Source organism: Hippopotamus amphibius, chromosome 11, assembly GCF_030028045.1.
Source record: "Hippopotamus amphibius kiboko isolate mHipAmp2 chromosome 11, mHipAmp2.hap2, whole genome shotgun sequence".
NCBI classification, from domain to species: Eukaryota; Metazoa; Chordata; class Mammalia; order Artiodactyla; family Hippopotamidae; genus Hippopotamus; species Hippopotamus amphibius.
The window spans coordinates 83,633,615-83,777,793 of record NC_080196.1 but is presented as its reverse complement, the minus strand read 5'-3'; the positions used below and the strand labels follow the sequence as shown (position 1 = coordinate 83,777,793).

Genomic DNA, 144,179 nt, shown 5'->3' with positions numbered 1-144,179 from the left:
ATCACACAGAGTGAAAGAAGCCAAAACAAAAGCAGTGATCATTTCACAATGTACACAAATATCGAAACACTATGTTGTACACCTGCAGCTAATATAATGTGTCAGTTATATCTCGATAAAAAAATATTTGGGGGGGGCAGACAGGGATATGAACAGGCACAGCACAGAGGATTTTTAGGGCTGTGAATGGTATTATAATGGTAGATACACATTCTTATACATTTGTCAAGATTCACAGAATGTATGACGCCAAGATTGACACTGAGGCAAACTATGGCCCTCGGGTGATTCTGATGTGTCCATGTAGGTTCATCCTTGGTTAAAAAAAAGTACCGCTCTGGAGAGTGATGTCGATAATGGGGGAGGCTGTGCCTGTGGGAACAGGGTGTCTGTGGAATCTCTGCACCTCTCTCTCAATTTTGTTGTAAACCTAAAACTTCTCTAAAAAAACTGTCTTTTTTAAAAAAGGGCATACACTATGTGATTTCATTTATGTCAAGAACATTTAACACTAATTAATGGTAACAGTAGTCTGAATAATAGTTAATTTTGCAAGAGAGACACCAGGAGAGAAATGGGAAAAACCACAGGGAAACTTTCTTGGGTGATGAAGTTCTATATTTTGATACCATTAAAATGTATAATTTCACCTAGCCATTCACTTAGCACTTCTGTGTATTTTAGTCACTTACTGTGTATATGTTGTAACTCAGTGAAAAAGTAGAATACACAAATACATAGAAAATAACATTCCTAAAGTTATAAATTGTATTGAAATACACTTAAAATGTTATCAATGTTTTAAGAACTAATCTGTGATATAGTAATATGTATGCGTCTTTAGTGATGTATCTAATAATGAGTAGCAGCAGGTTTAATCATTACTGTAATTTCAAAGTAATGAATATAAATGATATTTCAAGATAATTGAAATTGATCTAAAATATCTATTATTCATATTGGTGAAAAATGCATAAGTACTGCTAATAGTACCAAGGTTTGTTGCCTACACTCATAATGGAAAGAAATGCTAAATATAAAATAGAGGGGTAATTTTTTCCCATCCAAATTTATGGAGCCTCTGAATCATATCCATGGACTCTTTGGGGGTCCAAGAACCCTAGGTTAATAAGTCCTGGGGGACAGTGAAGCCACAGTGTGTAGGTATCTGGTTCACAGAATGATCACGAGGGGCACAGCCTCCCATCCCTCGCTCCCATTTTCCACCGGGCTGTTAAGTGCAAGTGAAATAAACCTCTGTTTTTGATGAGCCAGCCTACTGGGGGCCTCTGTTACAGCATCTCAGTCTTTGTACTAACCAGTGCAGAGCACTACTAGGTGGACACAGAGACGATGACCCTCTTTTACCACGTCCAAGTGGGGACCTACTTCTCAGACCACGGTCATTTGGAAATCACCTGCCTGTTCTTCCTATAGGGAAATCCTTTATAATCATCTTCTCCTAGAAGATCTGTTGACCAGGTGAGACCCCTCATGTCCTGTCCCCTTCCTCCTGTTTTCATGCTCCGCCCCCGCCCCCCATCTCCAGGCATGGATTCAGATGGAAGACCATGTTACAGACCATGTTACGACCCCCCATACTGCCCTCTGGTGCCTAGGCCAGGCAGCTGAGACATACAGCCCTGCTGGTGGGTGGTGGACCCAGAGCACATCACCACTTTCAGCAATGGTGACTGTCAAAACTGCCGTCCATGAGCTCCAGGTGAAAACCCGAAATCCTGGTACGGACGTAATGATGAAAGCTCGTGCTCAGCACAGCCCGCCTTTCCAAAATGTCTCATTGATAAGCAAGGAGGAAATTTTCTCCCTGAGAAGATTTAGAATTAAGTCTAGAAATGTTTAAGAAGATCAAACCCGTAGAGTTTAATAAATGTATTTTTGTGTTATGGAATTTGAGGATTTGCATTTCATATATTTGCAAAGTTTTTAATAGTTGGGTTGAGTCAGAGAAGTTAGCAGTGTGATTCAAATTTGAAATAAGTAACTATTTGGTTTGTGATTATTTAGCTGAAATCTCTGTGCTTTTACACTATTAGAAAACTGAAGAGATTATAAGTTTAACTTTTAAATTTTGATTAGCTATTTAGGAATTTGGGACAGATTTGTTGCGTTAAAGTTTTAGGTATCTTTTTAAAAATCAAGTGTATTACAATTACACAGAGGGAATTTAAATAGTAAAAGTCCCTCTGAAAATGATGGCTAAAATGTGTCAAATCAGTAAACAGAGGAATGTATGTGAATTGAATGTCAATACTTAAGAAAGAACTAGGTTTTTGTGAATTTTAATTAGTTGCAATTAATTTTTAACGTCAAAGTAAACCCCTGAAAGATCAGCAAAAACTCTTATTTAACCACGACCAAACTGTTCCTGATGACTAACTGCCCAGAAACTCCGGTTTATGAGATACTCACACTGGGCTGGTTCTCAAAATCTCCTGAGAAGCTTGTTTAAAATATGATTGCTCAGCCTCCTTCCAAACTGGATCAGGGATTAGGGTGAAGTCCAGGAGCCATGGATTTCCTCTTCCTGTGCCAAGGATGAGGATACTTCTAGCGCATCAAAGTCTGTTTCATGTGAATTTCATTTGTCACCAGACTTTCTGTGAGGAACTGAAAATGCTTTACGTATATGATTTCCAATTCATGCTAATATCTGACTGTGTGTGATCATAACTCCAGGCACAATGGACGCACACGTGTCTCCATGGTAACCGTTCACTCTCTGGTCTCCATGGTGAGGTTTATAAGGACCCTCAAATGTACTTCATTTAAAATTCTAAATGACTTTGCTATTGATCTGACATGCACCAAGAGCTGTTTTTAAAAATAACTCTGTAGCCCTATTTCAGGAGTACTATAAAAATGGAAAGGCAGAAAAGGAAATAGGAAGAAAAGTAATGGTATTAAATCAGCCCCTCTCATGAAAGCTCATTTTACATGGTGATGAATTAGAGTATCCAAGTTAAATGATGTAAAACTGAATTAAATCGCCTGCATCTTTTTTTAATCTGACACTTATTTGTCAGATTTCATTTTGCATTATTTAACACATAAAATGATTCACTGTTCAACTAGATATCACATTTACACCCTTAAACATAGAAATCATCTCTATATCCTTTACGCAGGAAATATTTCTCTTTACGTACGTACTCAGATGTCTGATCATGGGGAATCAACTGACAAAACTGTTGAATCAAACTGGGAGCCCCTGATGGGGAGAACACCTCACGATTAAATACACGATTTAAAAAGAAGAGTTGTAATATCAATTGTCCTTTTAAAAATGTCACAAAGTAAGTGTATCTTCTTTTCCCCTTTTGTTAAGATCTGGCTTAACTTACAAATGGAATTATTAAATACAGAAGCACCCTGCACATTCCACCCAGGGCCCGATACAGCCAGCAACATATATTTACTGATTGCTTGCCTGAGAGTTAATAGAATCTCTCACTTGAAAGACGGACATGAACAGATTGTAAGTGGTCCATTGAGTGATGATGGTCGTTTCCTCAGGATGAGGAGCTGGCCCTGAGCAGCATGACGGATGCTCACTGTGCTCTGAAAACCTGACTGAGGTTCCTGCCTCTGACCAGGGCTGTACACCTGGCCTCTCTGGGGCTCCTGGCTGAGTGCTGCCCTCTTCCTGGACTTGCCCCAGGGAGGACCTTCTGGGCACTCAAACGCTTCCAACGGCAGTGCTTTCCAAGGCTGTGTTTACCTCCATGGATTGCATGACAGAGCTCAGTGGTATGAAAGTTTAATTCTGTGACAACTTACCCAGATGGTAGGCTCCAGAAAGTTCTTCACCTTTTCATCCTCTCCAATCCCTGCTGCACTGGCTCTCAGAGCAGGGGCTCACTCCTGAGAATTAACAAGTGAATGAGTACAGACAGCGAGAGCAAGGGCGTCGGCAGGACTTGGACAGTCTGCATGTCACTGCTTCCTTGGGCCGGCAGGCTGGGGCCACCAGTGCTGGGGCGCAGCTGGCCTCACAAGTGCCCCATCTCGTACCGGGATCTGGGGGGAGGGTTGCATCCCTTTTGGCCCCACTCCCACATCTGGGACAACTCATGGGAGGAGGTACCACCTCCCTAGGCTTGGCCTGAGCACGTAAAAGGAGCTTATTCTGAATTCAGGCTTAACCATTATCTACACTGTGTTATTTTTCTTCGCTGTTTTCCCACACCTTATCTCACTTATACTTTTGGAACAAAGGACTTTCATTCTTCTACTATCATGGGGCTCTAGTTTCATAAGTGACATTGACCTTCTTGTTAAAAACAAATATTCTTTTCTTTAATTGAAGTATCGTCAGTTTACAATGTTATGTTTATTTCTCCTGTATAGCAGTGATTCAGTTATACATATACATACATTCTTTTTTCACATTCTTTTCCATTATGCTCTATCCCAGGGTATTGAATAGAGTTCTCTGTGCTGTATAGTAGGACCTTGTTGTTTATCCATTCTGTATACAATAGTTTGCATCTGCTAATCCCAAACTCCCAGTCCATCCCTCCCTTACCCCTCTCCCCCTTGGCAACCACAAGTCTGTTCTCTGTCTGTGAGACTAAAACAAGTATTCCTCTAAAAGAATTGTAGGTGTTACCAGTGGTGATTTGGAAGAAAATTAGGTAGGTTCTGTTTAGCCGCTCAGAGATCTACTTCTGGTTCTGATCCCTGACACCACTTCCTACACATCTTTGTAAAGTCACCTAGCATCCTGAGACCTCATTTTCTTCGTCAGTAAAATAACCTGGAAAAATAGAAGCCAGTTCCCCTCCAGCTTCAGGATTCTCCCTCTGCCGAAGGGTCTCCTGCACCCAGCACAGCGCCGGCCCTCCTTCAGCTCAGCTGGGACCCTGGGGCTGCGCGGAGAGCAAGTCCAGAGTGGTGCTGGGCCAACAGCAATAAATGATGAGTGAGGTCTTTTACTGATACCCAAGGGGCAGCATTGTAGAGACCAGGAGTTCACTCCAAGTCACCAAGTGCACTTCCTGGAAACCCAGAAAGACCAAGCTGGAGACCGATGGTGTGCGGACATGAGAGGCTCAATCACCGGTTTGTTTAGACAGATTTAACTGAACCATATCTTGGTCGTATGTGCGGTTTTTATTAAACCAACTGCTTCACTCTTGGGATAACTTCTGCCCTGAATCTCCTTAAAGTAACATTCAATCTTTAATATGGTATGTGGTAGGCAGAATAATGCCCCCCCAAAGATGTCCACATCCTACTCTCTGGGACCTGTGTCTACGTTAGGTCACAAGGCCAAGGGGCGGAGAAAGGTTACAGATGAAATTAAGATGACTAATCAGCTAGCCTTAAGAAGGTTATTCTGGATTTTGCAGGTGGACCAAATATAATCCCAAGGGTCGTTTGGAGTGGAAGAGGGAGGCAGAAAGGGTCAGAGTCAGAGAGATCCTTGAAGGTGCTACACCACTGACTTTGAGCCACAAGCCAAGAGAGGCAGGTGGCCCTAAAAGCCAGGAAAGGTAAGGAAACCGATCCCCCAGAGCCTCCAGACCGACACAGCCCTGCAACGCCTTGATTCTAACTTGGTAAGACACACTTCAGGCTTCTGACCTCCAGAAATGTAAGAGAGTAAATATACATTTTTTGTGGCAATTTGTTCCAGCAGCAATAGGAAGCTAGTAGATGGTATGTATTCTAATGCTTCCAAGGTTTAGTAGGATGATTTCATTAAGATGGCAAAAATTGATCAATTTAAAGCAAAAGAAATAGTAAATTAAAATTTCCACAATAGGGCTTCCTAGGTGACGCAGTGGTTGAGAATCCGCCTGCCAATGCAGGGGACATGGGTTCAATCCCTGCTCCAGGAAGATCCCACCTGCCGCGGAGCAACTAAGCCCGTGTGCCACAACTATCGAGCCTGCGCTCTAGAGCCCGTGAGCCACGACTTTTGAGCCCATGTGCTGCAACTACTGAAGCCCACGTGCCTAGAGCCCGTGCTCCACAACAAGAGAAGCCACGGCAATGAGGAGCCTGCGCACCACAACGAAGAGTAGCCCCCACTCACTGCAACTAAAAAAAGAAAGCCCGCGCACAGCAAAAAAGACCCAACACAGCCAATAAAAATAAATAAATAAGTAAATAAATTTTTTTTTAAAAAGGAGAAATTAAAAACAAAAATTTCCACAATAGAACTCCTGGGAGGGGCTTCCCTGATGGCACAGTGGTTAAGAATCTGCCTGCCAGTGCAGGGGACACTGGTTCGATCCCTGGTCCGGGAAGATCCCACATGCCACGGAGCAACTAAGCCCATGTACAACAACTACTGAGCCCACTCGCCCTAGAGCCCATGCTCCACGACAAGAGAAGCCAGTGCAATGAGAAGTCTGTGCACCACAATGAAGAGTAGCCCCTGCTCACTGCAGCTAGAGAAGAACTTGTGCACAGCAATGAAGACCCAGTGCAGCCAATTAATTAATTAATTAATAATAAACCAGCAAATATCAACACGTTAAAAAAAACTACTGGGAAATGAAATGCACATTATTTTTTGGGCTGAAAAAAATGCAGTTGTTCCGTCTTCCGTTGTCACTCTGAGCTGTGAGCATCAGTCGACCACAGAGACAGGGTGAGGTGTCCAAACTGAGAGAAAAGAGGAGAAAAGCACCGGGAGTGAAACTGGGTTGAGCTCAAGCACCAGGTTCCAAATTCAAAAGAGAAGTCAGAAGGGTGGGAACACGTGGGTGCTGGAGACCTCAGCAAGGCACCTGGCCAAGCCAGTGTCGGGGACCAGGAAGCAGGGCACGCAGGAGTCCTGAGCTCAAGGCCAAAGAGAGGAGGAAGATAAAGACAGCAGAGTCAGGGCACCCAACCGGGACCGCCGACCTCCACCACGATGCTTCTCACACGCTCTCTGATGGGGAAGAGCCAGTCCCGGTGCACAGAGGAAGGACTGGGAGAGAGGGGGGTGCTAGTTAGTCAGCCTCGCTGGAAGGGTGTGGGGGCCACAGCATAGGACACATGTGGACATTTGCCCCCATTATAGAATTTATTTATCTGGTTATTTTTAATCTTTTTACTATGAAACATTTCAGATCTATATCAAAGAAAAGAGATGGGCAATTTTATCTGCACCCTCAACTATTTGCCCCCCGGGGGAAGCAAGTCCCAGACATCCTATTACTTCATCTCTAAATGTTTCAGTTTTTGTCTGTAAAAGGTGAGGACTCTATCTGAGCAGTTTTAAATAAAAATACCCAAGTGCCCTGTTTCAGCTCCCTTGCCCAACCTGCTTCTCCAGTGCCTCAGGCTGTCTGACTTCCCTTCCCTTTGGAAGCGCTTTTACTGGCCAGTGGCTGGGAAACCTGCGAACCATCTCTGCCAGACTCGGATCAACACCGATTCCCACATGCCCTGGATCTTATCATTTACAAAGGACTTGAGCATATGTGTGGCCGTCTCCAGAATGTTCTAGATTCTGGCCAACACTGGGACCATCTCTTGCAGTCCCTTCTTCATTCCAGGTGTAGAGACAAGTGAATCCAAGTTACAGGCAGGAAAGTGGGTTTTTGCAAAGCTATTTGAAATAGATAACAACACAATTTCCAGATGACTCCTTCCTGCACGCTGTTAAACAGTTGAGCCAGACATTGGGCTAGGCATTTTATTTATCTATTTTTTTTTAATCTCTTTTTCCCCCCTGGCTGTGCCACATGACTGGCAGGATCTTAGTTCCCTGACCAGGGATTGAACCTGGGGCCATGGCAGTGCAAGCGCAAAGTCCTAACCACTGGACTGCCAGGGAAGTCCTCAGGCTAGATATTTTAGACGCTTCATTGAAATCTTCCTCTGAAGTTGGCACTATTACAGATGATTTCCCCCTTTTTACAAATGAGCAACCTCAGGATCAAAAAAGTGGAGTCGCCTGCCAGGATGGACTCTGGAACACTCTGGAATTCCAGCCCTGGTCCATCTGGCTCCTACACCTGTGCTCTGGTCCACCACACCGGACCTCACCCCACCCCCACCTTCCTTCCGTCACTGCCCTTTCCCTCCTCTCCAGAGCCAGCAAGGGAGTTGGCTGCTGGAACTCTGGTCCCTTCCCCCCGAGTACAGAGCACTTCACCATAATTCAGTGAAGCACAGAGAATAAACAGGCTCCTGGTCTCTAAGCTTTCACATCTCAGAGCTCCATTTTCCAGAAAGTTAATGAAACTTCAACCTCAGGGCCGAGACACTTGCAAAGCCCTGGGAGATGCCCTCCTGATATGTCTGCACAAACTTATCTTTTCATGAAATTGGCCAAAATAAGTGATTTTTAAATTAGTCTTCTTAAATAGAGCCCCTGGGAGTTATGTAAGCTCCAGGTCCCACAACCTGGAGCCCTCCCCCCCTTGCATATCTCCCCCTTTATAGACTTCCCTGTCCTCCTGTGCTGGCTGGAGCCCTCAGGGTTCTGGGGGGGAGGATACTGAGGGGGGCCCAGATCCTGCAGTGGGGCAGCAGGAAGTGTGTGCCTGTCTTCAAATATTTGCACAGCTGGAATTTTCCCATAGGAATGCTGACGTAATATCTATGTGTAGTTGAAAAAATATATTTATAATATTCCTCACATACATTGTGGGTTAAAATGAGCTTTTGTGGACAAGCCAGGGAGCCCAAAGCCCAGAGAGAGTATTGTCTCCATGCTCAACAATATGTCAATGACCAACTTAAGAAGACATTGTCCAGGCACTGTAGGCGGGAGTGATTTTAACCTTCTCTTCATGTGCAGGCCCTGTCTCTGCTGCAAGGCTGTCTGAATGTCTGCTTTACAAGCCTTCCAGGACTGGCTCCAAGCTGCTGTCCCTTTGTGATCTGAAATTCCAACACATTTAACTCTAAATCTCTTGCGGCACTTATTACCTTCTTGTTTGAATGATAGTTATTTGTGTACATGACTTAGCTTGTCTACTTTACTGCAAGTCCAGTGGGAAGGACCTTTTCTATTTGTCTTGAAATACCCACAGCACCTAAACATGAGTCCATAAATTCTCATAGGTTGAGTGACTGAATGAATTTGTGATCGAGTGAATGGAATTTGCCAGGGATCCATCTCTCTTCTGAACATCTCACTTCTGAACATTTTTTCCCCTAGGAGTTAATTATATGACATATAGCCTATGACACTTCTTGTTTTGTTCACTCCCTCCCCCTAAAAGAAGTTAAGCTTCTTTAAGAAGGAATCAGGACTCTGTATGTTGCACCCTCCACAGTGATAAACACTGGGGCTTGCGTGGAGTAAGGGCTTAGTGATCATTGGTTGGCTGAATGATTACACCTCAGGCAGAGGTACCTAGAGCATGTGGGGTCACATAACTATTAGACATAATAGGCCTTGATGTCATGGTCATCCAATTGCTGTCAGGAAAAATGAGCTGCCAGAGGTTTAAGACTGACCAGCAGCATCCTCATCCTATTAAACATCTTTACTACCAGGAGCAAGGGTACCCTGGGACCCCTTGAACTGCTGAGAATAAAAGAGTAACTTTTTTTTTCTTATTTTCTGTGAGTGGTTCTAGTGAATTTTTAAAATTGAAGTAGAGCTGATTTACAATGTGTTAATTTCTGCTGTACAGCAAAATGACTTGGTTATGCATATATATACATTCTTTTTTTCATATTCTTTTCCATTATGGTTTATCTTAAGATATTGAATATAGTTCCCTGTGCTGTACAGTAGGACCTTGTTGTTTATCCATTCTATATATAGTAGCTTACCTCTGCTAATCCCAAATTCCCAATCCATCCCTCCCCACCACCCTTGGCAACCTCAGGTCTGTTCTCTATGTCTGTGAGTCTGTTTCTGTTTCATAGATACGTTCATTTGTATCATAGTTTAGATTCTACGTATAAGTGATATCATGTGATATTTGTCTCTTTCTAAATTACTTCACTTAGTATGATAATCTCTAGTTGCATCCACGTTGTTGCAAACGGCTGAGTAGTATTAAAAGAGTAACTTGTTTAACTTTCAAAACAAAATCAAAAGTGAACAAATTAAATAAAATCCAATAACAAAAAATTAAAAAACAAAAGAGCACTTCTGTTGGTCAATGTCCTTATCTTAGATCAGAAACTTTTCTTACAGGGAATTGGTACTTTTGTAGCATTTGTACTTCTTGTAGGGAGTGGGTCACCTGAGTTTTATCTGCACAGGCCCAGTGGGGAGCTGGCAGAATTAACCTCCTTTCCATGCCGGTTTACAGTCTTAGACAACACAGGGAGCTCTGGTCTGAGGTCCCTCCTACTACAGTTTGAACAAGAACAGGTGTGTTCAGGGATAGTTATAAAGCCAAGATAAGGCACCACAGGGCTCACAGTCACAGGGCTGACTCGCTTTGTCTGTACGCCATTGCCATAACATTCTTTTGCCTGAAAGTTGTCTGAATAGAAATGGCACTCGCTAAAGAAGAGAGACATTCCATATGTTGTGAAGAACAAGATAAGAGCTAGATAAACAACTCCCCAGTTCAGACTGTATTAAACTGTATTGCTGGAACTACAGTTAGGGACCCATGGGAGGGTCTCCGTAATGTCAAATCAGAACAAGAGACGCTGAGTCAGTACACAGAGAGGGCAAAAGCACACAGCTTGTCCACAGCAAAGCACGGCTGTCCCGACAGGCCTACACTTGGGTCACTGTTGCAGTCTTGTCACCTGTTTATAGATGAGAAAAGTCAGGCCCAGACAACATGAGCGGGCGGCTCAAGAACTTGTTTCAACCCTGTAAGTGCTAGAGATGGAAAAAAGGAGATGGGGATGCAGGAGAGATGGTGGATGAGGGAACTGGAGCCCCACCTAAACTCTGTGCTTTTGAAGTCTCTGCCTCTTCCGTTACCCCAGACATGCTCCAAGTGATTAAAGCTGGTGAAGGCTTCATAATCAGATTTGGGCAAGACTCATTTCCGACTCTCGTTAACTCTGCAAAATTGGGCAGGCTACTTAATCTCTCTAAGGTTCAGCTTTCTCATCAATTTTCCTTGGAGGTGGTACTTCCTGACAGTATTACTGTGAGCACCACGTGTTGGGCATTGGGTCTGAGTTACAGCAGACACTCAGTAAATGATATTCCTGCCCTCCGAATCCATAGTCCAAAATGGGATTGTACCTCCTACAACATGCAGCCTGTGTGTTTCTTTATTGAGTCGAGCCTGAAAGAATCTTTGGTTCCAGGGCTTCAAGAAGTGGTAGACAGCCCCAGGTTCACTTCCTCCTTTGCATTCGTGCAAGTCACCATTTGTAGGAGCCAGGCGGGGACAGAATGGCTGCGGCGATATCCCCCTCGTCTCCAGCCGCCCCCTCCGCTCCTGCAGCCCACTTTCTGCTTACTGCCAGTGCTGAGTCAGCTTACATTTGACTTTCGGGGGGGGGGGGGCGGTGATCACGTCGCTCATTCCTATTATGTGCCCTACACTTTGAGAGCTCACGGGACAGTGGCACATGGCAGCCTCGTGGCCTTCAGTACCGCCTGACTTCCCCGGAGCACACTCGGCGCCAAGCATTCATGTTCTCCTGGCCGGAAGGGAGTAAACAAGGCACAGGAGATAGCCAGCAACTCACTTGTCCTTGGTGCCCAAGCCCAGTGGACTCTTGCAGTCTTCAGCAAAAAACAGATACAATTGTGCAAAGAACCATTATCAAGCAGGCTTTAAACGAGACGAAGGTGCACAAGGCCAAAGGAAAAATCTAATACAGAACAAAATGGAAAGACAACTGTGAACGCCAAATAGTAGCGCCCATTCTAAAGGGATCAGAGTCAGCATTCTCTCCGTTTGGCATGAATGGCTTGGTGTTGGTGCCAGTCTATCATCTGTGATAATGCCTGGGTTTTATTTTACAGAAACTGAGACGGTCGTATTGTGCCTAACTTTTTTATTTGTTATTTGAGAGCATCTTATATTGGGACCTTCCATTTTTTTAACATTCTAAAAGATGGGCATCTTGAAGTTACCTAGGTGACTACCAGCAAGTACAGTTCTGACATTGTTGGGCCTGAATTCTGGAAGCAGGGCTTGGAGGCTGGTCAGTGGGGAACAACAGATGTTTGTGAAGAGACGGCGCTGATAGCTTGGTGTCTTTATAACAGGAGGCAACACCATGTCGGCTAATATTTCGTGAAATGAATTATTAGGAAGTTCAGAATAGGTTTTTAAGAGATTATACCTCCATCAGAAAAGGAGCCACACCAAACATTTAGTATAAAAGGAAGTGTGAGAAGAAAACTGCAAAGGGCAAGCGATTTCCTCCAATACCTGTGGCTTTGTGTAAGTATCGACATACAACAGGAAAGTCTGTTCTTCTCCTCTAAAATTGTTTTAACCTTTAAAGAAAAGCATGTTGACTTGTTGACTTACAATGGATACCTAATTCTGTGAGTGATTTATTAGACATCTAAAATGCATCATTTCCCAAAACAACTGAGTATCAGCTTAGAGGACAAAATGGTTGTATTTCTGCCTAGCAAATGTTTGTCATACTAATTATAGGCACATTTGCTTTATGGATGCACCTTTGAACTTGTAGCGTACGATGTGTCCTTTATCCTGACGAAAGGGCAGAAATGCTTACGTGATCTTAACACAACAAGGTTGCACTTCCTTGGAAGAGGGTGGCCCTTTTAGAAGAAGGAAAAGGATTTCAGTCTCTTCATAGAAAATGTTTTAATAGATTTGATTTAATGTAAAATACAAACACAGGAAACACCTTGACCTGTAATAGCAGAATTTTGCCTGATTTATAAAAATTCCCGTCTATATAATCATTTTAGTTTTCAAATATTCCATAAACGAATTTAAAATCCCTTAAGATAAGAAAGAGAACCTAAGACTTGGAGAGTGAGCTATGCCAGGCATTTGGCTGAGAACTTGAATACATCACTCTATTTAATTTTCATCATAATTCTAGGAGCTGTGCGTTCAGGAGCTGCCCCAGAGAACATGATATTGTACTGCTTCTGGTTGTAGCAAAGATAAGGCACTCTATTAATTCCCAATGTCTCTGTTACCAAAAACATAGAATTAGGCCATGAAGAATCTTTTCTCAGAGCATATGACTTTATCACTGTTAAACCATTTGTATCTTGAGTGGTTCTGAAACTAGTATAACATGGTAAAAATTTATCCAAGAAAGGGAACCAAGCAGGAGTTTTTCAAGTCAAAATGCAAGTTGTGTATCATCTTGAGGTTTTAACTGAAACGATGGGTATTATGAGATGGATACACTCATAACAGATCTTAACATACAATTGGGAAGCATTATTCCTACAGATTTGGGGCTTATTTATTTTTAAAATTACATTTCCCAGTGTAATATCTACTCACATGATAACATTCTATAAGAATCCAACAGTAAAACTGTGAATTTATATAAATCTTTCTTGGTCTTATTTTCTGTACAATGTATGGTTTTTGACTTTGGAAGGACAGATGAAAGAGAAATATAATAGGTTTCTGAAAATGATTCCAAATCCCTGAAGTGCTGGTCCTCATTCTTCACCCCTTAGGTCATTTTTATATAAGTGTATAAACATATGGGTGATACCCTAGCAACCAACTACCAAGGACACGTCAGGGGAAAGTCATCCGACTGCATTCCACAGCCCTGACCCCTCCCTGAGTGGAGCCCGGATCACTGCTCTTCCCCTTCGGAAAGGTGGAAACAATTAGACTATTTCTAATGTACATCTAACTAAACGTATGAGGGGGAAAAGCAGAGAAACACGAAACACAAACTCTATGGCTTTCATGGAATTAAATTCCTCTACAGTTACAAGGGCAGAACTGATGACGGATATTTTTGAATTGTCAAAACTGGGAAAAGTTTTCTCTTAGGAAAAAAAAAAGTGAGACACCTACTAATTGGTGAGTGAATTGACAGATTGAGTTGATCCCTGCTGAAGTACTAAAATGAAAGTTTTCACTTATCTTCCTTGTGAGGTGTCTGCATTTTGATTGAGAATGCTGGGAAATTAAAATCCTCTCAAGATTTAAGGAATATACCCCAAATGGTGGCCCTTCAGGACTTTTATGCCCTGAGATGACAGGGAGATATTTTGGGAAAGGCATTCCCATACCCTGTACACTTGCCCACTAGAAAGCCCTGTGGCTGGCTTCCCTGAGAAGTCTCACTAGAGACCGTTAAGTTATGTCAATGTTTGGCATGTCATTCCATCCATGTGAAAGATTCCATGTAGAACATATTTGCACATGATCTTCATATTTTATTTCACAATTGCTACTTCAATAACCCTGGTCTCCAAATGTCTGGGCAAGAAGTAAAATATCTCAGATTAAACTGAAATGGAATTTCTTCTATGTGTGTGGACCGCAGGCACATTTATTATAGAACATATCCATGTGATATCCTGATCACGCTTTACTAACTGCCCTTCTGTTACCTGCTCTGTCCCCTCATCATGGACTCGTTCATTACTATCTGCAGAGAGCCCTTCTTCTGCCAGGCTCCACCCTCGTTACCAAGGCTACAGTTACTATGGTTACAACAGTGGGGGACAGAAGGACCCTTGTTCTTGTGGGTCTTACATTCTCATCATGGAAAACAAGGAATTTACTATATTCTGTTTGAGGGTAAATTTTAGATAAAAAGTTATAGGAAAGGCGCCAACTAAATTTAGGTGTATTTTTTTAACCCCTAAATATTTCTTGCCGGTTGGAAAACGATGACACTGAATCAATCAGAATGGCACCAACAGCACAGCAATTTTGGGTAACTGTACAGAATTGTGCAGAGCAAAATACTAGCTATCTCATTAATTAATTATTTATTAAACATGGTAATGGTTAATTTTATGTGTCAAACTGGTTAGGCCACGGTGTAGATGTTGCTGTGAAGGTATTTTTTAGATGAGATTAACTTTTAAGTCAATAGGTAGAGTAGAGTAGATGACCCTCCAAAATGTGGCTGGGTCTCATCCAATCAGTCGAAGGCCTTTTCAGAACAAAGACTGAGGTCCTGCAGAGAGGAGGGGATTCTGCCAGTCACTGACACCCAACTGCAGCACCATCTCCTCCCTGGGCCTCCAGCCTGCCAGCCCTGCAGATGTGGACTTGCCAGCCTCCACAGCAGCCAATTCCGTAAAATATACCTCTCTTTCTCTGTCTCTCTGTTTCTCTCTTGGTCTCTCTTAGTCAGATAGATAGATATAGATAGATGATAGATAGATGATAGATAGATAGATAGATAGATAGATAGATAGATAGATAGATAGATATAGATAAATAGATACATCCTACTGGTTCTCTTTCTCTGGAGAACCCTAATTAATACAAGCACCTTCATCACTTTGAGAGATGCTGAACCTGTTTGCAATCCAGAGTTTATTTCAAGACTTTAAAAAACCAAGTGTATAAAAAAAAGGAGCAAAACTTGTGAGCTTCGCCCATTTATGAAGCATTTTCACATACATATGATTAAACCTTCATGCAACTTTGAATTTCTCTTTATCACCAATTTACAAATGAGGAATCAGAGGCTCAGAAAATAAGCAACTTGTGCAGGCTCATACAGCTAATACATGAGAAAGCCAGGAAACTAAGCAAAATATGAAATCTTGTATATTTTTAACCTTTTATTTTGAAAAAATTTCAAACATAAGAAAAGTACAGAGAAGAATATAGTGTAACCCACCCATTACCTAGATTTAACAATTAATATTTGATACGTTTGCTTCATCTTTTTCTTTTCTTTTGATGGAAAGCTGTTTTTATAGACACGCCATTTCATCTTCAAATACCTAGAATGTACTTCTAAAAAGTAAGGACTTTTTCTTACATAACGATAGCAGCAGTATCACACCATACCTAATTAGCAATAATTCCCCTCTGACCAACTAATACTCAGCCTATATTCAAATTTCCACAATTGTACCAAATTTTCTTTGACAGCTGGTTCATCCAAACCAAACTCCAGCTGAGGTTATGCTTTACATTTGGCTGTTCAAAAAATTTTTTTTAATTTCCTTTAATCTGGAACAGTACTCCCCTTCCCTGCTTTTAATCTTGACATTGACTTGTTGATATGAATTGCTGCCCCGCTTAATCTCCCACCCTCTAGAATTCTGTTTTCTCCAGAGGCTAACTCACTCCTCTGTCCCCTGTACTCCGATCATCTGGAAGTCAGATGTTAAATCTTGATTACATTCAGGTTAAACATTTTCTCACTTTACTATATCACCCTGATTTCTCTGTAGAAAAATTTTACCCACACTAATTATCCATTTAGCTTTGTCAGTGACTTTTTTGTTTCGGGAAGTTGAGCAAGCAGGAAATCCATTCTTAACGAAGATGTTGGGCGACTGTGGCAGACCCAGTGCTTACGCAGATTCAGGTCAGAAAGGCTCACTACCCCTTGCTGGGTCACCTACTGACTGAAGGCCGTTCATGTCCTAATCACTTTATATAAAAAAGGAATGAGGCTCCCCTTATGAGAATACAAAGTAAGTGCTGCTAGTCTGCCAGCCAAAGACAGACTTCTCCCAAACATCCACAGAGGTCTGCCCAGCTACAGACTTTTTAGTGACTGACAGCTGCCCGGAGCACAGAAGCATCCATGGCTGCAGACCTGGGGTATGGGGACCCCAGGTAGGGATTACAGCTGTGGTCTGGCTTTACTATAGCTGTTCTCCAATTACAAAAGAATTTACTAAGAAGATATGATGTCTGGAATTTAAGGACTTCGCCTCTCACATCTTTCTCCTTAATCGTACCGCTACCAATATTTTCTTTCCTATGGAAATAAATTGTAATTTCACTTCTAAAGATGGCATCAGCATGAGATGGCAAATATTCATTCCATGTCAATTCAAGAGACATTTTTGTTTGTTTCAAATATTGGGGAGGATAGGCCACTGGAGAGAAAATTAACAGGTACCTTCTTAAAAACAGTTGCAAATTCCTTTGGACAATAACTGCTGGGAAGCATTAGATCTGAGGGTGCTGGGTTTGAGTCAATAAACAGATGAGCTCCCACTAAGTGTAAGGTAGTTCGTTAGCGGCTTTGTAGGGACCGCAGGGAGGGCTTTATTTGTCATCATGCCTGCTACCCACCTTGGATGACAGGATACCCTGCCCAGCGCTACCAGGGTGTGTTTCACGCAGGCAGTTCTTTAAAGTGGCTTCCTGAGTTTCAAGTCTGGTACCTGAGGAAGCAGTTTCCAGGCACTTTCGCTATGTTGTATCACTGGGCTCCCCAAACACCTAAAGTTCAGAGCATCACACTGAGGGAGGTCACAGTCATGGGGTGACTCGGCATCAGGGGACAGAGAGAGAGGAGGACCCATGGGTCCAGAGACCCTGGAGGTTCCCAGCATGTGGTCCCCAACAGCGGGGAGGCAGGTGAGCGTGATCCCTATCTTACAAAAGACAACTTTTAAGTGCCTTTTGTAAACTACGTGCCTGGCAGATATGAGCCCTTAATAATTACATGTTTTCTCAATTAACAAATAAGTGAATTAAGATCACACAGCTGACAGGTGGCAGAGATAGGGTTACAGCTCCGCTGTTGTTCAACCCCACAATTTGTGTGTTCTGAGTTGAATATATGTGGCCAGATCAGCTCGATTGTGTTATTAAACAGCAAATAGCTCAGCCCCATTCCTTAATTTGTAGGACCAAGGAAAGGCTTTAATCCAAGACAAGACCAGCAACCTTGGGACCTTCCAGGGAATCTTCTCCTCCCTTAACCTGGGAACATGCCCCACGATTGATGGATTTGGTTCAGATACTATGTATCTCTCACATGAACCTTACCAAAAAGAGCAATATTGTTGTTCTTTAAGTTTCTGAAAAGGGAGATTTCTCTACTTCTCCCCTGCGAGGAAGGAGAGAAGTTCCAAAAGGCCGTATCCTAGATGTCACTTTGGCATTCCCAAAGGTACAGATGCTTTTTAGAAGTGTAATTCAGTGTCTTTCAATTGCTGTCTTTTCCATCTACTTTGCATTCTTTTTTTAAAATCTATTTTATTGAAGTGTGGAGATTTACAATGTTGTGTTAGTTTCTACTGTACAGCAAAGTGACTCAGTTATGCACATATATACATTCTTCTTCATATTCTTTTCCATTATGGTCTATCAAGGGTATTGAATATAGTTCCCTGTGCTATACAATAGGACCTTGCTGTTTGTACTTTGCATTCTTTTTTTTTTTAAATAAATTTTATTTATTTATTTATTTATTTATTGCTGTGTTGGGTCTTCGCTGCTGCACATGGGCTTTGTCTAGTTGCAGCAAGCGGGGGCTACTCTTTGTTGTATGCAGGTTCCTCATTGCCATGACTTCTCTTGTTGCGGAGCACGGGCTCTAGGCGCGTTGGCTTCCGTAGTTGCAGCACATGGGCTCGATAGTTGTGGCTCATGGGCTCTAAAGCACAGGCTCAATAGTTGCGGTACACGGGCTTAGTTGCTCCGCGGCATGTGGAATCTTCCTGGAGCAGGGATCGAACCCATGTCCCCTGCATTGGCAGGTGGATTCTTAAACCACTGTGCCACCTAGGAAGTCCTGTACTTTGCATTCTTAACATAAAGTGTAAATGCTGTTGCTAGTTAAGGATGAAGAGCCTGATCTCTTGGCCCTGATCCAGCCCTGCAGCCTCTCCTAGCCTTTTCTCATCCAGGGGCTGCTAAGCTGGGTCTGAAGGGATTCAGGATATGGGCCTCTTGATTTCTTGCTTCCTTTTCTTTCAATGCAAAGGTGTCTCCTATGGAAATAATCATATATTCTTATGAAATTTTGAAAATGTCAAGGTGCCACTCCTATTTTTTAAAATTTTTCATTGCAAAATAGTGTGCTCAGAAGAGGAAGTTTGAAATCTTGCAAAGAAGCAGTTGCTTTTAATGCAGACTTGTAAGATGAGTCCATGCTTCCACCACAAGCTTTCTGTGTGTCACTGGTCCTCAAGGTGTGGCCACTAGACCAGCAGCATCCGCAGATGTCAGAAACGCACATTCTCAGGTCCCACCCTAGGCCCATTGAATCAGATACTTGGTGGGGGGAGCGAGGGGGGGCAGTGCGACCAGCACAGATTTGTGCTTTGAAAAGCCCTCCAGGGGATTCTTAGAAGCTGGAGCATGAGGACCACTGATATAAGAACCACACAAGGCACTCAGCAGGTGGCTAGGCCCCCTAAACTGAGAGTGAATTCCTGGTAAACTCAAGCATGTCAATCACATAATCTACTCAATATAATACTTGTTGAAACATCTTACATCCTTATAATCATCTTTAGTTAACAAAACAATTTAAATAAATACGCTACAGAAATCGCTCACACATCCTTGTGCTGGTTCTCTGGTCTGAGACAGATGTGGCAGCATGGCCAGCAGACATGGGGCTGGACACAGAAACACAGCCCAGGAGCCCTTTCACTGCATGGCCAGACCTGCAGAGAAACTCCAGGTGTGTGGTTTCAACAGACTTTACACAATACGCTTTGACTGGATGGTCAGTGGTCATGGATTAACCGAAATATATTTATAAGGAATCTGTTCATCCAGCTAAACTAGGTTCCCTAGAGGCAAACCTATAAACAGACAAAGAACTAGACCCTCAGTGAATTCCACTAAGTCTTTAAATCAGCTCACATGGAAATGTTTACGTAAAATAAACTGAAAAAAAATCACGCTAAAAATTATGTGTACATATGGGTCCATGTATATCAAGCACAGATTGAAAGCAAGTTAGAAATGATGAAACTATTTAAAATTCAAAATTATGAGGTTATTTTTTTCTTCCATGTTACCTATAGACCTACTTTCAAATGGTTGTACTTACTTTGAAACTTCTGACCGAGTCAGAAGGGTCAGGTTTCTGAAGCCCAGAAGGACTGGATTTCAGCCCTGACTCTGCTACTGACAGGCACATTACCTGAGCTGTCTCTACGGGGTCAAAATACTGGGACCACCCTCACTGGTAAATGGGAGCTAACACCTGCCCTTCCATCTCACAAGGCTGTTTTGACTAACAACAGAGATAACTTATAGAGGGGTTCATAAACTATAAAAAGAAAAAAGAAAGGATGATTTTATCAGGCACTTGGCTGTTCTGGATTCAGGCAATTCTATTAATTAAATGTCCTTTGTAGGTAGTGACCTGTAGCTAATAAGGAAGTAAAACAGAGACCAACAGGGGTCTTACTGACCAGGCTGTGACCCCTGTGTCTAGGACAGCACTGTGACACCATTACGGGGCAGGCAGTGAGGACAGAAGTGAATGAATATGGAAACTAATTTATTATACACTTACTGTGGGGCAGGTAGCTCTTTGCCTAAATCGGGTCATCTAATCGTCCCAGCCACCCTAGTGATGGTCCTGTTCCCATTTTACAGATGAGCTAAACAATGCTCTCCAGTGACAGAGTGAGTGGGAGATGTGATTGGACACTGGGTCCACGTCATTTCCGGTGTCCTCCAACCACACTGGACATCTGATAAAATTGACATCTGGCACTCGGTGTCTTTCACGGTGGCCTTGAGGGCCTCATTTTCTTGTCCTACTTGCTCATCTGAGTCTGGCCTGGAGTTCTCAGCCCCGCCCCCTCCCCCAACAGAAATGTCACGTGACCCTGACCCCAAAAAACTGCAGAACTTTTTTTGATGTGGTTACATCTCTCTGTTGACCATCTGAGCTTGTGATCTGGGGGGAAACAGGAAGGTTGGTATTTTCAGGGTCTTGTTTGTTGGGGGAGACAGGAAGATGCCACATTCCCTCTACACAACCAGACGATGCTCTCTGGAGGTGTCGCCAATTTGGCTGCCTTTGAGGACCCGGATAGGATGGCCTCCAAGACTAGGTACATGTGGTCCCTCAGCTTCAGTCTCCTCATCCGTAAAGTGGGAGCAACCACAGGCCTTGCCTCGCTGCTCTTCGATGTACAGCTGTTTTGAGTTTCAGCAGAATCTCACAGCTGCAGGCTGAGGTGACTGGGGCTGGCAGGCTGGCTGGTCATCAGAGGCCATGGTGAGCTGACCTGGGGCTCAGTCACAGAGAGTGGGGAGCTACAGGCAAGATTCTGGGCGCAACCAATGGGCCGTAGCAGATTAGGTCACTGCATCTTTGATGCATTTTGCTCATAAACCCACCACCTGCAGAGAGTTGAAGCAACTGCTGAGCCCCCTTCCCCACCTCCACTTCCCTCACCCAGGAGGACACGATGCAGCAAACTGATACCCGCTACTAGGCAACTGGAGTCCACAGAGGAGAACTGCCCCCAGCGCTGCTGCAGGGGCTGCCCGGGAGCATGCTTCACCTAGGATCCCTGACCAGGTATTCTGTTTGCCCAGCCAGGACTTCTGGAGTAAATTGTGATAGAGGTAAAGGTTTATTTATTCGTCCACATCTCCAGTGAGCAGTGATGCTATCTGAGAAAAAGGATGATGCTAAACCCTGCCCTCAAAGGAGGCGTGGGGTCCTGGGCATGCTGGTCTGGATTGGTGAGTGGGGTTTCAGGGCCTGAGTCCAGAGGCCTGCATGCATCCGAGATACAGCATCCTTAAGAGGTGACTTGAAAGCCATGGACACCAGCCAAAGGGTCCTCCGTCCAGAGGTAATTCAGGGAGGAAGACTCCAGGTTCAAGCTGGATGGGTGGAGGCAGGAAGGCCAGGAGGCAGGGAGGCCTCGAGCAGAGTGTGGGAGGCTGGGCCCTCCCAAGGCTCTGCTTGCCCTGCTGGGGTCCATGAAGCCCCTGGCCCAGCCCTGCGCCCTAAAGGCACCATCGCTCACTTGCCCGCTAACCGCCATTAGGGGCCTACATGCTCTCTCACATGGATCCACTTTCGGCGGCTCTGCCCGCCACTAAGAAGTGGTCGGGCTTGTCACCACTTCATCTGCCCTTTCCCATCCAGGTCCCTCTCCCCTTGATCCAGTCAAGGACCGTTTGGCCTTGGTATTTGCATGTGGCCCAGTTTTTCACTGTGAGACACCTTTGAAGACCCCAGTGTGCACCCCCACCCCCCACCCCAAGTCCTCCCAGTCTATGATCACCTAAAGCAGCATATCTGTCTCAGCCTGGATGTCAGCCCTGGGCCCGGGTCCACTGGCTGACGCTGGGCCAACAGGGACGTTGAGCTCTTTCAGAGAAATGTCTCTTTCCACTGCACCCTTCTGGTGTGCTAGGAAAATACTTTATCGCAAAGCCAGAGCTCCTCCATCTTTGTTCTTTCCCCTTTACCTCTTCAGGAGCCCCTGGTTCTCATCCTACCGTGGGTTGTCAAATAAATGTATATATTGCATGTACATTTTTAAAATATAAAATAATTTTTATTGGTAAAATATACATAAGATTTATCATTTTTTAGTATACAGTGCAGTGGCATTAAGTACATTCACATTGTTGGGCAAACATCAGCACCATCCACCTCCAGAACTTTATCTTCACAAAATGGAACCCCATCTATGAATTTGACTATTCTAGGCACCTCATATGGGTATTTCTTTTCTGTGACGGGCTTATTTCACGTAGTAGAATGTTTTCAAGCTCTACCCATCTGTCGTAACTTCCTTCCTTTTTAAGGCTGAATAATAGTCCACTGCACGTACAGACCACACTTCATTTACCTATTCCTCCCTCAGTGGATGCCTGGGTTGTGTCTGTCTTTTGGCTCTTGTGAAAAATGCTGCTATGAATATGGCTGTGCAAATATCTGAGTCCCTGCTTTCAGTTCTTTTGGGTATATACCCAGAAGTGGAATTGCTGGATTATACAGTGATTCTACGTTCAGTTTTTTTGAGAAACCACCACGTTTTTTCCCACAGCAGCTGCACCATTGTACATTCTCACCAGCAATGCATGAGGGTTCTGGTTTCTCCACATCCTTGCCAATGCTTGCTTGCTCCTTCCTTCCTTCCTCCCTCCCTCCCACCCTCCTTCCTTCCCTCCCTCCCTTCCTTCCTTCCCTCCTTTCTTTCTAATAATAATCATCCTAACATGTGAGAAGTGGTATCTGACTGTGGTTTTGATTTGCATTCCCTTAAAAATTAGTGATATTGAGCATCTTTTCATGTGGGCATATCTTCTATATCTACTGAAGTCTGTTGCCCACTAAAGATATCAGATAAGTTTTATTGTCATTCAAGAAAACTCATTTCTTATAGCTCTTTAATATATATCAACCCATATTGATTTGGAGGTGTTGAAAAGTAGAAAGAAACTAGATAATCATGTGACAGGCATGCCAGTATGCATATACACACCATGTTTATTCATTATGTACATACAAGCAGTGACCTGAATACACATCACGACCAAAAGCCAAACAACTAAATCCTAAAAACAACACTCAACCAAAGCTGGGAGAACTCCAACTTCTCTCAAAGCTAAGGCAGAAGCTCAATATCACCATCACAGATTAAGCTTCTGAAGTACAAAAATAAATGGCATGTTATAAAAAATTTAATTAGGATAATTTTACCCTTAAATATTTTCGTAACCAATATTTTAAAGTTTGACATTTTAGTGTAGAAACAAAATTTGTCAATGTTGTCATCTATGATAGCACTTTTGTAGTTGCTTTACTGCACATTTATGAGACTAAATTGTCATCAACACATTGAATGACGGCACTAATCTTTGTGTATAACAGAATATAATTCGGGAAAATGGTTTTCAGTAACATATTTGCTTGAAGGAACTGACTACCTAGGAAAATCTCAAAAATACTTTATCTTCAGTTACCGAAAACATGGCTTGCAGACCACAGCACAAATTTTGATAAGCTTTTTATTTTAATATGTAGTTTCTACAGGCTCGAGTCTATAAGGAATTGTTTTCTCAGAAGTACTCTTGTGGCATCTATTTTTAAGTTTATTAGAAAGAACAGAGACTTCCCTGGTGGCATAGTGGTTGAGAATCCTCCTGCCAATGCAGGGGACACGGGTTCGATCCCTGAGCCAGGAAGATCCCACATGCCAAGGAGCAACTAAGCCCGTGCGCCACAACTACTGAACCTGAGCTCTAGAGCCCGAGAGCCACAATTACTGAGCCCATGTGCCACAACTACTGAAGCCCATGCGCTCTAGGGCCCATGCTCTGCAACAAGAGAGGCCACCACAATGAGAAGCCCACACGTGGCAACAAAGAGTAGCTCCCGATCTCCACAACTAGAGAAAGCCTGTGCGCAGCAACAAAGACCCAATGTAGCCATACATTAAATAAATGAATAAATGAATATTTAAATATTAAAAAAAAACAAAATGGATTTGGGATACCTAATTTTTCTCTAATATTTTTTCCTACTGTTTATACACTTTAGTCTATCTATTTGGATTAAAGATAGCTCATTATGGGTTTATTGTATGCTGTTTTGGATTTTTTTTCTCATAAAATTGATATGGCAGAGTTGACATGATTTTAATGTCACTCTCACGAGATGTGCGGAGCTTTCAAATAGGACTTTAGGGGGAAAAGTTTCTTGGCTTAAAGGGGGTTTTTAAAAGCTTAAAGGGGGGTTTTAAAAACTTAAAACTCAAATGCAGTTCTTACAGATTATTTTGTTTAATGATAGAATCATGAGTACAACAAAACTCTGAAAAGCTTGGAATCATGATATAATCACTATTACCTTATATTAGTAATTAAATTTTTATAAAAATTTGTTGGCTCCAAAAGTATGTGATGTTCTTTCTCAAATTAACTATCTAAAACATCCTTCACAAAATAACAGTTTTCACAATATTCATTAATACTGCAGTATTCACTCTGGCAGTTACAAATTTATGCAGCTCGTTAACTGACAGTATTTCAACACAGGAAGCACATAAGGAGATATTCCTCCAAGTTATATTTAGACTGCTTAATTATATTTGAAAGGGCATCTTCAGATAATAGTAACAAATCCATGTCACGGTTATTCCTATTATTGACTTTGTCACACTGATTGGATGCGCTGGGGACCTGGGCGCACACGTGGTCACTAAGCAGCGCAGTCTCGGGGATGCCGGAAATGACGTATGAGCAGTGGGGGCGCCCCCCCCCCCAGGCCGAAAGCCCCCTGAAGTTAAAAGCACGAAGGCTGGAGTCCAATACTATTACCTCCCTAAGATACGCATTATTTACTTTTAGACCTGCAGAAAGATGAACATGCGAGCTGCGTGCGCACGGGGCCCCCAGTCCATCCCGAGCAGCGTTAAATGAGGGGTGGGCGTCCTTTTCCCTTGCTGAGGCGCAGCGATTGCTAAGGATAGGGAGCCGTCGGAGCTCACCTGGAGGTACCCACGCTGCCCGATACGGCGGCGACGTGAACGCGCAGGTGCGCGGCGCGGACGTGACCTGAGGGTGGTCTGCGTCTAACCACGTGCGGTCGCGGTCTCTGCACTTCACAGGTGCTCACTCCTTAGACCCTCACAGCAGCCCGCGGGAAGGCACTTGTATTTTACGGTTTGCACTTCACACACTTGGAAGCCACATCGGAAGCGGGTGAGGCGACCGCTCCCCATCCGCCGCCCCAGAACTCGGAGCCCCGGCCTCTGGAATCTCTCCAGTTTCATGCTCGGGGACTCTCACCCGAGGAGCTTGGGGGGCAGGGAGGGCCTGAGCATCCTGAGCGGGAGACTGAGGACCCGGAGGGGAGGGAAGAAACCAAGGGTGCGCGCGGTGCCTCTAAACCTGTCTGGGGAACACTGCTTCAAAAACAAAAGTAGTACTAAATAACCAAATTAAGTCAGGTAAGCACTTCCTTTTCCTCTTCCTCCTTCCCCTTCCTCGCTCCTCCCCCTCTTCCGTGTCTTCCTCCTCCTCCTTTTTCTTCTGCTTTTCCTCCTCCTCCTAGCCCTTCCCCATCTCCTCTTTGCCCCCTCATCTCCTCCCCCTCTCCCTCCCTTCCTCTCCCTCCCCCTCCTTCTCTTCCTCCTCTTCATTTATTTCTCCCTAAAGATGATATAGAGAAAAATTCAGAGTGTTTAAAGTTCTTAGATGCTGGTGCTGGGGTTAGATTTTGTCACCCACATTTTTCAGAAAGAGGCAAATTCTTTTTTTTTTTAATACTTTTTTTTTTGTAAATTTTGGGGGGGAGACATACAACATTAAATTTACCATCTTAACCATTTTAAAGTGTACAATTCTGTAGCTTTCAGTGTATTCACATTGCGTGCTTAGTAAACTTGTAAAAGTTAAAACATGCATAGAGAGAAAAAAATGGCCAAAATCATAATACATAGCATGAAAAATTATCACAGAGGGTTCACTCACAGGCAGCCTCCACTCAGGCTAAGAAATGGAATATTACCAATACCCAGAAACACTGCTTAAGTCCTCTTCCACTCATGATCCGTCCCCACAAAGGCAGCCTCTAAACTGACTTCTAACACCAAAGGTTAATTTTGCCCATTTAAAATTTTGAGCAGGTGGGATCACACAGAATGTATTGTGCAGCCATCTGCCTTCTCTCAGCAGTGAGAAGGCCTTCTGTGAGAGGCCTTCGTTTTATAGCGTGTGGACCTGGTTCATTCACCTCCATTGTTGCATGGCATTCCATAACACAAATACAACACAGTTGTATTTACTGGTTCTAAATGTTGACGGACACTTGGATTTTTTTTAGCTTGGGGGCTTTGTTACAAATAATGATGGTAGTACATGTCCTTTGGAGTGGAACTGCTGGATTGTAGGTTCTGCATGTGTTTGACTTCAGTAAATATTGCCAAATATTTTCTAAAGTGGTTGTACCAATTTCCATTCCAAAGAGCACTGTATAAACGTTGTGGTGCTGTATGTGGAAGGTAGAATAATGCCTGCACCCATCTCCCCCGCAAAACGATCTCCATGTTCTTATTCCTGGAACCTGTGAATGTGTTACCTTACGTGGCGAAAGGACTCTGCAGCTGTGATTAAGTTGTGGATCTTGACGGAACGAGCTTATGCTGGATGACACAGGTGGGCCCGTGTCATCATAGTCCTTAACTGTGGAACAGAAAGGAAGTGAGTCCGAGGCAGATGTGACCGTGGAGGGATGGACACAGATGCAACTTTGCCAGCCTTGAAGATGAAAGAAGGCCAAGAGCCCAGGACCAAGAAGGCCTCTAGAAGCAGAAAAAGCAGGGAAATAGATCCTCCTCCAGAGCCTCCAGAAAGGAGGGCAGCCCTGCTGACGCCTCAATAAGCGCAGTGAAACTGTGTTGGGCTTTTGACCCACTGAACTCTGAGATAATAAACTTGAATTATATTAAGCCACTAAATTTTTAGTAATTTCTTACAGCATCAATAGAAAAATAAGACTCCACATCCTCAACAGTACTTGATATTACCTTTAAAGTTATTTGTTATTCTAATGGGTGTTTTTTGGTATCTCATCATGGTTTTAACTTACATTTCGCTGATGAGAAGTGAGATTGAACACCTTTGCCTGTGTTTGTTTGCTGTGTGGATATGCTCTTTTAGGAGCTGCGTGTTCGCATGTATTGCCCTTGTTCCTATTGAACTGTCCTTTTCATAAGGATTTGTAGTTCTTTCACTATTCTGAAGATACAGTCTTTTCAGTTATGTGTGTTGCAGTGATCTTCCTCTTGATAGCTTGTGTTTTCGCTCTCTTAATAGTGTCTTTGGGTAACAGAACTTCTAATATGGTCCAATTTATCTTTTTCCTGCATGGTCAGTGCTATTGTGTATGAAATCTTTCCCTGTCCCAAGCCCAGGAAGATATTATCCTGTGTTATCTTTTGAAGCTTTTTCTTTTTCTTTTTTTTTTTTTTGGAGTATAGTTGATTTACAGTGTTGTTAGTTTCAGGTGTACAGCAAAGTGATGCAGTTATACATATATACATATCTATTCTTTTTCAGATTCTTTTCCCATTTAGGTTATTACAAAATATTGAGTTGAGTTCCCTGTGCTGTATAGTAGGTCCTTGTGGATTATTTATTTTATATATAATAGTGTGTATCTGTTCATCCCAAACTCCTGATTCAGGAGTTTAGGATTTATCCCTCCTCCCATTTAGGATTTGACTGTTTAATGGCATCAGATTTTTAAATTTTGTGTATAATTATTGGGTGCTGACTTATAGAATTGACCTTGTGTGCAGTAACTTTGCTAAATTTACTTCTTAATTTTAACAGTTTATCTGCAGATTCTTGTATTTTCCACATATACAATCACATCATTTGTGACTTTGGAAGAGACATTTGATGTAGGGGATGTGGAAAAACTGGGTCTCTCGTACATTACTGATGGGAATATGAAATGGTGTGGCTGTTTTGGATGATAGCTGGCAATTCCTCGGAATATTACAGATGAAGTTACCCTATGATCCAGCAACTCTACTCCTAGGTTTAAACCCAAGACAATTGAAAAGTATACATCTATGCGAAAACCTGTATGTGAATGTTTATAGTTGCATTATTCATAATAACTATAAAGTGGAAACAACCCAAATGTCCATCAGCTGATGAGTGGATAAATAAAATGGTGTATATCTATGCAATGAAGTATTATTCATCAGTAAAAAGGAATGGCATACTGATCTATGCTACAACAGAGATGAAATCTGAAACTATGATGCTAAGGGAAAGAAGCCAGTCTGCCTACTGTGTGAATCTGTGTCCAGAACAGGCACATCCATGCAGACAGGAAACAGCTTAGTGGTTGCCAGGGGCTAGGGGGTGTGTGGGGTAGCGGTGGGTGACTGCTAATGGGTTGTTTCTTTTGGGGGTGAAGACAGTGCTCTCAGATTAGATGTGGTGATGGCAGCACAGCTCTGTGAATATTCTAAAAACCAGTGATTTCTATTTCAAGGAGGATGTTTAAATTTTTTATATAGTACTTCAAAAGCTTAAAAAAGGTGTAAAGGTACGCTAAGATTCTTTGATAGAGTCTCTGAATTGGGAGATTTGGGGCAATTTTAATTTTTCTTTATACTTTTGGATTTTCCAAGAACATGTATTTTTATAATTGGAAAAATAAAAAAGAATAAATGTTACAAAAATGTAGAATCTCTCCCCCACCAACAGCAACAACAAAAACAAGAAAAACAAAAAATCAAGAACATAGTTTGAGGGAGAAGTGGATTGGCACCTGAGTTCCAGATTGTCCCAACCCAGGATAACTTGGCTGAAAACAGGAAAGTAGGGACTTCCCTGGCGGTCCAGTGGTTAGGACTTGGTGCTTCCACTGCAGGGGGCACGGATTCCATCCCAGGTCATGGAACTAAGATTACCTCAAGCCAAATGGTTCGGCCAAAAAAAAAAAAGTGAAATGGTGGTTAACAGTCTTTAGTGAAGGGTGGTGGAGTGTTGATATTAAGGCATGGGCTTGGGATTTTCGCAGAACCAATGCGAGCAAAATATTACATAAGAAAGATCACTTTTGCATTCTTGAAAAAGGCTAGTTAGAAAGTTGCTAGTATGGTTTTTAAGTGGTTAATAACCTTGGTCAGGGTGTTAGGTAAGAATAAAATTAAAAAGTGACTCCCAAAATGTTTCAGTGGTCAAAATCAGCACAGAACAGAGAGAGATGACCTAGCTGGGATTAAGGTGATACGAAGACCCTACGTGTGAAAGGACAGAGGTTTTCCTGATGCCAGAGAAATTGGCTGAGAGACAATTTTAATGGAAAAGTCATGAACGTGATAATGTGCAAATCCTGTTAGCATCATTTAGAACCTGGCTTCCAACATTTGAATTCCAACTCCCCTATTTGCTATCTCTCTTTTGTCAAATTTTAACCTCTTTGAGCTTTGGTTTCCTTTATTTTTAAAATGTAAATATCAATACTTACTTCACAGAGCTGTTTAAGCATTAAATCTAAAAGCACACAAAAGCACCTAGCATAATGCCTGGTACGTACATCTCAAAAATATTTCAAAACATACCATATTACCATTGGGGGAAGCTGGGTGAAGGGTACACAGGACCTCCCAGTACATTTTTATTGCAACTTCCTGTGAATCTGTAATTATTTCAAAATAAAAAGTTAAAAAATGGAGTAGCTATCTTTTGTATGAATTGTATTGTGTCATAGTGCCAATGTATATATTTATTTTTTAACCAAATGAAGGAATCAAGGACCAGGAACAGAAGGAATTTCGTTACAGAGTTACACAGAAGTGAAATTGGAGTGGAAACTCTTTGTTCTGAATCATAGAACCAGAGGGGAGCAGTAGTATGAAGACTTTAGAATCAAGGCATAGTTTAATCACCAAGCTTATCTGAGTTTGAATAAGTGGTTTGCTTATGGGTTTTTCCTGGTTCAACTTGACTCATCCATTCAGATTCAGAATAATAAACGTTTCCTCAAGCACGTACTCGCCAGACATTGGGGCAGGCTCTTCCACATACACGATTGTCACTGATGCTTTGTGCATTTGCAGAGAAAGGCATGAAGAAAACCAACCCTGCCGTTTTACTCCATTAATGCTATTTTCACATCTTAGTTTTCCTAGTGAAATCTCAATGTGTGGAACAAATTGGATGGATGCCGTACCTCGGCTGGAATAACTGCAAAATTCCTCAGTGCAGAATCCTTTTGGTTCTACTAACCTGGAGCACTGTGAAAAATGCTGGAATCCTTAACATGTTGGATAAGAAACAGAGGGTTTACTTTCCTGTCTACTCCGTTTGCAGTGGTGGTTCTAGGTTGCACTGTTCTGCTCAGGACAAGCCTATGCTAAGAAACTTGCGGCCTGGCTGTCCATGGATAGAGCTGAAGTTCTATTGCATCTGTGTGCAGCCTTCAGCTCCCTGTAAATGGAGAAAGGACAGCCTGAATAGAGAGAACTCCGGACAGGGCTCAGTTCTCCCTCTAGTCTTTATTCTTTCTTTTCCTAGGGTGGTGTGAGAAAATGTATCTTTAACCAATGTGAATCAAAAGAGATCCAATGTCTCTGAAAAACAAAGCCAAACTATGAAAGCTCTAAGAAAAGTTAAGATCTCATGACTTGGAATGCTTTCTTGACATGGAGCTTTACAGGGGGCTTAAAAGAAGCATAGAAAGGAAAGGTAACCAAAATATCACACCAATATTTACCTCTGTACAATTTACCAAAATATGTATAGGAGGCTTTCGGTAAGAGATTGGCAGTTAGTCAAGAAAAAAAAAAAGGAAAATATTTGTTCTTTTTACTGGCTAGTGGCAGTTTGTGAGGGACATTTCATCAACCTGGCTAAAAACAAACAAAAAAACCCCCAGAGATGAATGAAAATAAAGGTTAAAAATTTGTTTAAAAAGCATTTTTATTGTGTATGTCTCCATTTTCAGATTGATTCATTTTTTATTATTCCAAACAATAACTAAAAGATCTGCCTTCTATATACTTACAGCTTTAGAAAGGATCATCCTGAAGAAAAAGTTAGTTCCATTATCAATACAAACACTAATAAATGACATAGCAGCAAGCAATGTCAGGTGGGTTTTTTGTTTATGAGCAATATTTTCCCCATGACACTTATTATATTTGTGTTTCAAAAGCCAAATTTATCAATTTCCAAAGCTCCGTGGCTACTCATAAAAGTTTTCACTATCATTTGGAAGTGGACTTATTCTGAAAAATCCAGGCCTTAGTAGCCATAGTTAGATAAAACTTTTTAAAACAGTGACTTGTGACATTCCCTCTATTTTGCAGATTTCAGGGGGCAGAGCAGGTTAAGAACTCAGACGCTGGATTGTGCTTTGACCAGTAGGCATACAGTTTCTGGCATCCGCAGGCTACACTGTAAGTGCAGTTCAGGTAAGGACATAACATAATAATGGCTGCTCTTTAAATATGATTTTCTATGAGGAGGAAACAGAGTGCCTTTTATAGAGTAAATACTGGTGTAAAAAAAAATTTACTGTATGTTTGAGAAAGGACTAGAGAGTAAGAGAAAAAATCGAATGTTAAGAAACATGCTTGTGCCAAGCTGTGAATAAGAACATCCTCACTGAAATGTTTAAACAGCAAGCTGCCTCAAGGGACCTACTGTAACCTGGGATGCAGGTGAGACAATAACCAAATGCACAGCTCCTAAACAATATGCTCAAAATTACCCAGCCCTGCCTGCTTGGCTGCCTTCGCAGAGAAAGTGAGATAAAACTCACTGTGCAGCCTGACTACCCAAGGCAGAGTTAGTCCATCTGTATCCCAGGCTAGCATTTGGTACATAACCTCTATTTTATCACCATCACTGAGAATCGTAAGTCTGACTTTACTGGGTAGACCACCCAGATTGTTCTCTTCACCTTTATGTGTCCAGGGGCTGAAGTCTAGTTGGCACTGTAGATTTTGTGTTGTTGCAAGGAGATCATCAGTTAGTGTGAAGAGCCAAATGCTCTGCCCTCCTCCTGCTACCCAGAATTGCTACAGTGGAAGGTGTCAGCAGGGCAAAACTGTCACAGGTTGAGTCAACTGATAGTTTGTGAATTTCTAACTCCGTGTCATTTTGAGAGTTAGTATCAGCTGAATCCACAGAAGGGGGTTCTGCAACTGGATTGTGACCGTTTCGCTTTTAATTATTTTGTATTTGAGAAAATTAGACACACACCTAGAGTTAAAGATGCTTTTCCAGTTGTTGTTACTCTCAGAAACCAAATACAATATGCAATATGCATTCCATCCTGTAACATCTGAAAGGGAAGTTTTTGGAGCAGCTACGTGAGACCCATTTTATTATCCAGAATTATGAATTTCAGAGGCTCTGCTTCTTTCACGGCATTAAATGTAATGTAGTGGCCTTGGTTAAGACCGCCGTGCAGACTATTCAGAATGCCCTCTCCACCGGCAGAGCCCAGACCCCAACGTGGCAGCACTTACACAAGTTCCGTGTCGTCTCCCTTCAGGGCACCACCATCTTGGGGAGACAGGGAGGTGGGCGGCAGTCCTGGACACAGGACAGTGGCAAGTGGGTCAGAAAACCCGGGTTGGGCCCCACCTCGACACTGCGAGGTTGCGTTCATCACTTCACACGTGCGGAAAGACGGGAATAATAGAATCTGTGCTACAGATTTCAGCTGAGTACCTCGAGTGCTACCAACATTATTTAAAGACAAAAGCTAATGCTAGGCGCCGTCCCCCAGCACCTGCGGGATGCCCAGTACGAGGTGCTCGGCTCCCACCTTTTCTTTCATCCCAACAACCTGGGAGGCGGCGGCCGCCCGTCCTCCTACCGCCGGGTCGCACGCCCACCGCGCCGGCTGCTGAGCGGCCCTGAGCCTAGGGCCGAGACCAGCGGGGAAGCCGGGCTGTCCCCGCGGCTTTGTTCGCGGCGCTTCCCGCCCGGAGGTGGCCCCGCGGGCTCCGGGGCGCGGGGCCGGGCGGGCGGCGCCGGTGACCCAACAAAGCGCGCGGGAGGCCCCGCCCGCCCCTCCCGGCACAACGCGCGGGGCCCCGGCGGCGACAGCAGCAGCCGCGCGTCCGCACTCGGCGCACCGCCGGGCCGGGCCGGGCCGAGCCGAGCCGACAGCGCGCCGAGCCGAGAGCGCGCCGGCGGGCGGAGCGAGCGAGGCGGGAGGCGGAGCCGCGCGCAGGCAGGCGGGGCGGGGCGGGTCCGCCCGGCGTCCGGAGCCGCCCCCGGCCCACCGCCCTCGGCCCGCCCCGCGCGTCCCCGCGGCGCCGCCCCCCGCGCGCGTCCACCGGCCGCCGCGCGCGCCGCGCCTGGAGCCCCGGGTCCCCGGGCGACGGCGGAGGAGGGGGCGCCGCAAGATGGCGGGTACGGGCCCCGCGGCGGGCGGCGGCGGGCGGGGGCGCGGGGAGGCGGGCGGCGGGCGGCGGGCTCACGGCCTTTCTTGTCTCCCTCGGCGCAGACCTGTCGCTGCTGCAGGAGGACCTGCCGGAGGACGCGGACGGATGTGAGTGCGGGCCGGGCCCGGGCGGCGGGAGGAAGGGCGGCGGGCGGCGGGCGCCCGGGCCTCGGCGCGGGCTCGGGGGCGGCGGGCGGCCGTTCGGGCGGAGCCCCGGCGGCGGAAGCGGGAGCGCGGCCGCTGGTTCCCGGCGCCTCGGCTGGTGCGGGGTCGCGGCCGGGCAGGCCAGTCGGGGCGCCGCCCGCCGCCCGGAGCCCGCCCGAGGCTGCCCCAGCGCCGCGCCGCCCGAGGCCCGCGCCGGGGGCCGGGGTCCGGGGCCGCGGAGGCGGAAGGGGCGGCCTGGGCGGGACGGGCGGCTCCACCGACCGCCTTTCTCCGGCGCAAACGTTGGCGACTCAGCCGGGCCTTCCTGCATCTGCACATCCCGGCTTCCCCGGGGACACTGAAGTTTTCAGGGCTGAGTCTTTGGCTTCAGGAAAAACAGAAAGTTTGACATGGTTCCCGGAGGAGTGTCAGAACGGAGGTGTTCCTCTCGCGGGTGCTCCGCCGAGCTCGGCAGGAATTTGGAAATTGCTCTGGAGTCGAAGCGGTGATCGGGCGGGACGTGGGGGGGTTGGGGAGCCCGCCCGGTGCCGCGACTCGCCCACCCTGATCCCGTCCACGCCGGGAACCCCGAGGGGCTGCGCCGTGAACCGCTCCCGCGAATGCCGGGGAGGTCCTCCTTGGCAGTGTCGAATGTGGTCTCCCTTGCCCGCATTAAGCTTAATTTTTAAATTACGGGGTGTTTTGAGTGACTTGAGGGGGATTTACTCTTTAGGAAGCCTCTAAAAACAAGTATTATCGAAAGTGAATGAACCATATGTAAAGTCATCTTTTGCGAAGTCTGGGTTTGTGTTTTTGAGTAAAACGCTCTCTTAAGGCAGCAGTGCTCACGTAGTGAAGGACAGCTTTTACATCTCCTGTAACGTTGTACCCTAGGACTGGTCTTCCTACTAGGAAGGTGTTTAAAATGTTAGTTAAGGCACTTCTTGATTTCCTGCAGAGTTAGGATGGGAGAGGTTTGGAGAGGTGACTGGTGATTGTCTCCAGACAAGGCTTCTCAGGCTTGTCTTTAGGTTCAAGGCTTTGCAGGTAGAAGACGCGTTCCTTCAGCAGACGTCGAGGACCGTCATTCATTTATCGTCACTTAGGGGCCGTACACATTTAAAGCTTAAAGGATGAGCTGTAGTTTTGTCCTTCACCCGTAAGAGGAGCACAGTGTAGAAGGGGCGGCCTGTCTGTGCAGATCTCAACAGTGATTTCTTCAGTACCCTCCAGACTTGTGCTCGGTACTGAGGACAGAGCAGTGTGAAGGATGGTCACAGTCCGTGCCCTCTAGTGGTTTACAAGCAGTTTTAATGTAAGTGTGACAATGAAGGCGTCAGAGGCATCCTAGCACAGTCGTTAATAGACAGGACTCAGGAGCAGGACTCCTTTGTTCCAGTCCTGGCGTTTTCACTTTCCTGCGGCCCACTTGAACTTCTCTAAGTGCTGTCATTTGTGAACAGGTGTAGTTAGTATTACCTGCCTTATAGGGTTGTCAGAGCCTTACCTAAATTAACGCAGGTAAAGCACTTAGAATGGTAGGTGGTGAATAGCAACTATTATGCATTGTTATAATGAGGAAAGAGCGAGGGAAGCTGGAAGGAAAGTGCAGGGAAGGGAATACTGATGGTGAATATTACACCACAGAATTTACATATCTGCAGATGGTGTTGATGCTTGCAATTTACTTTTTTTTTAATGTCATGTTCGTTCCCAGTGGGTTTTGTTTTCTTTTTTTTAAATTGAAGTATAGATGATTTGTATTGTGGCCCAGTGTGTTTTCATTTAGGATAAAATGTTCGACCTTTGAAGGCACAGACAGTTTATTTGCATATTTATAATTTGGTTGAAGTTTTTGTTAGAATAATTGTTTATTTTTCTTAGTTGCTACTGTTTCTACAGATCATACCTCTTCCCAGAATATTCAGGAGCAAGGGATCTTGGAATGTGTGGCCAGTTGAAGGACCACTCGACGTCTGTTGTAAAGGGAGGAAGGGTGAGAACAGAACCTGGTGCTGGGACCTTGGTCCAGGGCGAGATGGATGGGGAAGGAATGGGGAGGTTTGGCACATCCTGGAGAAGGGAGAGGACCAGATGGGTTAGAGAGGGTCTTAGTTGCCTGCAGGACGAGGCTTGTGTCTTCTCTCTGGGGGCAGCATTGGTGGAGGCTGCCTCCCGCCTGCCCCTTCAGCCACGCCAGGGCTGAGTCAGCCCTTGAGAGGGGAAGAAATTGTTTTCTGCTTAAGCTCTAGATTCTTGGTTGCCTTTCCTAAATGCAGAACCTAGACTAAGACATAAGAGAGTAAATACTACTGTACAAGTGATGAGCAGGCGAGGCCCTGGGTGGGGTCCAGATCTTGAAAGGGGGGCATTGCCAGACCCTGAGATGAGGCTCTTAGGTCTTTCCTTTGATTTGTTTCGTTTTAAGCCCATAAGTCTCTGTGTAGAGTCAGTAGAAAAGTGGGTAGAACTGGGAAAAGGGTTCGTCAGAGATGGACTTGACTGATACCCTTGGAGAAAAAGAAACAAAATCCTAATGTGTGAAAAATGGCGCCTTGTATGTACATCTCAAAACGTCATAAAGGTAAGTAAATAACATCATCATAAGGTAGTATTAAAATTATGTTTAGAGGAATAATGCAGTGAAAAACTAAGTTTGTTTAAAAGTGATACTTCCAATACTGTCTGATGAAACACACTTTGAATTTCAGAGTGAAAGCAGAGTGACTTCTGAGTTGGATGAACCCTTCCTGTTCCTAGAATGATAGGAGTCCATACAGAATTATGGATAGATTTTCAGAGAAAGAGATTTTAAATTTCTACTGTCAGTTCTTCACAGGTGTAATTTTGGTATACACTGAAGTTGCTAGATTTCTAGAATAGGTGAGGTGGAACTTAAGATACAGCAGGATTTGATGAGTTAATGTTTGTAAAAATAATTTCACTGAAGGAGTTTGATTAAAGTTTATTTGTGAAAGTAATACATTGAAGATTATTTTATAAGAAAGATGACGTAACATGTAGTGGTTTACAGTAGCTTTCATACCCAGGTTGTTCTTCCCGGTAGCCATAGACGTGTAGACTCTGGTGTTCCAATACTAATAAATAAGTCAGCTGATACGCAGAGGGACTAAATTATTCTCTCAGGGGATACAACTCCTAAGTACCAGCCAGAATCTTAGGTCAGGGCTCCTGATTCTAAGTATTGTATCTTAAAGTTTTTTCTTAGATTGCCCAGTTCACACCATCGAGCGGCCCCAGCTTGTGTAGGCGATTTGTTTGAACCTGTGCTTAGCATAACTACCCTTGAAGATGAATCTGGCATTCTGCCTAAGGTTTAATTTAACCTAGAGAGAGGGGATTCTAGTGAGGCTCAGGTGTGATGCAGCTGACACGGTCTATATGTTAACCGCTCGCTCAGCTGTGACTAGCATGCTCTCCTAGAGTATGCCACAGCACAGAACTTTTCCTGTTAAAGTTTTGGAATCCTTTTACACGATACTGTTTTTCAGGTTTGAAATAGTGAATTAACAGAGGGTCCAGAACTAATTGGGCGTAGCTCTCTAGACTAAACTCCTTCCAGAGCCTCTGGGCCCTCGACTACTTTTTGAAAACTAGCATTGATAAGCTTCTTAGAGTCTCGCTACCTGTGGAAGCGAGGAGTGAAAAGCTGGGGCTGTGTCCTGTAGTGGCCAGGGAGTCAGTAGGAAACCCCAGGAAGGTGCCCTTGAAAGGCATAATATTTAGAAGTGTTGTTAAATAAGGATTTGGGAGAGTGAGTCATGAGACTTGTAGCATGTTTCGATTGCTACCAACAAGATTGAACAGGAGAAATCTTTGTTTAGAGATGATATAGTTGGTATCCTAGAAGAGGTGCTTAGAAATGGTTTTAGTGGTACCCACATGCATAGAATCAGTTAATGATGCCTTGGGTCGTAATTCCCCATACAGAATTTTTTTACAAAAGAAAGAAAAAGGGAGAGTACTCTTTGTTCTCTGTAACGATGCGTGTCAGCCACTTGGGCTTGTAGCTGCAGGACTGGAGGGGAAACCCGAACACCTAGATGCATGGGGTTTTGTTTGTTCTTCTGCCTGGTGGGTGAAGTTCGTTAGTCTGCCACGTGCTGATCGACTGGTTTATTATTTCTAGTCCTTTGGCCTCATTTTCTCATCAAAACGAAGATTTTGTATTTATTAACCTATTGTTCCTCACCTCTTTGTTTGCCTTACATTTTGGAATTTTGGATTTTTCTCTCTTGATGACAGAGAATTTTTGTCATCAGCTGCGTGATAGGGTGGGCAGTTGCTGCACTTGAATTGGGGTGTGTTGCTTTTAACATGAATCTGAAAATAAACCTGATTTAATGTTTGGGAAGAAGAGCAGGTGACACATCTCTGCGACTTTGGTGAAGGTGGTGAAAAGGCCTGTGCTCCCTGGAACTTGTAAGAGGGGACTTTTGCACAATCGCCAAGCTTTCAGGTCCCCCGAGGGCCAGTTCCCTCTTCCCTTCCCTAACTATCCTTTTAAGTCAGTCTTCTTAGCCCTCTTTCTCCCCAGACCTAGGAGCAGACTTGTTTTCTGGACTCATTGGTACCATCTTGGTTCGTATTTGAGCATTTGTTGTGCTGCTCTACATATTCCAGTAGAGTCTAGTGTAGGGAAAGAGCACTGGGCTTCATAAACCTTAGACCCGGGTTCAGGCTCTAGCCCTTGCCGTTTATTCACTGGGTCATCTTGAGCAAGTTACTTCACTCTCCTCAGCTATTTTCTGTCTTTACAGTGTTGCTGGGCTTTTGGATTGCTTTCAGTTTTTGACTGTTACAACCCTGCTCTGAGCACTCAGGTGCACATCTTTGTGTGGATGTCCTCATTCCGCCTCTTGGATATATACCTAGGGGTGGTTTGGCTGCTTAACTTTTTAAGACACTGCCAACCTGCTTTCCAGAATGGCTGCACGGTTCCCCACCCTCACCAGCATGTGTGGAAGTCCTGGTGCCCCACACTCTTGCTGGCACTTGGTGTGGGAGCTCTTCATTTGAGCTAGTCTGTGAACTGTGTTTTTCTTTGTAGTTTGAATTTGCATTTCCTTAAAGTCTGATAATGCTCATCTTTTTATGTGCTCATTTAGCATCTGTATATCTTATTTGGTGAAGTGTCTGTTCAGATCTTTTGCTCATTTTTAAAATTGGGTTACTTGTTTTCTTACTGAGTTTTGAGAGTTCTTTGTATATTCCAGATACAGGTCCTTTCTCTGATATGTGATTTGCAAATATTATTTCCCATTCTTTGACTTTCTTCTCATTGTCCTAGCAGTGTGTTTTGAAGAGCAGAAATTTTGAATTTTTATGTTCAATTTATTATTTTTTCACAGATGCCCTTTATCAGGCTGAGAAAGTCCCCTGAGTTTCCTGAGACCTTTTTTGAAATTAGGAATGAATGTTGGATTTTGTCAAATGCTTTTTCTGCATTTATAATTTTGTTTCTTTAGTCTTTTAATATGAAGAATTACGTTGATTTTTTTTAAAGTAAATACTGTTAATTTTTTAATAGGAAATTTAAAAAATACATAAAAGCAAATGAGCCATCATAAACCCACCATCAGCTTTAACTTTCACTTATCCCTCTGTAACATCTGAACTTTTGTGGGTGGGGGTAAGGAGGGGGCAGCTAGAATACTTTAAAGATGTCCCCGGTGTCATTTAGTTTACTGTAAATATTTCACAAGGCATGTACCTGAAGTGTGATGTTCTAATCTAAGAACAGAAGGACATCTGAGATTATGGTGAGGTATGGTAATTTATGAAAGTTTAAATGATTAGGTTCTTGAGACATTTTCCTTGCTTGTTCTACTGTAATAAAGCCCATCTGTACAATTCGCTTTCATCTTAGTACTGATCACCAGATTAAAGGAAGCAACATCTTGCTTGTTTTTATCATGCTAAGCGTGTTTCATCATTTTGAGTCAGCCTTAAGGTAACAAAAGAGTATTGGTAAACAAAAGCTGAACTTTATATTTTAAATTGGTTTACTATATTATCCAGAGGATCACACGAACTTAAAAAATTTGAGTTGCGCTATGCCTCTTGTGAGCCAGTGATTCCAGAATTAATAGAAATCAAGAGCTAGAGGACAGGTTACATATTCTTCCTTTTCGTTTTAAGCATTAAAAGTTTGGGCCCCAAGGTCTTGCACACAGAGATGGCTTCATGGCAGAGGCTAGAATACAGTTCAGACCTTGTAGATTTTAGAGTTCTGAAGAAGGGAAGCGGGAGAACTTTCAGAATTCTGTTCATTTAAAAAATTACCACGTATTATATCAAATGTGTTAGGCGTTGTGCTATCTCCTGGCTGATGCTATTCCCCTGTGAGGTGTGTAGCCCCACAAATTTAACAAGTGGCACCTGCTGAGGCTTCTCTGAACAGTTGAGTCATTTGCTCAGTCACCTACCTTGAATGTGTCAGGTTACACGTAGACCTGGCTGAAAACAGCCTTTACTGTCATACTGCTCTTTGTGACTGTGCCCTTCCTGCCTTCCAGTTCTGACCTCCCCAAGTTTGTCCCTCATTTAGGTCATCTAACCTCCTAGAGGTTCTGGAGGATGTGAAGGTCATAGCGTATTCCAGGTATTTGGTAGGTAAAATCATTTTTTTCTGGGTAGTGCCTGTTTGTCACGGGAATGTTGGAAGCACAATATACCCCTTTTCTTTGTATTTGAAAACACTCGTGTATAAGGGAGCCAGTCATTGGGGCAAAAGCGGGCAGGAACATCGGTGTGATCTGATGTGCCTGATCCTAGCACTACCTAATTACAGAAGTGGCCAGACCAAAATCTTACTGCAGAATTTATATTTAAATGTATATACTGCTTTGAAGTTGTATTCAAAGTCAGATTTGATATAAAGTATTTTTACATTTAAGTCTATCGAGTTAGTTTTTGGTAGAAATAAGCTTGAAAATTTCAGATAAATTCGTTACTTCATTTATGGGGATTGGTGGCAGTTTGGACCTGGATTAGCTCAAGTTTTATGTTTGGATTACATACAGAAAAAAAGGATTACTAATCAGAGCAGCCGGGTTAATAAGACTGCAGGGAAATGTTTGCTCACTGGAGGAACAAATACCACATGTATGGAGTATGGGAGTCCACACCTGCAGGCACTCTGATGTGCTGCATCTGTGACTGGCAGATACTGTGTAGAAAATGTGATCTTGGTACCTAATTTGAAAGTAGATAACAGGCCCCTGCCTCTTCTGTACTTTAGGGAAATATTTTTTGAAATATTCATAGAGCTAATTTTAGCACATTATTCCTGTTTAAATTCAATTGAGAAATTAAATATGCTGTAGGACAAATTTATACTTATTAGTAAAGATCATTTCTAAGAATTTAGTGAACTTTTAATATTCTATTTGAAGAAAAGATTTCTGATAAGCATTATATTGTCACACACTGAAACTTTACATACCTGTTGCTTGAGGATGTATATCTGGAACATTTTTTCTCTGTGCCCATAGCGGAGAGCCCAGCACACACCTTCAGTATATGCTTGCTGAGGTAAATCGTGGTTTTCTGGCCAAGCTGAATAAGGCCATAAACCTAAATTGCAGTAAAATAATGAAATGATTTATCTTCAGATTAAACTTGTTACTTTGAGAACTTTCAGACTCACACAGAAGTTGCTGCACAGGTGTTATAGCTAATTCCCCAAACTCTTCACCTGCACTCAACATTAACATTTTGGCAGTCTGCTCTTTCTCTCTACAATTATAATTACAGACACACAATGGAATGTATGCAGTATTCTTTTTTTTTGTATACTTTATTCTTAACCTATTCGTTGCACCTTTTTAAGAAGTTGTCTAGACCTGACCTGACCTGATGGTTAGCCTGCATCTCCTAAGAGCAGGGCTAAGCTCATCAGCAAATTCAGAAAGTGTAATATTGACACAAATTAATTATAATATGTAGTTCATTCTCAGACTTCACCAATTGTCCAATAATGTGTTTTATGGCAACTGTCTTGCCCTCCAGGCTCTTTGTTACATTTACTTGTCATGTCTCTTTAATTTGGAACAATTTCTAAGCCTTTATCTTCATGATATTGGTAGTTGAAGAGTCAGCTTGGTTTTATCTATTTCCTCATGGTTTAGTTCAGGTCTCCCTCCCTCCCTGCCTCCCTTCTTTGGCTGTGTAAGTATAAATAATTCCATGATTTTCTCAGGGCTTCATATCCAAAGGCACCTGATGTCAGTGCTTCATTATTGGTGATGGTAATTTAATTTTAACCACTTGGTTAGGGCGCGATGATGGCCAGATTTTTCCACATAAAGATTCTTTTTTTTCTTTTGTAGTTAGTAAGGGGAGTGGTTTGACACTGGGGGTTACCCATTCCCAGACAGACATGTACCCCTTAGTATCAGTGTGTGTTGAATCAGTTACAGTTTCCTCGCTGGCTTTTTGCTTTTTGGAAGAGCTTGCCCTTCCTCTCTGTTTGTTGGTTTATTTGTTAAAATATTTAAAGCCCCAAATGTTAAGGTAAACTTATAAAGATGATTAAATCTGTATGGTGTGTCTCGTTATTTTTTGTTTTCTAAGATATAAAGGACTTGGGAAACAAGCAGAAATTGGCAAGTTTATTATGGCCTTAGCATCATCAAGGGAAGGATTGAAGGAGGACATACCAGCAGCTTTTTCCTGTTTTAGCGGATATTCCTAGAGGCTGTGTGAGGAATAGAAGTATGTTTTCATCAGACTTGGTGAAAGTTAGCTTGTACAAATTAATCAGTTCTCTTGTGTGTAGTACTTCTCAAAGGTGCTCATATGCTAATGATCTTGTGAGTGTTTTAGGGGAGGATAAAGTGCTATTAAAAGACCCTTGTCTGCTCAGGTGTCTCTGTGGACTACCTTCTCATTAACAAATGTTAATGAATAGGCGTTCTTCAAGAGAAGCATTAGACCCCATTTTTTGGTTTTATTTGTTTAGGTAATAAAGTTTAGCAAGATAAGCTTTGTCTTCTGAGACTTTATCTGTGTTTGGATTGGTTGGGGAACAAAAGGGAAAAAAAAAAGAAGTAAAAATAAAATACTGCAATTGCTGGTGGAGTAAAAGCACAGGCCCCCGAGACTGTGGGGAATTCATAGGAGGAAGAGATCTTAATCCAAAAGGGTAGGAAATACTTTCTGGATGGTATTTATAAGTAGGTGAGTTTAAACTGAGATGAGGATAAAGAGGGCAGACATGGAGCAGATGGAATCACTTGAGACGGGCCAGTGTGGGGCACCAGCCGAAAACAGCCCCCAGCATGGGCTGTGTGTGGGGGGAGGTCAGGGGGGCCCTTGGATTACAGTGGGAAGGAAGTGGTTTCTGATTTGTAAACTGGGTTAGGATGAGGGGACTAGAGTAGATGGAGTGACCATTGTAATAGTTGAGAGCAGTGGTCTTCAACTTAATTATTCTAAAATAATATCGAAAACTCTCTTATACATTTTCAAGTTTAAAGATATTTTCAAAATGAAACTGTCATGTTTTTAAAAATGGAATCTAAATACTATAGCACTTCACACTATCATCCATTTTCAAAAATTACAGAATAAACTCTTTAAATTGGGAACTTTACATTGTTTGTTTTTCCTTTTGATCTGTTTCCTGCATAAAATTTTACCTTAACGTATTTTTATGCTTGAAAGTTTATTGATTACCCTATCACATTTCTTTGCACCAAAAATATAAGGAAAAATTGAAAATTTTAGTTTCCTGTGGCCACAAAAAACTTTAAAACTTTGTTTTCATTATTATTGTTAATACTCACTTGATCAACCAGAATGTATTGCAAATTGTGATAAACACTTGGTAAACAAAATTTTATTGAATAGGCATCTCAGTAAAGTGGATGGAGCTTTTAAAAAATAACTTATGTATCCATGGGTGAGTATAATCTATTGCTAGAATGAAACAATATTTAGCATCAATTTCTACTTTTTATTTTAAGAGCTATAAGCACAGAGAAATTTTGTTGACATAGATAAGTTGGATGGAAAGGGTTTTGCTAGCAGTGTCAGTTATTTACATGAACTTCCAACTGTGTGTCAAAAATTTAAAAATTAATGAGCTATCAGTCTTTCAGTTTTTGTTTGTTTTTTGAAAGCAAAGGATTGAAGAATGAACACCTGAGTTGTAAAGTATGTGTGACAGTCTTTAGAGAGTTGACCTCTGAACACTTTCATTGGTGCTGTGGAGGGTCCCTTTGCTTTGCAGTGGAGGCTTTTCTGCATGGGGCCAGTGCAGCACTGCAGCCTTGAGGTTAAGGGGGGAGGGGGGAGGTTGTGGAAGGGAAGGCCTTGAATCCACAGCCCAGGCACATTTTTGTGATGGGGTACTCCTAGAGGTTGGGGTCTGGAATAGCCCTTAGAGTTGTCCACTTAATTTATTCCTCGGAAAAGCTTCATGTACCTTATGGGGTCCAAGTACCCCAGTTTGCTCTAAGCAGGTGATGTCAGAGCCTCTGAATTACGGTGTTGGAAACTGAGAGGTGTGGGAATACAGAATACTTTATAGAAGTAGAATTTCTAGTTCTTAACGACTGATTAGGTATGGGGCAAGAAAAGTGCTTTGAAAAGTAGCTGAAGGCCTCATGTTTGAGATCTCAAGGTTACTGGGGGAAGTGGTGGTAATCAGAAAGTCTTGAGGAAGCGCTGATTTTTTTATAAGATTAGTTTGGACAGTTTGGTTTTCAGAACAGCTGTGACTTGGAGGCGGACACTCTTTGAAGTACCTGCAAACCTGGATGTGGGGATCAGAGCGGAAGTTTGGGGTCCTCTGCATTGTAAGTGGTGGTTGAAGCTGTGGATTATCAGGGGGAGGAGAGGTGTGTGTGTGGACAGTGTGTGCATGAGGACAAAGTGGGGGAAGAAACCACCTACACAGAGGGTTAGAGAGAAGCCAGAAGGAATAGTCTAGAAAGGTAGAAAAACTCAGGATTGAGTACGTACTCCAGAGAATCCAACGAGAGAGAGCTTGGGGGTCGGGGGAGGTGTTGGGATGGGGGAGTCAGCCTTGTCCCTCATTTTGGCAAATCATCACTAATCTTTGAGAAGGGTCACAAGAGTGAAAGAGAAATAGGATATTGCATTTGTTTCAATGAGGAGGTGAGCTATAGCTTTAAGAATTTTGATGAAAAGTCATTTTAGAGACTAGCAGGCTTAAATTCTGGATTCATCGTATCAGGGAAAAGCCCAGGTGGTCAGAATGGCCCTTAATTACCTTGTGGTGTGCCTGAAGTGTGGTCATGGCCACATGTGCAGGGCTGGCAGCCAGCCTTTCCTTTCCCTCCACATCAGAACGTTGTGTCTGTGGTTGAGTCCTAGGTAAGGGGGCTGGTGTTTGATGGCTGTGGTGGGAGAACCTCTGTTTAGACAGGGCGGTGAGATGCTGTTTTGAGGCTCACTTGAAGACAGCGGTGCACCTTTGCACCTCCTCCTGCTGCCCTCAAGCAAGTCTGTGGTCGGGGAGGAGCAAGCAGGCAGGTACCACTCACACTGTTCTCCCTGCGCTTCTGTGCTCATGGTTGCTGGCACCTTCTTTTTCCTGACTTGGCATCACGTTCATGTGTGGTAGTAAGGTAGGAATGGAAGGTGATTTGTTAAGGGTAGTTCTGGGGACTTCGAATAAAGATTTGAAACGTCTGAGAGAAGTGTAAGCTTTAAGAAGAGTAGACTCAAAAGTTTTGCTGAGTGAGCATGAAATTAGCGTGAAGGTGGCACATATCTGAGCCTTGTTTGTGGGGAGTAGGACAGTGACTGGGGGTGCTGATGCAGGCAGAGCTAAAATTGCCTCCCTTGGGTGAGAAGTTGTGCTCCTGGGGGCCCAGGGCTTCTGCAGTGGGAAGGGGTGCAAGGCAAGGCCAGGGTGGTGCCCTCAGAATGTCGTGCACCAACCAGGAGGCAGCTCGGCTTGGGAGAGACAGCACGATCTCTGCTTCTTTCTTAATTAAAAAAAAGAGAGAGAGTTTTAACTAATAATTGATCATTTAAATCACGCTTTATTATAACTATGTTATAATTAGTATGTCTGCTGCCCGGAATTGTCGCTCAAAGGAGATAACGGTTGAATTTATGTTGTTTCTTAGAAAAATCTCAAGTGCCAGTCCCAGTTACAGGGCTGCAGTGTGACTTCTCCAGCCAGGTAGGAGGAGTTTGCAAAATGTAATAATGTTACTCTGTCAAAAACTAGAAGGCTGAGTTTCTTTTGGTTGGTCACCATCCCCTCCTCCTCCCACCTCACTTGCATGTGAACCCTGTGCCCCACATGTCCTGAACGTCTTCTCGTTTTCTAGACACAACTGGTTTTCCTCAACTCCCTGTCTTTGAGGTTCTTGGTTTAGGACGCCCTGTCCCGCCCTCTGTCCTGCTTGGCAAACCTCAGTGTGTCTCCCCAGAATTGGCTGGGCTTTGAAGCCTTCTCTTGCTCGCCAGACTAGTGTAAAGTGAACAGCAGTCTCTGTGTGTATACTCTTACACCACGCATCTTTCTTAGTAGCATAGTTTGTCTTTGTCTGTGCACACACATATATATACGTGTGTGTACATAGATACTTACATGCATACACTTTCTATTTTTACATCTCTGTTCCCTGTTGAGTGCCTGGCACTTAAACAGTAGATGTGCCATCCTACTTACTGGTTGAATGAAATGAATGAAAACATTTAAAAACACAGGGAAACCATGCTGAGATTCTCTGTATCAGAAGCAAATGAACTGCGAGTTCGAGGGAACATTGACTTACTAGCCTGACTCCATGTTCGGTGCGTTATAGACGTTATCTTTGTCTGTGTGTCTTAAAGTCTTGACAACAAAAAAGTATTTTATATGTGAGGAAATGGAACCAATTTAATTAATTACTTGCGTAAGTTCCTATACATAGTTCACAAGGAGCAGAACATGAGATTTGGACCCAGATCTGTCTTAACTTTAAAGATCCTCTGCTCTTTTCACATCACTGTCGCTATAACAATGTAGTGATTAATCATCTTTAAAACTTCAAATGGCTCCAGCTTTTAAGTTTTTACATTTTAGATGCTGTTTTCCTTAAATATAAAACAGCTGGAAGTTGGGATGTTGGTTTCCGCAGCTATGAGTTCCTGCTGATGCTGGAGCTGGCGCTGATGTGGGGAGTGGAGAGTAGCTGGAGCCCTTCCTGAACTGCAGGGGTGACTGTCTCTTCTGCTGTGTGGTCTCTTAGCTTCATGCAAAGGGGGGGGATTTAGTTTTATAAGTAACAAAGATGAATGTCCTTGTTTTATTTCTTTCTCTTGTCCTCTTTTTTGGGATGTTCTCTTTATTTGCATTGTAGCACATTTGATTCTTGTCCTGATTTGTAACTAGGAGGACCTACTGAGTCTAATTTGAGACAAGATGGACTAAGCCTTACGTATAGGGCTTCAAGTTCGTATCCCAGGTTTCTATTCCAATTAGTAATTCTGTTAGAATTCACTAAAAGAAAAAAGTTTTCATTGACACTTGTGTCTTTTAGCTTCTTCATGGAAGCTTTTATTTTATAACTAAATATTAAGTTTTGAAGAATGAGGTTTCCTACGTAAGTGTAGGAATTCTGTCTCGTGTTGACCTTTCAGGTCACCTTCCCTTTTCCTTTCCATCCTGGTCCCCCTTCAGCTACCCAAGACAGTAAGTTTACAGAGGCAGAGGGAGCATTGGAATTTTGGGAGCATAGATATAATCTGAAAAAACATTTCAGAGCAGTCATTGTTTTCATTGCTTTTTTAGTCATTTTGCAATTTCAAATAACATTAAAAGCTGACATGATTTTTTCACTTTATCAGTGTAGGAAATAGGATTTTTAAAGCTGTGACACTGTAAGGGGCTGTTGCTGCTGAAATGTCCAAGAGTCCAGAATCCAGTTAGTAATCCAGAAAGGAGGGCACCCTCAGGGCACAAGCCAGGTGATGAAAGCTCTCTCTTCATCTCCTGTAATACTCCTGTCTTTGTCTATTTTGTCTGAAAATAAAATAGCCACTCTGGCTTTCTTACGCTTACTGTTTCATATTTTATCTCTTTTTTAAAAATCCTTTTCTTTTCAGCCCATGGGTTGAAATTTTGACTTTAAAAATACGTTTCTGGTAGACAGACTATAGTTTACTAACAACTGTAGTTGTTAGCTTGTTATTAGTTTGGGATTCTCTACCTTTTGACTTAAATGTTTAGTCCATTTATAAGTAATGTACAGTTAGCGATCTGGTTGCTTATTTCTATTTGTCTCTTTTTTTCTCTGTTGCTCCTTTTGTGACTTTTTTGGGGGTTAACTCAGTATTTTTTAACATTCCATTTTAATTCTCTTTTGGCTTTCTAACCATCCTTTCTTGCATGTTTTAGAGATTATGCCTAAAGTTTGTAATTTGCATCTTTAATTTACCATAATCTATTTAAAATGAATATACTGCTTTGCATAAGCTACACGATCCTTGTAGCAGTATAGCTGTGTTCATTCCCTCTGTTCTTTCTTTTTTATCTGAGGATTTAATTGACTGTACCATCATTTATGCTTTATGATTTTTCTTTCTTAGTGGTGATAGTTTTTATTGATTATTTTTGTGTTTCTCCTTCTTGTAACCTGTGGCAGGCATTTGCAGGATGGCTGGGTAAGACTTAAGTATGCAGTCTGTAGCCATGGTGATCACACCCTTGCTACCTCCATAGAGATTAAATGCAGAGCCAATTAGTCTAATCAAGAATTGATGAGGAAATCCTGAATTTGGAGAGGATAATTCAGGACAAAATGGTTCCACAGATAATTGGCAGGAGGCCGCAGTTGTGGGAAATAGAAATGCACCTTTGCCTCCAGTGCCTCTGCTGGAGTGGAAAACTCCCTTTTGTACAGAAATAATTGTCAACTGTGATGGGTAGAGTGGTAACATAAGTGGAAGCAAAATATGATTTGTTACCCCCTTGGCGTATGTTTCTCAAATACACTTGTTCAACAGTCTGCATTTGAGCTAGTTGGGGATGTTTATTAAAAATGATCACTCCTGGGCCTTACTCCAGACCTGCACAATCAGGATCTGAATGTGAGATCTGGGGTCTGCATTTTAAAGTAAGTGCTCCAAGCTTGTCTTAAACACAGCGATGTTTGACTGTCACTGCTCTGGGACTCTTCCCAAAAGCCCCTGACTTCTTATGGACCAGAATCAATACTATCAATATTTATCTTTAAGATTAACAAGTGTGTGACTGATGAAACAGTTTGGTTATAGTCACAGAATTCTAGAGCCTGTATAAAGGTACCTTCTAGGTCATACCAGCTGAACAGTCTTAGAGGACGAAACGGGCCAAATGAGAGTTTCTGGGTGGTTTTTACAACTCTGATTCCTAATACATAAGGTACTTTGCTATGAATTGTAGATCAAAATATCCTGTTAAAACTTTTCTATACTATGTGAGAAAATAATTTTCATGTTAGGTGTTATTTTTTATCCAGTTTGACAGTCTCTGCCCCTTAAGTGGGGCTGTTTTGAGCATTTGCACTTAATGTGATTATTGATGTGGTTTGGTTTTCCTCGGTCATCTTGCTGTTTCCCATCTGTCCCATCTCTTCCTTCTTCTTTTTATCCTGTTTTTCTGCCTTCTTTTGGGTTGGGTATTTTTTATGATTCCATCTTATGGCCTTTGTTGGCTTACTAGCTATCTGTTTTTGGTGGGGTTTTTTTGATGTTTAATAGTTGCTGTGGAGCTTATAATTAGTATGCGCCTCTGACTTATTACTGTCTACCGTCACATAATATGTGTATAAAAGAACTTCAGGACAATATACCTCCCTCTTTCTCTCCCTTTGTGCTATTGTAGTCATATATTTTACTTCTACATGTTATAAACCCCAGAGTACATTTTTTTCTTTATTTTACAGTACATTATTTTGCCTTAGTCAGTTATCTTTTAAAGAGCTGTTTTTAAATAAGAAGAGGCTTTTGTGTTTGCCCACATATTCACCATTTCTGAAAGTCTTCACTCCTTTGTGAAGATCCACATTTCCACCTGGTATAATTTTCTTTTTGCGTAAAGGACTTCCTTTAGTATTTTTTGTAGTATAGGTCTGCTGGTGATGTTTGTCAGCTTTTGTATGTCAAAAAAAGTATTTCACCTTTGTGTTTGAAAGACATGAATTTCAAAGCTATTTGAATGATTTCTGTTTACTGGGTATAGAGGTGTAGGTTGACTTTTGTTTTTTTTTTTCTTTCAGTCCTTTAAAGATGTTGCTCTGCTGTCTCTGGCTTGTATTCTTTCTGATGAGAAGGCTGCTGTAATTCTTGTCTTTGTTCTTCTGTCTATAATGTGAGTTGTTCTCTGACTGCCTTGCAGAATTAACGCTGTCCGTTTGACACTTCATTTATTTATAAGTTGTTAATGTTCTGGTTGAACGTGTAAGGTCTCAGGTCCATGTGGTCACTCTTTTCCGATCACTCTGTTCCTTGATCACCCCAGACTGAGTTTCTGCAGCCTCTGACCCCTGTGCTCTGAGGGGAAATTGGAACGTATCTGTAGAAAAAGAAGAGGAAGCATCCTTCATTCGTGGCTTCTGAATCGATTCTGAGATTCTCTCGTGACTTTTTGTACCACTCCAAAAACAATAAAGGGCAGTTTTGCTTGTGCTGCTTCGGAGAGGCACGCGGTACCTTGCAGTGTGACAGTGTTACAAGGAGTGTTTCTGATGTCTCTGATAGTTGGTGTGGATGACTGCAGCTCAGAGTCTGATGTGATTATTATACCTTCAGCCCTGGACTTTGTCTCACAAGATGATATGTTGACGCCCCTGGGGAGACTGGACAAGTATGCTGCGAGTGAGAACGTATTTAACAGGTACGTGCATGTGCTTTCCATTAAGGTGGAAGTGGAAGGGTGGCTTTTATTGCAGGAATTTCAGTGTACAGAAGTATCCAGTTTAAAGCAGGTGTCATTACCGCATGCAGTCTGAGTCACCCAGGTTTGCTGCTGATCACAGCCACGGCCGCCTAAAAGTCATTTACTCCTCTGTCCTGTAAGCAGGCAGCACTCTTTCTTGGCTTTTTGGCAAAATAACCCACAAAAAAAACAAAAAAACACTACTTTTTTGCTATTTGGCATAATTTTGATGTTCATGTAAAGTGGCTACTGAGGAGTCCGTTATTCCTCCAGCAGGTGGTGGTGTGTGCCTGCTGTGGGCCAGATGACTGGCGGTCAAGGGGTGTGGGGCACGGCAGTGACTAGAGCTCACACTCTCCCTGATGCACCATTTCTCCACCTAGGGCCTCCAGACCACCTGTATCAGACTTTTCTGGGAAATCTAAAGTCTTTACTAAAATTTTTTGGGTACAGATGTATAAAACTCATTTAGTAAAATATGTAAAGATAATATTTTATATAATGAAGAATAATAATTGAAGGTAGCTACTTGAAACATATTTTCAGTGACCTTAGAAATTTGTCATATCAGATAAAGGTGAAACATATTTTGGTAAACATTCAATCCCATCTTGTTAAAATCCATACTGGCATTTCTCACTTAGAGGAAATTAGAGATTTAATATATGTTATAAAATGTATTCAGAAAAATTTTCTTCTAAACTATGGATTCTGCCTTTTGAAGTACTAACTATTGATGCTACTGAGCATCGTATAATTTTCTTTTTCTGCGTAGACAAATGGTGGCCCGGAGTCTGCTGGATACACTGAGGGAAGTCTGTGAGGATGAGAGAGATTGTATTGCTGTTTTGGAAAGAATTAGCAGATTAGCTGATGATTCAGGTATGTGTTTATGCAGAGAAACGTTTCTTTTACCAAATTTATATTTCTAAAAACTAATGAAAAATTCAGTGTAATATGAGATTTCTTTGAAATATTTCCTAAGTAAATTATCAAACCCATCAGTAACAAGAAAATAAAAACCTGTTACTAAGATCCAAACATTTTATAGTAGGCCCATTTAGTTTAACTTTGGAAATTTCTCATAAGAAAAATCTAAGAACGTTGCTTTGCATCATGTACATTAATAGTATTTTAGGATTAATAAAAAACTTTTAAAAAATAATTTTGAATAAATTAAAAGGAATGGAGTGGGATGTAAATTTTTTTGGCAGATATAAAATGCATTCTGACTTATAAAAAATGTTAATCACCGCTTGTAAAACTAAAGCTGTTTGTCTCTAAGAAGATAGGAGGAGTGCCTGCTGAAGGAAGAGGTAAACTTGTTTTGAGGCTTAGAATACGGTTTATTACATTTTTAAAAAATATTTTTTATCGTAAAACATACATAAAATTTACTTATTTAACCTAATGTTTTGAGCATATTTTTATATTTGATTTTAGAAACAATTCAAAAATAAAATTTTTTCCTTAAATCCATGATCTCTTCATTAAAATGTATTATTTTTCAATTTCTGTCAAATTTTTTGGCATGTCAACAATTCTCATCCATTAATTTTTAGATGAGCTCATCTTTTGGTAAGCAACTCCTGGAAATTTGTTTACTATTTATATAAGCCTTAGATATTTTTTATTTTCTTGTGGGAAAAAAATGTTAGTAAGCTTACTAATATTCTATCTCATTGTGGTGTTTTCTGTACATAATTGTTCATATATATGTTTGTTCCAAAATGGTTTTAGGAGGGTCTCTCAGTTTTGATTTTTACTTATAATTTATTTTTTGATTTGGCAGAGATAAACAGTTTAACTTAAAATGTTGATACTGTTGCGTTCCATTATGTTTATTCCTTAGTAGAGACATAGATATTCTTTAAGGCAGAATTTGTACTTATTTTCTTCTACCTGTGTACCAACTACAGTGCTATTTTTTATATATGTATATTCTATATGTGTTTTAGGATGTATCTCAAGTTGTTGAGTTCCTGATAAATATCTCTGTTGACATTTACTCGTTGAATTCATTCAGTAAACGTAAAAACAGTGCGTACTCTCTTCCAGGTTCTAGATTAAATACAAGAGTCATTACTAATAGATGAATAAGAATTTCTGTCATCAAATTAACAGTTTAATGAATGCAGCCAACATATTAACAATAAATTATAACAGGGAGAATTGGGGCTGGCTTCAGAGAGTTGATGGTGTTTGAGTTGGAGTTGATGGGACCAAGGAGAGAAGGTGACGGGAGAGGAAAGGATGGATGTGGAGGTTTGGGGAGCTCAGGATGGTGGCCCACTGGGCCAACAGTGAGTTTACTGGGCCTACAGTTTAGAAAAATGAGACTTAAATAAAGAGATTGAGGGCCGGATTGTAGATATTTCTACTGTGCCAAGCTGGAGGATTTTGCACTGTTTGTGATTTAGAACAGCATCACAGCGTGTGGATTGACTTGAGGAAAAGATGGGTGATGGAAGGCTGCTTGGGCGACTTCTGACTGTTAGGAGTAGTTTAGGAGAAATGGAAGGGCTGGGGAACGTTGGAGCCACTGTGATGGTAGCTTCCATGAATTTGAGGATTCTTGTCTCTCCATCAGATATAGGAAAGTTTCAGTCTTTAATATTTTTAATATTGCTTCTCCTCCACTGCAGAGTCCTTTTTTTTTTTTTTAATGTTTACTTTTGTTTGGGTAGATGTTTTGTACATGGTTCAAAATATAGAACTCCTGTTAGATACATCTGTTGTCTATAATGAAGTCTTTATAAAGTGAAATTAGAAGGTCTTAGTTAACTTTTGGGGTTTTTTTGCCTTGAAAGGGCTCCCGAACTCAAGATTCAACTGGGGTTTTTTTTGGTTTTGGTTTTTTGGTGGAGCTGCGCAGGATCTTAGGTCCCCAACCAGGGGTCAAACAGTGGAAGCACAGAGTCGTAACCACTGGACTGCCAGGGGATTCCCTAAACTTTTTTTGAAATGTTGTCTTTTAGTGCTTTCGATCTTTAAAAAAAACCAAGAAAACATTTGGAACTTTGATTTCGCCTGGAATTTATGTATAGAGAGCAGTTTAGTAATCTTACCTTTTTTCGCTCACGTAACCAGCTAACTTTCCTGCCATTACTTATGGAACAGTTGATCTTTTTGAAATGCTGTATCTGTCACATTTAAATTTGCCATATGTACTTGGGTCTTTTCAGATTTCTTGTTTTTTTTAAATCTGTTCGTCTCCTTCAGCATTCCCTGACCCTTCATCATCTTGGTTAAGTCTGCCTGTAAACCCTCAACTCACTGGCTGCATTTAGACTAGGAGCCAGTCCTTATGCCCTGTCCTGGAGGTTTTGAACTAGCAGAGTTTGTTACAGTTGATGTGAATTCCAGTGAACAGATCCGGTCCTCACAGGAAGTGATGGCAGGCTCTGAGGACGGAAGCTAGGATGGGGTCCATCTCACTGGGACCGTGAAAAGGATCACAGGGCCGGAGAGCGTTTCCCAAGCACTCGTGATGCAGCTCTCCTGAAGACTCCCCAGCCTGGCGAGAATCTTGTTCTGGGGAGGATGTGTAGCTCACCTTTCTGCTATTTCTGTAGAACCGACCGTAAGAGCAGAGCTGATGGAGCAGGTGCCTCACATCGCCTTGTTTTGTCAAGAAAACCGGCCTGCGATCCCATACGCTTTTTCCAAGTACTTGCTACCCATTGTGGTTAGATACCTCGCAGATCAGAATAACCAGGTAAGAGGGCCTTGCCCATTCTTACAGGAATGGGCAAAGTCTGGGGCACAGAGGCAGCCTACTGGGTGCTCTCATTAGAATGTTCCCTCCTCTTTGACGTTGTTACTCTGTTTTTCAAAATGAAGTTGTGGAGGGTCTGGGAGGTAGCCTTCATGCCTCCATAGACCCCGCCTAGTGCCTGCTGCTCACCCGCTGCCCTCCCAGGCAGCCCTCAAAAAGTACGTCACTTGGAGACCTCTTTCCCGAGAATGGGTTTTCTGTTCCACTTCGTCTGTTACAACGCAACCTACCAAGTTCTGTCTTTGCTGAATAGCCACCAATTTTTATGGGCAAGGTTTTGCCAGTTGTGAAGCCCTTCTAGTTGGGTGAGGAGTCTTCAGATTTGTGAAATTCAAGTGTTAGAGTTTTGTTATACTGTCTATGAACTTTGTTTATGTGTTTGTCTTTTCCTAGGTAAGGAAAACGAGTCAGGCGGCTTTGCTGGCTCTGTTGGAACAGGAGTTAATTGAGCGGTTCGATGTGGAGACCAAAGTGTGCCCCGTCCTCGTAGAGCTGACTGCCCCTGACAGCAATGATGATGTAAAGACGGAAGCTGTGGCTGTAAGTAGAGCTCAGTTTTTCAATTCAGGGAAAATTAGTCACCGTGTTGACTGATAGGAGGTGCCCGTTAAATATGACGCTATGTTACGTGTTGTAGGGTTGATACATATTGGGTATCAGTAGCCACGAATCATTAAATTTGAAATATAATGTCTTTTCTGGGGGCCCCCATGCTTGCAAAGCACCTGGGACTTTGATGGCTCTGTCACAGGGCCTGAGAAAGCAAGATACATAGCGAGCAAATAATAAATTAACTGTGAATTCATTGTATCAAAGTGGAAAAATAAGATGGCAAGAATCACCAGTGTAATTTTTAAAACCCTGTCTGAATGAAGAAACATTTGAGCTCCTTGAATTGCTGTCAAGCACTTTTCTAGGCATGTGTAACCACAGTGGGAAAAACAGTGATGGTGCAAAGCTGCAGTCCTGGACCGTATGGTCTTCATGGGAAGGCATGTATGGTATAAATTATGATTATTAGAAAAATACACAGGGGAAGTCATGTATGCAATAAAGTCAAGTATTATAGTGAGTTTTCTGGGTTTTGGACATGGGTAGCAAATATCTTGATTATTTGAGAGCTATCATAAATAGGACATGAATGACATACAGTAGTATCTGTTATAATTCACGTCTGTGTTTCCTCAGTTCAGAAAGTAAATTAAATAGCAAAGTGACAATCCATCTGAGAAGTTATTCAGATCTATTTGGATAGTGAGAGTTTGCAATTTAAACCAAATATAATTGCATTTTTGTTGATGTGAAAAAAATTACACTAAAAATTTTATAGTGCTTCTGCATCATTCATAGGATGAATTAGATTTTCTCTCTAGTTCCTTTTCATTGGAAATTCCATTATTTTTAGATACTCAGGTATCAGTTAATAATAAATTTAGATACTTTTTACTAATATCATTTTTATTGAAGTGAAATTCACATACTATCTAATTAACCATTTTAAAGTTTACAATTAAGTAGCATTTAGTACATTTGTAATGTACAAAGCACCACCTCTGTCAAGTTCCAAAACATAGATTTTTTTTTTTTTTTTTTTTTTAAGTTTCACAATCTTCTCAATAAAAAGGAAATCAGTTTGGGCATAACTGTTGGTTTATACTGAGCAGAGTTTAAGTTGCTCTGTTCTACTTTTTGACAGGATTTAACAATCGTAAAACATTAGAATTATAATAAAAGGCTATATCTTTTTTATTTATTTAATTTTTTTTGAGGTACATCAAGTTCAATCATCTGCATTTATACACACATTCCCGTATTCCCTCCCTCCCTCGACTTCCCCCCACCCTCCCCGCCCCAGCCCTCTAAGGCATCACCCATCCTCGAGTTGAACTCCCCTTGTCACACAGCAACCCCCCACCAGCCACCAACTTCACAGTTGGTAGTATATATATAAAAGGCTATATCTAGTGCTAGTGTGAAACCTGTGATTCTGTCACAATTGGTTTGTGTTAATTTTGTTATGTTTTGCATTCCCTCACTTCCCAGTTGTTCTGTCTTGGGAATAATTCATTCTAAGAAATTTAATTATGCTAGATCGGTGATACTGTGTATGTTTGCATCATTAACTCGGGCTTGGAAATGCCTAGAAACAGTCTGGAGTCAAGAAACAACCACGCTTTGGGGGTTGGGGGGTGTCAGTGTCACCTCCAGCTCTGAGGAGGCTGGGGCTCTGACAGGGACGGCATCTGCCTCACACCCGCGGGCAGATCTCCATTTACTTAGGTTTTCATTTCTTCAGGGTTTGGTAGTTTTCAGTAGACAGAGCATGTATGTGCTTTGTTAAATTTCATATTTTTTAACACTGTTGTGAGTAATACTGTTTTTAAACGTTTTCAGTTGTTGCTAATTTATAGAAATACATTGGGTTTTATTCTGTCATATTTCCTGCAGACTTCCTAAACTCAATTATTTGTTCCCGTAGCTTTTGTAGATTCCTTGGGGTTTGGTCTGTAGAGAGTCACGCGTATGTGAGTAGTTTTCTTTCTTTCCAACCAGATGCCCTTCCTTGTCATATTTGCATGGCCAGGAGCAGGTGTAATAGAGAAGCAGTGGCAGACATCAGATTTCTTCATATTCTAACTGCACGGGGGCAAACGTTTGAATGCATTGGGCTGGTTTTCAAACAGTTCATCCTCACTTTGCCTGCTACTGTGTTTTCTGAATCATGTGCACATCAGACCTGTGTCCTTACCTCCCTGGGAACCAAGGCTTTGCAGAGTAAGGACGGTCTTCACATGTGCGAGTTTCAGAGAAAACGGTACTTGGCAAGGTGACGGCTGCCTCTGCCGTTTCTTAGCAATGCAGGTACGCTAAACCCAGACCCTTCTTGTGGATAATCGTTTCTTCTGAACAGTCACCATTTATTCTCCTATCAGGAAAATGTAGGTTTGGGTTTTTTGTGTTGTTTTTTGGTTTTGTTTTTTAATAAATTTATGTATTTATTTGTTTATTGACTGTGTTGGGTCTTTGTTGCTGCACACAGCCTTTCTCTAGTTGTGGTGAGTGGGGGCTACTCTTCTGGGTGCGCAGGCTCCTCATTGCCATGGCTTCTCTTGTGGAGCATGGGCTCTAGGTGCATGGGCTTCAGTAGTTGCAGCACATGGGCTCAATAGTTGTGGCTCACGGGCTCTAGAGCGTGGGCTCAATTAGTTGCTCTGTGGCATGTGGAATCTTCCTGGAGCAGAGATCAAACCCATGTCCCCCTGCATTGGCAGGCAGATTCTTAACCACTGCACCACCTAGGAAGTACTTTTTGTCTTTTTTTTTTTACTTTTAAATTTATTAGACAAAATGATTAATAAGATTGAAACTGTAGGTATAAATGCAACTTTTAGGATTTTCTCTGGGTTAATTGTACCTTTAATAATTATTGGTTGATTTTATCTGTAGTAGTTAATATCTGTTTTTCTGTCTTCACCTTGGTTAAATAAGATGAATTTTTTTGTGATGTGTGCAGTAAAATGATGTCATATCCTGTCTTACACCTGCTTAAATTATATACTTTTAATAAATTAGCAAACTGGAAAAGTCTTAGTTTAAAGATATATTCAGTGTGTTTCTGTTCACATTTATTTTAGATAATGTGCAAAATGGCTCCCATGGTTGGGAAGGACATCACAGAGCGTCTTATCCTTCCTAGGTTTTGTGAGATGTGCTGTGATTGCAGAATGTTTCATGTTCGAAAGGTACTTTTGTTGTTGTTATTTAAGAATACACGGTTCTAGTGGCTACTAGATGTGTGAAATTTAAAAGATAACTTTTAAAGAACGCTGTAATATTTTGAGGTGTTGATGACGCTTTTCTTGTCAGGTGTGTGCTGCCAATTTTGGAGATATTTGCAGTGTAGTTGGACAGCAAGCTACTGAGGAGATGCTGGTGAGTATTACAGAAATTACCAAGGGGAAAGCAGCACGTTACAAAGTAGCACGTCAAGTTTGAAATACATACAGTTACCCCCAATTGGTATTAATACAATTCCGTGGATGTAAACCAGAAAAACAATACGACTTTAAGAGTTTAAATTTCTGTAATCTGGGCACTTGAATTGTGTTTTGTTGAGGACAGTTTGTTAAAAATGCAGATGTGTTAAGAACCATTATCCCTTTTTAACTTCAACTTCTATAAAATCAATTCTTACTTATTCAAATGAATCTTTAATTTTATTGCAACCCTCAAGTATTTTAGTGACAAATTAAATGTACAGCAGGTGATTTTTAAATAGTTAGTTCATGGGAGATAACTGCTTAATGTACAAGTTAATGTACTTGAAGAGTTTCTGAAATCATATGTTATGCAGAATAATTAAGTACGAGCTCTTGGACATGAATGGACCTAGAGACTGTCATACAGAGTGAAATGAAGTCAGAGAAAAACAAATATCATATGTTAACACATATATGCGGAATATAGAAAAATGGTACAAATCAACCAGTTTGCAAGGCAGAAATAGAGACACAGATGTAGAGAACAAACATATGGATACTAAGTGGGGAAAGTGGGGGTGGGGGGGGGAATAAATTGGTAGATTAAGATTGCCATATATACATTACTAATAAGAAAAAAGTATCACATTGTACACTTTAAATATATGCAGTTTATTGTATGTCAGTTGTATCCCAATAAAAGTTCTTAAAACAAAACAAAACAACAAAAAAAAGTTTAAGTACAAGCTTTTGGGTAACATTTGAACTGTACTTGTTGGTAGTGTTTTTGTGTTTCCATACTCAGTAGCGGAATGAATTGGGTGTGACTTATTTAAAACTACTAAGTATTAACATTAAGCGAGTCTTCTAAATTTTGTTAAGAAGATCTAATGTTGTAAATGCTGTGAAAGCGGAAAATGAAATAAAAGTAACCACTGAAACCTACTGTTTATCTGCCTGATGAAACACCATCCTTCTCACACAGCTGCCTAGATTTTTCCAGCTTTGTTCTGATAACGTGTGGGGAGTCCGCAAGGCCTGTGCTGAATGCTTCATGGCGGTTTCATGTGCAACATGTCAAGAAATTCGACGGACTAAATTATCAGCACTATTTATTAATTTGATCAGTGATCCTTCACGTTGGGTAGGGTTTTGTTTAATTACCATTTTTGTAAAGTAATGCATTTTACGGAAGACATAATTTTCATTTCATAATTTAAGAAATAATTTATCATTTATGGTATGTTATTGCTAATACTTTTAAGAGAAGACAGTGGACTACTACTATATTAACTTTTTTTAACTGGACAAAATTTCTGTTCCATGCAGATGTTTTATAGGGTCTCATATTCACATTCTCATGGTTTAAATATTCAAGCCAAGATAAAAAATTTAAAAAGGAGAAAATAATTTGTGGGGAATTGTAAATCCTAGCTGAAGAAGGATTTTTGTTTTATTCCTGTTGTTTTTTTCTTCTTAGGTTCGGCAAGCAGCTTTTCAGTCTCTGGGACCTTTCATATCTACTTTTGCTAATCCATCTAGCTCAGGCCAGTATTTTAAAGAAGAAAACAAAAGTTCAGACGATACATCAGTAGAAGACAAAAATAGGTATAATTTTCTAAAACTTTGCTTTCCAGTGTCACTGCTTGTGAGCATTTTTTTTTCATTTTCACTAGTTTTATGATGTTCTTTTTGGAGAGTTTACTTTTTCTCTTGATTATAAAAATTGGTAAATATTTTTGTAGAGTTTTATTTTAAATGCATTCGTTAAACATCTCTGGTTAATTACATATCTAAATGAGAAGACGAAGAGACAATTAGCTTGGTGCTGGGCACATAGAAAGCTGTAGTGATGGCTTCTATAATAATTTTGAATAAATTATTTAATAAATATTTTACCTAGTAAACCATATGTTAGCATTTAGAATATACAAAGTAATGGTTATACAATTTAAACCGTTTGGTTTTTTTAAGGAGTAAAATCTACTTTAGGAATATGTGTTACTATATAGGCAATTTCTTTCTATTTTTTTTCTTTTTAGTCAATTATTATTATTGTGGGTCTTGGATTCTCTGTCTACAGAATAATGATTGTAATCTCTCAGTTGAGGGGGAAAGTATTTTAATGATTAGCACCAAGTTAGTGTACTTACTAACTAGAATATCAACTTTTAAGGGCATTTAATAAGGCAGCCAAATTTTAAAATAAAGCTTAAAGAGGACACCTCTGATTTTTAATTTTTTTTGCATTAAAATTTTTTCATTGTTTTAGTTTCTAAAATTTATTTTAGTGTATTCTTAGGGGAAAAATGGTTCAGACCTAACTTAGTGCATGGGAAGTACACACAGACTTTGACAGGTGTGCACTTGAGCTGAGTTGGTGCCTGTTTCTGAAACAGCCCCGCCTGTAATGCCTGAGTCACCAGAGTGCCTTGCTCTCCCTTGTCATGATGCTAATGGACATTTTCTTCTGTAGGTCTTGATACTGTGATATTTGCTTTCTTGGTGTTTTGATTTGGCAGTTCTTCCTTTCTTCTCTGCTGCCTTGTTTTACCTTTTTGCCTGTTCTCCTACTGTCCTGCTGAGTAGCCAAACAAACCTGAGGTACTGTTTTTTGTAAAGGAAGAAAAATCACTCTAAACCTGTCTTCATAGTGAGGAAAGTCTGTCAGTTCTTTTGAAAACAGCTGCTGCAGGGAGTGTGACAGTGGTGATGGGGGTGGGGGATGTTACCTGCTCTTTATTTTTAAAGTCAGTGACCTTTTCACTAATGGTACTAATTGTACAAAGACTGTTGCATAGCTTTTATTTATTTTTGTATCTGGAGAGAGTCTAGTAAGTGAAAATATAAATTTACAGACTTGTATAGGAAGGGGTCAGCAAACTTCCTATAAAAGACCACTCAGTAAATATACTTGGTCTCCGTCAGAACTCTTCAACCCTGCCTTTTCAGTGTGGAGACAGCTGTAGACAGTCCATGATGCGTGGACTCAGCTGTGTTCCAATAAAACTTTATTCACAAAAACAATTGGTGTGGCTACCATGGCTGGTAGTTTTGCTGACTGCCAGTACAGAACACTGTTGGAAGAGCTATTTAAAGGCAGTTAGTTATCTTTTAGCTACAAACCTTAACTCCTCTTCCATTGTAATGAGGTCTGTCTTAGTGTCCAGTCAGTATTATTTGTAGCATTGGGTTTTCACTATGTTATTAGACTTTATTGAGTTCTGTTAATGATGTAGGAGAGGGAGGAGACAGTTCCTCGCTGAGGAGGGAGTTCTGTTAAATATTGTAAAAGCTGTTGTGTAGTCCTATGTATTATTAATTTCAGAGCCATTTGCTGGTTTGCCCTCTGTTAAATACCACACTGGCCTTTGTTTTGAGCTGTCTTAAATCTAATTTTGTTATTTAAGGTTGATTGATTGGTTGATTATGCAAAAATTAATTGAGCACCTACTATGAACCAGCGATTGTAGACAGATGTAACAGGACTTGGTTCCTGTTCTCAAGGTCCTCTCAGTTTCCTAGAATTCCGATTTCTCAAATATCTCACAAAGTAAGCAAGTTTTTGGCTACTGTTTATTTCTTTTGTAGTGTTTCATCTGATCCTGGAAACATTTAATATCACTTAATACTCTTTGAAGCATTTATTGATTATGAACCTCTGACTTTATAAAATACCAGGTTTATCTCTCACTCACCCTGGATGAGGCCGTTCACGCTTCTTGGAAGGTGTTAATAAAAGCTGTGCTACCAGAATCAGAGTTAAACATTTGGATTTGCACTTTTAATTTATGTGAAATAGCATCCACTTTTCTGTTGAGTTAAACCAGCTGTTGCATCGCTCTCTGAATACACTGCCTTCTTTTGCTTCTCCCTCTCTATCTGGGATGCCATCCTCTTCCATTCACACCTCATTTAACAGAGAGAATGTCTAGACAAACTACCTCCAAGAGTCTTGGAGGAAATTCAGAGCTTTTGCATCCTGGCTGTTCGTAGCGCTGGAGCACGAGCGCTAATCTTAGCTGTGTCTTCTGGTCATGTACTTGCACGTATCCATCCAGTGGACGGCAGGTCCCCCGGGAAGCAACCTGGGTTTTATCTTTGTGTGTTCTGAGACCTTCACCAGGTCTGGCACGTGCTCGGCACATAGTAAGTCTTGAGTGAGTTATTGTAAGGAAATAATGGGTTTTATCTCAAAAGCCTTAAGTAACTGAACCGTTTTTGCTAGTTTTTGTCAGTTTAGCTTAAAACTAACTACGTGTAAGTAAAATTGTTATTGGTACAAATCTGGAAGTATTTCACTAATGTTGAGACTCCATTAAGTTGCAGCGCATGGAGGCTGTATATGCGCTCATCTCAGGACTCAGTGCTTCTGGGACCAGATGTTCCGCAGGTTACTTTTCTAGGCCACAGCCTCGAGTCACCAGGTCTCTGAGGATCTTCTCAGACTGTGTAGCCCAACCTATGTCTCTTAAAGACATGTTTCTGCCTGACCCTGTGGTGCACTTGTTCCCTGCACCTCTGAGGAGCTGGGCTGTTCCACTTGTTATTCAAACCCCAAGTCTCCTCAGTTCTCCTCAAAACAGTGTTTGCTTGTATGATGGCGTTTGCAAGACTGACCATTAGGAATGTCAGAATTCTGGCATTTAGCAGCTTAATCATGCACTGGCTGTTACCCATCTCCAGGAAAAAATGGATTTAGAGAGCTTATATTTTTGACAGTTTGAAGCAACTGTTATTCCTATAGAATTTAATACTTGGCAGGATTTCTTATGAGGGAAAATGTTTTTGTGTCTTTAAAACCGTACCAGGATTTTGAAGTTGGGACAAACTAGTGATTTTTCGTAAGGCAGATAGAGTGACTTGGCCAGTGATTCTTTGTTTTCCTGCTGAGAATGTTAAAATTTTAATGCTAAGATGAGATAGTGATCAAGGAACTTAAGGCCCTTGGAATAGTTTTCCATACTAAATGGCCTTTTAATTGGGTTCTTTTTGTGAATTTTAAGTGGAAGTTTCTTAAATTCATCAGATAATAGGTGAAGTCTTAAGTTTCAGCCATTTGCTCCTCACCGCCACCAGTGTCCTGTTACTATAATTTTTAAATTTTAGTTTGCATGATATCAGAAAAACTGAAAAAATAGTACAAAGAATCCCATAAACCCTTCTTCCAGATTCTCCACATGTTAACATGTTACCTACCACACTTGCTTGATTCTTTTTTTTTTTTTTTTTGGAATTCTTTTGAGATAAGTTTTAGACGTGATATTCTTTTTACCTTTCTTAAATATTTCACCGTGTATTTCCTCAAAACACAGACACCAATACATAACTACAGTCTAATTACCAAAATTAAGAAATTAACATAGATACAATACTGTCATCTGGAGATTTTATTCAAATTTTACCAATTATCCCACTCGTTTTTCAAAACAAAACCCATATCTTTAATAAAGACATAATTGGAAAATATCATCTAATTCATACACATATAGAAGGCATTCAGTTTTGCACGAGAGCACCAGCTTTGGGACTGTTTTGGAGCGAAGGATGCTGCAGGCATCAAGGAATGAGCATGGAATCTGCAGCGCCAGTGCTGAGTGAGACTCGAGTTCTCACACAGTATATATGTGTCCTACGTATTTTATGTTTATAAGAAAGGAGGAGGACTTCCTAGGTGGCGCAGTGGTAAAGAATCCACCTGCCAATGCAGGGGACACGGGTTCGAGCCCTGCCCTGGGAAGATTCCACATGCCACGGAGCAGCTAAGCCCGTGCGCCACAACTATTGAGCCTGTGCTCTAGAGCCCATGAGCCACAACTACTGAGCCCATGTGCCGCAACTATTGAAGCTCATGCACCTAGGGCCCACGCTCCACAACAAGAGAAGCCACTACAATGAGAAGCCCACGCACCACAATGAAGAGTAGCCCCCACTCGCAGCAACTAGAGAAAGCCCGTGTGCAGCAACGAAGACCCAATGCAGCCAATAAATAAATTAAATAAATAAATAAATTTTAAAAAAAAGAAAAAAGAAAGGAGGAGAAACACCAGAATTTTAAATGCTATCAGTGTGTGATGTGTTTTCAGATGACTTATTAAATATTTCTAACTGTATCTAAAAAAATTTTTTTTTAAATAATCATGTGTTTTTTAAAAACATATGTTTCTGCAAACAGTGTAAGCATCCCGGTGAGCTGAAGCACAGTCAGGTCAGTCGGCGGGCTCCTTGCAGGCACCTGTGGTGGCTCTGTAACTGGAGCATCACGTCGTCGGTAACGTCACCTCCAGGGCACAGGCCTAGAGAGCCTCCTGTTTAATGTCTTTCATTGTGTACATTTAAGGGCACGCGTTTCAAGGGAGCCTCTTTAATTTTTTCCCCACACTCACCTGACACATTTACCTACATTTTCATCCTCACTTCCCTCTCATGTTTCTTACAAAGAGGTTTCTCTTCACCTGTTTAATCTTTAGCAGCGATTCCATCAGTCTTGCTGTGTCTCCAATTCTTCATCTCTTCTGACCTTTTTCTCTGAGCCTAAAGAATGCTCATTTGAAGCATCCTTTTGTATAAGAGGAATGCCATACTCTTTGTTACTCTGCACCCACGCAGGCCCCACCCACACACGCCCTTCTGAGTTGCCCTCCAGCTTCCAGTCTGTCTCGGGGCCTGACCAGTATCCCAGGACGGTACCACCTGGAATTACATGCAGGTCCCGACTTAGCCCATCCAGATCGAAACTTCCTCCTCAGACTGCTGTTGTGTTTTTCACTTGTAGTTGGTGCTTCCTGTTCAGTTGCTCTTCCAGAAATCTGGAAATCCTCGCAGGTTCCTCCCTTTGCTTTTCATCCCCAGTGAGCAGGAAGTGAGCTTCGTGTTGGCTTTGTTTTCATTTGAATGTGTTTCCATCTTCTGTAGCCCCAACCCGCCATCTTCCTTCAGAAAGTCATCACTGCCTCTCACTTGGTCTGCTGTACTCCCTGCCCCTGGGCACACCGCCAGCCCACTTTCTGACCTGCTTCTGGATAGAGCACATCTCAAAATGTAACTCTCTTCATTCCTACCTGGTTTCCTATGCCCTCAGGGTATGTTCCTGAGAGGGTACGGTGGTTCCTGCTGAGTTTTCCCTCTCTGAGCGGTAGTAAACTTGTCATTTTCCGAAGGTGTGACACCTCTTCTGCTGCTCCTGCCTTTGCATCTGCTGTCCCAGTGCATTTTTCCCCTTAGCCTCGTAAACGTGTATTGGTTCTTCCCCACGTGACTCCCATCATTCCCTCTAAAGCCTTTCCGTTCCAGCTCCTGTCTCTGCCTCCCGTGTTCACTGTGCTCCTCTGCTTACCACTCTGCGTGCAGTTCATGCTTATGTGCTGTTTCTCCTGTTTGCCTCTAATTACAATCTCAGGAGCAGGATCTTCATCTTCCACACGTGAACCCTCAGTACCAGTGTCACTTTCTGGCTCTTAGTAGGTGCTCAGTACATGTTTGTTAATTTTAATTGAGTCAGATAAACTCTGGCGGATAAACTTTAAAATTTACCGTAGCAACTTAGTGTAGATGATGGGCTGTGAAATAGGAGCTTGTACCGTGTCTCTGTCAATTAAGGCATGACTCCATTTGGAGGAGCTTTTAGGAGTAGATCTGAAAGTGTGGAAGAAATAAAAATAACCTTTTATTTACACTTACGTGGACTTTGATATATTTTATGAGATAGTAAATAAGGGTCTTTTCTAAGGATATGTAGAGGGTTTTTTTCTTTTCTGTGTGAGCAAGGAGGTTTGAATTCTTAGCTTTTTGATGTCCTTATTAGCACAGTGGCAGTACCATAATCCTAAAAATCAGATAAGTTTTCAAATGTATTTAGCTTAAAATGCATTGTAGAAATTTATCTTCCTACTATTTCTTTTTGGTTTTTGTATTATTGAAATTAGCATGATATTGTAGAATCCCAGGGTTCTTAAATATTATCTCCTCCAACTAATACGTAGTACTTTAATATCTAGACTTAACAGATGTTAACATCTCTGAACACAGAACAAGTGATGGAGAAGGAAGCGTTATCAGTATTATACATAAACTACTGAATTTGTATGGATGATTTCTAATTTTTAATATTTAATTTGTCTGAATGCTTTATGTAGTATCTTTTATTCATTTTTTTCAGTTATTAATTTTATGCTTTCACTTTCTTTTTTCCCCAATAAAACAATAAAAGGACCAGAGATGAAGAAGTCCCAGAGGATGTACAGATCAGGCCAGAGGATGTTCCTACAGACCCCACTGTTAGTAATTCCAGTGTCAGACTGGAAGACGCGCAGGAGGACTGTGCTGAAAGCCCTAGGAAGCCTCCAGGGGAACTGAGTGCTCCAGGGGACAGTGCACTGCCTTGTCCTTTGTCCTCAGAACCTCATCAGGAGGCAGCTAGTAACGAGGATGATAAAAAGGCTGGCACCTGCAGGTCTGCATCTCGGTCGCAGGTGGGCGCCAGTGAGCAGGACTCAGCTCCCCTAGATCAGGAGTTGTACAACTCCTTCCACTTCTGGAGGACTCCTCTTCCTGAAATAGATCTAGATGTGGAGCTGGAGCAGGGCTCTGGGAACAAACTCAGCCCCGAGGGGCTGGAACAAACGCCGGAAGCCACCACCCCCAGCTCTGCAAGCATCACCATGGCCACCAGAAAGGAGCTGGAGGAGATGATAGAAAACCTGGAGCCGCACATTGACGACCCTGACGTGAAAGGTATGGGAGTCGGTCAGTCCTTTATTCTGGTAAAAGTTATTTTCTTGACGTTTTTCCCCCAGAAAAATTGCCGTTTAAAGTCTCTTTTGACCATTGTTGTCATGCATTCTTATCTTGATAAATGTGATTAGTCTGAGTTTTTGGAAATAAATTTTAGATAAGCTCGTCGCTGTGCTCCTAGGTATAGCATGTACAGATGAGTTGGTGCACAAATCACTCTGACTTGTTCACACTTACTCACTGTTTTACAGTTTTAAACCTTGAGCCCTGCCTTTAACTCTTCTGCTCTGGGTCTCACTCGCCTTTTATAAACAGCAGATGCAGTGTTGTGTTTTACAGGAAGACTGTAGTCTGTTAGCAGTGGACAAAGATATGTATCTTCCCATGGAACGTGCTGTTTGAAAAGCTGTGGGCATTTGCGAGGGTCCTGCTGGTGTCTTTGGTTCTCAGTTTGGACCTTGTTCCATTGGGTTACACGTGTGTCACCTAGATCCTGCTATCATGAACGGCAGCCTTGAAGGTTGTTGTGTGCAAAAAGAACAAGCTGCTCTCAGTCAGTGGAATGTGAATGTGGGAACGCGGTCCTGGGCCACCCTGCTCTGTGTGCTGGGGCCAGGGGGTTGTTTAGGGTCTGGTGGCAGGAACCTGATGCTGGCGACATCAGAGCTCCTCCTGATGACACTAACCATTGAGTGAAATGTGAAATGTTACCGTAAAACAAAAAGCAATTCTGAAAAATCCCCAAACTGCAAGTCTTCAGACCCTTTATCACTTTGTGGACTTTTTTCTCCTTGTTCCTTCCAGAAGCTAAAATTTCTAAACTGTCAATTTGCTCAGTGTTAGCAAAGTACATATTTTTAAAGCAGACAAAGCAAAACTTTGAGTGTCCTTCTAAAACACACAAAACCTTGTTATGTTTAAACCTGGAAAAATTCATCAGTGAAGGTGAAGTTGGCAGTTATCTTTATTTGGCTTTAATGTATCATGATTTTTAAAGATTTCCTATGGTAATTTTATACTTGGGAAAAAACTAAGTGATTTGTTTGATTAAAGGCAAATTCATATCCTTGACTGTTAAATTTAACTGGCAGACGGTCACCTTTTCCAGAATGCCGTGAGTAGCATCGGGCGCTGTGAGCCTCTTTGAGTCTTTGTCTGTGGTTTATCCTCCTTGTTCATGGACCAGTGGTTTGTTCCTCCTCCTCATGAGTGTTTTTTGTAGAATATCCTATTTTCCATCCTTCTTGTGGTGGGTTATTTTTCCTGAAAACCTCCAGCTTTACTGTTCTCGCATGTTCCTCAGTTGTGGCTCCTGCCCTTGATTTTAACCCGCTCAAACCCAGAATTCTGCATTCAAAAAGAAATATTTATTTATTTGGTTGCGCTGAGTCTTAGTTGTGGCATGCGAACTCTTAGTTGTGGTATGTGGGATCTACTTCCCTGACCAGGAATCGAACCCAGGCCCCCTGCACTAGAAGTACGGAGTCTTATCCACTGTGCCACCAGGAAAGTCCCCCAGAATTCTGCATTTTGTGACAACTTGTTGATGTAGCAAATACTGAGGTTTGGTTTTATTTGACAAATTAGACTCTTCATCAGAATATTGCCTTTGTCCCCTCCCTGCCACCCCAGACAAGGAGGGTGAGACGGAATCACATCTCAGATGTGCATGTCTGGGGGTGGTCAGCTCTTGGTAAATGTCTTTACCGCTTTCTGCTTCTTGTTGAAATAAATTTTATTATCATTTATCAACTTAAGTTTTATTCAGTTGATCAAACTTCAGTAATTTTCATGTTTTGTTTTTTGTACATTCCTTATCTTTATGGAAAAAAGATTCCTAGCTGGCCTTCAGCCTATTCTGGGAGCTCTCCTTGTACACACGCCTGCTAGTCAGTTCTCTGACATGTAATAAATATTAATGGAAATATTGAATAAGCTACTTTAAATTCTTTTTTTAACAAATAAGCTAAAAGTAATATGCATAGTTTGCTTTTTAAAAAGACCTACATGGATATATGAGTTTCAGGATATGAGTTTGTCTTTCAGAAGGTGGCTAATACTGTTTCACTTCACATTTACAGGCTGCAATTGAGAGATTTTAGTAGTAATAGTGTATAATGATGTAATCAATTCCCTTTCTCATTCAGCTCTTAAACCTGCTAGGATTTAAATTTGTCATGTTCTTTCTGTCCATAATGTTGATACTTTCATTACCTAATCACTGGTGGACTGATTCATCCAGCATGACTTATCAAGCGCCTATTATGTGCAGATACTTAAACCAGCAGCAGACGAGACAAACATCCCAGCCTCAGAGAGCACGGAGGGTGAGACACTTAGCATGTAAACTGCCAGTGTCAGGCGTTTTGAAGCAAAACATCGGTGGGCTGCAGAATTCCTGAGCATCTGAGGGCATATTTAACCTGTGTTAATTGTAGTAACTATGCCTGACTTTTCATACTATTAGAAGGTGTCTTGAGTTTTCAAAGGGTATATACCTTAACTGTGCGTGCTTTTTCTTTTCTGATCAGCCATTGTGGGCAGTCTGTCAGAGAATGTCTACCTTTTTGAAAGGCAGAACTTGAACCCCAAATTGTAAACTAAGTTCTGACCAGGGACTCAGCTAGTTATGCTGTGCGTATGTGTTCTTGATGGGGAGTGGCGGGGGTGGGTAAGGGGGGGAGTGCACGTCAGGGTGAAATGGACCCTCAGAGTTGCGTTTCCACTTTCACGAGCCGCAGGGTCCTCCCTTGTGGTTTTCCATGCTGTTTGGTGGGAAATGTCGTGGGAAACAAGAGCAAGACTTGGGATGTTTTCTTTTTCTTTGTTTCACAGTTTTACCAATTTAACTCTTACCTTCCTTGAAGCATTGATTACTTTTTTTTTCTTTGTGGCTTTCTTTTTTTTTTAATTAATTAATTAATTTGGCTGTGCCGGGTCTTAGTTGCGGCACGTGGGAATCTTCATTATGGCGTGCAGGATCTAGTTCCCTGACCAGGGATTGAACTGGGCCGCCTGCACTGGGAGCGCAGTCTTAACCGCTGGATCACCAGGGAGGTCCCTCTTTGTAGATTTCTGATGAAAAAACTTCTGTTTCCAGGAACTAGAATGAGATGTTCCTGTCAGAAAAGGAAAGCCCTTTCTCAGCTGTGGAACAGAAGTAGATCCTACGAGGACAGAAAGGAAAGTGGTAAAATGGAAAGAAGGTGTATAAGAGATCCTCTTTTCTAAAATCCGTACCCAGGGAATATGAGGATTTTCTGTCTTTGTCCAGGACAGTTCCAGTATCCCTGGCGTGAGTGATGCCAGGTTGACTCAGGATTGAGCCTGAGCCATGGCTGAATAGAGTGACCAGGGCCGGCTCGATTGGCTGCGGCCAGGTCACAGGCTGCATAGGGGAAGCTGGGCAGGTTCAGCAAGTGCAGAGTTCTCTCTGGTTTCATTAGGCCCAACGGAAGAACTGGGTCCATTGGGCAGCTGTGATCTGAAAAAGCATATTGTTCATTGGTTGCAAGCAAGAAATTGTTAGGAATGTGTGACTAACCTCCAGGATGGTGTGTGGAGGGGTCAGAGGGGTGAAGGGTTAGCTCAGCTGGACCAGCTCTTCAGGGAAGGAGGAAGTTCAGGGTTCCAGGCTGTCCCCATTTCTGAGCGCAAGTCACCGGGGATTGTGTGCGCTCTGATCCCAGGATTTCTGTCTGCTTCGTAAGGAAAACGCAGACGTGGTGAAGGCCTGCGCTTCCGTTTCCTTCGGCAGGTCATGGTGGGACACGCACTGAGTCTCGGCCAAGCCTGGGTTCTCCCGAGCACTGGGCTCCCCAGGACGCAGCATGAGCTCGTCCTTGTGGTCTTTTGAAGGAGGTAACTCCACCGCGTAACTCATTTAAACTTTTGTGAACATATAAACCTAAAGATAAAGAGTGACGTAGACAAGGAGGAGGCTTTCGTCTACTTGGGTTAGTGACCTCATGAGGTGAGTTCTGTGAAAAAAAAAGCTTCCCAGGAACGGATGGAGAAGCATCAGGGACCCCGTGCACACCCCTGCCTGTGCCTACCGGGGACAGAACCCTTGCACCTGCATGTACTGCGCAGTCGGCCTCCTTTAGTTCTATTTTGATTTCATCGTGGAAACTTGGAGGATTCTAGAAGGGGAGCTGAAGTGACTAAGAGATTAGTACAAGTTGCGGCTGAAATTCCCAAGAGAATGAGGATGCTTCCCATGGGGACTTTTCATGATTACACCCCTCGCTTTACTCTCTTCAGTGCGGTCATCACCCTGTAGGTTTCTCGTGTCTCTCTTTCCAGGGGCCTCATGTACTTAACTAGAATTTTATAAATGCCGTAGCATAGTAATAGGTTATCTTCATAAAATACTCTGATTTTTAATAATCTTTCAGTAGCGTGGGAACACACGTTATAATCTTTTTACTAAGTAAATTTGAAGTTAAACTTTATAAAGTCCTATATTTTGAGCATTCAGGTGGATTGTTACGTGAAAGAAGGCTAAACAATTTTTTTTTTTTTTTTGCTAAATTCATTTATTTGGCAGGGAAGAAAGAATGCTTTATCTTTGCTTTGAAAGATTTTTATAACGAAGATGTAACTCAAAACATAGACAATGCCATTTGCCAGACTTCAGGACTGCTGCTTGGTAATCTGTCATTTTGGTTTCCTGCGAGCAAGACAGTGCTTGTTTGGGATCCCTGTGTTTGGGACAAGTCACTAATTTCACTTTCAAAAAGAATTAGAAAAATAAAAATAAACCAGAATAAGATATGAGATGTTTAAATGTAACTGCCACAGAAATCTTTGTAATTCCCATTGTTTTATGTTGGCAGGGTCTGTGTGACTGCTCTCCTGCTAAAATAGCTTAGTAAGTAAGCCTGCCAGTCCTGCTCATGCGTTCCTGAAACCTAGTTCACTGACCCTGAAATTGACTAGATAGCATCTCTTTTCATACTAACGCAGAATAATGTACAGTAGCGGGTAAACATTTTTAATCTCATGGAAGCATATTAGTTTTCTACTTTTTCCCTTGGAGAACTAATGATTGACCACAGTAGAGGTTTCTTCCAGCTTTTCGATCGCAGTGTCCCAAAAGCACTGCCTCTCATTGATCCCATAACACTGCCCAGGGAGAGCTCTGGCGCCCGCGGCCCCGCGCTCACAGGCCTGTCGTTCCGCCCACAGCGCAGGTGGACGTGCTGGCTGCCGCCCTGCGCGCCTCCAGCCTGGACGCCCGTGATGAGGCAGGTGAGGCCTCCCGGAGGGCTCCACAGGACGAGCTACCCAGCCGCAGACTTGACCACGACGCTACCGGGCCTTTGATCAGCGAGGCCGTCGAGGTGAGGACTCCGTAGAGCAGGCACAATGAGCCGGGTGGATCCGAAGCCATTCTCAGGGCCTCCGTGGTGCTCGTAGCGGCCCGGTTAACACGTTCTGTCTGTTGCCGGTTTTCTCCACTTCCCCTTCTGCATGAAATCGTTACCATGTCCTGTCCCTGTGACGTGAGAGTCATGTCCGGAGCTTGGAATTAATAGTGGGTCCTGGGCCTGTGTACATGACCGCTCCGCAGCTCAGTGTGGGTGTGGCTCACTGCAGGGAAGTAGTCCTACTGGAAACAAAACCCTTTACCAAGAGTAAACTCTTCCCTTTTCTTTTTGGAGAAATGCTTTGTTTCTGATGGGACCATTTCACGGCAGCGGGCAGCACAGTGTTGTGAGCGGAAGATCAGGACTTGAGGCCGAGTTGTGGGATTATCTGGAACCTGGCGTGTGTGGGTGGCTACTGTGACAGCCCGCCTGCCTGTGTCCTGCACTGTCCTTCCTGACCCCCCACCAAGCCAGCACCATGTGGTGGCAGCAGTTCTCTTCCCTTGTGTGTGTCCGTGGGAGAAGGAACACATGCTGGTGGCCAGAGTCAGGTGGTCGCAGGTCAGAGCGGCCTGGATGCTGAACTCAGGGAGGGGTCCTCATGCGCACGGGGGCCTGGGGGTCCCGGGGCGTTCCTGGCTTGTTCTCTTTTAGATGGCATCTGGTGTAGTTAGAAATCTTGTGTGAAACCAGGGCTTCAGAATGAAACCCTGACCACTTAGCATCACTGGAGATGTGACTACTTGATCTGAGTTTTAGTAGGTCTTCTGTTCTCATTTGGGGGTTTTGGCGGGGCGGGGGGGGTGGGGCGCTGTTTAAAAAAGTATATTTGTGAAATTAGAAATAGCCAGGAATAGAAATAGCAGAAGAAAAACTGTGTATGACATAGCAAATATAACAGTTGCCTGAAGCACTCTGAAAATACTGTTTTATTCATAGCTAATTTTAAATATTTGGGCCTTTTCAAAATTACTTCTAAATTTACCTTTTTATTACATTTGTTCTGGAATTTATTTTCATATATTTAGCAACCTATTCTGCAAGTTTGATTTAAGGCGGGGGAATTCTTATGAGGTCTTAGGTCTGTTTATAAATGTTTAAAAGCGTGAAGAATTTGTATGTATTCTTATCTTTTGACGGCCTTGAAAGGTGAGAAACTTAGTAAGACAGTTTAAGTGTAGGGAACTCACGGACAGGGTGGTTGTTTAAGTGACTGTTTTTTTTTCCCGGCAGAATGTGGACTCAGCGCTTGGCTACATTCACAATGACTCAGACTCAGGCACCAGCGGTGGCTTCAGCCCGGACGAGGAGAGGAGAGCGAAAGTGCAGGTAAGTGACCCAGACGCTTTCCTCTGTACGGTGTTGTTAGCTCCACTTCTAAAGCCGTTTTTCACCAAGTTTGGCCCTTCTGGTAATGAATGTTTTGAAAATGAGGGCTAATATATCATCTTTTTGGTAAGAAAATTTAAGCGGTAGAGTGAAATACAAGCAGAAATCTTCCCCTTCTCACTCCCGTGACCCCTTCCCCTCTGGGGTGACGGCGACCACGGGTCCTTCTCTGTGTCCTCAAGCTCAGGTGCACCTTTGTCTTTCAAAGACAAACCGAGTCAGGCCGTCACGCCTGGGTCTTCACCCCCAAGTTGCCAAGGATTGTGAGGTAGAGCTCAATTTCAGAGAGGAGAACGTGGGAAAACAGCCCCGAGCCACTGTTAAGTGCCGTGGACTGGCAGGCCTTTACATGTGGGACCATTGGAGTGGAGTGGTGCCTTTCTGTTTTCTTTCCTTTTTTAAAAAATCGTGTCTTGGAGCCCTTTGCACAGGAGCACAGACCCTCCCCACCCCCACCCCTCCAGCACAGCACCCACACCACTTGCCCTGTGTGAGCAGGGCTGTGACAGACACCCAGGTGCAGGCGTGCTGTGATACCACAGGTAGAGCCACGTTCATCATGCTCGTGCCCGGGCTTTGCTCTTGGGAGTGTGCATTATTCTAAGTTGATTGCCTAGATCAGAGGGGGAGAGTCCTTTATTTCTGTTCGTTCTATTTATTAAAAATGGAGTGGGTATTCATAGTGTTTGAAAACATGCTTTTTCAAGCCAGTACATACAGATTGTCTCATTCCTATAATGAATTTCCATTTTAATTTATTTTTTTTAAATAGTACATTTACAGAGTTGCAGAATTCACCTTCCTTCTCAGCTTTTCTCCTCTGGCACCCACTTTGCTTTTCACCCAAGGCAGCCAGTTTTACCTTTATTTTGTAGCTCCTTCCAAAGCTGTGTTACACATACATGAGCAAGGTTGTATATATGTTCCTCTTGTCCTCACATTTAGAAAAGTGGTTAGAGGTATGTACACTTCAAGTTTCTATAGATAATTGCTAAATTTCCATCTAAAGGCAGCTGTTGTTTTAAGATCCTTGTTGGTGACAGTGCAGAAGAGGGCCCGCTTCACCTGATTCACTAGATTAACCTCCTCCACTGGGTTAACCTCCTCCACTAGGTTACCCCAGACTCTGTAATCTCTGCCAACACGGAAAGGTGCTGATCTTATTTTTAAATTTAGTAAGCAGCTCTCATCGTCCTCTAAGCTGTTTTCCATTTTAAGATCTTGTCTGTTGTTTTTCTCCTGAAGCTGCTTTTATTCATTTGTATGTGTATTTCCCTTAGCTTGTTTTCTTACCACTTTTCAGTTTTTGGAAACCTGAAACTTGGAGATTGGTTTTTCGCTGCTCTATGAGATGCTGTGTTAAATCCAGATATTTAAAAATCAGTGTGCCTAACTGACAGAGTCTACACCTCTCTCTCGGTTAGGACGTCGTGCCCCAGGCCCTGCTGGATCAGTATCTGTCCATGACCGACCCCTCCCGGGCGCAGACCGTGGACACGGAGATCGCCAAGCACTGTGCCTACAGCCTGCCAGGCGTCGCGCTGACACTGGGGCGGCAGAACTGGCACTGCCTGCGTGAGACCTACGAGACGCTGGCCTCTGACATGCAGGTGTGGGGACTCTGTCCACATTCTCACATGTGCAGAGGACCTAGGAGGTGACACCAGAGGGCTCTCCCCATCACCTGCCCCTGCCGCGAACAGCCTGCTGTCTTTTTTTGTCCGAAATGCTAGAATTAGCCTCCCGTTTGACCTTCCAAGGTTCCTAACTCACCAAGGTGCCGTTGTCTAAAGTTTACATGCAGATTCATTACTGAGAACATAGGGCCTTGTTTTCCCCCGGAAACAGTGTTATAAGTGCTTTGTCCATGATCACTTCCAGCCTTAGCAGAACTGCAGTTGTGTGAGTGCTGCTGAGGTCTGGGCCCTGCAGGCGGGCTGGGAGGTGGGCAGCAGCGCAGCATGGGTGGGAGGAGGTTGGCGCGTGCGTGGGTGCCTGTGTGCGCGCATGTGCCCGCTGCCGCCACCCCTTTGAGAAACAAGAAATGGGAGACGCTGACCCTCGGTCGTTTGTGGCTCTTTGTGGCTCTTTTCCTAGGCTTCGCTGACTTCACTCTCTGCCTTTGGGTCTGGTTTCCATACACCCAAGTCCCTTTTCCTTCAGCAACTTTCATCTCTCACTTGTTATAAGGCACCTACTGAGACTAACTTATACTGAGCTGTGACTCGGCAGCCGGAGTCACCAGTCCCCGTGGGAACATATGGTCTCTCAGCCCTCGGGTGTGGGACTAGGCGTGGGACACATCGCCCTCGGTATGAGCGGTTCTCTGCCTTTATTCCATGGACTCTTGGGGATGGCTCTGGATGGGCAAGGCTTACCCAGATGTCCTGTCCTCTTCCATTTGTTACACTGAATGTGGTACAGCGTTTTATCTTAAGGGCAGCTTCTTGCATTTGGGGGCAGGGATAAAACCCTTTGTTCTAAACAGCTTCTCAGCAGGTAAAATTTTAAGCTAAATAAAGTTTTTTAAATTAAGGCCACAATGAAGGAAAAGATGTTTTTGACGTAAAATTTCCTGTAAGTGGAATGCATTCCTGTTCGGGTGTTCTTTTCCAGAGCTGCCTGTAAGAGATTTTTCCAGCCTTGTGTTTCTTTAATTACCAAGTCCTTACAAACAACTTTTGTGGTGGTTTTTGATCCAGAGTCGACTCTGCAGAGTGGAGAGGGCCCCAGGGCAGGGAGGGGCACACAGCCAGCGTTCGCTCCATGTGGGATGCTGGTATCAGGCACCCAGTGCTCTGAGAGCTGCACAGGCTTCACCACCGTGATCTTCAAGCATTTTTTTCCTTCCTAAGTGAAAGGGGGGTAATATATACTCTGCAGGGATTTTACATTTTTCTTCCAGTTTTTGACTAGAAAGTAGGCATTTAAAACTTGGTATCTGTTGTTACTATTGTATTCTGATTTAACTTGAGATTAATGACATTCAGGTATAAATTAGCCTTAATGTATTGTGCAGAAGTTAAAGTACAAAGACTTTGTGTTCAGCTCACTAATGCAATTATCTTTTTTTCTGCAGTGGAAAGTTCGAAGAACGTTAGCCTTCTCCATCCACGAGCTTGCCGTCATCCTCGGAGACCAGCTGACGGCTGCAGATCTGGTCCCCATTTTTAATGGGTTTTTAAAAGACCTCGATGAAGTCAGGATAGGTGTCCTTAAACACTTGCATGATTTTCTGAAGGTAATTTTTAAGTTCTTTTGCATAAAAACACACTGAAATTCTGTAGGGTTAAAATTTTGATGTCACGCTGCCATCAGGATAGGTTTCTGTATATTCTGTGTAACCAGTACAGCCATGAGTTTGGTAAGATGTGGTTGAAAAATAAATAGGCCCATTCTGATCAGTTTTGCTAATGTCACTTTAGTGTCTAATTTTAAAATAACGCTGAATTTCATTTTTAAGTGGGTGAACTAAATACATGCAGGAAATCCCATGGACGTTTAGCCTTCTGTGGTAGGCGAGGATTCTGAGAGGTTGCTTTGGTCCTCACTGCTCTGATGTGAACCTCTGGTCTCTGACAGGAGCAGCACTGAGTTTACAAATTGTTTAATCCTGGAGAACTATTGTAGTCATGAAGTTTGAGGTGCAGAAGTATAGTAACTGGAATTTCTCTAATTGTCCCAATAATGTCCCCTCGACTCAGAATCCAGGGAGGAATTGCACATAGAATTTAAATATCACGTCTCTTTAATCCTTGTAAATCTAGGACAGTTTTCCTGACTTTTCACCTTTAACATCATGGGCCTTTTTGAAGGGGCCAAGCCAGTGGTTTTGCGGGAACACCCCTCAACTTGAAATCGCCTGAGCACTATCACACAGTTAGATTCCGGTTAAACAGGTGTTGTTTGTAGGGGCACTGTCTCTCTACATAGGTCCCTGGGTGCTTTTCTGAATGGGTCATGTCAGGGCTAACACGATGTTGGCTCTTGGGTCCCTTGGTCGTGGATCAGCTCGCTTCTCCATCAAGGTTAGTGACCCCTTGGCGGGCGGTGCTTTCAAAATCTGAACAGCTCTTCCTGAGTCCTTCACCCAGTGCTTTTGTATTTGTGCATCTCTACCTGGTTCTTGCCTGAGTCACCTATTACTGTGTGAGTTGTAAATTACTCATTTTCTCTTCTTGTAATTCCTTCTATATTTATTAGTATCTCCTGTAAACATAACCTTTCCCTTCTTTTCCTCCACCTTTTTAGAAGTATCAGTGTGGACTCTAGAATTATTTTTTTATTCTGTGTAATGTAATCCATTTCTGTTGTTTGTTTTGAGCATCAAATCTGGTAAATAAGAGTCCTGTGTCCTTTCAATCTGTCCCTCATTTCCAGGCCCACCTTCTTCTTTCGCTCCAGCCAGGAGGAGTTAGGATCTCCTCGAGGAGCCCTTGTCTCTCCTAGTGAAGAGTGGGATGTAGAAGCCAAGATCCAGGCACTAGATGTGCCCATTGCTGCCGGACATTGTTTCTTTAAGGATTTTTCAGGGGACAGGAGCTAGGAGTGGTTTTTTTGGTTTGGGGGCTTTAAAAAATTATTTAGTTCACATTGCATCTTTACTTCCAGTCCAACACCATTTCCTCTCCTTTCTTCACATTTTTTTTTTCCTTTTCTCTTGTGGTAAAAACTCTGTTTTTAGCAACATTAAGTTATTTAGTGATTTGCTCAGTTCTACAGCAAACATGAAATAGCTTTAGGATTACTCCAGTAATAACCCCAACATCAAATCAACCGAGTAACGGTCAAGACCTTCAGCACTTTCTGTCGTTAGAACATATTCCGTGAAGATACACGGTCAGAATACTGAGTTTAAACTTAGAGTTTTCCTGTGTGACTCATCTGTTTGATGTACAGTTAAATTTATTTGCTTCTGTTTATATCAGCTTTTAGGGTTTTCCCCCTTGTTGACTATAAGCTTGTTATTAAATATTTAGAGAAGAGTTATTGGGACAAATTTATTTTTTCACTCAAATATTTATTGCGCACCTACTGTGTGCTACCCCCTGGGCTCACACATATGAGTAGGAGCACAGTCCCTGTCCGCAGAGGGTCTGTGACCACAAGGGTGTCACAGGAGTGCCCCCGAGAAGCTTCGCCCGGGGACAAGGGGCAGTGGAGGGCAGTGCGGGCCACTCACCGGCTCAGGAAGCAGGTATTTCAAAAGAGGAGAATGACTCTTGAAGGTAAATGGGATCATCAGGGGAAATGGACTTAATACCAATATTTAAAACAATTAAATATACCCACTACATTCAGAAGAACTAAACTAACAACATGACTTGTAGGCATTTTTGAGCAGTCTGATAAAGGAAATAATGAGTATTTTTATTTTGTTTCTTCAGCTTCTTCATATTGACAAAAGAAGAGAATATCTCTATCAACTTCAGGAGTTTTTGGTGACAGACAATAGTAGAAATTGGCGCTTTCGAGCTGAACTGGCTGAGTACGTTCTCACACTTGGTCACACTGTGTTGTGGGGGGGGGGGGCGGGGCTTCACCTTTACCATCCCTGGATGTCTTCATCACTTCATGGAGCTCCGAGTTTCTGCCTGGTGTCCTGTTCCGATAACACTACCTGTGACGCAAGTCTTGCTGGCAGTGAATTTTGTCAGCTGTTTTCCTTTTTTTTGTTTTTTTAAGACTGTGTCACCTTCATTTTTTTTAAATTGTGGTAAAATACACAAAACCACTTTTACTGCTGGTGCAGTGTCCCCACCACCTAGCTGAGAACAGTTCGTCCTCCTGGACGGACCTCCACACCTGCAGCCATCAGCTTGCTGTCTCCGTGCACTGCTTTCCTGAGCGTTTGTTGCAGGTGGACGCATGATTAGTGTTTAGCACCTTTTCATGTGCTGTCAGCCATTTGTATGTATTCTCTGGAGAAATGTCTATTTAAGTCCATTGCCTGTTTTGTAATTGGGCTGTTTGTCTTAAATCGGGTTGTTGAATTATAAGAGTTCTTTGTTAAAGATTCTGGATTCCAGACCTCACCTGCATTTTCAAAAGATATCTTTGCTGGTGTGAAATTTGGGGCTGAGTGTTTCTTTCAGTATGGGATGGGATCACTGCACTGAGTTCTGTGTTGCTACTGCCTCTGCAGCCAGTGTGGACGACTGAGCCCGTCTGGGCAGCAGGTGCTGGGTCAGGTGGTGGTGTCACCGTGTTACCTCCTGTGCCATCTGCACTTCGCCTCCTCCAGCCATGGGCTGCTGTTGCCTTTGACTGACAGTGGGAGCCGGGGCTGGGAGCCTCCTCTTCCCACGCCCCCGTGCCCTCCACCCTCCATCCTCCCAGCCCTGGGCTGCAGTTCACGTGGTGGAGCCCGCCAGGTGCGGGGCAAGGGGATGCCCTCTGCCCCCTTGGTTCGTCCTCCACTTTGGGGAGCCTGTGTGCTGGGCCCCCCCAGCGGTCTCAAGTCTCTGCCCTGGACCCGTGCTCAGCCCGGGCAGTGCTTCCCGCCCCTCTCCAGCAGGGCTAGACTCGTGCTTGGCTCAGGAAGCTCTGCAGCCCGGCGCCTGGGATGGTCTTTCCTGTCCCTTGACCCCAGCTGCAGCTGGCCTTGCCCGGGCAGGGGGCAGACAGGCTTTGCTGCCCCTCTGCCGGCAGCACGAGGCTTCTGCTCCTTGAGAGCAAGGCCCCCCCCCCGTGCGCCTGGGGCCGGGAGGGGGTCTGTGGGGTGCCTCTCTGGGGGTCTGTGTGCCCTTGGATGCGGCGGCTCACCACAGCGTCGTCTGGCTGCTCACCTGCCGCGACTGCGCACAGAACCCGCTGCAGACGCAGAAACCGCAGGTGGGAGTCTCATCGTGTCCACGCTCCTCCTTGGAGAGCGTCCCTGTGTCCTCCACTCAGGCCGCGGGGGATGCCCTGGTCCCTGGAGGCGCAGGAGGGGCCTCCCCACGTCCCTTCAGTACCGGACCCTCCCTGAGAAGCTGCCCGGATCCTGACGGGTACACAGCAGGCTCCCTAAAGATGCTGGCCCCTTCTCACTCGACGACTGCTGTGTGGGTGGGAGTTTCCCAGCAGGTCCTCAGCAGTCCCTTTAGGAACATGTGCTGTTTCCCCATTGAGCCAACTAGGATGTGCTTTGCTCCGTGTCGTCCCATGGACACAGTTCCACGGCGTTTGTGTCCTGACCACGTGTGTTTAGATGCGGCTCCAGACACACAGGCCAGTCTCTGGTATCTGCGTGGGTTCATCTCACAGACACGACCCAACGACGTATGCTTCAGACGAGTAACCTATTTTCATTTGCTATGTTTATTGTTGAATTGTAATTGTGTTTTTATGTTTGTAATTCACTCTGTAGACAGCTGATCTTGCTTCTAGAATTGTACAGCCCCAGAGACGTCTATGACTATTTACGCCCCATTGCCCTGAATCTGTGTGCAGATAAAGTTTCTTCTGTTCGTTGGATTTCCTACAAGTTGGTACGTGTTCACGTTCTTACAGCCTTAGACCAGCACACGTTTGGTGAGATCAGCGTGCAGAGGTGTGGCTCACCCATGCGTATCCCCCCCTCCCTGCCCCCCAGGTCAGCGAGATGGTGCGGAAGCTGCACCGGGCCGCGCCGCCCACCTTCGGGGTGGACCTCATCCACGAGCTGGTGGAGAGCTTCGGCCGCTGTCCCCGGTGGTCTGGGCGGCAGGCCTTCGTCTTCGTCTGCCAGGTGAGCTGCGCTGGCTGCCTGTCTCCTCGGGCCCCCGTCCTCCCCACACACTTCTCTCTCTCATCCTTGAGGACAGAGCTTTGTTGTCTGGCTCCCCCACTCCCCGCTCCATCCCCCAAGCTCCCAAAAGTGCACGGCCCCGGCTGTGGGTCCATGGAGCTCACGAGTCCGCAGCCATGAACGTGACCTTGACACCAGGCCTTCATGGGGCAGGTCACAGTTGTGCATCTCTGCAGGGACTTTGTCACTTTGTTTAGAGTTCCCACGTGCTTGGAATATTGGTTTAAAAAGCAGTAACTGTAACCTGAGGCACTTAAGTTGCTTCTAAGAGGTTTTGTGAGCTGGTATTACAGCCTGGTCGACCGAGCCGGCAGATCTGAAGCAGGTCTTTCTGTCCCCAGATTGTCATTGAAGATGACTGCCTGCCCATGGACCAGTTCGCCATGCACCTGATGCCGCACCTGCTCACCTTGGCAAATGACAGGGTTCCAAACGTCCGCGTGCTCCTCGCAAAGACTCTGAGACAAACTCTGCTAGAAAAAGGTAGGCAGGTGACCCACGAGGGGAAGGGTAGGTGGCGGGGCCATTATGGCCAGGCGGGTGGCTGAGCGGAAGGTTGGGGGTTGTAGAAATGGGCTGGTCCAAGAATGTGCTGCGAGTTATCAGTGGGGGCTCCCATTGAGAAAGGACACAGATGGTTAAGGGCCAAGAAGAGAGACGTTTAATTTTCACCCTTCTGTTCTAGCTGAATTTTCTTCGTAATTTAAAACTTAGTAGTTTGCAAAGTTGGATCTTCAGTGAGGACCGTGTGACAAATACTGCCTCTGTCACTGCTGTTGGGGCAGAGGCACGTTTGAGTTTCCTCTTGCGTTTCATTCATTAGGCAGAAGACGTACCCCTTAGTACTTGTTTTGCTGCAAATTTTAAGCACCTCAAGATTCAGATTGCTTTACTTATTGTAATTCTCCCAAAAATGCCTAATAAATGTTATTTGTATGTGTGACTTCATGAACAAAAGCACAGAAAGAAGTTTGTGATAGACTCAAAGAATGTGGGCAAATGAACGTCGCTGCTTTTTTCTCCTTTGAAGTTTATGGTGATGAAGGGGCTGGAGAGGACTCCGGTTGTGTGTGTGGTCTGTATCTGGAAGTGTCTCTCTTTACTGAGCTAATTAATAGCGGTAACAAGCACAAGTGTTAGCATGCCTATTAGCAGTGCTGCCATCACACACCATGAGATTTAGTCTGTTACGCAAACAAGATCCATCTTCTCCTTCTCTTACGTCTGGGGACTTTTTTCATAGGACACGAATCAGTTTAGGGGATTACTGTTTATAATCCCGCAGAGCTCATTTCATTTGTGACCCACTCTCCCGTTCCAGAGCACTTCCTAGCCTCTGCCAGCTGCCACCAGGAAGCTGTGGAGCAGGCCATCGTGGCTCTTCAGATGGACCGTGACAGTGACGTCAAGTACTTCGCGAGCATCCATCCGGCCAGCGCCAAGATCTCCGAAGATGCCGTGAGCACAGCCTCCTCCACCTACTAGGTGGCGTGGACCCGGGGTCTCCCCGCTTCCGGGCAGCCGAGGTTTGGCTTGTTGCCCACGCATGTCCTGGCACAGCCGCGGGGGGACCTCCCCCCCTGCAGACTTGATTGCAGGTGCAAGTTGCCTACACCGATACCAGGGGTTTTCAGAGTCAAGAGAAAGTACAGTAAACACTATTATCTTATCTTGACTTGAAGGGAAAATACTTTCTCAGAGGATTATAATCGTCACCGAAGCCTTAAATCTTCCGTCTTCCTGACTGAACAAAACTTGAATTGGCCGAGCATTCTCCTTGTGGAAGGGATGAGACTCCCAGAGGCCTGCATTGCTTTCTGCTGGTTTAATTTAACGACTGAGAGATGGAAGTGCAGCCAGAAGGCGGCCGCGAGCCGGGATGGGGAAGAGACCTCCAGTATCAGCGCTCGCTGTGTCCACATGGGCAAGGCCCTGGTGGGGTCTGTGACCACCTGCCCAGTCCAGCCCCAAGTGTGGATAGTTTTTGATGTGTGTAAATGGGAAAGGAGATATTTTTTGGATTTCTCCTAAGGGCTTGATGCTAACACTAAGTAGAGTGATTTTAACTCTTAAATGCAGCATATTGCTGTGCACATTTACAGAGCATTTGCTGAATATCTATGTCCTGATTTTTTTCTCATGCTGGTCATGACCTGGAGGAAGTGTGTTAGCGCATATACTGCAGTGCGCCAGGTGTTTCTAGCTTGATCGTGATCGGCTCTGAGGTGCAACTGTCTCACATACTGTACACACCTGTGCCCCCCAGCAGGGCCGCAGTCTGTAATCATGGCGTTCAGCTGTTGTGCACAAGTTCTCTTGTCCAAATAAAGTTTATTACTAAGATCTATACAGAGAGATAGATACACTTTGGACTGTTTTCTACATATCTGCGAATAAATGCAATTTGTGACCTGTATTAATGAATTTAGTATAAAATGGGAAAACTAGATTAAAATATTTGTCTTTTAACTAGTTCAGTAATTTCTTTGCAATCTGCGCAGGCCCCCTGGGCCGGTTGTGCTCTTGGCCGGCAGTGGGGCCTCCTGGGCAGCCCGCCTGAGGGCGAGTGTGCGCCTGGGGCTCACCTCAGGGTCCTCAGTCGCAAGAGACACCTCTGAGCCCAGGTCTGTCCGTGCAAGGGGGTGGGGTGGGGCCTGGCCGCCCCACGCGTGTCCGTGTCAGGTGAGATGCCGTGTGAACGTGCTTTTATGAAGGGCTGTGGAGAGATGCTCGTTGCTCTTTTGAGCCCATGTTGGACGACGGCCTCTGAGCGGCTGCGGTGCTTCTGTGGTTTTGGTTTTGTCTCCTCAGCTAATGGGGACTCCCCAGGTTTGTAGTAAGCAGACGAGGACCTTGAACCTTGCAGGGAGATTTGGGGATACACAGGCTGTTTCTTGTATATGTCATTACAGGTGAGCCTTTGGTCTCTTCTTCTCGCATCGTAACCTGGATATTTGTGCACTGAGGATACGTGTGAACAGATTCCACGGAGACAAGTGAATGGGTAGACACACAGGTAACGCGTGAGGCAGGTAACGAGGGCGGAGCTGTGGCCTGGAAAGGGGTGGGGGTGGGGGAGTTGGGGGAGGGCGTCTGTGAACCAGTGTCAGAGCAGAGATTCAAGAAAGGTGAGGCCTCTTCTCATGTCATTCAGCCTAATTTTGGAGATGTACATTCTCTGCTGCTAAGCTATAATAATACACTTTACCTGTCCCCCCAAATCTCATTTCTGTAAATTGATTAGAATTCTGTACTAATAGCAGCATTTTTTTTAAAGCAGGGGCAGTAATAGTCCATGTTGGCATAAAGAACTTGAATTTAGGGTCTGCCAGAGCACCAGCTGGCTCTTCCCATGTGGCCTCGCACAGGCCTGTGTCACCAAGCCACGTCCTGACACGCTCGGGTCCTGCAGGGCTGGGATCCCAGCTCCCTCCACAGTGGCGGACAGGGAGGGACACCAGCATCGCTGAATGGCCGAGGCGGCCCCAGTTTGAAGACACGTTTGACCCGAAGGCTCCTGATTTCGGCTCTTTCTTTAGGGGCGACAGTGCGGTCCTCCCACAGGTTTGGACAGAGCCGCGGCCAAGGGGCCCCGCATGCAGCCAGCTCGGGACACGGACGACTCCTCGGGTCTTTCAAATCTCCCGGGAGGCAAAAACAGCCTGCAAACCAGTTAGTACCCAAATCTTTTAATTTCACAATAGAAAAATGAATAATGATTTGCCCTCATAGGTAACTGATGATGGGTAGCTAATCTCAGGAGAAATTCTGTGATGTTGTGGGCCTTTTGAGTGACCAGGGTGAAGGTGAAACTTTTTTTTCCCAAATTGGAGCTTGCTGCTCAGCCAGTGTCCTTGGCTGTGGCCGGTGCTTCTCCGCTGCCCCCTCCTGTGGCCCCTTCCTTGCCAGTCTCCTCTGGCTGGGCCTGGTCCCAGTCCCTGCATCCCCGCCTGTGAGCTCTTGTGAGGACCTGAGTGTCCCTCCCTGAATCTGCCACCTCGAGGCCACCAGCTCTCCTCTGACTCCTCGTGGCTTGGGGGGTCACCCTTTTGCCTGTGAGCTTTGTCCTTAAGCCCTGGAGATACTTCTGATTCCAGACCCGTGTAGTTTTTCTAGACCCCTCTAGAACCCTGAATTGGCGAGGGCTGAGTCCTGGGAAGCCACCAGGCTGAGGCCCGTGGAGCTGGCCCTGAGACTCAGCCTGCGGGGGCCCCTCGCGCCCCTGCGTGGCACCAGGTGGGCCTCCTCCTGGCAGCACCAGGTCCCAGGGAGTGGGTGCTGGTAGCCGGCAGGCAGGCCTGGTGTGTCGGGGCCGCTCGGAGGAGGCAAAGTGCGGCCCCCCGTGCCGTGTTCCTCGTGCAGTAACATTTCTGTGCAGGATTCCCGAATGAGGTGGAAGCAGTGAGCGACAGGGAGGAAAAGCTGGAGGCTCCCAGCAGCTCAGAGCCCAGCAGATGCCTCTCGGAAGGTGAGGATCCTCTGACTCAAGCCAGTTAGAGCAGGTGAGCCTGGAAGTAGACACGAGTACGTAGGACCTTGAGGTTTCCTGCCTCCACCTTTGTAAATACATCAAGAGCAGTGGGGACGGCAGGGTCCGAGGAGGGATGCTCACGGGCAAGCTTCCTGGGCTCGTGTCTGCTCCCCACCAGGAGCTGGACTCTCAAATCCTCCACCAGAAACTCCCAAACTGGCCATTCTGTGACCTCCTTGGACAGGAGTGTTTTCAGCGGGTGGAGGTTTGACTTTGAGACCATTTTGACTGTTTGTAAACACAGAACACCAGCTGCTGTTCGCTCCTGTTGAGGGCCTTCTCTGCTGTGAACTCCACTAACCCACGTTAATTCCTGCACCGTTTCCCACAGCGAACTGATGGGCCAGTTTTACGCTCATCTTCGGGAAGTTATTTTCCTTAAAGATTCTTTTCCTAGAAAACTTAACAAGGGATCAGATTTTAGTCTCTGGGTCGTTTTACAGCCCTGTTACAAATTAATTTCTGCCAAGTCTTTTTTTTTTTTAATATTTATTTATTTGGCTGCACCGGGTCTTAGTTGCGGCAGCCATGCTCCTCAGTTGCAGCTTGTGGGGCTCCTTCATTGTGGGATGCAGAATCTTTAGTTGCGGCGTGCACGTGGGATCTAGTTCTCTGACCAAGGATCCAACCCGGGCCCCCTGCACTGGGAGGGCGACGTCTTAACCACGGCACCACCAGGGAAGTCCCTCTACCAGGTCTTATTGAGGGTACATTTTGCTGATTTAAATTTGGCAAGATGTGACATGGAGTTTAGTCAGTAATTTGACCACGTGACTCTCTTGTCCTGATCAGCTGTACTTAGTGCTCCGGCGCCAGTGGTGGTGATCAGTTGGATGCAGACATCTCCTGCTCGTCGTCCTTAGAAGTTCCCCGAGGGAGCTGTGAGCAGCAGCGGAGGCTCCTGAGCTGGGTGGTGTGCAGCCCAGTGGATGTTGCCGCACTGACCCCGAGAAGTGTCCCAGCAAGAGTGGGCGGGCCTCCACGTTCAAAGATACTGAAGCAGAGGACGTTGTAGGGACCGTTCCCCAGGGGAGGGAGAGCAGGACGAGGGGGTCTCTCATGGGGACCCGGGACGGTCTCACTCGCTACCAGCGCTTCTCACGGTGGGCAGTGCTAGGCCCAGGGAAGTTCCCAGGGGCTCAGGCAGAACGAGAACAGGAGCAGTGGATGTGTGTGTGTGTGTGTGTGCACTCATCGTAAGGCTGCCACCCGACTTGTCTTGGATGGTCCTTTATTCTGAGATTTTTCTGCGGTTTTGGTGTGTTTTGGTTTTTAAGTATCTCTAGTAAAGTGCTGGTGATTGAGGACAGTGCTGCTTAAATGTCGTGCATTCAGTCACCCTGGATCTTGTTAAAATGCAGGTAACGACCCAGCAGGTCCAGGGTGGGGCCTGAGACCAGTGCTCCTAGCAGGAGCAGGGGGACAGTGGGGGGTTTTTGTTTTTTTATTTTTGGCTGCATTGGGTCTTCATTGCTGTGAGCGGTCACTCTCTAGTTGTGGCGGGCAGGGGCTACTCGTTGTTGCGGTGCATAGGCTCCTCACTGCTGTGGCTTCTCTTGTTGTAGAGCATGGGCTCTAGGTGCTCGGGCTTCAGTAGTTGTGGCATGTGGGCTCAGTAGTCGTGGCATGCAGGCTTAGTTGTTCTGCAGCATGTGGGGTCTTCCCAGACCAGGGCTCAAACCTGTGTCCCCTGCATTGGCAGGCAGATTCTTTTTTTATATATATATATATATAAATTTGTTTATTTATTGGATTTATTTTTTTTATTGGCTGTGTTGGATCTTCATTGCTGCACACGGGCTTTCTCTAGTTGCAGAGTGCAGGGGGCTGCTCTTCATTTTGATGCATGGGCTCCTCACTGTGGTGCCTTCTCTTGTTGCGGAGCACGGCTCTAGTCACGGGGCCTTCAGTAGTTGCAGCACATGGGCTCAATAGTTGTGGCTCATGGGCTCTAGAGCACAGGTTCAATAGTTGTGGTACATCGGCTTAGTTGCTCTGTGGCATGTAGTATCTTCCTGGGGCAGGGCTCGAACCCACGTCCCTTGCATTGGCAGGCGGATTCTTAACCACTGCTCCACCAGGGAAGCCCTGGACGTGGTTGATAATGAGGCCCTGGAAGACTGTGTGTGTGAGATCTTATCTTTTCCAGATGAACACTCTTTCTATAAATTTGATACCTTAATTCCAACAGCACAGAATTGCAAGGATTGTCTGGCATGCAGTGTTTGTGCTGTTTCCTCAGTTGCAAGCCAGTGCTTTGAGATGCACTTGGAGTCCGCACCCACACGGAAACAGGAGGTCATGACCACAGCAGCCGCGATGGCAGCACGGTGCTGAGTGGCGGGCGAGCCCGAGCCCAGGATTCCCAGGGCTGCTCTCCTGCAGGGGCCGCGAGGCCAGGCAGGCGCAAGGTGGCAGATCGGGTGGGTGGCCCCCCCTGCTGCATTTGGCTCCATGTTTCTTATTAGAGCCGCTTCCCTTGGTGCCCAAGTTCAGCCCACAGTATCCGCATCAGCCCGCGTGCAATCGCTTAGCGAGGGTACCACAATTTTACCTTCAAGGCCAAGAGCCAAGCCTGGCCAGTCCTGGTCCATCCCCCCAGGTCCAGCTACTTAGACCGTCCTACGCTTCCTACATCGGGTCCCCTCCCATCTCCTTGCAGGAATGACAGCGCTGACCTGTTCAGCACTGGGGGCCACTCTGAACTTTGGTCCTAGGTGTCATCAGCCCAGCCGCTAGTTTAGATGCTAAGGTAGGGTGGCCAGACTGAAAATAAACACAAAAAAGGAGAGAAAAGCCAGGAAAGACAACGTTACTGAGGGTCACCGCTTTAGGTAAAAGCGCTCAGGGCAAAAAATAAAACCAGGACACCCAATTGAGCATGGGACAACCTTATACTCAAGTATCCGTCACTGTTAATCTGAAACTCGACTGTAACAGGGCGTCTGTGTTTTACACGGCAGCCTCCCAGAAAAGCCAACCTCAGTCAACAGATTGAAGCCCAGGAGCCACTCCTCTCCTCAGGGGCCTCTGTCCCCAGGAGGGTCACCCTGGGGTAGCACGTGCCGAGGGCAGCCCCACCTGCCAGCTGAGCTAACGCTTCATCCAAAGAACTCACCAGCCCTTCTGCATTCCTGCCTCCTCTTTCAAGGCCAACAGCAGATGGCACGGGACAGCCTTATTCGCGGTAAATGATCATCTTTTAATCCTCATATGAGAAATGCAAGAATTTGAGGTGGGACCTCCTCCAGAAGGCTACAGACACTGCTACTACCCCCACCCCAAAGAGCAGCTCTTGTTTCTCCAGTTCTAGCTGGAATGTGCAGCAGCTTCTGGCCTTTGCTTGGACCTGGGACACTCAGTTCAGACGAGCATCACGCTTGTTTCTCCCCCCACGTCCATCTGTTTTGACCACATTGGACCCTTGGGCCCAGGTGGCCTGCAGGCGCCACTGGCTTCCCTCCCGGGAGGCTGTGATGGTGCAGGCACCCACACCCAGCGGCTTTGAGCCTCAGTCCAGACTCGGGCCCCAGATGGAGCCCCATGTTACCACACCTAGACTTAATTACAGTTTTAGCTGTCCCAGAAATGGAATCTTAAACCATTCACCTACGAATCACCTGATCAGACTGAGAGACCCCTGACATCTAAAGACAAGTACAGGCACACCCCATTTTATTGTGCTTTGTAGATACTTTTGTGGTGTTTTTGTTTGTTTGTTTGTTTTACAAATTGAAGGTTTGTGGCAACCCTGAGTGAAGCAAGTCTGTTGGTGCCGTTTTCCCAACAGCAATTATTTTTTAGTTAGGGTATGTATATTGTACACAAAACACTATTGCATACTTAATGGACTATAGTATAATGTAAACATAACTTTTATAAGCACCAGGAAACCAGAAAACTGTGTGACTTGTTTCATTGATACTAACTTTGTTGTGGTTGTCTGGACCCGAGCCCACAGTGTCTGAGGTCTGCCTGTAACTTTGTAATAACTAACCCACTTTTCTGCCTAAAATAACTTCCTTGTTCCTGCTCCCTTTGCTTTTCTTGGTACAGCACCTTGGAGCTCCTTCTGTCTGCTTGATTGGGTGCTGCCTGATTCAAATCAGGTTTTGCTCAAATAAACAAATTTTTTAATATGCCTCAGTTTCCCTTATAACAGCTGTGGTGTCAGAAGTGGGATCCAAAGGGGAACCCCAATGGCCCTAGGAGCAACGAGGCACAGGTACCCGCTGGGCCCGTGGGGCTTGCCGCCTTTTCAGGGTGCCTCTGGAGGTCGTGAGTCCCTTCTCGAATCCTAGCTCCACAGTTTCTGCGTCTTGAGATTTCAGACTTTATTTGAGCATTTCTGTTTCTGGACTAGGGCTGGACATTGGCTGGAGTCAGACTAGGTTGAACTTAGAAACTGGACTGGGTCCGGAGTCGACTGGGTCTGACTTGTAAACCAGACTGTGTCTGCAGTTGAACTGGGTCCATGAGGCCTCGGGTGAATAAAAGTTTAAGGCTGAACAAGCAGGTTAACCTCACCAAAGCCAATCCTGAATTACAGTGGCCACAGAGGAGAACTTTTCTCTAGATAGGTTTATCTGTGTATGAGGCATCCTAGAGAAAACGGGGCCTCAGCCAGGCACTCACTACAAAGGGAGGGAGGGAAATTCCTCTCTCCTCCACTGCAGTGTCTGGTGACCAGGAAGACACTCCTAGGACACCCAGCTCGCCTCAGCGCCTGCAGATGGGTTCCTGGGAAAACTGGAGAAGCCAGCAAAGGGTGAGAATTCCACCAAAGTCAGCTCTGCCAGGTCTCCACCGCGGTGCCTGGTTGAGAGGAAGGTAAAAGTCACATTGTCACTTCCTTTCCACGTTCAAACTAGCAGGCAAAAATACTTGTTAGAATTCAGTATTGTGTTGTGTGACTGTGCTTTCAGGTACCCAGTGATTGTTGACCCCCCCACGGACAGCTATTGCCTTCTTGTTGGTCTCATTTTGTGTCCTGAGAACTTGGCTTAGTTACCGTCAGGTTGGAGGCCCCCAGAATATGGCCGTACAGAAGTGTGGGTTGCACCCCATTTGTAGCCAGGGTCCTACTGACTGCTGCCAGCCCTCAGGGGGACTGTCTAAAGCTTTCTTTCTCTAGGGGTGGCTCTGGATCTTGGGAGGTATCTTTTGCACCCCCTTTGGGGACACCCCTTGCATTCATGGGGTTGTTCACTACTGCAAGGAATTTTTACTGTTTGTCCTGGCTGAAACCTGACAAGATATTCAAAAGGTTTTGTGGGGTTTTGTTTTTGTTTTTATTTTTCAAGTAGCTCTAGTCAGAAGTTGGCCAAATTGGAAGCTGATACCCAGGGCCTGATAGGAACTTCTTTTAGGCCTTTTCTCCAAAGCTGGAATGACCCTATATACACAGAGGGAAAGAAAGACATCCTGAAGCCTTTGGAATGTTTTAGTAAGTCCTTCTGCAAAGACATACAGCTCTAAATATAGAACATAGGGGTCTTTTGATTTCCATCTTAGGTGACCTTCTCCATGATAGGAAGAAGCAAAAGGAAGACGATGTAGTGGGGCGGGTGGGCAGTCCCTGGTACCATTCAGGTTCCCACTAATTCCTTGAAAAATTTTTTTTTAATAAATTTATTTTTATTTTTATTTATTGGCTGTGTTGGGTCTTCATTGCTCCACGCAGGCTTTCTCTAGTTGCAGAGAGCAGGGGCTATCTTTGTTGTGGTGCACGGGCTTCTCAGTGCAGTGGCTTCTCTTGTAGAGCACGGACTCTAGGCACATGTGGGCTTCAGTACTTGTGGTACATGGGCTCAGTAGTTGTGGCTCGAGGGCTCTAGAGTGCAGGCTTAGTAGTTGTGGTGCATGGGCTTAGTTGCTCCACAGCACGTGGGATCTTCCCAGACCAGGGCTTGAATTGAACCCGTGTCCTCTGCATTGGCAGGTGGGTTCTTAACCACCACGCCGAAGCCCCATCCTTGAAGAATTAAAAACAACCATCCTTGTCTTACAAACCAAGTCTTCACAAGAATGGTGATGCAGCTCTAGAAATAATCCAAAGCTCGCCTATGCTTTTTACCAGTCCTCCATCAAACCTCCCCTGTTCATCTCAAAAGGCTTGCAGTTGCCATAAAGGATTTGAATTTAGGGAGCAAAAGTCCTTCTTGGTGGAACTTGCATTCTTTCTCTGTGCCTTCTGAGGTGTAAGTACTCTCCCTGGCCTTCTCTATGCAATTCTCATTAGAGGAAAAAGGAGAGGCTATTGAAAATTAGGGCTGTGAAAAATCTTTAAAACTGTTATCAGATATTAGTGAAAAGTTGAAGCTATTTGAGCCAGTAAACATAATCCCCTCTGCCAGAGACACAGTTTGGATCCAGCTGTTCTTTTATGAACTAGTGAGTTTTGCATTATTATACCTGTCTCATGACTAAAATTTTATTTTTTATTTAATTGAAGTAGAGTTGATTTATAATGTTGTGTTAAATACTGCTGTACAGCAAAAGCCCCCTAAATTCAGTTATAAATAGATATACATTCTTTTTCATTATAGTTTATTACAGGATATTGAATATAGTTCTGTGTGATACAGTAGGACTTTGTTGTTTATCCATTCTATATATAAAAGCTTACATCTGCTAACCCCAACCTCCCAATCCATCCCTCCCCGACCTGGCAACCACCAGTCTGTTCTCTATGTCTGTGATTCTGTTTCTGTTTCATAGATAGGTTCATTTGTGTCATTAGATTCCACGCATAAGTGAAATCACATGGTATTTGTCTTTGTCTTTCTGACTTACTTCACTTAGAAATTATCATACTAAGTCCATCCATGTAGCTGCAAATGGCGTGTCATTTATTTTATGGTTAATATTCCATTATATATATGTACCACATCTTCTTTATCCGTTCATCTGGACATTTAGGTTGTCTTCATGTCTTGGCTACTGTGAACAGTGCTGCTGGGAACATAGGGGTGGCATGTATCTTTTTGAATTATAGTTTTGTGTGGATATATGCCCGAGTGGGATTGCTGGATCATATGGCAACTCTATGTTTAGTTTTTTGAGGAACCTCCCTACTGTTTTCCATAGTGGCTGCACCAACTTGCATTCCCACCATCAGTGTAGGAGGGTTCCCTTTTTTCCACACCCTCTCCAGCATTTGTTATTTGTAGACTTTTTAATGATGGCTATTTGACTGATGTGAGGTGGTACCTCGCCGTAGTTTTGATTTGCATTTCTCTAATAATTAGCAATGTTGAATATCTTTTCATGTGCCTATTGGCCATCTGTGTATCTTTTTTGGAGAATTGTCTATTTAGGTCTTCTGCCCATTTTTGGATAGAGTTGTTTTTTGTTGTTGTTGAGTTGTATGAGCTGTTTCTATATATTTAACATAAATTAAATGATGGCTGTTCATTGAATAGATCATTTCCAAATAAGATAAAATACTAAAACATTAATTATTGAACAAATGTTCATCCACTTTTGGCCTCCTTTTTATAGAGGAACTAAAGATATTTGGGTCTATTAGTAAACAACTTTTGTGCCACACTGGGTTATGTAATGAGGATAAATGTGCTTCTAGAAATTATAAAATGTATTTATAAACTTGCCAATCCACAGAATGCTAGTGTAAGTCCACAACTGCTTCCTTCTTAGTGTTTACTAGGAATTAAGGTTCTAACAGTTAAGAATTCCAATCACTGTAAGTCATTAAAACTATTCAGAAATAACAAGGCTGAAGGAAACAACAGTGTATATGAAAAGTAAGTACAGAAAATAAAAGGACTATTCCAGAATGAGAAAGTGGAAAAAATCCTAGGGCAGAGCCTGAATGGAGAGCACATAGCTATAGGATGTTTGTGGGAAAAACATCTTGGGAAAGAATTTTAGATGTCGTCAGGCTGGCTAAGGTTGAAATGGATTAATTTGTTGGTTTTGGGGTTTTTTTAGTAAATTTATTTATTTATTGGCTGTGTTGGGTCTTCGTTGCTGCACACGGGCCCTCTCTAGTTGCGGTGAGTGGGGGCTATTCTTCGTTGTAGTGCCGTGGCTTCTTGTTGCGGAGCATGGGTTCTAGGCATGTGGGCTTCAGTAGTTGCGGCACACAGGCTCAATAGTTGTTGCTTACGGGCTCTAAAGCGCAGGCTCAACAGTTGTGGCACATGGGCTTAGTTGCTCAGCGGCATGTGGAATCTTCCCAGAGCAGGGATTGAACCTGTGTCCCCTGCATTGGCAGGCGGATTCTTAACCACTGCACCACCTAGGAAGCCCTAGGCTTTTAAAAAAAAAAAAAAAAAAAAAAAAAAAAAGTCTTATCAAAATACACCAGTGTAAAATTAGAATTTGATATTTCCCTCTGTTAAAAAAAAAGTTCTCTGCAAGTACTGGTCTACTTTTTAAAGAAAGAGTTTTGGTTTATTTATTTTACCTTTTAAGTAATCTGCCTGGACAGCAAAAATTTTGTATGGTACCAAAGTAACTGATTCTGCTTCACACTGCCTTTATCAGGGCTTTGATTACTTAAAAACCCAGTCTACTCAATATTAGGAGCACTAACTTTTGTTAACCTTCTGTATTTGCCATTAATATGCAGTACTGTCACTATGGTTAAATAGACAATTAGGTATTCTTATATCATAGTGATCTGTGATCCTATTTAATCAAATGTTCAATCCATTTGACATTTTCTCAAAATCAAATTACTAAATTTAGTAATCAAATTACTAAATCATAATAAACTTTGAGGTTTCACAGAGGGCTCCTGGAAAATCTCAAAGGATTTGCCTCTTACCTTGTGAAAGAAAGATGTTAAATTACATTTTTAAGTCTTTTGTCATTTACAGACAGTTACTGTTTTACTCAGATGCTTTTGCAAAAGTGAGATTCATGGAAAGGACCCCATCAAGGACTCTTGACCACTGACACCGCTGCCAGATTACAGGGTGTTGAACCTCAGGTGTGTACGTTACAGCTGAAGAAGGCTCTGTTGGACCTCCGGCCCCATGCAAACGCTAGAGGCCTTAAATCAAACAGAGCAGGAAGAGAAGCAGCCAACACCAAGGTAGGATGCTTCCTCCCAAGAGATCAGATCAAGAGGATTGAGAACATCACTTTCTATTCCTCCTTCCCTCTTTGACCATCCTTTTCCTAACACCTACCCCATGAAGGCCTTTCTGATTCTTCTGTTGACCTTTGGCCTGGAAAGAGAATGCCATTGTTTCAGGCCATCGCAAAGTGGGGCAGTCCAACCTCCAAATAACTGTTGGATTTGCCATGGGGCTGATGATCTGGTAGTTCTGTTTGTCGCACACTTCTCCCTGATTCCCAAAGCGACGGTTTCTCTGGAACAAACTCAGCCTTCTCTCGATCATATCAGGACCCTGGGTCCATCTTCCCATCTCTGGTTAGCAAACCCAAACCCGGGGAACATCGCACCCAGGCTCTGTACGAAGAAGGCACCCGAGACAAGGGTAACCAGAACAAAACCACCTGTGCAGCCTGTAGATCCTGAAATTTCACTGGCCTCCACGCTGTCACCAGTCCACTCCTGAGCCACAGACCTGAGCCAAAATTACCAGAAGGCATTCGTGATTCAAAATTCACTTCCCTCAGCAGATGTCCACTCTCCTGGCTAGGAGACAGTGTAAATGAGGCGATGATCAGGGGCCTCTCCTTAACTCCTGAGGATACTGCAGAATCTCTTGCTACAGCAAGAGCTGCCCAACAGAAAACACCCAGACTCTCTGGCCAAAGTTGTTCCTGATTATAGGATAGCCCCTGGTTACCTTTTAGCTGAGCGATGAGGGATCTGTGCTGTGGCCAACATCTGCTGCACCTGGACAGACACTTCCGGGGAAGTGAAAACTCCGCTCCTAAGATCACTGAACAAGCCACTTGGCTTAAGAAAGTGACTCTTTCCACAGGCTCTTTGACTCACGTGACTTTGATTAGTTTGTGTCTTGGGGACCCCAGACACTGGAGATGATCCTGCTTGGAAGAAGCATAGCAGCCACCCTGGTGCGCTGGATTCAAGCATTAAATGCACGTTTGTAGCTGATAACCACCAAGCAAATGATCTCTCCAAGACTGGAATGTCAGAAACGGAACAAAAAGAACCACCAATGTAAAGGATGTGAACCCAACGTCACGACCCATGAATGCCACACAGAGTCAGCAAAACCTGTGAGAGCTTCAGAGCAGTAGCTGGGAGTAGGGCCAGTGCCTGAAATATTAATCACAGTTCACAAGCTGAGAGTCTGATTAAAAGAGAATTGTTAGAAGACAAGATAGTGGGCCCAAAATGGCATCCCCTAAACGAAGCCCCCATGTCACCAAACTGAGTATTACAGTTTTGGCTCCCCCAGAATTGGAACCTGAAACCATCTATTGGGAATTGAGGGATCTGCACCAGGGAGGTGATCTGCCTGACAGAGCCCTGCCTCCCCCACAGGAAAGTGACCTGGCCATGACTAACCTTCCTGCCAAATTGGGCCAGCTGGCCTGTGCATCAGCTGGAAGGGCAGAGCTCACCTCCCTCGGGAACCAGGGCGTTGCTCACAGAAGCAGCTGCAGATCCAGGCCAGGCAGCCAGCTGGACAGCCGCTCAGCACAGGCCGGTATGGGATGGAAGAGGACAGCAGCAAAGCCTGGTGACCAGCAGGTGGGCGTTGACTCTGCCGAGGTGAGGGACACACAACGTCTGTGCGCCCCTGCTGGACCCTGAAGGCATGTCAGACCAACTCCTTGCCAGCTACAGGCACTCAATTATTTCAAAGAAAGAGTGGGTACAAAAAAACAGGAAGCTTTTTTTTCCTCAAATGGCTGTTGAATTTATTTGATCAATAATGGTCCTGGCAAAAATTAGTTAACCAACGCTGAGACAAATGTAATGAAATACTAATTTTAAAAATTCATGACACCATGATAGAAATTAGAGTTTACACAAACAAAAAAGAAACCAATGTTGCCAGCAAATATAAAATGAATGTAACGTGACCGACAGGACAGCAAGAAGGCTCTTATACATTTATATTTGACACCTGACCGTATTTTCAGTCACCATAATATCTTCTCTCCAGATTTAAAAAAATAGTATGCTGATTTCTATAACAAAGCTTTTTTCGTACAAAAATCAAATAATGGCCAACAAGTCACAACAGTGCAATAGGTAGAGAATAAAAAACTGCATTAAACAGGTGCTGAAAATAAATACTAACCAGGAGGAGAGGACAGAGCCCTCGTGGGGGGTGTTTCCATCACCTTGAGTGTGTGGGGTTTGTCTTCACAGCGGTGAGCGCTGACAGCCTCGTGGAGCCACTTATTCAGACAGGGTGGGACTGGCCTGAGTGCCTGCAAGCCAGCCTCCCAGACGCCTCGTGTCACCAGGGACGTGGTGGGATCAGGCCTGGCTGACTCCAGAGGAAAGCCATTTCCTATTGCTCAGCCTGGCCAACTGGGCATCCAGCAGCAGTTCACGGGGCCCGTGTGGACACTGACATCTGAAATCTTGTTTAAGAGCATAGCTACCCATCCATATGGCTTATTCAGGCAAAGAGATGCTTACATTCTAGCCCAAGCAAGCAACCCACGACGTTCTGTTCAAATGGAAGATCGGAGAAGCAGATCCTCTGTGCAGATGCCCCAGGTCCAGGCAGCCGCCTCCCACGACCCAGTGATACTGGCCAGCTGGCTGGCGGGCTCCATGGGCAGCTCTGTCTGCGACTGCGCAGGCCACTCTGGTGACTTGGACTCAGGCCCAGCATGGGGGGCTGTCCGAGGAGGGGATGACGAGCTGGGAAGGTCACCCCGTGAGAACCACTCCGGCCAGTCGGGAAACGTGAGGCAGCTCCCGGGACAGGACCTGCACCGCGGAGGCGTGAAGGCACAGGCGAGAGTGGCGGGCAGCAGAGACCCTGCAGGGGGACACGCGGCGCGGGCAGGAGCGGGGCTGCCTTGTTTGGTTCCCCCTTGAACGAGAGAAAAAATCCTGATTCTGCCGTAATAAAAAAAGCAAAGAAAGACAATTTTTGGTTTAAAAAGAAGCCACTCAAGGGTTAAAATAGTTATTTTAAGTTAACAAAGGAAATTAATCTTCAAAGAAGCCGACACCCTCTGGAAAGCCTGCACCACGTGCTGCTCTGTCCTCACGTCCCCTGCGTGGGGCGCCACCCGCCTGGAGGAGGCGCGTCTCTGCAGGATGGACAGCGGTGGTGGCACTCAGATGGGCGTCTCCTTCCGGTCCCTGCCCGGCGATGGCCGGGGCTGCTCCTTGCCCCCGGGGGGCGGCTCCCTGGCGCCCGGCTCGGGCTCGGCTGGGGGCTCCGGCCGGGTGCGCTGCAGCTGGAGCAGGCGGAGTTGCACGCGCAGCTCCACGATGGCCTCGCGCTCCTCGTGGATCGCCTGGTTCAGGTGGTTGTTCTTGATCTTGAGGGACAGAGACGACAGTGCTCCCATCAGCGAGAAGGTCGAGGATGGAGACACCCTCTGACCACAGAGACCTGCGTCACACCTGAGCTACCTGTCCTCGCTCAGCCAAGCCCAGAAGATGCCCCACCCCACATACCCCCTCCTCCAGGCAGGTGCATCTGCTCAGCCCCCTCAGGGCCATTCCTGGGCCATCCCTTCCTTCCTGCCACTCCAAGTGGCCCTCTACCAACCTTGGGGCGGGGGGGAGTGGCAGAACTGGGGGAGTGGGGGGGGGGCGTTCTTATTCAGACCACAGGGCTGTTCCCATCGTTACAGCAGCCTGGCTGCAGTCCCAGGAGATGTTTTCCTATCAGCAACATTCACATGGGCTGTAAAATGCTCCACAGGACCACATGCTGCCAGCTGGCCTCTGGGCTCTGGGGAGAGGAGCCCAGGGTTAGGGTCCTGAGGGACAGGAAGTCGCCCATGGCCCTCAGGCTCCTCTGTGGGGAGAGGAGGGTATCTTGTTCGGGGAGAGAAGGGAGACACTGGTCAACCTGCTGCTGGGTCCCCACACACGCCCTGCGCACTCCCAGGGGGACGCCCCCCCAAAGTTCCCCTCCTGGGCTGCCAGTCGGTCACCTGGGGACCACAGAACGCCTCTGGGGGCCACACCCACCTCCAGCTCCTCGTTCTGCCGCTGCAGGTCCTGCAGGATGAGCTGCAGCTCGTCCTCATCCTCACTCTCACTCTCACTCTCCGACGAGTACTCCTCCGTCTCGCTGCGGCCGTGCTGCTGGCGGCTGGCAGGGATGGGGCAGCATGCGCGTTACCAGCCAGCAGGGACAGGCCTGTCACCTGCCTCTAGACTGACCAGCTTCCCGTGGTGCCGTTGATACCACCCCATCCTTCAGACTTCATAAAGGAGGAACTGAAAGGTCACGCTGATGCCTCCTGCTTCCACACGAAGGCTGAGCGCTGAGCGCCTGCGCTTACCTGCCAGCCGTGTCCCCGAGACCAGCCCTCCGCACTCCCTCACCTCTGGATCTCGGCAATCTCCGCTCTGAGCCGCTCGATCTCTTCCTTCTCTGTGGCGATCTGCCGGCGCAGGAACTGCTCCACAGTCAGGAGCTCCTCCTGCTCAGTCAGGATCTCATTCTCCTAAAATAACGACACTGGTAAATATCTTTGAGGGGCTGAGTCTAGAAAATGTCACCTTTTTGGGGTCTCCTCTATCACCCTGAATTGTTTAGCCCCATACACTGACACACAAGTTATGGGAAAGCCCGCTGTACTGCACACCCCAAAAATACCCTGTTTCCCTAATGTCAAGAAAAGGCTTCTTTGAGAAAAGGCAGACTAAGTTGTTTGGAAGGAATGACTAGATTTTTCTCCAGACATGAAATGCCACTTAGGAATCCTCATTTTACAAAGGCTCTGCATAAGGCCAGCACACTGGGCACAAAGCAAAGTTCAAGGGACCCCACCTATTTTTGCTTCCCAGTTCTTTCTGAATGCCTTCCCACCAAGAGAATCTATTTTGGTGCCACTGTGGCCTTCAACAGTGTCACTAGGAAAGGAAGGAACCAGGAGCTGTGCAGCTGGTGTCAGCATCACCTGAAAGCAGATCTAGTGATGGAAAGATGTTCACAGAAAAAATCTTTTCTCACCACAAGCCACCATCCCCCCCTCAACCCATGTCCCCAGAGATAATATTTAAACAGTAAATATTCTCCTTTAACAGAATATGTATTTCTAAAACTGATGAGGTCACCTAAGGGGATAAATCCCTATCTGCCCAAGATCTATCTAGCCCCTCCAACCTAGAGAAAAGAAGCAAGGCAGACAAAACTTAGGAGGTAACAGAAATGGGAAGCTATGGAGATGAGCTGGAGGCAGAAAAGGTCTACAGCATTTCTTTCCAAACTAACAGGCAGCAAGAGGGTAAGAACCTGTGATCATATCTTCTAAAGTGGACTACCCAAAGCTGCCAATATGCATAAAGAATCTCTTGGAGATGTGATATACACACTCCCCTGGTATTTCTAAACACAGAGATGCTCATCCTTTACCTCAGTGTGCTTATGCTAATAATGTCCCAAGAAATACCAGATTGAAAACTCCGGAATAAAGATATATCTGGGACTTAATTCTCTTTTTAGGGGAGGAGAGCTATGTCCCTGGTAGGCAAAACTGTATTTTCAGAAGTGACAGTCAAGGATTGAAAGCTGTAGGGCTTTAGGTAGCCCACATACATGAGTTTCTGGGAACACATAAGACAATGTGGTCAGAACCTACAACTTCATTCCTTTCTGGTTAAACTCTGCTAATTTCCAGAGCAGAATAAGGCTGACGGTGAAACTCAGAAAGGAAGAAAAAAGCTCATCTTTAGCTTTCTGCCTGGAATACAGTAGATACTCAAGAGCCGTCTGCCAAATCAGTGAAAGAGTAATCTACCAATTCATCAACAACTGACTTTCACATGCAAAGAATAAAATCAAAATATCTAAAAGGTGTTATTAGCAACAACTATCAGCTAAAATCTGTTACATTTCAAGGATCTAAAACTCTGTGACATCAGGAAGAACATATTTTAAAATACTAAAGCCCAATCTCATTAACATGGAACAACTACCACTCATATTTGTAAATTAGGGAAAATACCTATAACTCAGACTTGTGTGCGACTGAAATGAGATGAAGTAAAACATCTAGGACAGTGTCCAGTAAGAAGCAGTCACTCAGTGCAAAAGGTAGTTTCTTCCTCCAGCTGAACATTTAAATAAACACCACATAAATGCAGGGCCAAATGCAAAGTAAGCCCCTCTAAAACCCATAAATCATAAGTTTGGTTAGAACAGTCACACCTCTATAGCTGAGCTTCTCAAAAATAATACAAAGTGACCACTAGGAGTCTTGCAACACACTCCTGAACAACCAATGTGTCAAAGAAGAAATCAAATATTACCGTGAGACAAATGCAAACGGAAACACAACATACCAAAACTTAAGGACACGGAAAAAGCAGTTTGAAGAGGGAAGTTTACAGTGATAAATGCCTACACTACGAAAAAAAAGATCTCAAGCAATGTATCTTCATACCTCAAGGAACCAGAAAAAGAACAAACTAAACCTAAAATTAGCAAAAAGGAGGAAATACTAAAATCAGCAAAAATAAATGAAATGGACAACTAGAAAAGCAATACCAAAGGTCAATGAAATAAAGAATTGGCTTTTTAAAAGATAAACAAAATTGACAAACCTTTACCTAGATTAAGAGATTATAAATTACAAATAAAATTATAAATGAAAGAGGAAGCATTACAACTGATACCACAGAAATACAAAGGATTATAAGAGACTACTATGAGTATTTATGTGCTAACAAATTGGATAATCTGGAAAAAATGGGTAATTTCTTAGCAGCATAAAACCTACCAAGACTGAATGATGAAGAAATAGAAAATCTGAGCAGACCAATAACGAGTAAAAAGATTGACTCTGTAGTCCAAAACCTCCCCACCAAGAAGAGAGCAGAACCAGATAGCTTGACAGGTGAAAGAAGAATTAACACCAACCTTTCTCAAACTCTTCCAGAAAACTGAAGAGAAGGGAACACTCCCAAACTCATTTTACGAGGTCAGCATTATCCTCATACCAGAGCCAGACAAAGACATAATAAGAAAAGAAAGTTATAGGCCACTACCCCTGATGCACATACATGGAAAAATCCTCAAAATACACGCTAGCAAATCAAATTCAACAATACATCAAAAAGATCATACACCATGATCAAGTGGGATTTATCTCTGGGATACAAGGGTGGTTCAACATACCACAAATTAATGAATGTGATACACCACATTAACAAATGAAGGATAAAAATCGTATTATCTCAAAAGATTCAAAAAAGCATTTGACAAAATGCAACATCCTTTCATAATAAATACTCTCAACAAAGTGAGTATAGAAGGAACATATGTTGACATGATATGTGATATGACAGGCCCACAGATAACATCGTACCCCAGTGAAAGGCTGAAAGCATTTCTTCTAAGATCAGAAAAAGACAAGATGCCCACTCTCTCTCTCCACTTGTGTTCAATATATAGTACTGGAAGTCCCAGCCAGAGTAAATTAAACAGGAAATAAAAGGTACCCAAACTGTAAAGAAGTAAAATTGTCTGTCTGCAGGTGACATGATCTTATACACAGAAAACCATAAAGATTCCACCAAATAACTGTTAGAACTAATAAGCAAATTTAATAAAGTAGCAGAATACAAAATCAACATACAAAAATCAGATGCATTTCTGTACACCAACAACTATCCGAAAAAGAAATTAAGAAAACAATTCCATTTACAATAGCATAAAAAAATGATTTAGAATAAATTTAACCAAAGAGGTGAAATATCTGTACACTGAAAACCATAAAACGCTGACGGGAGAAATTGAAGAAGATACAAAAGATAAATGGAAAGATATCCCATGTTCACAGATTGGAAGAATTAATACTGTTAAAATCTCCATACTACCAAAGTGATCTACAGAGTCACTGGAATCTCTATCAAAATTCCAATGGAGTTTCTCACGAAAACAGAAGAAGCAACCCTAAAATTCATACAGAACCACAAAAGACTGTAATAACCAAAGCAATCTCTCTCTCTCTTTTTTTTTTTTTTTAGCCAAAGCAATCTTAAACAAGATGAACAAAGCTGGAGGCATTATCCTACAATCAAAACAGTGTGGTACTGGCATAAAAACAAATGTAAATACCAATGGAGCAGAATAGAGTCCAGAAATAAATCCACGCATTTACAGTCAATTGATCTTCAACAAGGATGCTACTACACTGTGGAGAAAGGACAGTATCTTCAATAAGTGGTGTTGAGAAACTAGTTTTCCACGTGCAAAAGAGTGAAACTGAACTCTTACCTTACTCCATACACAGAAATCACCTCAAAATGGATTAAAGACTTAAATATAAGACCTGAAACCATAAAACTATTAGAAGAAAACACAGGGGAAAAGTTTCTTGGCATTGGTCTGAGCAATAATTTTTAGATATGATCCCCAAAGTGCAAATATACAATAGACAAATGGGACTGCATCAAACTAAAAAGCTTTCGCATAGCAAAGGAAACAAAGGAGTGATAAGAGACAGCCTATGGAATGAGAGAAAATATTTGCAAGCCTTACATCTGATAAGGGGATTACACACACACACACACACACACACACACACAGGAACTCAACTCAATATCAAGAAAACAATACTAAGAAAACAACTCAATTAAAAAATGAGCAAAGGACCTAAATGAAAATTCTCAAAAGACATACAAATGGCCAACAGATATAAGAAAAGATGCTCAATGTCACTGATCATCAGGCAAATGCAAATCAGAACCACAATGAGATATGACCTCACACCTGTCAAAATGGCTTTTATTAAAAAAACAAAAGATAACGTGTTGGCGAGGATGTGGAGAAAGGGAACTCTTGTGCACTGTTGGTGGGAATGTAAATTGGTACAGCCACTATGGAAAACAGTATGGAGGTTCCTCCAAAAATATAAAATAGAACCATCACATGATCTAGCAATCCCACTTCTGGATATATATCCAAAGTAAATGAAAACAGGATATTGAAGAAATATCTGCACCCCCATGTTCACTGCAGCAATTTTCACAATAGTCAAAATATGAAAACAACCCAATGGTCAATGAATGAACGGATAAAGATGTGAGCTAGATATACACACACACACACACACACACATACTTATAATACATATGTATCTATATACACACACATATACATTAAAAACATATACAAAACATATAAAAACACATATATAATACACACACACACAGTGAATATTACTCAGACATAAGGAAATCCTGCCATTTAATACAGCATAGATGAACCTGGAGGGCATTATGCTAAGTGAAATAAGCCAGACAGAAAAAGACAAATACCATATGACCTCACTCATGTGGAATCTAAGAAAAAGCGGAACTCACAGAAGCAGAGAGTAGAACAGTGCTTATTACCAGGGGCTAGATGGTGGGGAAAACAGGGAGGTGTTGGTCAAAAAATACAAAGTTGCACTTAATGTTGATCGACTAAGTGTAGCAATCTAATAATGATACTGATAGTTAATGATAGCTGTACTGACACTGGAAATACTCTACAAGAATAGATTTCAGGTCCTCTCACCACAAAAGAAAGGTAATTGTGTAAGAGGATAATGTTAATTAGCTTGACTGCAGTAATCATTTCACTATGTGGAGGTGTATCAAATCATGTACACCTTAAATATATACAATTTTTAAAAAAATATAAAAGAATCTTAGAAAATAAAAAGAGTTTAGCTTACCTGGGCAAGAAGAATATTTATGACTTCTTCATTTTCATTCATTTCTTCTTTGGAAACATCTTCTTTTGAAAGACTGGCTATCTCTTGTGCAATCTTGGTTTCACACTCCTGGTCAAGTAGGAGAGATGAAAAGAACTGATCAGCCTACTGTAACACATTCAACAAACTCACACCATCACCATTCCAGAAGCTTCCTTCTCAGCTCCTACAACTGAAAAGTAAGAGTGACACAGTCAGCTGAACCATCAGAACAGGCAGGCATCTGCTAACTGGGCTCTGAAAATAACATGTGGATCTTGGTCTGTGGCTGCACCGGGAGAAAAATGTTCAGTTCTGGTTAACGTGCTCAGCATTTCTGGAATCCTCCCACGTAAGTTACTTTCTGTGATACTTTTTTTTGGAGGGAGTCGATTTTCAGCATTACAGTTCAACCGGTTTTGACGACTGCGTACAGTCAAGTAAACCACCATGGCATCATGACACCAAACATCTCCATCACCACCTGCTGCCCTGGCGACCCTAAACTGCTTTCTATTGCTCTGGTTTTGCCTTTCTTATGTTTCATATAAACTGAATTAATTACTAAGTAGTCTTTTTCTTTAACTGGCACATTGCCAGCTTTATGATTCATCTATTTTGTCGTTTGTATCAGTAGTTTACTGAGTAACATGCTATATGAATGTACCCAATTTCTTCATCCACTCACCACCCAATGGACATCTCAGTCCTTTCTAGTTTTGAACTATTTTAACTAGACCTGTTATAAACACTATGTACTTGCTTTGTGTGGGTATATGCCTTCTTCTGTAAGATAAATACCTAGGAATGGGATTGCTGGGTCTGATGATAACCTTATGCTTAACTTTAAAAGAAAATGCTGAACTGTTTTCCAAAATGATTGAACCAAGAGCAATACAGAAGAGTTCCAGTTGCTCCACATTCTTGTCAACACTTGCTGTTTTTAACTGAAGTCATTCTCATTGGTGTACAGTGGTATGTCATTGTGATTTTTTAAAATTTATTAATTATTTATTTTATTGGCTGTGTTGGGTCCTTTTTGCTGTGTGCGGGCTTTCTTTAGTTGCAGTGAGTGGGGGTTACTCTTCGTTGTGGTGCACGGGGCTCCTTATTGCCATGGCTTCTCTTGTTGCAGAGCACGGGCTCTGGGCACGTGGGCTTCAGTAGTTGCAGCACATGGGCTCAACAGTTGTGGCTCACGGGCTCTAGAGCACAGGCTCAATAGTTGTGGCGCACGGGCTTAGTTGCTCTGCGGCATGTGGGATCTTCCTGGAGCAGGGCTCGAACCCGTGTCCCCTGCATTGGCAGGCGGATTCTCAACCACTGCACCACCTGGGAAGCCCTGTCATTGTGATTTTAATTTGTATTTCCTTACTAATGATGTTGAGCATCTTCACGTGTGCTTATTTACCATCCATATATAAACTTCGGTAAAGTGCCTGTTTCAATTTTTGCCTTTTTAAAATTGAACTGTTATGTAACAAATGTACCACTCTGGCAGGGGATGTTAATAATGAGGGAAGCTAAGCATGCAGGGGAAGGGGTATATGGGAATTCTCTGTACCTCCCCTCAATTCTGCTGTGAACCTAAAACTATTCTAAAAAAATAAAGTTTAAAAAAATTGGTTTGTCTTCTTATTAAGTCTTGAGTTTTTTTTATATATTCTAGTTCAAGTCCTTTATCAAATGTGTGTTTTTTACAAATATTTTGTCACAGTCTCTGGCTTGCATATTCATGTTCTTAGCAACATCTTTTGAAGAGCATGTTTTGATGGAATATAATTTACCAAATTCTTCTTTTATAATTCATGGATTTTGTGCCCTATTTAAGAAACCAAACAGCTCATACAACTCAATAACAAAAAACAAAAATCCCAATCGAAAAATGGGCAGAAGACCTAAACAGACATTTCTCCAAAGAAGAAAAACAGATGGCCAACAGGCACATGAAAAGATGAAATCATTGCTAGTTATTAGAGAAATGCAAATCAAAACTGCAATGAGGTCCAACTCACACTGGTCAAAATGGCCATCATGAAAAAGTCTACAAATAATAAATGCTGGAGAGGATGTAGAGAAAAGGGAACCTTCTTACAGTGTTGATGGGAATGTATGTTGGTGCAGCCACTATGGAGAACAGTATGGAGGTTCCTCTAAATACTAAAAATAGAGCTACCATATGATCCATTAATCCCACTCATGGGCGTATATCCAGACAAAAATATGATTTGCAAAGATATATGCACCCCTATGTTCACAGCAGCATTATTTACAATAGCCAAGACATGGAAACAACCCAAATGTCCATCAACAGATGAATGGATAAAGAAGATACGGTGTGTGTACACAAACACACACACATACAATGGAATATTACTCAGCAATAAAAAAGAAATAATGCCATTTGCAGCTATACAGATGGACCTAGAGATTATCATACTAAGCAAGGTAAGTCAGAAAGAGAAAGACAAATACCATATGGTATCACTTATATGTGGAATCTAAAATATGACTTGAACTTATCTATGAAACGAACAGACTCTCAGACATAGAGAACAGACTTGTGGTTGCCAAGGGGGAGAGGAGTAGGGGACGGATGGATTGGGAGTTTAGGATTAGCAGATGCAAACTAGTATATACAGGATGGATAAACAACAGGGTCCCACTGTACAGCACAGGGAATTACATTCAATATCCTGTGATAAACCATAATGGAAAAGAATATGAAAAAGAATATACATATGGAGACTCCCCTGGTGGTGCAGTGGTTAAGAATCTGCCTGCCAATGCAAGGGGACATGGGTTCGATCCCTGGTCCAGGAAGATCACACATGCCACGGAGCAACTAAGCCCCTGCACCACAACTACTGAGTCCACGTGCCACAACTACTGAAGCCTGTGCACCTAGAGCCTGTGCTCCGCAACAAGAGAAGCCACCACAGTGAGAAACCCATGCACCACAAAGAAGAGTAGCCCCTGCTCGCCACAACTGGAGAAAGCCCACACATAGCACTGGAGACCCAACACAGCCAAAAAATAAATAAATAAATATTAAAAAAAAGAATACACATATGTATAACTGAGGCACTTTGCTGCATACAGCAGAAATTAATACACTGTAAATCAACTATTCTTCAATAAAATTAAAAAAAAAAATCACTGCCTAAGCCAAAGTCAATAAGATCTCTGTTTTCTTCTGGAAGTTTTTTTAGGTCTTAGTGTATGATTCATTTGGAGCTAATTTTTGTATATGTTATGCGGAAAGAGGGAAAGAATCAGATTCTTTTTTTTGGCATATAGATATCCAATTGTTCTAGCACTATTTGTTGAAAAGAAAATCCTTCCCTAGTCAATTATCTTAGCATCTTTGTTGAAAATTAACTGCCTACATGTGTGTTGGTCTATTTCTGGACTTTCTTTTCTGTGTCTATCCTTACCCAGTATCAACTGTCTTGATTACTGTAGCTTTACAGTAAGTCTTAGTATCAGGTAGTGTGAGGCCTCCAGTGTTGTCCTTTTTCAAAACTGTTTAGGCTATTCTAAGGTCATTTGTATTTCTACACAGATTTTTAAAAAGCTTGTTAATTTCTACCAAGCTGAGACGAAGTGAGAGAGTAGCACAGACATATATATAGTACCAACTGTTAAATAGATAGCCTGTGGGAAGTTGTTGTATAACAAAGGGAGTCCAACTCGAGGATGGAAGATGCTTTAGAGGACGGGGAGGGTGGGAGGGACTCAGGGGAGGGTGAGGGGGACTCGGGGGAGGGTGGGGGGGAGTTGAGGGAGGGAGGGAATATGGAGATATGTGTATAAAAACAGATGACTGAACTTGGTGTACCCCCCAAAAAATAATAAATTAAAAAAAAAAAAGCTTATTAATTTCTACCAAAATCACCTATTTAGATTTTGACTGGAATTGAATCTACAGATCAATTTGGGAAAACCTAGCATCTTAACAACACTGAGATATAAATATATTTTTAATTTGTTTATGTCTTTTTTTTTAGTTTCACTATCCAGTAGTTCATTGAGAATATACAGAAATACAGTAGACTTGTACATCTGACCTTGTGCTACAACACTGCTAAACTCACTTATTCGATTTTATATATCGATAGACTCCTTAGGATTTTATATAAAGATGATCACATCATCTATGTATAAAGACTGATTTCTCTCCAATCCGTATGCCTTTTTCTCCTGTTTTAATCCACTGGCTAAAACGACCTCCAGGTACAATGTTGAACAGAAGTGGTAAAAGCAAAACTGCATTGCTTTATACACCGAATCTTAGAGGAAAGCATTCAGACTTTCACCATTAAGTACAATGTAAATCAGAGGGTTGTTTTGTTTTGTTTTTTTTTTGGTAAATGCCCTTTATCAGGCTGAAAAGGTAGTGACTGAGGGTTTTTATCAGTAGTTAAATGTCAAATTCTGCCAAATGCTTTTTCTACATCTACTGACATGATCTTACAGTTTTCCTTATTTTTAGTATGTTAATAAAATGAATTATATTACTTCTATCTTTAAAAGTCATTTATTCCTTAAATTTGAAATCAACTTGATAGAACCTTTGGAGCATTTTGTGAATTAATAAGCAGACATGAAAAGATAGCATCAAGAAAATGGCAAAGTAGAGGTAATCCATCCCTTTCTACATTGGCTCTGGTTTGCTATGTCACAGTTCCTTTATCCAAGAGAGATGCAGGAGCAAGAGAAAGGAAGCCAAGCCCACATGAGCCTGTCCTGAGTCAGAGAACCTTCATTAAAGGCTGATGGGCAATGCAACATGGCAGATAATGACCACACGAGGCCTGGTTGGTCTGTCACTAAAACCTGATTCCAGGCTGAATCATGAAGGGAATAATTAATTAACTAAAAACAGGCACTGGAAGCAAAAGACAGGTAATCTGGTAAGTGGGAAAAAAGGAGGAAGAAAAATACACAAAGCGCATCCGCTGGTCCTAGAGTGCAGGAATAGAAATCTCATCACTGCTTCCTTTCTGACAAAGCTATCTCCACATAAATGCAAACTGCTGCCTTCAAAGCAACAAAAGGACATGAGTTATCTTGTCTTTTAGACAACCATGCTGTTCCAGTCTGACAAATGCTAACTCATGTTCCTTGGAAGTGCTCTTTGGGCCCTGGCATTGAATCTGCATCTGGGCTGTAAGAGGGTCCAGAGATCTGGGACCTCAGCCTTGGTGTGGCCAGGAAACTCAGAGTCCCAGCACCAAGCAACACACATTAAACTAGTGTGGATCGCGAACCCTGAGCTCCTCAGGAGGCACAGGCCCCCCTGCCTGTCACCAGCTAACAAAAGCCCCTCCTAATCCTCAGTACCTCCAGGTGTTTCCAAAGAGCTGACTCAAAGCCCTCAAACTCGGGACTTCCTAGGTGGCGCAGTGGATAGGAGTCCGCCTGCCAATGCAGGGGACATGGGTTTGATCCCTGCCCCAGGGAGATACCACATGCTGTGGAGCAGCTGCACCCGTGCGCCACAACCACTGAGCCTGTGCTCTAGGGCCCATGAGCCACAACTATTGAGCCCATGTGCCACAACTACTGAAGCTCCCGCACCTAGAGCCCATACTCCACAACAAGGGAGGCCACTGTAATGGGAAGCCCGTGAACTGCAACAAAGAGTAGCCCCCGCTCACCGCAACTAGAGAAAGCCCGTGTGCAGCAATGAAGACCCAACGTAGTCAATAAGTAAATAAATAAATTAAAAAAAAAAACAAAAACCCTCAAACTCCCCTGCAGTCTTAGAGATGTATCACCACCTGACTGCTTCTCACACCTGGAAACCTATTTACAGATACAACCAAGCAGGAAATGACTTTTGTCATCTGTTTTCATCTTTTAGTCAAATAGTCTGTTTAATTAAAAAATGCAACTTTCTAAATTAAATGAAGCATTTCCCTGATACCAAGCTGAAGGATCAAAAATCCAGAACTGGTAACGTGAATAAATCTCCCATCAGGGAACTTCCCTTCAAAAGGTATTTATATATCGTGCTTTAAAAAAATAATTTAAAATGGTATATAAAAGATTCCGGCGCATCCTTTTTATATTGCCTTATAAACATGATGTACCAAAATAATAAAAATTTACTCACTTGTCTTTTAGCTTCTCTCAGTTTTCTTTTGAGGGCTGTCAAAATTCTCTGTACTTCCCATAATCTTTCCTCTTTAGATAAATCCTTTATCCCGCCCTGCAGATCTCGATGTAAACAATTCAAAAGAAACTCCTAGAAAATAACACCACACAGTGAATAGGATTCCATGTCTTATTATCTTAAAATAAAACCACATGCAGTTTCTAAATATGCAGAATCAACTACTTTTCAATTATCATTAAAAAAATGACATAACACACAAATTGTTTTTTCAAGGATAAGACTGAAAAATCATTCTTGTTTTTTCTGCCTGAGCACTGGGTTCTAATCCATCAATTTACATGGTTCCCTGTAGTCAGTTCACATCCCTTCCCCCAACACTTAGTCAGCTACTAAGAAATGGGCGCTCAGAGCAGACGAAAGGGAAGGAAAGCAAGTGGGGACTGGATAACCTGCATACAAACTAAAGATGTAATCATCAAATGTTTCTTACTGAGCTCGCCAAAGACACACAACCAAATGGCACTGTTTCAGCAGCACAGTGGGAAAGCACAGGATTTGGGGTCAAATCCTGATTCTACAGCTTAGTTACCGGTGACAGAGAGGGTAAGTTATTTAACTTCCCCAAATTTCATTATTCTTATCTGTAAAATAAGGCCAATAAAGCAGCCCTTGTCCAGATAAGGTAACATTTTTGGACTGCTCACAACATACCTGGCACCATGTGAACATCTTTTAATGCATTATTTCATTTAAGGTAATCGTCACATCAGACCTAGGAGAGGACTCATTTTTAAATGCAATCCCCAAGGCTTAAGAAGGTTAAGCAATGTGCCTAAAATCAGTCAGTCATTTAGGAGCAGAGTAAGAATTTAGAGCCAAGTCTTTTGATTTCCAAACCTGTGCTCTGCCCACCATGAGGGTATGAGACAGTGCCAGAGGGAAGCTGCGGCTTCAGCCTGCTGCGAGGAGTGTGCCTGACACTCCAGACACTCAGCATCCCAGTACCCCAGTCTTGCACAGGGTCAGCGCATGGGCTGCTCGGGGTCCAGAGGGTGGGCTGCGCACCTGTCTTCTGATCTCCTCCTTGATGCTCTCCTGGGCCTCAGGCAGTGTGGGCATCGTGGCCATGTTAGACCACCGCAGAGGTTTTGTCACTTGCTTCAGTGTCACATTTCCAAAGAGCTCTTGCACATGTGTGAAAAACACATATAGGACACGATTGCTAATCTAAAAAAAATAATAAAAATAAAAGATTTGCAAGAAAAATATTAAAATTATCATTTCATTTGTATCTACTGCCTAAGTGCATCCTTAGTAGTGACTAGACATGCTTTGCTAATTAGTGGCCAATTTAAAGAAGAGACTAAGAAAGTACGAGTTAAGTCACGGACTCAGCACTATGAGGAACTGAGGCGAAAAGCCAAGAAAAGGATGCAGAGGTGATGATCATCCATTTGTTCTGTTTTAGCATCATAACATTAACCAATTTTTTAAATCTTATGTTCTTTATTTTCAAGTTACTGTGAGACATTTTAACTTGTGCAACTGGATCTACTGAGGAATATGGGAGCCTGCAGCTGCAAAGCTGGGCTGAGTGTGGGAGAACCCTCTCCAGAGACGAATGCCTTCCAGGCAGACTCCTGTTTAAATAAAATGCTCTGATGCTAAGAGACCAGGACGTTCAGTTGGCTCAAAACCTAGTAAAAGAAATGATTTCCTACCTAAAACTTACTCTGACAACATACCTGAATCTTCTGTGACACCATTATCACTATTAACAGTAATATTAAGTAAGAGTATAATATTTACCAAATTCTGAAAACCTGACTAATATAAAACTTGAGAAACATTTTGCTTCCAAAATATAATCCATGAGCAATAAAGGAATCTTCAGTGAAAGAAAATACACTCTTATATGTAACTGTGTTATAAAAATGACCAATAATAATCTGGTATATTGGCCAGAAAGAGGGCTTAAAATAAAAACTATAACCCCATCTCATTTTTATGCCTTTTGTTTTTGGCCTGAGTGAAATATGAGTAACTCCCATTAAAGGAAAACACATTCTACACTAGCACCAAGTGAGCAGCAGGAAGTGAAGGCCAGGAATTTACACTGTAAAGAGACATCAACTGACACACCACCCACCACCCTGAAATGCCTCCACAGGTTAAGATTCTATGAGATACTTTATACTGTACATATATTTCTTCATGAATGAAATCCTCAGGTTAAATCCCTGACCAAATAACCTGAGGCCTCCTTGAGCCTGAGTCTGCATGTCTGTGTGATATGACTAAGCAGTAATGCTATTTGATGAAGTAACTGAAGTCTGTAACTGCAGGTACCATGGGCTCCTCCTCCACTAAGGACAGCTCACTGTCTTCAGGAACTGCTTACAGATCCACACCAAACACTGGACAATATTCAAATCTCACAGCCACAGCTAAAAGGCCAACATGCTCATTACCTTACAAGCCGACATTGTCCACACTGTGAAAGAAAAAGGCCAACATTCAGGCTAACCCCTTACCCACTGTCCCTGGTTCACTGCCTGGTATGTGACTCAGCAACAGGAAACCCTCCCCAGGGCCGGTACGTGTGCAGGAAGGCCGTGTACCTGGACGGTTGGACTGAGCACTATAGAAATGTTCTGAATGTTCATCTTTGTCTCCAGCTCCTTGGCTATGACGTGGTCCATGTGCACGATAAGCCAGGAGATCAGCAGATGGTTACAGGCGGGCAGCTCCTCCAGCAGGCGCTGGAACTCTTGTACCTTCTCACCCTCTGAGCTCCGCCCACAAGCCTCCTCAAAGCGGGGCAGCAGCTCCTTGGTCAGCAGGTTCTCTGGTAGGTCCCGCAGGTACTGCTTCAGCAAACTGGCTACGGTGTTAGGCTCATACTCTTCCAAGTTTGGAGACTCCTCTCTGTCATAGGCTGCTTTCAGCTCATCCACCTTGGATTTAATTCCTTAGAACATTTGAATTCAGAACAAAAGGAAAGTATTGAGAAAAAAAAAAAATCAAACACACAGCTTTCTTCCCCAGCACTCCCACCCCTGGGGGAGATCAGAGAAGAGCCAGCCTCACCATATGAAAGTGTTTATCTGCACACAGTTCATACAGTTCCTCCATAAATAAGATAAAAGACTACACTTAGAGGATGAATTTAACCAAAAGCTAAATGATAATGGAAAAACTCAATATTCAGAACAAAAGTCCTAGCAACCACAAAAATATCAAGCAAATATGCCAACTGATTCAGGGAAAACAACTGTTTTTAATTTAAAGATAGGTAGGTAAAAATTCAGGCAAAAATTAAACTACAAGCATAAGCTTTGCTCTACATGAGTGGCCAACTGCTTTTTCTAACTAGTCACAAGACTGAGAACATAAACTGTAATTCAGTACATACAAGCACATTCCAAAAGTTATGGGTGACTACTTTTTTATAAGTAAAAATTGTATCATAAATGCAAAAGGTTAGTTCATTATCTAAACAAACTCTTTGAAAATTATTTCCCATTAAATAATACCCATCTAATTCCTTTTTCTAAAATTAAATTCTTTACATTTTTTCTTAATGTGAAACAGGGCTAGAACAACAAAAAAAAGTGAAATTTGGGTTACTAAAATCAAATTGTTTTGCTTTTCTTACTGGACAGAAAGAAACACACACAGAACAAATGTCCAGACACTAAGTATTTACGTCTTTAGTCCAATCTGCATTTAAGTGACATAATTCAATGACACTGACTGCTCATGAGAACACAAAGTAGCTTTCTGTTGTTTTCAATACTTAAAACTTTAGGCCAAGATGTGGTACTACAGACAATAGAAAAAAGAAGGAAATTCTGCCATTTGCAACAGCATGGATGGACCCAGAGGCTGTTATGCTAAGTGAAATGTCAGAGAAAGACAAATACTTCATGTGTGGAATCTAAACAAAACAAAGTGAATATAACAAAAAAGAAACAGACTCACAGATATAGAGAACAAACTAGTGGTTACCAGAGGGGAGGGGGAGTGGCAAATTAGGGGTAGGGGATTAAGAGGTACAAACTACCATGTATAAGATAAATATGCTTGTACAAAACAAGGATGTATTGTACAGCACAGGAAATATAGCCAATATTTTACAATAACTATAAATGGAATATAACCTTTAACAATAGTGAATCACTATATTGTATCCCTGAAACTTATGTAATATTGTATATCAACGATACTTCAATTTTAAAAAACTTTAGGCCAATTATTGGAAACAAGCCACAAGTTAAGGCTGACAGATTGTAAAGGTAAACACAAACACTCAAGTGTCATCTAATCTGAACAGCATTTTACAATCAACAGTGCTTACATCTGGGCTCTGACATTCCTTGTCTTATGTGAACACCTTTTAATAGCATCACAATAAATCAGTAACTTAATCCAGCACTGACAAAATAAAACCAGCAACTCCAGATAGGAAAATAATAATATGAATCTTATTTTTGTGTAATCTTTGAGGTGGAAAAGTTACAAAATAATTCCTATTTTCTTATTTTTATGAGTCAAACATAGTGAGTGATTAATTGAAATTCTTGACAAAGACTTCCTCTCTCTGTCATACACACTTTATAGATTTCTAATTTTCCCCCAACACTGCCTGCCCAGAAACCTGCACAAGGGAACAATCAGAATATGTGTTTGGTTTGTTACTCGGAAATAGTTATCAAAATGTTTTCCTTTTAAAAACTGGACACTTCAAACTCCCAGGTAGAGAAAGCGCATGTGCAAAATAACAGATGAGTTTTAAAACTGGAACTTACATATGAATAAGTGAGAATCAGAGTTCTACACCAGAAAATACTGTAAGCACTCAAAAAGAAAAGTCACAACCATAAACTCTGTAGTCTAGAGTGCTGAATGCAGCATTCTGCCAGAGCTTCAAAAACAAATACAAAATTGATCAAAGCAGGAGCTCAGCCTCCAAGGAGCCAACAACCAGGGAAGCAGCTCAGTTTGAGCGCTCTGACACGTGAATAGCGGAGTGCCACACCTCCGACTCCAAAAGAATGCAAACATCAAAAACAAGTCAAAGACAAAAGAATCCTTTGAACAAAGCCGTAGGTACCCTTCAGAGAAACTTTCACCGAAAACAAAATGTCTTCATGCTTATCAAAACCACGTGAGAGAAGCAGCTATATGAGTATTGTGTGGATCTTTAAAAACCCACTGTAAATTTTTCTTAAAAGGCAAGTTTCAAATTTAAATGTGTTTATTTTTATGTAACTAAGGACTTATACATTCAAATTCAGTGCCTAATTCGTTATTATTTTCTATAAAATAGTAGCATTTTAGCAAAAACACTCTTAAATGATACATGTTATCTGTGGGATTATGTATAGGTCTCCCCAATTATCAAACATGCCTGCCTTTCTTAACAATGCTTAAATATCAAATCAACCTTCTAGAAGTGTGCATGAACCAATTAAATGGAAAAACTAAATCTAGTCTCTTTATTCTAAATGTGTATGATTTAACTCATCATGAAATATGCATGAGCAACAATGAACGTTACAGCCTCAATGTCCAGGACCAAGACACTGAAGCACGGGAATGTGATGACTGACAGCATGGATGTCACCCAGGTCAGGACTCGAATCCTACACCAACACAAAAGCCACACCGCTTTGTAAGAAATAGAGTCTTCTACTTCAGACAGCATGAGTTTTGCTTGATTTTAGACACCCAACATGAACTACTTTCCTGCCAAGTATGAGATGTAAGTTTTCATACACACGGAATGTAGAGAAATGGAACGTGGATTTCACTAATGTACATAAGAGCTGAGCCTGGACACAGAGGCATCCACATCTGGGACCTAAACCTTTAGCAAGAACACTGCACGTCCCTCAGCTGAACTCAGGAAATACTTAAACAACTGTGTCAGTAACTGTGTCTCGTGGTCAAGAAGCATCCTGGACCCAGATGTCCTTCCTCCCTGCTGACCTCCCTGCAACGCCCAGCCTCTGGCAGGCACCCAGATGAGGGGCACCGCCTACACCACACACACACACACACACACACACACACACACACACACACACACACACACACACACAGAGCGTGGGGTCTTTGTTCAATTGGAAGGATCGAGGAAATGAATGAGGTTTAGGACCCGCGTTGCAACTTTCCTCAAGAGTGAGTATTTTTTCCTTCCTTTGAAAAATGGAAGTGAAGCTAATCTGTAAAAACCAGCACGTGCAGCGTGAGCCCCATACCTGACACTCTGTAGATGCCTTCGCACTTCATGCCGTGCTTCTCCACGTAGTCCACACACTCCCGGAAGACGGCTGGCAGTTGGACGCCGTCGTACATCATGGTCCTCTCCACCGCATCAGCCAGGGGAATACCAAAGATGGGTTTGAGGTTTGGGACATCTACCTGAGGCACCTCTGGCTCCTGAATTGGCTTCTTCTTTTTCTTCTTTTCCTTCCACTGTTTAACCACATCAGCTGCTGTCAAGTCTTTTGACTTCTTCTCTTTATGTTTTTCCTCTTTGTGCTTTTCTTCTTTATGTTTTTCCTCTTTGGGTTTCTCTTTTATTTTAAAATCCTTCTCTTTCTTTTTAGAAAAGCTGGGCTTCTTGAAAACATGGATCCCCTTGGACCTCTTCATTTTGGATGGACTTTCGGCTTCATCTCCAGAGCTATCTTCCTGAAAGGCAGCATAGCCTTCAGCTGCCAAAGAAATGCAGGGAGCATGAGTCAGATGTCTGCTGAATGTCAGACTGTGTTTTTAATGTCTAAAAACATGACAAAAGAGGTGCCACCTGGCCCTGGCTACCTAGCTTTTCACCCCATGGCCAAGCCCTCCTGGTACTCCCAGCAACTCATGCAACCGCCTCTCTGCTAAAACAAGGCATTGCTATGACATCTCCTGACCACAAGAGGGCCACGTGCAGACAGCCAGTTACCCTTGCAACTGGTTTTATTTTATACATGTGTGCAACTGGAATTTTTGCAAACCAAATTATTATAAATAAATTATTATCTTATTTTGTGTATTATATACACAGAGGGCTAGTGGAGAGACTCCATCTATAATACACAGCATTCTTTCATCATCTGAATAACAGCCTCTAATTTACACAGCTTAGGTTTCTTCATATTTGGTTTCTGTAGGGTGAAGCAATCTCCAATCACAACATGAAACGCACTACTGTTCAGATGCGCCTGTCATTCCCCATCGCACTCCACTCTCCTGTCTCCAGCTGTTAAGTTCTTTCTGGAGATGAGAGCAGGGACTGAAGCCTCATTTGGGGTGGACAGAACCAGGAAACTCCCTAATCACAGGATGATGGCCACTTCCCTGCATCAGAAGCCCTGATTTTCACACTGACAACTGCTTAGTATCAATAGTAGAGTTACGCTAGTTTGATTTCAGTTTTTTTCTTATAACATCTAAAACTCTCCTTTTATTTAGCCAACTACCTTACAAGCTATTTTATAACAAAAATTAAAGATATTGCATAAATTTCCCTCTAAGTAAAGTACCACGAACCCCACACCAACCAGAATGGCAGAAGTCTTAAGCGCATAATACCATGCCAGAAAGCAACTGGAGTTCTCAGACACCATTGGTGGGAGTGTCAACTGGTACAACCACTCTGGAAATTGTTTTTCAGGATCTACTGATGCTGAAATGATCATGGTCTGTAAGCAATTCCACTCCCAGGCACATACACAACAGAAATGCATAAACATGGACAATGACCTTCACAGAAACACGATTCATATCACACAATGAAGACAACCCAAATGATCAGTAACAGTAGAATTGATAAATTCTAGTATATTAGTGCAAAATCCAGCAATAAAAATGAACAAATTACTGCCACAGGGAATAACACGGATGAATCTAACAAACATAACGTTGGGCAAAAGAAACTACACACAAAAGGAAATCTACTTCCATGTACAAAGGTCCAAAATCGGGCAAAGTCGAGCTGTGCTGGGGAATTCCCTTTGAAGGGGCAACAAGAGGCAATTTCTAGGATGCTGATGACACTATTTCCAGAGTCTTGTACGATCAGTAATCAGCACAGGTTGTATCCATCTGTGATAATTCATCACGTGGTACACAGTTTGTGCATCCCATCCAAATGCTATGCTTCAAATACAAATTAACTTAAAAGTACCATCAAACACAAAATAAAGCACACTTACTTAAAAGCACACCCCATTTGCTTTTAACATACTAAAAAGCTATGTCTAAACGATTCATCCTCCTTACAGAACAGGAATCATAAATGGGATGCTTCATGGCATTTGCTTAAGAAAATGAATACACACTTTTTCACCATGTACCCCAACTGGCCTACACAACTTCATCAAGAAAGTAAGACTCTATAAGAACAAAATTTCAATATTTACTTTTCATACATTATTTAAAATGACCAATTTAAGAAACTGCCACCAGAAAACGTTACCATTTCCAGAAATTCAGTATTTTTATTTGTGAGAATTAGACCCTAAAATACAAAAACTGAGATACAGAAAAATAAAGAAAATATAAAAGAGGAGTCTTTGTATATATTTCTACGAGATAGCAGATACACGTAATTAGAGTAGAAGTTTAGATAAACTATAGCAACAACACAGGGAAAATGGCACTTACTCCTTTTTTCCTTTTTCTTAAATTTTCCTTTTTTCTTTCCATGGTCCTTTTCATCATCAGACACTATATCAGGAGGCTCGTGGAGGCTGTCGTGGGGAGGCGAGGGCTCGCCTGTGCGGTACAGTCCAGGAAACTTAGTGGGGCTGATCTCCTCGGAGCTGGGGGTGCGGGTGAGCCCACTGCCATGCTCCACCCTGCGGTGCTCACCGGGGCTGCTGGTGGGGGGCAGGAAGCACTCGGTCATGCTGCCTTCCTGACAACAGTGAGGAGGGCGTCTGTCACCTGCCCATCACCCTGCAGAGGGAGAAAGAGCAACCCAGTCACCCCACGACCACCAAGACACAGGGTACCAGGCGCACACATAACACAGTAACTAATCTTGCATTTACAAATCAAAACTATTCTTCTTGGGGGGGACTCGAGTGGGGAGGAGTCAAGGAAGGGAGGGAATATGGGGATATGTGTATAAAAACAGTTGATTGAACTTGGTGTACCCCCCAAAAAATAATTAATAAATAAATAAAATTTAAAAAAAAAACTATTTTTCTTCACAAACCCCTTTAAAAACAGTCATTCATTTTGTCATCTCAAGTTACATCTGTGCACCATACATTTCAGTTCTCAAAGACTTGAAAGCACTGGATCTTCAAGTGTAAGAAAAACAAACCAAATGAAAATTAGGGTTCTCAAAGTAGGACACAGAGTTTCCTCTAAAAAAGGCCCACCATTGTAAGGGGCTACATTTTGATTTCTTTCCAGCATAAAATCTTTTTTTTTTTTTAGTTATGGCCAATCATGAATAATAAATTAATAAGACTATTAATATAACTATACATGAATAGTTCAGTACCATAATTAAAATTTACAAAACAAAGTGATAGGGACTTCCCTGGTGGCGCAGTGGTTAAGAATCTGCCTGCCAATGCAAGGGACACGGGTTCAACCCCTGGTCCGGGAAGATCCCACATGCAGCAGAGCAATTACGTCCATGAACCACAACTACTGAGCCTGCACTCTAGAGCCCTCAAGCCACAACTATTGAGCCCATGTGCCACAACTACTGAAGCTCACATGCCTAGAGCCCATGCTCCACAACAAGAGAAACCACCGCAATGAGAAGCCTGCGTATCACAACCAAGAACAGCCCCTACTCACCGCAACTAGAGAAAGTCTGTGCAGCAACGAAGACCCAATGCCGCCAATAAATAAATAACTTTTTTTAAAGTGATATATCTAGTGGGTCACACAATTACAGATCATTAGCCATAGTTCTACACTGCATTAGACAATTCATGTGTTGATAACAGCTATTTTATCTTGAACTGGAGTTATGTTGAAAGAAACAAAGGAACCCTCATTTGCTCAGTCCTAAAATACACACAAAATAGTTTCGCTAGAATGGACACTGAAAGGACAAATGTGGATAAACAACAACGTACAGCACAGGGAACTGTAGTCAATATCCTGTGACAAACCCTAATGGAAAAGAACATGAAAAAGAATGTGTGAGTGTGTATGGGGCGGGGGGGGGGGGGGGGGGTGTACAACTGAATCACTTTGTTGTACAGCAGTGATTAATACAACATTGTAATTCAACTATACTTCAATAAAAAATAAAAGGACAAATGTAAGGAAAGTTAAGATTTGTTTGCATTTTTTTCTTCATTAGACGGATGGTACATAGTCTAAGTACTGTGTTCAAAAGTTACTTGGATTAGTTCTTATTCCTCTTTAATGTCTTCATGATATTCATTTGAAGAACTATTAGAATCACTTGTTTCTCTTTGCATTCACTTTTAAGGTGATTTTGCAATTTTAAAAATCCACAAACAAGTGATAAAACTGATAAATCTACAAAGTCAAAAGAAGCAAATGTAAAAAAAAGTATAAATTATGATAGCTAATTTCTCTAAAAAGCAAAGAATTCTCACAAATCAATGAAAATCTCAACAAGAGACCTACACAAAGAATGTGAAGCAGTTCATAGAAAAATGACTAACTCCCACATGAAAATAAAGTACAATTAAAAATTTTAAAACATAAATTAAAACAACCAGTTACCATTTTTCTAACATCAAATTGGCAAAGAACAAAAAAGGTATATAACACCAAGCATTGATAAGACTGTGAGCAAACATTCGGGAGGATATCCACTGACGGCTGAAGCATAAACCAGCACAGTCTTTTCTGAAAAGCAATTTGGCAATATCTATCAAAATTTTAAATGTGCTCTCTTTGATCCAACAATTCCTCTTTTTAGGAACTTATCCTTCAGATATACTTTTACAAGAACTCAAAGATGTGCACATGAAAATATTCATTTTAGCACTGTGATAGCAGAAACAGCATAATCTAAATGGCTATCAACAGAAGATCAGTTAAATTATGATTGATCCAAATAATGGGAATATAAAGTCATACACATGCAGCTTCTGAAATAGTTAACCATTGTTAACTCTTGGAAGTTGTAAAAGGGGAGGAAGAGAAAGATTTCTTTATTTTTTATTTTATCCTTTCTCCGTATTTTGAGCCTTACCATGCCCACCAATTATTTGTATTACTATTGGCATTTTTTTTTCAAATGAACAGGCCATGTTTTAATCTCATAAAAATTGTGTTTTTGACAATATTTAATAGTGTGGGAAAAGCCATTTTATTTACAGCACAATATCAATTTGTAAATATATAAACATATATGCAAAAAACTAAGAACAAGGGAACTTTAATAACAATTACCTTTGAATTATAAGACTGTAAGTGACCTTTTTATGTTTCTGCATCTCATAAGTTTTCTACCCAGTATACATTACTGCTTGTCTAATCAGGAAAAACATTAAACAGAAGAAATTCCATCAAAGGAGCTGTAAACATCACTGTAATTCTTTAGTTTTTCTTCATGGGCCCTGACTTTGGCTGTTATTTTTTAAAAGTACATTCATTCGTCCCTTAATTGAAGGAATGGTTTTGACCATCCCAGGCTTTGAGAGTTTAAAGGGAGCCAAGATCCCACCAGCCTAACAGTTATATATCACAGGTGAGGAAACTGAGGTCCAAGAACCTGGGAAGCCAAAGCACAGGTGCGGGGAAGGAGCAGAGCTTGACACAGACGAACCACTGACAGGCATCCCTGGACGCTATCTTCCTCACTTCCCCAGCCCTCCAGCCAGGACTTCTGAATGGCCAATTCACACTCATCTTTTAACATTAAGACTGCAGATGGGCACAAGGAATCTCTCTGGAGTGATGGAAACAGTCTAGATTTGGATTGTGGTGATGGTTACAAGCCATAAATTGACATTTTAAGTGGGTGAATCTTATGGTATGTAAATGATACCTAAATAAAGCTGTTTAAAAAAGGATCAAGTAACAGCCACCCTTTTCCAGGAATCCCCCGCGTGCCCCACCCCACCCAGTCTAAGCCGTGCCCCCTCCTGTGCCCACAGAACCCACGGGGCGCACCTCGAGTGCTGCACGTGCTGTGCTGGGCTTTGATGACCTGTGTGCAGGGCTGTCTTACCCAATAATTCACAAGCGCCAGCATTTAACACAACACAGGCTGCACAGGAAGTAGTCAGGTGTTTACTTAACAATCTAATTAGTCTCTTCTATGTTCTCAACATGCCGTGTCCTGCTAATGACACGAAGATGAGAAGAAATGAACTGGCCCTTAGCCTCAACTTTTAATTATGGAAACAAAGAAAGGAAACCCACATATTATTTGAGTTCCTGTGGCTTCAGTAACTCATGTACTTTAACTACCCTTATATGTCCTGTAAGAAGAGAAGTGTTTTTCCATGTTTATAAACTGTGGAACTAAGGCTCAGAGAAGTGAAGTAACTTACCCCATGCTACACAGTAAGAGGTAAAACTGGGATACGCTTGACTCGAAACACATGCTTTCCAGTAACCTGCCCTTTGCAAACGTACACACACACGAGGGCACACATGCCAGGAGGAGCAGTGCATTAAAGACACAAGCAGAAACGTGAGGCTTGTTATGAGAAAGGCAAGAATACGGGTCTGATGGGAGCAGTTTCATGAAGAAGCAACAGAAAAGACAGAAACAGAAAGACAAGGTGGCTCTGAAGTGAAAGCTAAATAGTGCCAAGCTGAGGGGCTCAGACATCATACAGGGGTCATCACCAAGTCCAAGGCCAGGAAGTGACGACACTGGGGCTAAGTTAAGAGGAGTGAAGAAACAGGACCACCAACAACAGAATGCCAGGCAGGTTTGGACCATTCCCTGCTCCGTGCTGCTGCAGTAGCTGGTAAATGAACTGACAAAGCAGACAGTTTTGTTCATGATACACCGAATAGATTATCTTGCAAAAACCACTCCAGAGCAATAGCCACAGTTGGGAGGAACAGAAGGGGAGCGGCTATCAGCACACAGGAAGGAGTGAGGCCCGAATAGAGGGCGATTTCAGGGGAAACAGCAGGCCTGCTCTGGGACAGTTCTGAGCACAAGGGAGCCACAGCAAGCCTGCACTTCGCTGAATAAAAGGGCAGAAGAGAGAGGCCTCAGAGTGGTTGATCGTAAATTTCAGCATGAACGACCAAAAGTAAGAAAATAAAACAAATTAGATATTCCTACTTCTGAGGCAAGAGCAGAACTGATGCAAATTTATAAACACGTAAGAAAGGATACATATCCCACTTTCTCCTGGTCAGCACGGCTAAGAGAAGACAACAGACTGACAGGGAGAACAGGAAGGCAGAGAGGCTAGGGACCTCAAGGGCTGGGGACCAACCTGTTCCCTGAGTTTTCCTTTTGCCTCTACATAGCAGACTTGCAGCAAAAGAAGCCAGAAACACGGGCAGGCTCAGATAAAAACGACGACAAAAGCCTGCCCTCTCCAGCAAAGGACCAGAAAGAGGTGGCCCTGCCAGAGAGAAAACTTTCAGGTAACAGTGGTCTACTCCAGCCAAACACCACAGAAAAGTAATCAAGACAGCATGGTACTGCAGCAAGGAGAGACAGGCTAGTGAAACAAAACAGAAAATTCCGAGAGACTCACACCCACATAGTCAACTGAGTGTCAACAAAGGTTCCAAAGGAATTCATGGGGAAAGGAGAGTCTTCAACAAGTGGCGCTGGATAACCATGTGGGGAAGACAGAAGGTCAGCTCCTCCATCACATCACCCACAAAGTGTAATTCAAGATAAGTCACAGACAAGACTTAACTGATAAAAACTGCAAAATTTCTAAAATAAAACATATTTTTGAGACTTTGGCGCAAGAATTTCCGACAGGACCAGAAAGCATTAACTATAAAATTAAAAATTGACAAATCAGACTTTTTATCAAAAGCAAAAACTTCTGCCCATCAAAAGACACTATGAAGAAAAAAAATAGTCAAGGCAAAGACACGGAGAACGCATTTACAGTGTGTGTGTGTGTCTGTCTGTATGCATTTCACAACGGACATACACCCAGAATATATAAAGAACTCTTACAATTCAAAAATAAACAGACAATTCAAAACAAAAATGGGCAAAAGAGTTGAGCAAATAATTTACAAAGGAAAATATATGAATGGTCAATAAGCCCATGAAAAAAGCTCCACATCACTAAACATCAAAGAAATGGAAATTAAAACCACAATGAACTATCAATAGACACCATCTAGAACAGCTAAAATTCAAACAGAACTACAACTCCTAACATTGCTGAGGATGTGGGGCACTAGAAAGTTTAACACATGGCTGATGCCAATGTAACATTTAACCACTTTGGAAGAGTATCAGTATCTGGCAGTATCTTAAACCCTTACCATATGACCCAGCAATTCCACTTGTATTTACCCAAGAGAAACGAAAACGTATATTTACACAAAGACATGACCCAAGTAAGTTTATTCATAACAGACAAAAAATTAGAAACACCTGCATTTCCATTAACCTTGGAAAAACTAATATATTCGTACAATGGAATATTAGCATTTTTTAAAAATGCACAAACTACTCATACAAAAAACAAAACAGATGAACTTCAGCACACCAGACACACCAGATTACATAATGTATGACTATTTATACGAAGTTCTGGAACAGGCAAACTCATCTCTGTCAAAAGAATTTAGAACTGTGGTTGTGGGGGTGTGGGGAAGAGGCAGGGACTGAGCACAAAGTAGCAAGAGGGCACTTTCTGGGTTAATGGCCATGTTCTATGTATACATTTGTTAAAACTTTTTCTATTGAAATACAGTTGACATACACTATTAGGTTAGTTTCAGGTGTACTAGTGCTTTGCCATTTACATCCATTTGGAAATGATGACCCTGATAAGTCTAGTAACCACCTGTCCCCACACGAAGTTATTTCAATATTATTGACCATATTCGTTAGGCTGCATGTTACATCCCTGGAGCTTTTTTTTTTTTTAAATAACAGGGGGTTTGTACCTCTTAATCCCCTTCACCTATTTCAACCCTCCACCCCCCTTCCCTTCTGACAACCATCTATTTGTTCTTTGTATCTATGAGTCTATTTTCATTTTGTTTTGTTTGTTTTTTAGATTCCACATGCAAGTGAGATTATATGGTATCTTTCTCTGTCTGACTTATTTCACTTAGCATAATGCCCTCTAGATCCACCCACCTTGTCACCAAACAAAGCAAAATAAAAAACCATTAAACTGTGCATATCACTGAAAATAAATTACACCTCAAAAAAAATCCCTCAGATGGGGAAAGAAAGTGCCAGATACTATATGGAGATAATAAGCCATTAAAAAATACAAACTCTCCGGCTCAAATGTTGCGACCCCTACCATTACTTTCAGCATCCCACCACCCCCACACCCAAAATCACTACAACTGGAATGTCTATTTCCAATCTTTCCCAACTGAAAGCCTGCAGCTGGTACCTGTGCAAAATCTCTCTCCAGAGAGAGCTGAAGGTAAGAAATGTTACTTTTGCAATATCTAACAAAAATTGTTAAAAGTATACAGCAAAAACCATACATCTAGAATTTTACTTCAGAACCCCCCAAAATTATACCTTTGAAATTAAATATATTATGTAAAAAGAACGATTATGACAGTTATAACTGAAGTAAAGCCAAAAAAAAAAGCTTCATGAAACTAGACTCAAACTTAATAATGGCTTAAAAATATTCACTCCTCCAAAGAACTAGGATATACATTGTTCTTAAAATAGTCTCTTCTGCTCATGTACCACCATTAATCAGCACACACAGTAAGAATCACTCACCCATGCAAAAGGAGAAAACAATGTAAGCAGGAAAGACATTGTTATATTAAAGTCTCCTGAAATGAGCTTTTGAGAATAACTCCAATTTTATTTAACTCGATAATATCTACACAGAAAAAGGCCTCTTCCAGAAAACCAATAGCTTGCTTAACTAGTTCACAAGTTAAACAAATCCAGTATTTACAAACGTTCTTTATTAAATACCAGGCTAAAACTCACTGGAAGCAGCTTTTCCTCATTTTTATGGTCTTTAAAAAATCATCTGTAAATTAAAAGTCTCCAATCTAAATCTCCATAAGGGAATCCAAACAATGGTCCAATGGTATATCACATACTGAACACTAACCACCGTTAACCTACTATCTGGGAATGTCCAACACTGTAAGCAGTATTTGCTCACACAATACATTCTTGTTCTTCAAATTTTCTCAGAATTAAAGGAAAACAGTGTCCAGACCACAAGGGACCACTAAGCACCCCACACTGTACGTGAAGAGAACCAAAGCCAAAGCACATCATGAAGCTTCAGGGTACAGAGGACAGAAAGATGATCCTGAAAGACTCCTGATGGGCAGGGAATGGGGCAAGCAACTTACATACAAAGCAACTTGCCAAAAGGAACACGGGAAACTTAAAGACAATAAAGGAATATCTTCAAACCTCTGACAAGACAACTAGTTCCAACAACCACTCAAATGCACAGACAGAATAAAGACACTTCAGACACACAGCAGCAGGACTTGCTCAAGAATCCTGATGCTGAGATGTGATCCTGACGGGCAGCAAGGAACCCTAGGAAAAGCAGCCCTATGACCAGCTAGTGACACAGTCCCTGTGACCCAGGGGGAAGAAGAGCTCCAAGGACAAAGGGAGTCACACACATCTGACTGTGTGGAAAAGAAGAGTAAGACCTGTTAAAGAACCACTACAGCTTTTGGAGTAAATCTGTCATAAGAACAGAGTAAAAAGCAAATAAAAATAAGAGATAACCATTAACTCTAAGAAAAAGGAAAAGGTAGATGAGAAAATGAAACTGCAGTCTGCTGCCTGGCTCAGGGTTACACAATATTTGTGTGATCAGCACAATGAAAACGATGGATGCTGACTGAATCAAAGACTGTGCAGGGTAGGGTTATGCTGAGGGCAGGGGCGGGTACCCAGGGAAGGGTCTCAGAGACTCAAATCTTCATCCATCCCAACACTCACGGAACAGAAGATGTCCAACACTGGCATCTTCAAAAACAGCAGTCTAAGGATAGTATTTAGATAAAGGAAATAAACACCAAAAGAAATAGCTGAAAGGAAAAAACTAAGACCAAGAGGGGTGCAGGGGCAAAGAAGGGAATAGCATTTTGCACTGTAAGTCGTTACACTGGGCTGGGGTCCCTAAGGCCACCCCCAGGGTGGCAATCCACTAGAAGGACTCACATATGTCAGCACACAGTCATGTTCACAGCTGGGATTTATTACAGAGAAAGGGCACAAAGGAAAAGGCACAAGGAACCAGGCACACGCTCCCAAGTGTCCTCTGGCAGTCACAGGGACAAGCGAACTCCTCCGGCAGCCACACATGTGAAGCACCGTGTGTCAGGCAGCTCCTCACTCACAGCCTGCGGACCCCGTGGAGCGTGCTCACATCAGTGTTCTCTGCTGAGCAGGTACCAAAATCCCAGACTCCCAGAAAGAAGGCAGCTGTTCCACATAAATCACAGTTTAACAAACCACTGAGGCCCAGTAAGCCACTCTTCTCATTTAGGATAAGTTTTATATAACGTAGGGAACTCCACCTGTCAAGGGATTTCTCTCAAAACATGAATATCACTCTCCAAGAAAAAAAGATTTTTAAGTTTATGAACGGAGATGGGACAAATAATCCTGACGAAACAGATAAGGTTTAGAGGGTTTCCTATCACCCACAGTGAAATCCTTGCCCTGCTAACATAGGCGAGGTTTATGGCCTGTGCCCTGTAATGCTAACCAGTATCCACAGTTACAGGACTGATGGTGATCTCCCTAGCACACCCTCACAGACAATCCCCCCACCCCCACCCCCAGTCAGCCGGTTGGTTTGGTACATAATTAAGCCTTTCAAATCTTTTAGCATTTGTTTAGGTCTGTACTTTAATATAGATTTGACTCGAGTTACTGGTTCTTTTCTGTACTCTTCCTACACACCATCAAATAATCTTTTAGTTTCTCCCCTACCCCCAGGGGCTTATTCAAACAACCTTTTAATTAGTGCCCTATATGCCACTCACAGAAATTCACTGAATGACATAGTGATTTAATGTTTTCCACTCAGCTCCCCAACATTCTCAGTGTCACTGATTAATATGTCTGAGATAAGAGTGTCTGTAAACTCAGTTTAAAAGATGTGAAATTCCAAAGTTCATCATAATGAATACGAATGTATGAATGTCTTTTCAAGGCTGACAGTAACTATTACATGACTAATAACAAGAAAAGAGAAACATTCACAAGTTATTTTAGGAAACTGATAAAGTGCAATCTGTAAAATCAACGTCCAGATGAAACAGAAATCTAAAGGGCACAGATTATGTCCATTATTTAAGTGAATGTTCAAACTCTGAGGATCAGAATACCAGGTGTTGGAAAATGAACAGCCAAACATAAGGATCTAGCAGCCAGAAATAATTACACCTTCTGCCTGGGGTTAAAGGCTGGAGAAGACACAATTCAGTTCTACATACAGCTGTCCAAATCCAAGTGTGTATGTGTATTAAGTATGGGGAAAGAAGTCCACATTGCCTTTACACAAAATCAAAAGTGCTGTCATCAGCAGTCACTCTAACACAGAGGACAAAAAAAAGTTTTCTTATAAAAAAAGTGTTGGTACTTAACAGTAAAACAGCACATTTTTAAAGTAATGGTATACCTTTTGGCTGCGGGGAGGGTGGTATCCTTCCTGCCACATTTCATAATCACATAATCTATTCTCAAGTAAATCGTAAATTAGAACTTAACTTTGGAGCAGGGGAGACCAACAAACATTATTTAATAATTTTTAAAAAGCACACCATTGATTATAATAGAAACTGGGGTGCAAGTATCTACTCCATGGTTCCCAGACAGTGCACAGAGACACCGAGAGCACTGCAATCAAACTCACTGGGGCGGTGTGGCGGCTTCAATCTGAGGGAAACAGAGGTACTCAACATCTGTCAGACGCTATACAAACTGCCAGCTACAAGAAGTTCAGTTTCAACATCAGATTGTGCACACTCCTTTGGTTTTCTGGAAACTTTTGTTTCTATGATTTAAAAACAAAACAAAAAAAAAATCAACATAGAACAAGAAATAAGGGTGGTGATGTCCAATCTGATTGCAAAGTATGACAAGCTGTGCAGGGTCCAATACGTACACATAGACCACTAACTTCAGTTATTTAAGAGTGAAATAAAAATTTATTTTCTCCTTCAACTTACGTGTATTACTTTTTCAAATGGCTACTAAATTCCAAGACATGAATATGTATTTAGTTGTGTGAGCCTAGCAACATAATTCAGCATACTCTTAAGCATCTCCATTAGGCTGATGCCAGGTCTAAAATTTTGCAAGATAAATATGAGGCTGAAATACTGTGTCATAAAAGAAAGAAATTTTGAAAGATGCTTGAAATCAAGACAAAAGGACTCAGAAGTCAACTAAAAGAAGCTCCCACTGGCCAAAGGTGGGGCAATAGAGTGCCAATAAAATCAATAACTGTCATGAACTAAAGTATCAATATATTTAAATCCATGAGTTCATAATGATACTCAAAAAAAATTTCATTGGTCACTTTGGAGAATGCTAGAGAACCATGTAATTACTTGCAATAACTCCACCTTCTGGCAGAAGGTGGAATTATTTCTATTAAATAAAGTGGGGGGGGGACATTTATCTGAATCTCCTACAAAGTGTTCAGCCAAGTTTCTTTTTATCAAAATCTTCCATCTAACAAATGAAGAAATAAAAGACTACTACCACTTTATAAGCAATTTAGAAACAGATACTGGCAACGATCAATGGCTGCTAATATCACAAACCAAAAAAGAGAGAAAATCACACCAGCCTTGCAAAAATAAACAAACTAATAAAACGTTAATCTGATTAAGCTTCAAAATCTAGGGACATACAATTAGTTTCTTTAGTTAATACTTTGCAAGAAAAAGAGGGGCAGGAGGAAGAGTGGGAGGATGAACATAAAAATTAAGAGACTTAAGATCAAGAATGAGAAGACAAGCCACAGACTGGAAGAAAAAATTTGTAAAAGACATACCTGATATAGGACTATTACCCAAAATGCACAAAGAACTCTTAAAACTCAACAATAAGAAAACAAACCAATTTAAAAATGGGCAAAAGGGACTTGCCTGGTTAAGAATCTGCCTGCTGGGCTTCCTAGGTGGCGCAGTGGTTGAGAATCTGCCTGCCAATGCAGGGGACACAGGTTCCATCACTGCTCCAGGAAGATCCCACATGCCGCGGAGCAACTAAGCCCATGCGCCACAACTACTGAGCCCATGTGCTGCAGCTACTGAAGCCCACACGCCTAGAGCCCGTGCTCCGCAACAAGAGAAGCCAGGGCAATGAGAAGCCCGCGCACCACAATGAAGAGTAGCTAGCCCCCACTCACAGCAACTAAAAAAAAAAAAGCCTGTGCACAGCAAAAAAGTCCCAACACAGCCAATAAAATAAATAAAGAAAGAAAGAATCTGCCTGCCAATGCAGGAGCAGGAGACATGGGTTCGATCCCTGGGCTGGGAGGATCCCACATGCTGCGAAGCAACTAAGCCCGTGCACAACTACTGAGCCTGTGCTCTAGGGCCTGAGAACCATAACTACTGAGCCCGCGTACTAAAACTGCTGAAGCCCACGCACCTAGAGCCCATGCTCCACAAGAGAAGACACCACAGTGAGGAGTCCACACACCACAACAAAGAGTAGCCCCCCACTCACTGCAACTAGAGAAAGCCCATGCACAGCAATGCAGACCCAACACAGCCAAAAATTAATAATTAATAATACTATAAAAATAAATAAATATTCTGGCCAAAGACCAGAACAGACCAAAAAAAGATATACAAATGACAAATAGGCATATGAAAAGATGCTCCCTGTCATATGCCATTGGGGAATTACAAATTAAAACAACAATGAATGTGACTAAAATAAATCCAGATTTTTAAAAATTATTTTTCTTTAAAAAAAATCTTTTGTGACCACGTATGGTGGCAGATGTTAACTAGACTTACTGTGATCATTTCACAATATATACAAATATCGAATCATTATGTTACACACCTAAACTAATAAAATTTTACATGTCAAGTATACCTCAATTAAAAAAAAAAAAGGACCTTAAAAAAGAAATGAGTTACCACCACACATGTATAAGAACAGCCAAAATTCAAAACACTGACAACACCAAATGCTGGCAAGGATGTGGAGCAACAGCAACTCTCACACACTGCTGGTGGGAATGCAAAGTGATACAACCACTTTGGAAGACAGTTTGGCAGTTTCTTACAAAACTAAACATACTCCTTCCATACAATGCAGCAATCATGCCCTTGGTGATTTTGGTATTTGCCCAAGGAGTTGAGAACTTAACGCACATTCAAAAACCTGTACATGGGGCTTCCCTGGTGGCACAGTGGTTAAGAATCCACCTGCCAGTGCAGGGGCCACAGGTTTGAGTCCTGGGCCAGGAAGATTCCCCATGCCACAGAACAACTAAGTTTGTGCGCCACAACTACTGAGCCTGTGCTTTAAAGCCCACGAGCCACAACTATTGAGCCCACGTGCTGCAACTACTGAACCCTGTGTGCCTAGAGCCCCTGCTCTACAAGAGAAGCCACCACAATGAGAAGCCTGTGCACCACAACAAAGAATAGCTCTCGCTACAACTAGAGAAAGCCCATGCACAGCAATGAAGACCCAATACAGCCAATAAATAAATACAGCCAAAAAAAACCCAAAAAACCCTGCACATGGATGTTGACAGCAGCTACCTTATAGAATTACATTTATTCCTAACTGCCAAAACTTGGAAGCAATCAAGGTGTTCTTTGGTAGGTAAATGGATGAATAAATAAAATTGTGTTAGAATCCAACCAATGGAATATTATCCCCCACTAAAAAGAAATGAGTTCTCAAGCCATGAAAAGACATGGAGGAAACAAATACATATTACTAAGTAAAAGAAGCCAATCTGAAAAGGCTACACACATACTGCCTGATTCCAACTACATGACGTTCTGGGAAAAGCAAAACTATGGAGAGAACAAAAACATCAACGGTTGCCAGGGGTTAGGGGAGGAGGGGGAGAGAAGAATGAACAGACAGAGCACAGGGGATTTGTAGGGCAGTGAAAATACTGCACAATACCATAGTGATGGACACATGTTATAAATTTGTCCAAATGCACAGAATGTACAACTGTACATTGTACAACTGTACAGTTCACAAGAGTGAACTGTAATGTAAACTATAGCCTTTCGGTGACAATGACTTGTCAGTGTAATGTAAACTATGGCATTTGGGTGACAATGACATTTGTAACAAATGTTCCATCTGGTGGCGGATGTTCATAATGGGGGAGGCTGTGCATGTGTGGGGCTGGAGGCATATAGGAAATCTCTGTATCTTCCTTTTAATTTTGCTGTAAACCCAAAACTGCTCTAAAAAAAAAAAGTCTTAATTGAAAAAAAAAAGTGACCTGAGAAAGCAAAATCTAATGGCATAATATGCTCATTTTCTTCAAATGCTAAACTTAGTTGAAAACCACAGCATGATATCTGCTACTTTTTGTTTGTTACCATACTAGGGGAATAACAAAATGGACTTCAGTGAGCTTTTTCTTAGTTTTACACTCACACTTTCTTTTCCTATAATTTTTCTCAGCAGAAAGTCAAAGTTCTTTTTCTTCCACCATGAGGCTTGCAGGATATCTCAGTTCCCAGACCAGGGACTGAGCATGGGCCACAGCAGAGAGAGCCCGGAACGCTAACCAGTCTACCACCAGGGAACTCCCCAGGAAGTCAAAGTTCTTGATTCACTATTTCTACTAGGGAAGGAACTACTTAAAATTGCTAATATCTTAAAATTACAGCTTCAACTCATGAATTCTCCTTAAAAAGCTTTCTTCCCAGTAGAGGGGAGGAGAGCTTTCTTCCCTCATCTCCTCTTCCCTCTTTTTTCTCAATAGTAGTTCCTTATCCAAATGTATTTACCTAAAAAGAGCTTATTCATAAAAAGATTAAGGAGAAAGTCTCAATCACACAAAAACATTGTTTTTATAGCTGACAAACACACTTCACTTTTAAACAATGGCAATGGCATGCAGTTTTATTCTCAACCTGTCACGATATGTGGCTCTCAATTTGCTGTGCTTTTGAATTAATTTAACCTTCAATTGATAATGAAGGGTCATGCTTCATTACATCAAGGTATGAGCTCTGAAAGCAATTCCAAATGCGTTCTACTAGTATTTTTGTTTTTAATTAGCTTTCAGGCAAAAGCTTCATATTTAAATACCTGTACAACCTTTCAAGGTGATCAGTTTTGCAGGACTTCACTCAAACTGATCATATAAAGAAACAGGCCTAGTGCCGGGTACATAATAAGTGCTGGACAAATAAATGCCTTATTCCACAATTTACATTATGACTGTTTAGAATGTATATATGTTTACACATTCTTTGCTTGTATGTGTATAAAACAGCTCTGGAAGAATATATAAGAAAATATTAAGTTGTAATCTCTTCAGCAGTATCTGTAATGGCTCAGGAAAACACAATCATTATTTCCATCTCACCCAGGCCCCCATTCCTTAGTAAATAAACTGGGAGATATCCTGAAGGAGAGAAAATTCGGTAAACAGGAAGTATACAGCACAGCTGTGGGTTTGACTAACTACCATCACCCTTCATAGGTGGGGTTTCCTTATCTTTAAGGAAGGAAATCTGACATTCACCTGGCAAGGTGTGGCCAAGATTAAACAAAATGGTATTCCTGGTCTACAGCAGGTACTCAGCAAGTAGCAATAATAATTATTAGTCAATATTTAATTTTGCTATTAACTATACCAAAGCAATAGTATACAAATATCTGGACAAAACCTGACGTTTTATAAACTATATCTTCTCACCCCCACCCTGCCCACCCTCCAAAAGTGTGAAAAAGGAAGTTTTACTTTTTCTTTCCTTGCCTCTGATTTTAAAAGACTTTCAGAAAATAATAAGTACATTTTTAAAATATGATAAACAAATGCAAGAAGCCAAAAAGAAACTCAGGAAAAAATACTGGCACTAGACCTGACAAATATTTTACAAAATTAATTTTAAAAAAAGAAAAACTGAAAAATGGTTGAGGATTTGAACAAGAAGCATACAAATATTTTTAAAACAAAAAAATAGGGAATTTAAAACATGCTCTTTTTCACCCACCAATTTTCTAAAGATGAACAAGTTCAATACCCAACATTGGGAGGGTGTGAAGAAAAAGACAGGTTCACACACTGCTGGTGAAAGTGTCAACTGATATATTTAGAAGGGAAATCTAGCAACACTGACCAAAAAATATTCTGACCTAGCAATTCACTGTTAAAACCTCAGCCCCCAAATACACAAAAGTAAGCAAAGCACTGATTATGATGGCCAAAAAAACCTTTATTATGTTGCATCTCTACAAGCACCTCAAATTCTTTACGGAAAAAAGCAAAGCGCAGAGAAAGAGAAAATACTAACCCAATTATATGCTGTCTACAAAAAGTTCACTTGAAGTGACAGAGGCACTAAAAATAAATGAAGTACTAAATAAGCAGATGGAGTGATGTTGGTAAAATGACAGCTTAAGGAATTCCAAAAGCTCACCCCTCCATTAAAGCAACTAAAATCAGTCAGAATCAACTTTTTCACAACACTGGAAACTACCCAAAAGCTTGCAGGGAGCACTTATTCAAGAAAAACAGCTGAATCTTAGTAAGAATGCAAAACTTTGTGGTACTTAACTTACTCTAGTCCTATCCTGGGCTTCCCAGATCAGTGGCAGCCTGAAAATAACACATTCCTAGCATTGGTTCAGCACCACAAACCTTATTTGCAAACAAACTGAAATTTTCATTCCTGGCTCCCTGGAAATCCTACCTACTGAAAAGGCTTGCTTTATCTCACCCATATGCAGCTAACTCAGAACCCACTCCAACCCACCCCCGGGGCTAAGGCCACCGGAGGACTGCCAGAGGTTTTAGCTGCTACCCCCTGGAGCAACAGGCAACAGCTGGGGCAAACAGAATGACCAAAACCTTGAAAGCCTGAGCAGTGAGATGTTTTGAGGAACAAGGACCTTGAACAGCTTCAACAAATTCCTGGAAATCTAGGAGAAACACGTGTGCCCAGGGTATGCCCAGTGTGTGCATGTGCTCAGGAGTTTTGCCAAAGAATTCTTGGTTGGCAGTTTTTTTCTTTCAAAACGTTGACTATGTCATCGCACTGCCTCTGGCTTCTACCATTTCTGATGAGAAGTCAGCTGATAGTGATACTGAGGATCCCTTGTATGTGATGAGGCACTTCACTTTTCTACCTCAAGATTCTCTCCTTCTTTGTCTTTAAACTAGTTGATTAAGATGTCTTGAGTGGATCTCACTGAGTTTATCCTACCTGAGAAAGCCCTCAACGCTTACCTCTGGATGAGCCTGACTTCTGCACAAACAGGAAATGAAAGCTAAGACAGTGTTGTAAAGTGGTTGAGTACTTAAGGTACATCCCAAGAGTTGCACAGCACCCCTCTGAAAATATTGGGAGGTGTTTCGGACACTAAATGTTTAAGGGAATCTCTGTCCAATCATTAGCTGAAGTCTGTTCTGTTAGCTTACTGGTCAGCTAATGACTGGACATTAGCAACCAAAGAATAAAACAGGAATAAATGTAACCAAGGGGGTTAAAGACTCATACACTGATAACTATAAAACACTGCTAAGAGAAATTAAAGTACACCTAAATAGGGACTTCCCTGGTGGCGCAGTGGATAAGACTCCAGAGCTCCCCATGCAGGAGGCCCAGCTTCGATCCCTGGTCAGGGAACTAGATCCCACATGCAAGCCGCAACTAACAGTTCGCATGCCACAACTAAGGAGCCCTAAAGCTGCAACTAAGACCTGGAGCAAACAAATAATAATAATAAAAAAAAGTAGACCTAAATAAATAGGAAAAAACACCCCTCTTTTATGGATTGAAAGATTCAGTATTGTTAGAACAACAAAGTGTTGTTGTAATTCAAAATGATCTACAGATCCCAGGTGTTATAAAATTTCAACAGTCTCTTTTGCAGAAATGGAAATCTGAACCTCAGTTTAATATGGAATTGCAATGGGTCCTGAATAGCCACAAAAAATAAAAGAACAAAGTTGGAAGACTCACACTCACACCTTCCAAAAGATGCTATGAAACTAGACTAACCAAGGCAACGTGGTACTAGCATGAGGATAAACATACAGGACTATATAATTGATTTGAGAGTCCAGATATAAAGCCAAGCATCTATGGTCAACTGATTTTCAAAAAGGCTGTCAAGACTATTCAATGGGGAAAGAATGGTCTCTTCAACAGAGAGGGACAGAATGATAGATATGGACCCTATCTCAGGCCATATACAAAAATTCACTCAAAATTAATCAACACCTAAATATTAATATAAGAACTAAAACCATAAAACTTGTAGAAGAAAGCATAGTGTAAATCTTCACACCCCTGGATTTGGCAATGGATTCTTAGATATGATACCAAAATCATGAGTAACAAAAGAAAAAATGGATGAACTGTACTTCATCAAAATTGAAAACTTTTGTGCATCAGAGGGCATTATCAAGAAAGTAAAAAGACTACCTAGAGAATGGAAGAAAATATGTGCAGATTATATATACTGAGAAGGGTCTAGCATCCAGAATATATACATGAACTCTTACAACTCAACAACAAAAAAACAACACAATTTTAAAATAGGCAAAGGACTTGAATAAATATCTCTCCAAAGAAGATATACAAATGGTCAATAAGTACATGAAAAGATGTTCAACATCATCAACCACCAGGGAAACTCAGATCAAACCCACAAAGAGATACCAATTCACACCTACCAATACATCTAAAATTTTAAAAACCAGAAAACAACAAGTATTGGTGAGGATTTGGAGAAATTAGAGTCCTTCCACTGGACAGTAAAATGGTGCAGCTGCTTTGGGAAACAGTTTAGCAGTTCCTCAAACTATTCAACACAAAAGTCACCATGGGACTTCCCTCGTGGTCCAGTAACTAAGATGCCATGCTCCCAATGCAGGGGGCCCAGGTTCTATCCCTGGTTCAGGGAACCAGATCCCACATGCTGCAACTAAAGATCCCACATGCTGCAACAAAGACCTGGCACAGCCATATAAATAATGAAATATTTTTTAAAATAGTAATTATTAAAAAAATAAAATACAAGTCACCACATGAGCCAGCAATTCTACTCCTAGGTATATACCCAGGAACAATAAAAACATATTTCTACACAAAAACTTGCATATTCACACCAGGACTATTCATAATAGCCATAAAACAGAAACAACTTAAATGTTCATCAACAGATGGATAAACAAAATGTGGTATAACCAGAGAGTAGAATATTACTCAGCAATAAACAGGAATGGAGTCCTGATCCCTGCTACAATATAGACAGACACTGAAAACATGATGCTTTAATAAAGGAAGTCAGTCACGAATGATTACATATATGATTCCATGTACATGAAATGTCCAGAATAGGCAAAACCACAGAGACAGAAAGTAGCTTAGCGGTTGCTAGTGGGTGGAAGCAGGGGGGATGGTGGTGAGTGGCTGATAATGAAGAAGAGGGGTAATGAAAAGGTTCTAAAATTGATTGTAGAGGTGGTTGCACAACTCTGAATATACGGAAAACCACTGAATTGTGCCCTTTAAAAGGATCAATTTTATGTTATATGAATATCTCGATAAAGCTGTCATAAGGAAAAAAGCAGGCTCAAGTCTTTGCCAAGTTAAAAATCCCTTCTTAATCCTTTATTACCATCTGCTAACACTTCTTTCTGTTCTTCCCTTCACAACTAAGATGTTTAGTCTTGAAATAACCTACATTTGCTTTCTCCACTCTCTGACCTCCCATTAACTCCACAATTCAAACTTAGCTCCCTCCCCAAATGGTAGCATTAAGTAGGATGCTACAAAACTGCTCTCAGTTATCAAATTCAACAGACTCCTAACAACCCACGTTTCACTCCAGTTCTCAAAGCATTTGAAATACAGCTTCCCTTATTGTTATTTTTCCTGGAGAGGCAGTTGTAAAGTATAGCTTCCTTCTGAAATGATCCCATTTGGGCTTCTACAAATTTTCTGCATGATTTCTCAATGTTTCTAAACACGTAGGAATTTCCCTTTCCAGTTCTTCTCCTATCTGGTTTCAAATGCTATTGCTCTCTATGGCCTATTTCCAGGACTATTCTCCATCAGTAAATTCTCCCTAAGCTGTGTTACCTAAATCAAAGGCTTCAAGTACCACCTATAATATAACCTGATGACTCTCCTAGCAAGACCTTTCTCTTGTGCTCCAAACCCACACGCAAGCATTTCCACCTGAATGTTTTATAGATTACTCCTACTTAATGTATCCAAAAGCTAAAATACTGTTCTTCCCCAGATTTGCTCCTTTTGCTGAATTCCGTCTCAGCGTACTTTACCATTGTCTATTCAACCACCTAAGTTAAAATCCAAGCCATCTTATCCTTCTATTTCTCTCTCACTCCCCAAATCCAACTGTCACTGAATCCTATTAATTCCACCTTCTAAATATTTGTGCTGTTAACTTACTCCTCTGCATCTCCACTGATGCTACCCTGTCACCTCAATTATTACAAAACCTTCTCACCAGTTTTCCTGCATCCTCCTTGTCTTCCCTCCACCCATTCTGAAATCTATACTCTGCAACACCAGAATCATCTTTCTAAAATGAAAACCTTATTATGACTCTCTCCTGGTTAAAATCCATAAGCTCTATTATTATCTATAGGAAAAGCCCTCGAGAATCCTTCGAATGGCATGCAAAACTTAAGGTTCAATTTATGCACGCTCATCTACTACTACTTACCCCATAAGCCCAAAGCTACAGCTGCCAAGAACAACTTCCCATTCTTACAATGCTCTCTCTCCTCCTGTCCAACTTTCCCTTGGCCTTAATTTCTTTTCCCGTGATTTCTGCCTCAGTCATGCCTAAATCTTCCTCATGTTTAAGGACATAAAGTATAAAGCACCTAACACAATGCTTGACACACAGTAGGGAGTTACAATGGGTTGAGAGGCTTAGGCCTCTTCTTCATCCTGTCTCAAGGACTCCTGTCTGCTTCAGGGTTAATTTGAAATTACTTCACCTGTCTACAAGACTATTCCTAATTTCGTCTCTGCCTACCCACCCCAGCTTCTCATCTTGCCACCACCCTTGGCCCTCGCTAGCCATATCTGCAGATCCTAGAACTCACTCTGTAAGTTTAGACTCCTGCGCTTTTGCCCGCACTGCTGATCCTACCTAATGCCCAACCTTTCTGTTTTCATCCCCTTCCATATACTTTTCCTACCCCTGTCCCTTCCTCAATCTCTCCTCCTCTTCCCTTAAGACGCTGACCACCACCTCCTTCATATACCCACTGTACCTTGTCGTTCCTCCAGACAAAGCAATCGTAAAAACATACTGTACTTGTGGAAGTTCAAGTAAGAAACAAAGTCTTACCACCCTGAAGGCAGGGGTACTGTCTTATCCATCTGTAAGTCTTCAGAGTACCTGCTACACAGAAATTACACTAAATTACCTGCATTTTTCCTTATTCCTTCTATGTATACTAACATAAGTTTCTATCAGAGATTTTCTTTCAAAAAAAAAAAATTACTTCTGAGTTATATTCTGGGCCCAAACTCTCCTTGCCAAGCAAACACCTGTACAAATTAAATAGGCACTTTCTGATACCACTTCTATTTTTTTAAATCAGGGGAGAAATGGTCCCTGGAAGATCTAAAATGAGAAATACTACTTTAAAGAGACAGTAAATTATGTAGCATAGCTTCAAGATACTCTGTTTAAAGAATTACTTCCCAACGGGTTGGTTATTGTTAAACTAGCCCACCTCCTTACATTTGTGGGTCATTTTGAGAAGTGGAAACGCCTCTACTAATTCCTTCCTACCTCTACTACTTGCCAATACAGTTTACAGTAATTACTCATTCTCAGGAAGATACTCGGAAAGGAATTACCAAGTCAGTAAGACAATTCGGAAGGCAGAAAGTAAAGTTACCTCTCTCATTCCCAGGCCTACTTACTCATTAAGAAGCGCTGCCTCCGTGACCAGCAAACCACAGGTGGGCCTATTCCTTACCATCACTACCTGAATATTCTGTGAATTACCGCCAAGCGTGAGGGAATGCCACCCAAAGCGCTGCAGCGCGGGGACATGCCCGCTCCACTCAACAGAACGTTCAGTGAAAGCTCTCCTAATGAGGCTCGTCGTTGCGCTACCTCAGCATCCAGACGACGGTACTTTCACCTGCACGTTCAAAACCGCTCGAGTTAACATTTTGATTATCTTCACGCACTCGACCAGGCCTAAGAGGAAAGATGCTGTGCTTGCTCAAGGCGGAGGCTCTGGAGTCATGAAACCCCAAAACTGAAGCAGCATAAGGACTTGAGGTAAGGCTGAGGTGTGGGACATCTGGGGAAACCTGTTTCACTCTCACAACGATGAATAAGAAAATTAAAACACACACACACACACACACACACACACACACACACACACACACACACACAGCAGGCCTGCATGAGAGCCTCTGGGCACAAACCCACTTGACAAGGAGTTGTGAAAAGACTTCCCAACTCGGCTCTGCCGCTGCCTCCGCGGCGCCCCGGTGCCCCGCCGCTTCCACGAGCCCTCGCTCCGCACCGGGCGCGCACCGGAGACCCGTCAGCATCCCGGCCGCGATTATGTAAAAGCCCGAGTGCCTCTCCGCCGTCCGAGGCCCGGGGGAGGGCCCCGCTCCCCACCCTGCCCGACCAGACCCGAGAGCCCCGGCTGGCTAGCGGGAGGAACAGGCGGCGCGGGCCGGAGCTGCGGACAAGCGGCCGAGACCAGCCGCCCCCGGCAGCCACGCCCCCGCGCCGCCACCCCGCGCCGCGAGCGCCCGGCCCCACCGCCGCCGCCGCCGCCTGACAGACGCCGCGGGGAAGTGCAGACAGCCTCAGGTGGCGGGGCCCCGCCGCGACCGCCGCCCTCCCGCCACTGACCTGCGCCGCCGCCGCGCGACCGCCCGCCGCCGCAGCCGCCACCTCCTCGCGCTCACGCCGCCGCCGGGGCCGCCTCCTGCGCTGCGCCCCCGACCGGCCTCGGGTGCCCCATTCCCACCCAGCCCCAGCCTCCGCCTGTTTACAATGATTGGGACAGAACCGGCCGAGCCGGCCCAGCGCGCAAGCGCACTCCCTCCTCCCGCCGCAGCCGGCTTCCCGGGTCCTCCTCTCGGCGCTGACGGCCGGGGCCGTGGAGGGCAGACGCCCTGTGCCCCCGCGCGGGGCACGCTGGGACGGATAGTGCTCGGAAACCCAGCGCCCAGTCCTCATGCGGCCCTCCGCGGGGAGGCGCACTACAACACCCAGGAAGCATCGCGCCTGCCGGGCCCAGGGGCCCGCTGGGGAGGCCCGGGAGCGCGCGAGAGAACGCGCCGAGCCAGAGGTCCGCCGGCGCGTGCGCAGTTCTTGGTGGTGGAGGGTCGGGTGGATGCTCACCTACCCCGCGGGAGCTGAGCGAGGACCGTTGTGGGCAGAGCTGGCCGAGATCCGGAGTGCAGGCGCTGTCCTGTCCACGCTCCGGGCAGCCTGTTCCTCAGCTACTGAGGCGCACACCTTCTACACCGCGGGTTTCAGCCCTAACCAGTTAAACCGGCCCAGAGGCCGGCCCAGACGCCGCTGGGTGGGGCTCTCCTCGGCCCGGGCTGGGTACAGAGTCTGGCTTGGGGTGGGGACTTTTTTTTTTAATTTATTTATTATTTTTTTGGGAGTACACCAAGTTCAGTCATCTGTTTTTATACACATATCCCCATATTCCCTCCCTCCCTCAACTCCCCCCCCCACCCTCCCCCAAGTCCCCCCCACCCTCCCCGTCCCAGTCCTCTAAGGCATGGGGTGGGGACTTTTGCTGGGGGTTTGGACACAGGAAGCGCCGGGGGTCTGCGAGGAGAAACTTGTCTAGAACTCCGTGTCGGGACTGGCCTCACATTCTTAAAATGGGTGTCGACGAAGGCGCGGCGGGGCCCTCGCCGTGTTCTGAGGAGCTCCTGAATCAGAGCTGCTCTCCGCAAGGTTAACTTGCAGACAGAACTGGATCTCGAGGAAGATGGAAATAACCGCTTTTCCTCCAGAAACCCTTCACAGAGGTTTCAAGAATTGTCCTGCTAATGCATGGCTGGAAATCAAGGGTCTTTTAAAGCATTCTTGTTTCATTAAGTTTGGCAGTTTATTTGGGGGACAATAAGATTGGGGACAGATGGACCTTCCCAGTCACTTCCATTCCTGCGTGTGATACTCTTTACAACTTCATTACATGTTTAGACTGATTTCTGTAATCCATCCTGCCCTGTGCCTCCCAAATCAGCCTGGCCTCAAGTCTGACAATAGGTCTCTCCCTTGTACCCTACATTTCCTACTCAGTCAAGTTCAGCCCCCTCCGCCTGACATCCCAGAAGAGGTCACAATTAGATACCAAGATGGTCTGTGTGTGGTAGCCATTGTTTTCTGACTTTTTGAAAACCTTTCTTACTGCGCCTCTGGCAACAGAACGGTGTCTTCTGACCACTGGGATGGGCATGTTACTTTGCCAGTTACAATACTCTACCTCTGGCAACGCTGATTGGGCCAAGGGATGGGCACTGACCCGTGTTGGGCATTATTGAGCCCTTGCTGGAAGTTGCTATATGAACACAGAAAAGTGAGACAAGATAGCTATTTATCGTGGTGACTGCTGATG

At 43.0% G+C, this 144,179-nt stretch overlaps 2 protein-coding genes and 1 non-coding gene across 17 annotated transcripts; 1 reads left to right on the top strand and 2 right to left on the bottom strand.

Moving 5' to 3' along the window:
- Positions 1-7,728: 7,728 nt before the first annotated feature.
- TRNAA-UGC (transfer RNA alanine (anticodon UGC)) lies at positions 7,729-7,801 on the bottom strand. The gene has a single exon. It is a non-coding gene; the product is annotated as a tRNA-Ala (tRNA).
- A 25,733-nt stretch (positions 7,802-33,534) lies between these two features.
- PPP4R1 (protein phosphatase 4 regulatory subunit 1) lies at positions 33,535-84,239 on the top strand. Of its 7 annotated transcripts, none has more exons than XM_057698919.1 (21): positions 33,606-33,659; positions 33,754-33,798; positions 45,963-46,018; positions 50,617-50,701; positions 51,519-51,625; positions 54,319-54,461; positions 54,915-55,061; positions 58,157-58,264; positions 58,389-58,454; positions 59,487-59,645; positions 59,982-60,109; positions 66,711-67,234; positions 72,425-72,579; positions 73,840-73,935; positions 75,420-75,605; positions 77,075-77,236; positions 79,383-79,483; positions 81,347-81,467; positions 81,572-81,706; positions 82,108-82,249; positions 83,088-84,238. In XM_057698919.1, the coding sequence occupies exons 4-21, from the start codon at positions 50,643-50,645 to the stop codon at positions 83,249-83,251; spliced, it is 2,703 nt and encodes a 900-aa protein (XP_057554902.1). In that variant the 5' UTR covers positions 33,606-33,659; positions 33,754-33,798; positions 45,963-46,018; positions 50,617-50,642; the 3' UTR covers positions 83,252-84,238. The 7 variants fall into 7 exon arrangements, with proteins under 7 accessions (XP_057554898.1, XP_057554896.1, XP_057554902.1 ...); XM_057698917.1 differs by having other exon boundaries at positions 50,566-50,701; XM_057698915.1 differs by lacking the exon at positions 45,963-46,018 and having other exon boundaries at positions 33,535-33,659; positions 83,088-84,239.
- Positions 84,240-97,103: 12,864 nt separating this feature from the next.
- RALBP1 (ralA binding protein 1) lies at positions 97,104-143,081 on the bottom strand. Of its 9 annotated transcripts, none has more exons than XM_057698257.1 (11): positions 142,947-143,067; positions 130,239-130,379; positions 119,893-120,186; positions 117,495-117,953; positions 113,850-114,199; positions 112,294-112,455; positions 111,226-111,357; positions 105,087-105,194; positions 99,745-99,866; positions 99,385-99,508; positions 97,104-98,723 (listed from the first exon to the last, which is right to left on the bottom strand). In XM_057698257.1, exons 3-11 carry the CDS (start codon positions 120,134-120,136, stop codon positions 98,517-98,519), a joined length of 1,908 nt encoding a protein of 635 aa, XP_057554240.1. In that variant the 5' UTR covers positions 120,137-120,186; positions 130,239-130,379; positions 142,947-143,067; the 3' UTR covers positions 97,104-98,516. The 9 variants fall into 9 exon arrangements, with proteins under 9 accessions (XP_057554240.1, XP_057554239.1, XP_057554238.1 ...); XM_057698256.1 differs by having other exon boundaries at positions 142,943-143,065; XM_057698255.1 differs by lacking the exon at positions 142,947-143,067 and adding an exon at positions 142,448-142,590.
- Between the last annotated feature and the right edge of the window lie 1,098 nt (positions 143,082-144,179).

What these genes read in the sequence shown, in the direction of transcription:
- PPP4R1 (XM_057698913.1), top strand. An exon ending in CGCTGGCCTCTGACATGCAG is followed by an intron (nt 75,606 to 77,074) that starts GTGTGGGGACTC and finishes TTTTTTCTGCAG; the next exon opens with TGGAAAGTTCGAAGAACGTT. An exon ending in CCTTCGTCTTCGTCTGCCAG is followed by an intron (nt 81,707 to 82,107) that starts GTGAGCTGCGCT and finishes TTCTGTCCCCAG; the next exon opens with ATTGTCATTGAAGATGACTG.
- RALBP1 (XM_057698258.1), bottom strand. Translation starts at nt 120,136, where the DNA reads ATGACCGAGTGCTTCCTGCCCCCCACCAGCAGCCCCGGTGAGCACCGC. An exon ending in TAAGAAAAAGGAAAAAAGGA is followed by an intron (nt 117,954 to 119,892) that starts GTAAGTGCCATT and finishes TTTCTTTGGCAG; the next exon opens with CTGAAGGCTATGCTGCCTTT. An exon ending in AGGAGGAGATCAGAAGACAG is followed by an intron (nt 111,358 to 112,293) that starts GTGCGCAGCCCA and finishes GTTATTTTCTAG; the next exon opens with GAGTTTCTTTTGAATTGTTT.